Below are 134361 nucleotides of genomic sequence, written 5' to 3' on the forward strand. Positions count from 1 at the left end.
TCATATGATTTAAAGTAAATGTTGGGGGTACATATTAGAAGATTTGATATGAATGACAATGAGACAAGTCTCAATCCAATTTGCAAAAGTAAAGCCAAAGTATGGTCTTCAACATGGAGCCAGATTGGCTCCTACCGAACAGAAAGCTATAAAGGGCCCCGAAAATGACTAGTGTAAAACCTTTAAAATGGGAAAACCAAAGATGTAATCTATATGAAAAAACAAAAAATGAGAGACACTTATGAACCACATCAACAAAATACAACCACTGAACATCAGGTTCCTGACTAAGGACAGGTGTAAACAAATGCAGCGGGTTTAAATGTTTTGATAGTTACCAACGTTCACCCTTACCTGAAACAATAGTGTAACATCACAACATAGAAAGACACAGTCATATGCATTGATTGCCATTTTTAACCGGATTTTTGTGACAAAAATGTCGGTTATTGATTTGGGGATGAACTGCGGTTCGGCGGGCGGCAACCAAATGTTGTCTGTGCATTTACTCATGAACTGTTCACCCAAAGCTTTTAAAATTTAATATGTTGTTACTAACAACAAAATGAAGGTCAAGTTTAATAATGACGATTTTGACTTTTACCGTTCAGGAGTTATGGTTCTTGAAAGATCGAAAAATGGCGTTTCCATTCATGTTGTTGCATTTACTCATGTAACATTCAACCTATTAACTTCTCAAATTTTGATATGTTGGTACTGATGGCAAATTATGGAGGTCAAATTTGATATTAACGATTTTCACTTTCACCGTTCATCAGTTATGGTTCTTGTGATATTGCCAGGACACAAATAAATGTTAATAAATCCGGTTTGCTGTCGTTGTGACAGCCTCTTGTTTATTTGTAAACCCAAAAATGTAATGCCTGTTTTACTTTGTGTGACTTAAAGATCATTGACATGCACATTTTTGTCAGAAAGGGAAGATTATGAATATGTTTAAATATTCCTTTTAGCAAAAATATCAAAAATTCTATTAGAATGTCATTCTTGCTTGAAAAAAAGTAATTTAAGTTAATGACATCACAGTAAAATTGAGGCATTTATTTTCATATGAATAATGTTTGCATTCTCTGATTACAGTAATTTTCCACATCATTTTTCAATGTGATTTTGAGTGAACTTTAAATGTTTGCACAAGTTTTATTATCAAAATGACAAATAGATCTTGCAACAATAAAAGTATTATTTGAAATCTAAATTATAATCCGTATTTCTCGCCTCCTGAGAACTGTGTTTGCTGATGGCCCAAATCATTTCTTAATATTACTTATTAACATAAAGTTGAAATCTGTTTTAACTTTAAATGTATAATTTTCTTGATTCGGCAGACAATAATGATACGGTTAAATTTTCAACAGCATTAAAATTCCTCAGAATTTGAACATTCTACTTCAATGTTGTTGACTAAGTTCAAATTCTGCTGTTGCAAGTTCAAAGTAAACCTGTTTCTTTTTTTGGGGCAAGTTTTTTATCAGATTTTGCAGTAAATATTGTTAATCCTTTCAGTAAATTAAATGTTTTAACTGTTTTGATTATTTTATCAAATTGATTTGTAATAAATAACTTGTTTATTATTAATTATTAATTCAAAGTCAGAGCACAGACAAAACTGGCTTTGAATAATAGGTCCAATTTGATGTTAGTTTTCAAGCCTGGAGATAAATTTCCGGAAAGAGTTCCTCGTTGAAATTAACATAAAGTTTGTTGACTATTATGTGGTCTTTTAATGGTTTGATCATATCACCTAATTTATAGGTTTTGGCTGAAGAAATTGACAATTCGGAATCAATTTTATTTTTAACTGATTGAAAAGGGACACTTGTAATACCATGCCTTGAGGTCAAGTCAGACATTTAACGTACAAGTTGATCAATTTTACACATTGTATGTTGAAATTTCATTAATTATGTACAGTTCATAAAATTCTTATACAAACATGTGCCTAATTCCAGCCTCTTGGGGATGGTTTCAATAACAAATTTGAAAGTGTTCTGCATCCATTAAATTTAAATAAGATACTTTGTACTCAATTTGTAGTAACATTTATAGAATGAGTTGTAACAGATATTTGAGAACAGAAATACGATAATATATGAGCCCTAGGTGATGTGTATATTAAAATTTTGACAGAAACCATCAACTCTTTTGGTTTATCTGATGGGGCCTAAAAAGCATTAAAAGAAAATTTGTCAGAAATGGACACAGTATCTGTTGAGAGTAACAAAATATTTTACCTTCTTCCATGATGACTGAGTGTTCCTAATTGATTTTTGTCATAAATGTAATGGTAAATTTGCAGGTGAAAAAGTCATTATTTTTTTATTACAAATATTTAATGAAATATGATCAGTTTTAAGGTGGCTCGGCCCTTTAACAGTGCGCATATTTTAACGCATGTTTCTTACGACGACTGCCTTGGGAACGGTCGCTTTTAGGGGTCTTCTCAAAAATAGCTTTGACGACCTTGGAACGCGGGCGTGTATGAAAGCACCCTTGACGATGTAAACAAATGTATAATAATAATAATAATAATAATAATAATAATAAATTCTTTATTTAAAGAGGGTAACTCAATTAGAAATAGTCTAATTTTCATTGAGGCCCTCAAACAAAATACATGCATACAGTTAACATTCATACATTCATACATTAATTTACAATATATATTACTAGTATATACACAATTCAATCATTGAAATATACAAAGGGTAATAAATGACAATATTTGATATAGTTTTGTTAAAGGAAAACAAATTAGTTGACTTGCATATAATTTTCAAGAAAATGATTATAACTATGTTTCTTGAATAATTCCACATTAGGACATTTTTTTATTTCGAGTGGTAAATTATTCCATACTTTGGTTGCAGAATAATGAAAAGATTTTTTATAAAAATTTGTATTTGGTCTTGGAACAAAAAGATCATTATTAGAGACAGATCGTAAGTTGTGGCGTTGCACATCATCAATATAATATGTCGAAAAGATACAAAACGTTCTTCAAAACAGGAAATATGTTCGATCAGAAATTCAGAGTGCTTTCTTCATTTTTCGCATAAAAGTTAAAAAGGACAGAAATATACATGAATATAACATTAAAAAAAAAAAAAAAAAGAATATACAAATACTGACAAAGTCACATGTATGACGTCGACGGTATTTGGTGCCGCTTCGCAAAGCCCAAAACGCATTCTCATCTTACACGGTCGCCTCTTGGGCCCCCCTTTCGTGGGAAAAATTTGATTATATAGGGAATCATTGAAGCATGACTAGAGCGCCCCCCCCCCCTTTTTTAGGAAAAGGTCTGGATCCGCCACTGACTTGTGACCCGTATCAGAGACATATATGTGTATATATGTCTCTGCCCGTATAGTATGCTTTGAAAGCATCGGACGGGTTTATTTTCAAGCTATACTCCGTTTGGCGTTTTATAACAGTTTGTTTCTGTCATAAATCTATTTAAAACTTGAAACATCTTTATTTCAAAGTATTTTTTGGAGTTTATTCCCGAGTATGCGACAGCATAATTTTTGATAATTATAGAATATTTTTTATTTTCCCAAAAACAAATTTGAACATGCCAATTTTCTAACAGACGTCATACTTGACAGGCACACCTAACATTTTAATTTAAAGATTTGTTTTCCTGCACGAAAATCATTTGAATTTTTTTCTCGTATCACAATTCCATGATTTCCGGAACACTAGACTAAGTCCTATAATCTAAGATCTCGGGGCCAATGTTTTCTATTTTTATGATACTTTTCTTCTATTACTTATTTTGCTGAATTGTTATTTTGTTGATTTGCAATTTTCTGTTGTATCTATCAATATGTCAACCGAGTTCATATTAAAAAAAAAAGAAATATCAGCATTAAAACTAAAATAATTGAATCAGAGCACTGAATGTTATTAAAATAGACTAATGGATCCAGCAACTTATTTCACTAAAATGATTATTTGTTTTCCTGCAGAAATAAAACGACACTTCAATAATTTGCTGTTTTCCGCCTTTTCATGAAGATGAAAATTGATCAATCGGGGTGGATCCAGCTATGTTAAAAGGGGGTTTCCAGCCCAGGACAAAAAGAGGGTGTTCCAACTATATTTCCCCATTCTATCGTCCAAAAAGGGGGAGTTCCAATCCCCGGAACCCTCCCCTTGGATCCACCACTGTCAAAAGTAACCGGGACTGGCCTAGTATTCCGACCTTATATATATCGGTCTATGATATAATTTCTCAATACTGCATGCTTTGCGGAGAACCATGTTTCACCATGTCGGGATTTTGCTAGGACATATACCCGCAGCGTGCCGGGCAGTCTCAAACAATACTACTATAGGTTCAGGGAAAGTTTGGATTGTAATTTAAAAACTACGCCCAGTACACAGGAACGCTATATTAGCCGGGGATGTTGGCAAACTTCTATCTTAATTTTTGACATGCTTTTTTAAAAGGTAAGCTAATAAGGAAAGTTCTTGATTAAAAAAAATATAGTTGAGTGATGTCATTGCGGCAAAAAATTTGAATGACAATTTTGTTTGTGAACACTGATTTGATCTTACCGTGGCAAAGAAATGCATAACTAATCATCGATCTATGCGTGATGATAAAAGGAGATGTTTTTTTTTATTTATAATATTGAATTTTGTGGATAGTTGTTTCATTGGCAATCATACCACATCTGCTTATTTTCATATCGTGTGGTTAACATAGAAATATGACTAATCTGACAGATGATCCCTTGATTATACAGGGTGTTCAAACAGCTGGATATATACATACGAAGCCTCGTAGGGTAAAAAGCGGGAATTTTGCCTATACATGCACCAATCATAATTGTCAATTCATTTTCTTATGGCAGTCCATATATCTAGCTCCTCTTACTTTGCATAACTTTCATAATTGATACTTATCTCCATGTTCTCATCCGTATTATGCTTGAAACATTTGCCAGTGATCATTCAGTATGAAAATTAAATTTTCATTATGTGCAATCATATAAAAAAACGTAATTTCTGGGACTTTCATTTGTTTGACTATGTGGTATATCAGTTTATAGTAATTGTTGAAGTTCGTCCGGGAACATAATTGTTATCTTCTCTGTTAATTTGGTCTCTGGTGAAGAGTTGCCTCATAAACAATGATACCCCATCTTCCTATTTTTATACCCTATGCAACGAAGTTGCGCAGGGTATAACGTTTTTGACCCGTCCGTCCGTCCGTCCATCAGCCAGTCTATCTGTCCTGTTTCTTGTAATCACAACTCCTCTCAAACCGACCAACAAAATTTCATGAAACCTTTTTAGATAATAAGGACATACTATGCAGATGTGCATATCGACAGGAAATTACGAGTCAAATTTGTTCTACGAGTTATGCCCCTTTGAACTTATTTGCTTCAATATACTACTGCATGTTTGTCCTTGCAACTCTTCTCACACCGCACAATAGAATTTTATGAAACCTTTTTAGATAAGGACATACTATTTTGATGTACACATTTTTTTTTCTAGGAGTAAGGCCCCTTTGAACTTATTTGCTTCAATATACTACTGCAACAGTTTGTCATTGCAACTCCTCTGAAACCACACAACAGAATTTCACGAAACTTTTTAGATAATAAGGACATACTATGTAGATGTGCATATCAACAGAAAATTATCGTGATTCAATTTTTTTTTCTTATACCATTTTTTTTCTTAGTTATTTTATTTCTCCAGTGGCAATGTGGAGACTGACTGCCAAAGCGGGTCCGGCTTCAGTTATTCACAATATAATCAACCAATGAGCCTGCACCCTAGGTCGGACTCTGTAACAATCATCCCATCAACCAAATATTTTGAAACATATTTAGAATTCAATAAACAGACAAGTCCATGAAAATGAGGTTAAGTTCAGATAAACCCTGCAAGACAGACATATTTGTTTTTCATTCATTATTTTTTACATAAATCACCCATTAGTTTTCTCATTTGAAATGTTTTAAATTGTTCATTTGTCATTTCGAAGCCTTTAAAACCAACTATGCAGAACAGGTTTTACTCATTGTTGAAGAACATATGGTGACCAACATGTATAGTTATTTCTGTGTTATTTGGTCTCTTAGCTTGTGTCTCATTTACAATCATATCACATCCTCTTATTTGATATTTTAATTTGTTATAATACATTTAATAATCTTTTCATACACCAAATATACATGAAGATGACCTATTTATTTCACAATATAGCATATTAAAAGAGGATTGCCAGACAGAATTGTAAATTATTGCACGCAATAGTTTATCTACTACATGTACCTTTTAGTATTTATTATTTTTGAGTATATGTCAGACATGTCGACGACGGACAGTCAATGGTACTATACCTTAATATGTCCCGAAAACGGGCGTAAAAAAAAGCCTCAACTAAATCAAATTTTTGAAATGTGATTGATTTTATTCCTCTAATATCTATGAGACCAAATTTACAAAAAATTTATTAATATAATTAATTTCAATGTACTAGTATACATGTAAGAATTGTTGCCATTTATACATCATGTACATATACAATCCTTTGCTGATCAGCTCTATATTTTCATTATTTTTATTCTCCTTCACTGTTTTTTTTTTATAAGACTCATATATATGATCTGTATTCATCATTGGGTCAGGTAGCAATATATATAGGTGAAGTAGGTCCTTTTGATTGGATTTTTTTAAAGGATTTTGACAGCACTAAATCATATACATGTAGTTCCAATTTTTAGTTGATCTTAGCTCCTTAAGTGGATTGTGGCAACACATATTGCATATATACATGTAGAATGTTGTTCTTAAGTTTCAGCACTTTACGCATAGTTTCCGGTTGCAAGACTAGAATATGATACTGGCTTCTCATGAAATTCAGTCAGAACTTTGCCAATAGTTTCCAAGTAAAGTTGAACATTCCAAGATCACTCCTTCCATTTGCAATGTACATGTACAAATGTACTTGCAGCCTGAAATTAAATATCAGAGTAATTCTGTCAGAAAATCAACAATAATTGACATTCAAAAGCATATAGATGTAGACTAGTTCATAATAGGTAATGTGTCCATGGGACACAGATGAGCAACCGCTTGCATATAAAGAATGACAAGAGTGACACCACCCAAATTTGTACTTGATCTGAGTGTTGTTGTAGTAAGCATTGCATACAAGTTTCAGAACATTTGGATGAAGCAAACTTGTGTTAAAGAAAGGAACAAAAATTCAGCATTTTTTTAATTTTGTAAAGGGGCATATCTCTAGAACAGTAAAAGCGACCCCACCAAAAATTCAAACTTCATGTTTGTTTGTTTGTAGTATCATATATATATGCATTAATTGTGAATTAGTTTCATAACATTGGTAGAGGCAAACTGAAGTTGGAGAACAGAATCCAAATTTGGGAGGTACATGCAAGTTTGATAAGACTGACAATGCAAGGGTAACCTTAAAAGAAGTAGAATGGTATAAATAATTATGTGTTTATTTGATAATAGGTTCGTTTTCATGTGTTTTTGTTTTCCCTTGAGAACACATAAAATATTTTTTTATAATTTAATTTGGTTGAATATATATATCGAATTTCTGAACAGAAAATAATGAAAATGAGACATAAAAAAATATAGCCAAAAAATAAACCTGTGATAATACTGCTTCTATTGGTACCAGGATGCTAAAAATCAATCCAAAATATTTAAAAAAAAAAATCTAGTTTTATATACAATATACATGAACAGCTAAAAATCTCAAGTGACAAATACTTATGGCCACACTCTGTACATGTTTAACCTTGATACTTCTATTACTAGACCTTAAGACTGTTTGACATTTTTGTATACCTAACAGAATTAGGGGGGGGGGGGGTTAATGGTAAACAAATTGTGATTGATCAAGACGAATCCTTCAATAAGGTGTAGGGTTTATCATTTACAAATTAGGCCAATTATTTCATATTCTCAAGAAAATAAACAAATCAATCAAACCCCTTGAGGACCTTAATTGAGGGGTGGACAAGGGTAAGGAGACAGGGGAATGAGGGATCAGAGAAAAGGGGTATCTTGGAAATATATTTTGTCATTTTTATTTTGTCTTGGAGCAAGGAGATGGAAGTATTGAAGTAAAAAAAAAGGGGGGGATTTTAGGGTAGAAAGGGAAGGGAAATATAGTTAGGGGTAAGCCTATAAGGAGTAGAAACTGTTCCGAGGGAAGTTATGGGGTACCCCACATACATATGACCCTGAATTGGCTACGAAATTAGATATTACAAATGATGATTAAAAAAGACTAATTCATTGACACTAACGGTAGCGTAATAATGACAGTTGTAGTGCTTCATAGTAGATGTCATCCCTTCCTCTTCGGCCGTTTGCACACGGATATTTTTCAAAACTGTCCAGACATGTTTACAACTTGTCTGTAAAGGGTAAAATAAACACATAAATAAGATACCAGCTATAACGATCTATAACATTAAACATGGAACAGAAATTGAGCCGGTGCAAGGTTTCAGCCGCAGTGATTTTCAACAGTAGCGAGTATTTTGAGACAACCCCCAAGTTTGTATTTTTCGTTATACTGATAACATTTGGCTGCCTAATATATCGAAATCTATGTTTTCTTATGTAATAACTCTACCTTCATCGTTGTATATTCGCCACAATGTCTGTTATGCATGTACATGGTCGTATTCATCAATGTAGTATGCTGCTCGGCAATGGCGACCTTGAAATTCCTCTGGTCCGATAATGGCGCCAAATTAGAGGGAAGCAACTCGCGCCAGACAAAATTACCGTATTTCACCAAAATAATCAAAATTTCGCTTTTTGATAACAAACAGTAATACGATAACCACATTTATATTCAGTGATCGTTCATTGATATAATTACAAACATTATTTTATTAAAGCCATCAATAAAGAATTCACAATTAAGTAATTAATGGAGTCCATTGAAATCAGACCTTATGGGGTAGAGGGGTTAAACAAAAGCTCGTAACTTTTTTAAAAGCCTGGTGACCCCCATTTTATTTTACCTTAAAATGTTCGAAAAGTTCATAGCTTTGACATATCTGTTTTTAAAAAAAATCTACCGGGGAAATTTTACGAAAAATCGATTAAACCAATATTTTTTGCCTTAAACTGAAATTAGAAAATGCAAAATTTAGACATTAATCTGAAAATAAAAGGATTTTTAAGTCAAAAACAACCAAGGCAAAGGTTTACATTTCAAATTCTAATGTTTTTTCACATAAAAATCATACTGACTTGGTTTTAAAAGTCTTTGAATTTGATGTAACCGGTATTGTTGAAAGGGTGGGCATGTTTGGAAATAGGGTCAAAATCGCACATTTCGCTTCAATTTGAGGGGAAAACGAGCCTGGTGACCCCCTTTTTTCTTTGCATTTTTGGATTCAGCATAAAAAGATCTACAAAATATGTGAAAATAAAAAAATTCTACCGGGGGTCCTTATTGGGGTGAGCCACCTTAATGTGGAAATTATTAATGAAAAAGTAAATGCTACTAAGTATAAGATGCAGCTACTAATGTATTGTACTACTATTGTATTACGTAAACTGTATAATTTCAAGTTCAGATAGGTAAAAGTCATTCAACAAAAGTGTTCTTACTAAGTATGAAGTTGGTATTTATTAATATTTTGCATGTTATTTAAGTACATTGCCTTCTTTGTTTTTAGGGAGGGAGTGGGGAGCAACTTTATCATAATGTTGATTAATGGATGTTAGTGTGAAAGATAAAACCACAAATTTCTTGAAAAATTAAATAATTAATTATGAAACAAAAAATTCATGAAATAAAGTATCCAAAATAACAAAATATCTTATCAAGACTTTTATGCAAAAATCTGCAACGAGAGTTTATGATGTGATATGAATAATTTAAAGTGAATAATAAATTACAACTGATGAATAAGACCTTATAGGTCGGTTTTAAGAAACAAATAGAATTATCAAACATTTTTGGTAATTGAATTAATTTTAAGGATTTCAAGTGCATTTGACATGTGTCTTTATGACCTCAACCTTGCGTTCTAGTTTCTTTTCCTTGTAAATTATAGTTGTTATTTATATATATCAGTACTACTATTCCTGTTTTGACATTGAAGTGTGTCATGGATTTGTGTTCCCAGGATATTTGGAATTAGTTTCAGCTCTTAAATCTTTCAGTATTGTTTATTTCCTTAAGTACCAATTATCATTATGTATTTATGGAAACAAAATGTTGAAAATGTAAAATTTATGTAAAGTAGTTCTTGTTTTCACTCACAGTAAAATATTTATGAGAGAAAAAGGTCGAAACCAACCATAAATCATAACAAAGTGGACATATTAGGGTGTATCTGTTAGACTAAGATTTCTCCTACTTATTTGAACACCTTATCTCATTTTTATGTGACTTTAATAGTAGTTTCAGTAAGCCTTCTTTTTCAGATCATGTATTTATTTTTGTCCTAGGTTTTGTTTTTTAACTAAATTTTTCTGTTGATAAGGATATCCCCTTTAAACAAGAATAATCATAACATACAATTATTTAAACATCATATATCATTTTTCTTCATATCATTTCCTTTATAGACTTACATAGATAGATATTGTTTCAATAATAAGGATTATTTTCCACATAAAAGTTATTTTATGATTGTAGTTAGCATGCAAATTTATAACTTACAAGGACAAGATAACAGGTGGTTAAAAGGGAGGTTTTGGTTATTGCTTGTTAAATTTATCACATAGTATTATGCACGACAGTGTCAGGAATACAAAGTATATGATAGAGTGTAACAATATGTTTTGAAGATGGACTGATGCTTACAGCTTACAAAAGCCTTCGTTACATGCCATAGGCGGATCAAGGCGAGGACCCTGGGGGGCCCGGGCCCCCCCTTTCGTGGGAAAAATTTGGTTGATTATATAGGGAATCATTGAAGCATGAGCGAGACCCCCCTTAGGAAAAGTTCTGGATCCGCCACTGCATGCTATATATTTCCTTACAGTCATGTCATTTGGTCTCTTTTACTATCTGTCTTGAATTCATAATTAAAGTAGGAATGTTGGAGTTAAGGATCCAGAACTTTTAATAAGGAGGGGGGCTCAAGACATGCTTCAGTGATTCCCTATACAATTTTCAATCAGAAGCCAGTTGAGCTTGTTAATTTTTCTTATAATATTAAATTTCATTTTGAATTTCTAAACTTAATTACAAGATGATTGGGGGGGGGGGGGAGGGGGAGGGGGGGGACCTTACAAAATTGAACACAACTAAAAATATTATTTGAGTCACAGTTCTTCTTTCATGAAGACTACAAATTGTTGAAAAGTGGTTACTGACTTAAACATTGAATTATCTTGTATTTTGTAAAATTATCAAAACTCTTTCAATAAACCATAATGTTATGAAATATAAGACTTGTGATGAAAATTTGAAGGAATGTTTTGCTCAGTAAAATATTTTCAAATTTCAATTTTTATGTAAAAATAGTATTGTTGGAACAAACTGTTTTTTTGTGGAGCCTGCAACTTTTGTTGCAGAAAGCTCGACATAGGGATAGTGATCCGGCGGCAGCGGCTACGGCGGCGTTAGCTAACTTCTTATAAGCTTTATATTTATATTTTAGAAGGTGGAATTAAGACCTGGATGTTTCATACTTTGTATATAGATGCCTCATGTTACGAAGTTTCCGTCAGTCACATGTCCAATGTCCTTGACCTCATTTTCACGGTTCAGTGACCACTTGAAAAAAAAGTTCAGATTTTTTGTAATGTTGAATTCTCTCTTATTATAAGTAATAGAATAACCATATTTGATATGTGCATACCTTGCAAGGTTCTCATGTCTGTCAGACAGTTTTCACTTGACCTCGACCTTATTTCATGGATCAGTGAACAAGGTTAAGTTTTGGTGGTCGAGTCCATATCTCAGATACTATAAGCAATAGGGCTAGTATATTCGTTGTATGGAAGGACTGTAAGGTGTACATGTCCAACTGGCAGGTGTCATCTGACCTTGACCTCATTTTCATGGTTCAGTGGTTAAAGTTAAATTTTTGTGTTTTGGTCTTTTTTTTTAGCTCACCTGGCCTAAAAGGCCATGTGAGCTTTTCTCATCACTGGGCGTCCGTCGTCGTCGTTAACAATTTTTATACGCCCGTCAAAATTTTGACGGGACGTATTATGGTATACAAATGTCCGGTGTCCGTCCGTCTGTCTGTCCGGCGTAAACATGTCGCACCGTAACTTGAGAACGACTTATCTAAATTTCATGAAACTTAATATAGTTGTTTTTTATGATGGTCAAATGATCTGTATACTTTTTGGTGAAAAAAAGATTTAAACTTTTTGAGTTACGGCACTTTGTAACTAAAACAGGGGTGTGTTTTTTTTTCACATGTCGCACCGTATCTCAAAAACAATTCTTGATTATTGCTTAAAACTTTACACACTTCTTAGTTATATTAATCTTAATATCTGTATACTTTTTGGTGATGATTCAAAATTTCATTTTTGAGTTATTGAGTATTTTGTAAAAAAGGGGGAGGGTTTTTTACATGTTGCGCCGTATCTCAAAAACGATTTATGATTATTGCTTAAAACTTTACACACTTCTTTGTTATATTAATCTAAAGATCTGTATACTTTTTGGTGATGATTCAAAATTTCATTTTTGAGTTATTGAGTATTTTGTAAAAAAGGGCGAGGGGGTTTTTACATGTCGTGCCGTATCTCAAAAACGATTTATGATTATTGCTTAAAACTTTACACACTTCTTTGTTATATTAATCTAAAGATCTGTATACTTTTTGGTGATGATTCAAAATTTGATTTTTGAGTTATTGAGTATTTGTAAAAAAGGGGGAGGGGGTTTTTACATTTCGCGCCATATCTCAAAAACAATTTATGATTATTGCTTGAAACTGTACACACTTCTTTGTTATATTAATCTAAAGATCTGTATACTTTTTGGTTTGATTCAAAATTTTATTTTAGTGATATTTGTAAAAAGAAAACAGGGTGGGGGGGGGGGGGGGGGGGGGGTTCACATGTCCCGCCGTGTCTCAAAAGCAATAAATTGTAATTGCTTAAACTTTGTCAGAAACTATTTATGATCATTGCATATCATGTCGGGCGTATCATGCGCTCATGGCGCAGCTGTTTATTCAAACATCTTCTCCTCTGAAACTACTGAATGGATTTGAATGAATCTTAGCATGATTGTTCCTTAGATTATCCTGCACAAAGTGTGTGCTTCGATTTTTGATCCGTCAAAAAACATGGCCGCCGTTACTTAAAATAGAACATAGGGGTCAAATGCAGTTTTTGGCTTATATCTCAAAAACGAAAGCATTTAGAGCAAATCTGACATGGGGTAAAAATGTTCATTAGGTCAAGATCTATCAGCCCTGAAATTTTCAGATGAATCAAACAAACTATTGTTGGGTTGCTGCCACTTAATTGGTAATTTTAAGGAAATTTTGCAGTTTTTGGTCATTATCTTGAATATTATTATAGATAAAGATAAACTGTAAACAGCAAAAATGATCAGCAAAGTAAGATCTACAAATAAGTTAATATGACCAAAATTGTCAATTGACCCCTTAAGGGGTTATTGTCCTTTAATGACAATTTTTCACAATTTGTTCATCACATTTGCTAACTTTAAAAAATCTTCTCCTCTGAAACTACTGAATGGATTTGGATGAAACTTAGCATGATTGTTCCTTAGATTATCCTGCACAAAGTGTGCTTCGATTTTTGATCCGTCAAAAAACATGGCCGCCGTTACTTAAAATAGAACATAGGGGTCAAATGCAGTTTTTGGCTTATATCTCAAAAACGAAAGCATTTAGAGCAAATCTGACATGGGGTAAAATGTTCATTAGGTCAAGATCTATCAGCCCTGAAATTTTCAAATGAATCAAACAAACCATTGTTGGGTTGCTGCCACTTAATTGGTAATTTTAAGGAAATTTTGCAGTTTTTGGTCATTATCTTGAATATTATTATAGATAAAGATAAACTGTAAACAGCAAAAATGATCAGCAAAGTAAGATCTACAAATAAGTTAATATGACCAAAATTGTCAATTGACCCCTTAAGGGGTTATTGTCCTTTAATGACAATTTTTCACAATTTGTTCATCATATTTGCTAACTTTAAAAAATCTTCTCCTCTAAAACTACTAAACCAAATTCAACTTCAACTGAATGATCAGTAGGGTGTATAAAATAAAGTTTGTGCTTTCTTTTTTATTTCGTCAAAAAACATGGCCGTCATGGCTAAAAATAGAACACAGGGTAAAATGCAGTTTTTGGCTTATATCTCAAAAACTCCAGCATTTAGAGCAAATAAGACAAGAAGTTAAAGTATTTATTAGGTCAAGGTCTACCTGTCCTGAAATTTTCAGCCGAATTGGGTAACTGATTTTTCAGGTATAATGCCCCTGAATTGATGATTTTAAAGAAATTTTGCAGTTTTTGGTTATTATCTTGAATATTATTATAGATACAGATAAACTGTTAATAGCAAAAATGTTAAGCAAAGTAAGATCTACAAATAAGTCAATTTGACCAAAATTGTCAATTGACCCCTTAAGGAGTTATTGCCCTTTAAAGACTTTTTTTCACAATTTGTTCATCATGTTGACTTACTTTAAAAAATCTTCTCCTTTGAAACTGCTGTATCAATTTCAGCCAAACTTAGGCTAAATGAGTTTCAGAGTATCTAGTATAAATTTTATATTTCATTTCCTTGTATGTCAGAAACATGCTAAAATAGAACATAGGAGAAAATGATTTTTTTTTTGCTTTTGAAGAAAATAGGACGATTCAAAGAACATTTAAATAAATTGAAAAGCCAAAATAATCATTGATGAGAGATTTAACCAAAAAAATTAAGGTGAGCGATTCAGGCTCTTGAGAGCCTCTTGTTCATACTATGTCTACTATATTTGTTGTATGGAATGATTGTAAGGTGTACATGTCTAGCGGGCAGATGTCATGTGACCTTGACCTCATTTTCATGGTTCAGTGGTTATAGTTAAAATTTTGTGTTTTGGTCTGTTTTTTTCATACTATATAGGTCTACTATATTTGTTGTATGGAATGATTGTAAGGTGTACATGTCTAGCAGGCAGATGTCATGTGACCTTGACCTCATTTTCATGGTTCAGTTAAGGTTTTGAGTTTTGGTCTTTTTATCTAATACTATATGCCATAGGTCAACTATATTTTGTGTATGGAAATATTTTATGATCTTTATGTCAGTAGCGCAGATTTCTTTTGACCATGACCTCATTTTCACGGTTCATTGCACAGTGTTAAGTTTTTGTGTTTTGGTCTATTTTTCTTAAACTATAAGTAATAGGTCAACTATATATGTTGTATAGAAGCATTGTTAGCTGTACATGTCTGTCTGGCATGGTTCATCTGACCTTGACCTCATTTTCATGGTTCATTGGTCTTTGTTTAGTTATCTTGGTTAATGTTAAGTTTGTGAGACAGTTGTAATAAAACTTTATACTTAGGACTATCAACATAATATCAATGATTAGTATAGAAGGCGAGACATTTCAACATGTGCACTCTTGTTTTTTATATTTGTTGTAATGCCTTTTCAAACACCTTATTATGTCAACAGTTTTTTAAAACATTGAATTTGATTAAGATCAGCCTAGTTTGACAACAATGATTTTGGGGTGGACCAATTGTGCTTTTACAAAATAATGAAGTACTTCTGTGGGTGGTAAAACCTAATTCTGAACTGAGAGGTCAGGAGGCGCTAAATTACTATCTCAGTAGGAAATATTAGATTGTACTGTGGATGAATGTTTCAAGTCTGAATTTCAATTTTCTGCTTCCTTGAATGCTTCAAAATTGCTCCAAAAAAGATTTTAGCTCATGATTTTTTTTATTTCCGATTTGTAACATCCTGAGTTTCGCTTTTCTACAGGTAATGATACGATGTCTTCTTTTTTGTCATAATTGTAAATATTTCAAGGAAGATTGATTTTACAAAACAGACGTTACGCAATGCTCAAATGATTCTTTTTATTAAAGTTTTTGGTTTCCATGGATACTTGGTATAATGCTGCTAAATGGTTATATGTGAAGAGAAAATTTGTTTGAACTAATGTCTCTTATGGTTTCCTTGGTTTGATTCTAAAAAGAAACATCTTCTTATATCTATTTTCAATCTTTTTGTAAAGTTTACTTTTAGAAGTTTTTTTTACTAATTAGTGAACTAATTGCATTTATTCAATTCAGAGACAATAACTGGGCGATTACAGTTGCACACAATCTCAGGTCATGTTTAGATATTTTGCCTCTGAAATGGTTTATTTAAATCTCATTATTTTCTGAATTTTCTCATTAAATTTTTTTCCTTTTAATGCTCTATAAACCAACTGGGAAGTCAAAATACCCTGACCAATGTTTTGGAAAGTTAACCAATTGTTAATTTATAAAGCAAGACTTCATCAAAGCTTCTTAGAGAAATTGATCTTCATGATCATTTGACCGTTTAATGGTAAAAATTATTGAATGTTAGTTTTGATAATGGAAATATTTATACCAAATGACCAAATCGCTGACATTTAAAATATTGATGACTCAATTAGCTAAATGCATTCAAAATTAAAATTTATGGAAGAAAGTAATTTTGCAGTTTAATGGGATATCAATTTTCTTAAAATCAATTGAAAGTTCAAGCAGAAAGGGTACAATTCAATTTTAATTCGTGTAGACAAGAATCAGATTTGTGGCGTCTATTTTCACCTTCAGTTAAAGTAAGCTGGATTTGACTTTTATAACAAGATTTTAAAAGTGAATACCAACCAGTTGAATTTTATTTAATCCGAGCTTTTACATTAATTGGGATATTGAAATTTTAAAAGATCATTTAAAATCATGAATGCAAAATTTAATTAAATAAGTGGTTTGCACTTGACATGACTCTCTTATGGGGTAGAAAATAATGAACTGTTTACAGAATTGGAGGTCTCCTAAATTTAGATGTACCACTATAATAGCTGTCACCCTCAGTAAACAGAAGGTCATATAAGTGGATCGCCACAGGACAATCAAAATTATAACTATATTATAATTCAATATAATATTTCATAAATGTTAAATATATGATTTTTGAATGTCCTCTAGTAATACTGTTTGTAATTCTATTATAGAAATCCATCCTTAATTTCCTGCCAACCAAATAATGTGTAGAAACTCAGAGATGTAGAGGAAAAAATATTTCTTAATATAATTAAATTACCAAGTGTTTCACTTGGCAAAAAAAGCAATAAGTCATAATGCAAGTAAATTTTGTCTATAATTTTTGTTTCTGTTGATCTAATTCCTGCTAGAACACTTATCTTTAGGAAGCTGGAGCAGTAGGGACAGCTCAGAATCTTGAGTCTTAGGGTCTTTGTAACATGATGCCATTTGCCAAAACATTTTCAAATTCCATTTTACAGTACCTGCATGAATTACAAAGATTTTCTTCAACATCTTTTTATAAAATTCAATTTGTTGTTCAAATAAGACTAAATTTCAATTTTGTTTTATCATGCTTGTTTGATGATGTCTTTTTTGGTTTTGAATTTATTGCTTGGTTGCTGTCTTATAAATGTTTCACCCACTTTTTTATACTATCATAAGCAACATGATGAGTTTTACATGTAAAGCAGAATTCTGTTCATCCTTTAAGGTACCTGAGACCAATCCTGGTTTATGAAGGGGTGTATGATGCTGAGTCTTTAGATTTTCTATACTGTGTTTGTATTTTTAAATTCAGCATTCTTTGCAAAATGACATGTCTGTTAATCAATAAATGTCTGATTCTTCTCAAAATGAAAAATGAACACAAATATGCAATTGTTACTAATGGCTGCATGTTTAATGACTTAATTGCTTATAAATAACAGGACCTTGGGATCAAGCAGATATTAACAATAACCATGGAAATGATACAAATCGGCCAATAAAAAAGAGGTAAATCTTTTGTGTCATCTATACTGCATTAGTATAGATTACAGTGAAGTCATTTTTCATGAGGTTTTCTTCCATCAAACAAAGAATTCTCTTATACCGTAGACATTTTACTGCAATATATTTTTCACATTTTGCTTGAGTCTGTTAGAAATTCAGTGTTTGAGAAATTAGTCACTATTTTAGATTAAAACTGACTGAGTTGGTAATGGACCAATATATAATGTAAAGAGTAGTTTTCTCTTTTACAAATTACATAATAAGTGCAATTGGAAAAAGTGCAACATAAATTTTGTCTCAACTTGTGTGGTTGAATTGTTATTTTGGTTTCAAGGTTTGACTATATTTAATTGTGCCATTTACTGCAATTTTTTTCATTATATTCCACATTTCCTTATACTCATATTTATGTCATAACTATTTTTCAGGCAAATGTCATCCCATGGTCTATTTTCAAATGATCTTCAGTTGAGCTGATTAAGCCTCAGATACATTGACCCTGGTAAGCTTCTTATACATTGATTGCTTCTGATGTCAGCTTAAACTTACAGAATTCCATTTTGTCGAAGACTATGACCTTTCTTTTCTTTCAAAGGTAATAAGAAAGCGATTCTAAATTTGGAATCAATATTTAATAAAAAGATGAGCGAGGAACTATTGGAAAGGTAATTAGGAAATGATTTGTCACGAATAATTATTCTCAAATCTGATCTTTATTGTGTTTTAATGATGGTCAGCAGCAGATATGATTCAAAAGAATCTGCCAGTGTAAAGTCTTAATATAGTTCATTGTTCTGTGATGGCACGACCCAATGCAGGTGAGATAAGCGGAATCCAAATGTTTCCTGATTTTGAGAGATTTCTTAAATCACAAATGAATCGGAAAGAAAATGAAAATTGTTGCTGTATAAGTCTCTGAATATCCCAATTAATGCTGTATTAATTCTGGAAGGATTTAGTTTGTGCCATTTGGTACAGATTTATCATTGATTTATCTTAAAATCTATCATATAAAATCTTCTCCTGACTAATGACACGTACAGCAGTAATTTTATTGCAAATCTGATCTTTTTTTTTAATCAAGTTAATAAATTAAAACAGATAAAATATAGATATTATGTTTTAACGAATAAATAAATACATTGTTACAAGACTTGTACATCAGATAGTCAGTGATGAAAGCTTCCTCCAGCCTCTTAACACATTAAATCTCCTTTTGACGACTTGTGAATTGTTAACTCTTTGGCCTTTGATTGTTGTGTCATAAAAATGTATAGATATAAGGCACTTAACAACACAAATGACAAAATCATTGCCGTTAAGGCAACAGAATAAGAAGCTTTGCAAGGGTGCTAGTCAACTATGGATATTAATAACAAGTCTCTTTTTACTATTTATCTAGATTGAAGCTATCCTAACATGGTTAAGATGATATAGGAGACATTTTTCAAGTACCTTCTTTATATTGGATACACAATTTTAGGCCTATTTAATTTAGTTCCTAGTTTCAGGACCATATAAATGCTTTCTGCATTGTTTGGATAATAACCCAATTTGGTGAAATATCAGTTAATAATGTTTAGATTATTTAAATAGAGATATTTTAAGTGATTTGTACAACAAAAACAAAATTATTAATTTAATAATGCCTTCATGGGATTCAATGATTTCAAATATGTTAATCTTGCAATTTGTAAACAATACTAGCATCAACTTTATACTGGTACATTAATATTTTCATTTTTAACCGGATTTTTGTGACAAAAATGTCGGTTATTGATTTGGGGATGTACGGCGGGCGGTCGGGCGGGTGGCAAACAAATGTTGTCCGTGCATTTACTCATGAACCGTTCATCCAAAGCTTTTAAAATTTTAATATGTTGTTACTGACAACAAAATGAAGGTCAAGTTCAAGAGTGACGTTTTTGACTTTTACCGTTCAGGAGTTATGGTTCTTGAAAGATTGAAAAATGGCGTTTCCAGTCGTTTCCGTGCATTTACGCATGAACTGTTCAACCAAAGCTTCCCAAATTTTAATATGTTGTTACTGATGAAAAAATGGAGGTCAAGTTTAAGAATGACGATTTTTAGTGGAAGAAGACGTCAAGTCTTCTGAAGACTTAAGGGGCCGACCATTGGCTTTGAGTCTCCGTATGCCGCATTCATTTCGTGTATTACAATTTCAAAACAACTTAGATTCCTGACACCGATTTTTACACATGATTGGGCATCTGAATCATTTAATTTGTAAATTATAATTGTAAAACAATCACTATCGTAAATATGACCCTTTTATTTATGTAAATTATTAGATTTCATCTCATCCACATGAACGTAATGTTTGTTTACTTGTAACAGGATGTTTTAACTGTAGATATTTGTATTACGCATGCGTGAATTTGGTATCGGTACAACTCGCCCTGTTTACAAGTTCGCCCTTGAAGTTACGAATTTGCAATCCTGCAGACAAGAAGATTTTATTTTTATATAAATAAAAAGGATATATAAAGTGTTATCTTTATTCATGGGTTTCCTTTGTCATGTGAATTAGATGCCCTTCGTAACATACATGTGAACCTCCCGTTTAGGAGAAAAAACTCCCGTGTATGAAATTTTTCAGACGCCATATTTGATCATTTCTTACTACTGTACGGGTGTAATTGACACCTGTGTTAAATTTTATCTGAACATCAAAGAAGATGTATAATTATGTGGCTTCACTTGACAGCTTGGGTGTCAAACATACTGGTAATCAACGATGTTTACCTCCGGCTAACTGCCGTTGTGTTATCAAAACGATGTGTATTGGGAATATTGAAATACTTTTTTGTTACTTCCCTTTGTTTTATCCTGTTTTCAGTTATTTTGCTTTTAAAAATGTAAATGGTAAAAAGACTATAAATGATTAATATTTTAATCAAATAATCATAAAAGGATGTTGATTAAATGAATTTAAATGATTTTGGACAAATAAAAAAATTAACATTTATAAATTATTTTATTAATTTAGACCTCCTTTCAAGGATTAAATTGAAGTTTATATATTAAATTTGTTTATAGCTGGTTAGAAGTCAACATACAATATGTGCAACTAGGTTAAAAGTCTAGCTTCTGCTAGCTTCATGTATAATTTTTCTACCGATATAATATATAACTAGAATTATGCAAACAGACTTAAGGAAAAGGCATGTAAGTCATGTAAGTTCATACAAATATGACACTTTTTCTAGACAATCCAGATCTTGCAAAATACATCGCTAAAAATTGTAACCTTTAATTTTGTTGTTGTGCAGTAAAAACCCATATGGGAACTTTCAAAAGTTGGCAGGTATGTAACAAGTCTTACTATTTTTATGCTCCATTTATGGGCAATATGTTTTCTAGTCTGTCCGTCCGTCCTGCTTCTGGTTATAAAGTTTATGGTCGAGGTAGTTTTTGATGAAGTTGAAATCCAATCAACTTGAAACTTAGTACACATGTGTTCCTCTTGATATGATCTTCTTAATTACTGCCAAATTAAAGATTTTACCTAATTTTCATAGTCAACTGAACATAGAAAATGATTGTATGGATGGGAAATCCATGTACTTATGACCTTTTCTTGTTTGAAGAAAAAAAATACATTTTAACGATAATGGAACAAAGCAGCCTGGGTAAGTGGGGCTGCTTTTATGGTAATTCAAGTTACCTTTTATTCACCTTCTTCCACTTCAGAGCTATCAGCTCTTTGATTACTTTTACCGTTCAGGAGTTATGGTTCTTGAAAGATTGAATAAACAGCTGCGCCACGAGCGCATGATACGCCCGTCGTCTTAAGGAAAAAAACATAATAAATGTTTTTTGAATAACATAGGGGTTGTACAGGAAGTCATGCTAAGTATATCCTGACTCATTCCTTATTCCTGATCCATAGGAAGTTAATATAAGAGAAAGAAAAAAAATTGCTCACAACAAAATTGTTTTATATGATACGGTTCTGATTATTTTACATAATTTTGCATGTCAATACATAAATTGAAAATTTCCATAAAATAGAAAGTTGATGGAACACAGAAACAAAAATTGTTACATCATGTTTCAGTGTTCATGGTATAATGTTACTCTAAAATAAATTCTCTATACTGGTTCTTTCTAATGGCTATTCCATCAATAAATGTATGATGGGAGGGTTGCAAGGCAGGTTTTTTGTGACCCAACCAGCCATACATTTTTTGCTGGAATAGCCCTGAAGGCAATCTTTAATTAATATCAATTGTAGATATCAAATCAAAAATTTGTCAAGTTTCTATGTACAATGTATACAAAAGAATCATCAGTTTATGTACTAAGTAGGTTCCATCACAAGTCAAGTTTATATTCATATGCAATTTACAATAATTATACATTACCTACAATTGAGACACTCTTTATTTATATAATAACTAATTCAAACTGATCCAAATGATTTTGTGGTCAGAATAATATGTTTCCATAGTTCCACATTTGAAGTCCTAATCCGTGTTTGTGAAAATAAGATCTATTGTAGAGTTGTTGTCATTTGTTGGTCCTGTAATCACTTGCCTGTATTTCAATCTACCAACCATTAAATTTCTCAGTTCTTCTTGTTGGGCAGATTGTTTTTGCCAGTGAACATTGAAATCCCCAAGAATAATTGCCTCTGAATTTTGGACATATTGATGGTGCAGTGACAGCAGCACATGGCAAAGATCTTTCACGTCTGTTTTTGGTGGTTTGTACACAACCAAAATTACAACATTTGGTAGCAGTTCTGTCTTCACAACAGTCACCTCTATGGTTTTGTAAGTTTTATTCAAAGGATACTCTTTTACAAAGTCTTCTTTACTATAAACAGCTAAACCATGCACTGGTCGAGTAGCTTTACCAGATGAATTTTCCTTTTGTTTGTTGTTCTGGAATGCAAGCCTATTTGTATTATTAGTTACATCAGAAGAATTTTCATCTTGTCTATACTGTTTAAAACCTGGAAGACTTGTTTCATTGATAGAATCTTTCTTGTGAAATCTTGTTTCTGCGAAACAAGCAATATTTGTGGCCAAAACACTATTGTCACAACGTATGTCATCAATATGCCTACTCAGGGACGATGCATTTAAGAAACATAGCTTCATGTCAGATTGTTCAATCTTGTATAGTAACTGAAGAGATGGTTGAACCGGGTTTTCTCTGAGTCGTTCCATTTCTTTCCGGACAGACTTATCTATGCCAATTTTGTCTTCTTGCAAGTTTGTTATATGCAGACCATTCAGAGTTTGTACACGACTGATAGCAACATAGTGAATATGGTCAACCTTTCTTTGGGTTGTTAAATCAACAACAGCTCTCTGCATAGTATCTCCTTGACAGCGATGAATTGTTTTGGCATGAGCAGCTCTCAATGGAAACTGATATCCCTGAATCTGCGCTTGGCCTTTTGTGCCTGCACAGAAAGTCTTACCAATAGGTTCTAAAGGGGTCCATTCTTTTTTGTGACAAGACTTGTAAAATCTTCTGCTGTCTTTACGAAGTTGCTTTCCAATTTCTGGATCATTAAACTGAACCCAAAGTTTGCCAGAAGCAAAGAATGAGGCATCTGTAAGTTCCACTTTAACCATTTTACAAGAAGCCCCATTTATTAATCCATCAGATGTGTCCAAGTTAACTGTTATTTCATAATGAACACCAACTGACACTTCAAGAATTGTGCTGAGCTGTTTTGTTTGATTTTTGTTATTTTTGAATGTCTCCAATATTTTTGTCTTCATTGAAGGTGGTGCAGACCCAACAAACTTATCCTTAGCCTTTATGGAGTAAACTGGATTAGGACTTCTGTGAATGATAGTACAGTTGTAGGAATCAACTCGCTCATTAGTTGTGAAAAGATGAGGAGCATCCCATGGATAATCTTCTGAATCCACAGCTATACCTTGACCTTTAAGTTCATCTATATCTTTTGTAGTCTGCTTTCCTTCACGAACACGATTTAACAGCTCGGCAAAAGACTTATTTTCTGCTTGTCTCATTATTGTATGAAGTTCAAACATTTTGAAACTTTCAGTCCAAAGATTAGTTGATAAAGGTAAATATCCTGTCCTAGGAGTTGAGAAAATATAACTATCCATAACAGGTTTGAGTTGAAAGAGGTCACCTACTGCAATGACTGATATGCCACCAAAAAGTTCCTTCTTCTGAGTTACCTCCACAAGCCGTTGATGAATGCAATTAAACATGTTAAAACCTACCATAGAAATCTCATCAATGAAGATTAGTTTTACATCTCCAATTTGGTTTCTTAGTGTATTGAGTGCACTAGAAGACAGCGGTTTGTGCTGCAGCTTTTGATTTGCAGGGAGTTTCAAGGCACTATGGATTGTATTTCCTTTGATGTGGTAGGCAGCTTTACCTGTAGGGGCCATAAGTAAAATTTTCTTCAATGCAAATTCCTCTCCTGCTTTTTTGTTGAAGAATTTCAAAGCGAACTGATAAAGAGCATTGGTAACATAACTTTTACCAACACCGGCTCCACCACTAAGGAATCTATAAATTGGCTCTTCTTGTGTTTTGAGCAAATGGATAGTGTCATACACAAACTCTATTTGTTCTTTGTTAAGTCGACGCATGTGTTGTCGAAACTCTTTATCAGGCATATCATACTGTTTGCTGATCTCATCCTCAGCATTGGAAGGTGGTAGTCCTAAATCTAAACCTATATCATAGTTTTCTATACCTTTATCAGGTTGCTTGGAAGAATTAGCAAGGTCTTCGGCATTCTCACTCTCTGTCTGGGGAGCCAATTCATCCCACATCTCTTCAAGTTGTTCATTTTCATTTAAAAGACGTTGGGCTTCATCAACAGTATCACTAAAAGGTTCGTAAATCTTTTGTTGCTCTTCTATTGTATCTTTGAAATGTTGATACGCCTCTGAATATGTAGGAAAGTTACATTTAAGTGCATGTTCATCTCTCCAAGGATTGTACAGCATTAACTTTTCTCTATAATGTTTCTCTGGATCAGTATCTATGTTGAAATGTACAGATCGAATAACTCTTGCTCTTTTCTTTCTTTTGTACGGTCCTGTTGAAGTATCTTCCACATCCTGTTTATCGTCATTTTCAATGATGTTTGGTTCTAGTAAACATACTTGATTTGCATTATTTTTTGACTTGCTTCTGTTAATTGTTCTGGAAGGTGCCTCATCATAATATGCTGCAAATTCTGTCAAAGTAACCTTTTCCATTGACTTTGGACGATCACTATATCTAGTCAAAATGTTACTGCATTCAACATCGTCATCCTCATCTTTCATTGTGTCTAGAATGGAATTTGGTTTTAGTAATGTTACTCTTTCTTCAGGAGGGCTGGTGTTTAAAAATATAACTTGTCTGGATGACTTTTTCATTGGAAGTTGCAAACATATGTAAACCGCTTCCTGAGCTGATATCTCAACAGCATTTAGAAATTTGTTTCCAACCATTTTAATCTGCTGTTTAATTGTTTGATTGCCATGTCTAACTTCTTCAGTTGCTTTCCTCAACAATTCACTCATTCCACGTTGAGATTTGGTTATGTATGATGCTACATAGGTGGCACATGCGTATACATCTAGCACAAATTGAACGTCAAGATTAGCTCTCCAAGCACGCAGAACATTAGTGTTATAGCTATTTATCCTCACTTCTTTGACAGAGCGTTTCAGGAAAACTGTTGCGGCCGATAAAGAAGCTCGGATTGCCAGGACGTACTCACTTTCTGTGATTTGTAATCTTTGAAGAAATGTTTCTATTTCTTCATCGTCATTTTCAATGCTATCTAATTCCTTTGAAATTTTACTCCAGAGATTTTTGTATTTCAAAATGTTTTCTTTTGAAAAGTCTGCTTAACTGAGTGGATGCAAAATTCTTGTAGTTTTTAAAGGAGGTTTCGGATATCCAAATCGACACTTTTTTTTACGTGGTGATTTGCAAGTATGTGTATGCTTGTGTGTTTGGAATTTTACTAACTCTGAGATTTCACTTTCCTCTTCTGGTTTATGACATGTAATGTATCGATCGATGTATTCACAAACATCCTCATCAGAATCCTGTCCAAAAATAGGAGCATCTTTGCAGTAAACAATCATGTGTACATGGGGGGATCCCCTCTGTTGGTACTCTATACGGTAAAAATAGTCAGTCACATTACCTAGAGGATTTCCATCAGAGAGCAGAAAACCATTGATGAACTTCTGAGTTGAAAAATCGAAATGGCGTGCACATGTGACAGGATCACTTTGAATCAATCGACATTTTTCTTGCCATGACATATTGTTCAGTTCATCATCACTGTAATCCTTTTTATCAACAATTCTCCCAAGAAGTCTTAACAAGTGTAACCATCTTGTTTCTGCAGCTGACAAAGTGACAAAAAATGTTGCTGGCCCAAGTTGACGGATAAGCGCAAACAGTTCCTTACTCACTTTCTCGAAATAAGGTGGTGAGCCTCGAATGTTGGCAAGAAATTTATAGGCTTTGTCCTCATGAACCATATCTAATGCTGCATCTCCTCTTACATCCTTTGCAGTTAATCTATTATCTTTTGTTTTCACTTTTCTTACTGCCAATTGAGTTTGGTCTATCAAGGTCTTCATCTGAATTTTCTTTGTCTTAAAGAATAAATTTTCAACTGACTGAGCAGCCCTTCTGTCAACATTTCTTAGTTCGGCCTTCACTATTTCTCCATAAGTGATTCTGGTTTGTCGATCCTTATTTGGTGGACGCCTCTTTCCACAAAAGATACTAGGAAACGCTAGCTCTTCAGAATCCTCTTGCATAAAAACACTGATAGGAATTTGGCCTTCCCCTGGGGCAAAGTTATAAACAATATCTCGTTCTGATGGTTCAACAAACCCAGGTGCAGATAGAAGAGTGTCTGCCTCTCCACTCATAAGTGCACATTCATCAACTTCACTCCACTTGTCATCTTCGTTATCACTGACATAATTAGCATTTTTCATTTGGTCATTATTTGATATATCATTTTTCGTAGGGTTTTGATTTAATTGTTCTTGTTCACTGATTACAAGGTCTTCCTCAGTGGTATCAGTCTCCAGAGATGTCTCATTGTACATATCTTCCCAATCATTGTTTATGACCACATTGTGTTCTTTATACAAAGGAGAATCTGATAGAAATTTAGCAGCTTCTATTACCAACTGTGGCCTTATATTAAGGCAATACACATGATGTTTGTATTTCAAACGACGTTTTAAAGTGGCCTTGATGGTAGCAGTTTCAGTTGTAAGCCTTGGTAGTTGTGTAACAGTCTGACAAACATTAGCTGGAACCAGAACCATGTTCCCTTGAATGAACTTTTGCCTACCTCTTGGTTCTTGGTGGATCTTCATAAAAGGCAGTATGACAGAAACAAGAGTTTGCTCCAAAGGGTTTAGATCTTTCAAAATCTCTTGATCTGGAAATGTCATTAGGTTCATCACTGAGGTGGGCGGAATTTTACCTTTCTTTATGTAAGTCTTGCAAGTGTTGCATATCCAAATTGTATCATTTATACTCTTTATTCGTGGACATTGAATAATTATGTTTGCTACTTTCTCAGAATGTTTATTTGCAAATGTGACTTCAAATCTAGATACACTGTGCTTATACCAAAGTTGTTTACAAGATGTACATGTATATATAGGTCCTCCAGAAACAGTTCTATGGAAATCACTGATTAATTCATTAATGTCTTTAGATTTGTTCTTTTTTCTTTGTTTTCTTTTGGCCAATTTTCCTTTCTTAGTTTCTGCACTTCTTTTTTTTTTGTGTAAAGTTTTTCGTCTTAAAGTTTCTCTCCTCTTATAAACACTGTTAAGTCTTTTGAATATGCGTAACTTCTTTTCCCTATTGATTTCTTTTTCTTTGTAAGAAGAATCAAGTCTTTTTCTCTTACGAGCTTTAGTTTCCCGCTCAGTTTCATTGCTTTTAAACTCAACATCAAGTCTTTTTCTCTTACGAGCTTTACTTTCCCGCTCAGTTTCATTGCTTTTAAACTCAACATCAAGTCTTTTTCTCTTACGAGCTTTACTTTCCCGCTCAGTTTCATTGCTTTTAAACTCAACATCAAGTCTTTTTCTCTTACGAGCTTTACTTTCCCGCTCAGTTTCATTGCTTTTAAACTCAACATCAAGTCTGTTCAATTTTCTAGCTTTCGCATCAATGTCTCTTTCATTTTGCCTGTATTGTTCACCAAGTCTTTTTTTCTTACGAGCTTTACTTTCCCGCTCAGTTTCATTGCTTTTAAACTCAACATCAAGTCTGTTCAATTTTCTAGCTTTCGCATCAATGTCTCTTTCCTTTTGCCTGTATTGTTCATCAAGTCTTTTTTTCTTACGAACTTTAGTTTCCCGCTCAGTTTCATTGCTTTTAAACTCAACATCAAGTCTTTTTCTCTTACGAGCTTTACTTTCCCGGTCAGTTTCATTGCTTTTAAACTCAACATCAAGTCTTTTTCTCTTACGAGCTTTACTTTCCCGCTCAGTTTCATTGGTTTTAAACTCAACATCAAGTCTGTTCAATTTTCTAGCTTTCCCATCAATGTCTCTTTCCTTTTGCCTGTATTGTTCGTCAAGTCTTTTTCTCTTACGAGCTTTAGTTTCCCGCTCAGTTTCATTGCTTTTAAACTCAACATCAAGTCTTTTCAATTTTCTAGCTTTCGCATCAATGTCTCTTTCCTTTTGCCTGTATTGGTCGTCAAGTCTTTTTCTCTTACGAGCTTTAGTTTCCCGCTCAGTTTCATTGCTTTTAAACTCAACATCAAGTCTGTTCAATTTTCTAGCTTTCCCATCAATGTCTCTTTCGTTTTGCCTGTATTGTTCATCTTGACCTTTGTCCTTTAGAGCTTTTGATCCTCGTGCATTTTTATCTTGATTGTAAGTATCATTGTTTCGTTTGTTTCTTTTATCCAACGTTTGTTTGAAATTGAATTTCCTACTTCTCCTTCTATCCTGCATATAAATTCTGAAGTAATCTGCTCTACTCATGGAAGGCTGAAAAAATAAAAATAATTTTTTTAAGGGATGAGAGAAAAGTTGAGATACTACTAATAATTTACATAACTGGTCTAGAAAAACCAGAAGTTAACTTAATAGTAATGACAACCAGAGAAATGACAAAAATGATCCTTATTGCAAACCAAAAATTGAAAGGCTTTATGCTCTAAAAGTGGTTGATGTGACAGAATGACATCAGAAAATCTAATAGCAAAACATGATAGCAATAGGGATAGAAGTTATCATGACCAAACCATAATTAAAATTCCTAGATTCTTGAGTACATAAAACCCAATCAATGTGACTTTGATTTTTGTTCATGTTTCTTTTGATAAGAGGTATTCATCTCAGTATTGGCAATATCCATAAGAACAAATAACAAATTATATCAGGACGGTGAAGTCTTTTGTGTGAGATTTGACTTGAAAGAGACAAGACAGATCTGTTATATCAATAGACATGATTTTCATAACAATAGATATTTACAGAATCCCTGTAATTTCTACATGAGGGTAAACTCCTGCTTCAGATAAACATGAAATGATTTAACTAATACCTTATTTTCATCTTTATCCACTGGACTTTGTTTTGGTATTTTGTAGTTTTTTGGGACTGTATGAACTTTCAAGATCTGGAATATATTCAAAGACATTATATAAAAACAAATACAAAGTATGTTTGATAAGATGTAATTAAAGATCATCATAAACAAGGATATATTATCTATCATCTGAAACCAGCAATTAAACATATTCTAAGATTATGCCTCTCACATTGTACTCTTCTCACAATCATAACTCACCTTCCAATAATGGACAACAGTATCTCCAAGTATCATTAAGTACATCTGATCAAGGCATTTTTGGAATATGAACATGGCATAATTTTTTCTATTTCTATTTTTAGTTATTTTGTGTTCATATTTCATTTCGTTATTGAATGTTTCTTGTTTTGTTGGAGGGTGTTTTTCTTGGTCTTCTGATTTTCCATTAAATTTCAAGTTAGAATCTTGGTTGCCTAGTTTTTACTTTCTACACAGATAGACAGACAGATGAATCATTTGAACATAAAAGAGCTTTCAATACATGTTTATACCTCTTTAGGAAGTGCCACAGGACTTGGTTTGGTTGCCATTGCAATTGGTTGTCTCACAAAGGAGGGTACTTGTGCTTGTTTCATGTAACATGGCTTTATTGAACGTGGTTTGGATGGACCTCGTTGTTGATCCGGTTCTGTTTTCGCTGGATATGGTTTGGATGGACCCTGTTGTTTACATGGTTCTGTTTTGGCTGCATGTGGTTTGGATGGACCTGGTTGTTCATGTGGTTCTTTTTTCGCTGGACATAGTTTGGATACACCCCTGTGTTTATCTGGTTCTGTTTTGGCTGCAATTGGTTTGGATGGACCTGGTTGTTCATCTACTTCTTTTTTTGCTAGACGTGGTTTGGATGGACCCCTTTGTTTATGTGGTTTTGTTTTGGCTGCATGTGGTTTAGATGGACCTGGTTGTTTTTCTGGACCTGTTTTCGCTGGAAGTGATTTGGATGGACCCAGCTGTGTCACTTCAAATGGCTTTTTCATGTTCTGTTGTTGCTTAGTTGAAACTGGGACCTGCTGTTTGGTGGTAGAAACCTAAAAACAAACATATGTTCTTGATTTATACTTCAGAAAGAATTATCTGCATAAAGGTATGAGAAAACCTCAAAACATTTCTAAGCCAGTTTTCAGATTCATAAAACTCTTTCATTCAATGAGTGTGTTAAATATTTGTAGATTTTTACTGTAAAATGGGAAATTCTTAAGATATATAACACAATTACCTTGTTGTAATATTTCTCTGGACCTGGTTCTGAAGCCATTGAGTTTTGTTGTCCTCCTTTAATGGAATCAACCTAAAAACAAAAGCATAGTCAACTTACTATACATGTACATGCAATTTTCAGGATACCTTTTACACAAGTTTTATATTGTAATGCATTGTTATCTTATATTGCATAACATGTATTCATAGGGGGCATACCCACCACATGCAAAAGTGGCAAAAATAGGTGTTTTTAATGAAATTTTCACATTTCACTCCACTTGCAGATTTTAACATGTCACATCCTCTCTTAACTTAATTTCTTAGACCGATGAAAGAGCCTTGAAAAGGCAACATTTGAGGTACATACCAATGACTCTCTCTTCCGTTTTCTTTCCAATTGTAATGTCTTTTCGGACTTCTTCTTAAACTTCCCCATGATAAATAGTGCGATTTCACAAAGTATTATTTCAATATAATTTGAGTTGCCACTGGGTTATCCATTCACTAAAAAAAAAAAAAAACTTTATTATTATCAAATGCATACATTTTACAAAGTACATTCTTTGTGTACAAGTATATAAATTAACAACACATCAACTACATAAATTTTACAAAGTACATTCTTTGTGTACAAGTATATTAATTAACAACACAAAAAGTAAAGTTTGCAATGTCAGCTCTGTAACTAATTTTTTTCTATTAATTATTTGTCTTTTGTCTTTCCATCAACATTCTTTGTGACTGCACTCGTACAGGCTTCATAATCTTTCTTTGTGACAGCACTTGTAGATGCTTCATCAGAATTCTTTGTGATGGCACTTGTAGAGGCTTGATCATCATTCTTTGTGATTGCACTCGTAGAGGCTTCATCATTTTTCTTCATTGGTGTACTTGTAAAAGAACACTCTTCAAGTTTAATATTCTTTTCTTCTATTGAGTCATCCAAGAGTGACATTTCCAGTTCAAATTGTTGCTCTCTTTCATATCTTTCACATTTTCTCTTCATGTCAAATTTTTCTTTCTTCAAACTGCAGAGTTCAGTTCTAAATTTTTTTTCATTTTCTGCCATTGTCTTCTTTAAGTTTGAAAGTTCGTTATTCAGGTTCATGGCTTCTTTTCTAACTTCATTCCCTAGCTTTCTAATCTTGTCTGTTGATGAGTTCATAAACCTCCCATGTTCATCATTTGATCTTGACACCTTTCCAAAGCATCCATTTATTTGATATGATACAGCAATTATATCATCAGCAATTTTGTTAATCTTGTCCATTTTTACCTAAATATAAAAACAAGTATGGAACATCAAGTTATACCCTGCCACTTACCGATGCCACTTACCTATGGGAAAGGGGTGGATGACAATAAAATGAAAAAAATGGCATAACTCAAAAAATATATTTTGGATTAAGCCATTGATACTTTCTGTAAGTTATCATCTGGAACCTGCCATGAGAGGACAGATCAACGGCAATTTTTTTTTAGTGAAATCACATAATACTGTAATTGGTAGGGTATGAAAATATTTCAAAATTGAAAATTGATCCAAGAATACATGTATTTGAGTAATGGTATATCATTGAAAATGCTGACGCACAGACACAATGAGAGTGATTACTGTAGGAGGTTGCTGTTCTCACAAGACCCTAATAATGAATATCCCAGCCACTGCAGCTGATGTCAATGCCACCAGGCAAAGCCATGGTCACATTCCAAACTAGATTGTATTAACAAATATCCCAGCCACTGCAGCTACTGTCCATGCCACTGGGCAAACCCATGGTCCTTTTGTCATTCCAAACTTAAACTTAATTGTACTAGTATGCGAATATATTTAAAGATAGGCATGCAATTTATAGAAAAGCATGATGTATGTTACAACATTTAAATGATACATTGGCAAGAGTTAAAGCTACAAAACATGCATAAACTATGTTTTATTTGTGATGAAGCATACTAATGATTAAGTGTGGAAGGTCCGGCAACACTATGAGGGAGCGGACCATGGAAAGGGTTACATTACAGGCAATTTTTGTTTGTTAATCAGAACTATAATTGATACCCAATGAAATTGATCTGTATGTGTAAAAGTGACATAATTTAGCAGCATTAGCCAAACATCAGATGTAATGAAACCCTTTTTCAAACCAAATGTTTTGTCTTTAACGAAGGAATGTTTGCTGAATTTTTACAGTTTTGACACTGCTATTTAAAAAAAAAAAAAATAATAGTGAAAAAAACATTTGATTTGAATGTTGCCATATGAAAGCTGTGCAAAGATTTTACTAAAGGATTTTAATCAATATTTACCTTTTTTTCCAAGCTGCAATATACTCCATTCTAGCACATCTGAAATGCTGACTGAAATCCCCCTATATTTAATGGAGTGGCTAGTGGGATGTTGAAAACTCAGCAAAACATAAGCGAAAACTCAGCAAAACATAAGCGTGTAAACTTGTAAGGTCAATAAAAGTTCAATAACTTAAAACCTCCCCCTTTTTTACAAAATACTCAATAACTCAAAAATGAAATTTTGAATCATCACCAAAAAGTATACAGATATTAAGATTAATATAACAACGACATGTGTAAAGTTTTAAGCAAAATTATACAGATATTAAGATTAATATAACAACGACATGTGTAAAGTTTTAAGCAATAATCATAAATCGTTTTTCAGATATGGCGCGACATGTAAAAAACCCCTCCCCCTTTTTTACAAAATACTCAATAACTCAAATATGAAATTTTGAATCATCACCAAAAAGTATACAGATATTAAGATTAATATAACTAAGAAGTGTTTAAAGTTTTAAGCCATAATCAAGAATTGTTTTTGAGATACAGTGCGACATGTGAAAAAAACACACCCCTGTTTAAGTTACAATGTGCCGTAACTCAAAAAGTTTTAATCATATTTTCACCAAAAAGTATACAGATCATTTGACCATCATAAGAAACAACTATATTAAGTTTCATGTAATTTGGATAAGTCGTTCTCAAGTTACGGTGCGACATGTTTACGCCGGACAGACGGACAGACGGACGGACAGACGGACAGACGGACGGACGGACGGACACCGGACATTTGTATACCATAATACGTCCCGTCAAAATTTGACGGGCGTATAAAAATGGTGTTTTCAGTCGTGTCCGTGCATTTACGCATGAACTGTTCAATCAAAGCTTCCCAAATTTTAATATGTTGTTACTAATGACAAAATGGAGGTCAAGTTCAAGAATGACGATTTTGACTTTTACCGTTCAGGAGTTATGGTTCTTGAAAGATCGAAAATTGGCGTTTCCAGTCATGTCCGTGCATTTACTCATGAACTGTTCAACCAAAGCTTTTCAAATTTTAATATGTTGTTACTGATGACAAAATGGAGGTCAAGTTAAATAATGTCGATTTAAGGTAGATTTATGGTATACCGCCAACTTGGATTGTACAATCACAGTAAAAAATCGGTCTAGTTATTTGGCCAAATCAGCAAATTTGGAAACAGATTTGCAATTTAATGGTTAGACTGTTTATTAATATATGGAAAACTTGTTAATTTATTATATCATTCAAAATATTTTAACAAAAATCAAATTTTTTGGTTTTTAAAACTATTTTTTTCAAATGAGCCATTTAAAGGGAGATAACTCTTTAAGTACAAAATTCATACTGGGCTAGTAGGGAAATTTTTAATTTTTACCTGTAGCAAGAAAACAAGTTCGGTGACACCATCTTTTCTTTTTATTTTCTTAAAACTTATTATGAAACCTTTCTTCTCACAATTTATTTCAAAATTCTATCTCATAGAATTTTTTTATGCACTCTTATGTGCTTTTTCGTGAACAAACTAACCAAATTTAGGCAATTTTTAACGACTCAAAGCTTGAAAAATAGCACGGTGACCCACACTTTTTATTATATTTTTTAAAAAAGCAAACTAAAATCTTCATTTAAGCAAAATAAAAGAAAATTCTGTCTCATAAAACATTTACTTATGATCTACCTTAAACTTTTACCGTTCAGGAGTTATGGTTCTTGAAAGATAAAAAAATGAAGTTTCCATTGATGTTGTTGCATTTACTCATGAACCATTCAACCTAACTCTTTCAAAGGAGTAAGGTCCGGTAAGGCCCTTTTTTGGCCCCAAAATATAACAGTTTTACAAAATTGTTAAAATGTAAACTTTTAGTTATTTATTGGACAGTTGAATGCTTTTGCTACATAAATATGGGCTGTTTTTGACAATACAATGCACATATATCGGGTTGTAGCACCATTAAGTCATGCTAAATTACTGAAATCTTCAAAATTCTATCATTTTAGTTAAATTTTAGACGGTTTCCGTGTAAAACGAAAGTGGCCGCATTCGTGTTCATTCTTAATATTGCAATGTAAGTTGTATTTTATGATAATACATAACATATATAAAGGTTGTGGATGAACACGGATGCGGCCACTTTCATTTTTGACAAAAACCATCTGAAAAGTGACGTTTTTTGGCATATTTGAGAGATTTTTCATATTTGAGCTTCAATCGGATCGTTTTTAATGACTTAATCAGTTAAAATCTTTCACATAAACTAATTGAATCAAGTGGAATAGACACTTAAGTGTTTAAAAAGTGGTCAAAATCTTTCGTCAGATGAAACTGAAATTTGAGGCCAAAATGAGTCCTTACCGGACCCTACTCCTTTTAATATGTTGATACTGATGACAAAATGCAGGTCAAATTTGATATTGACGATTTTCACTTTCACCGTTCATCAGTTATGGTTCTTGTGATATTGCCAGGACACAAATAAATGTTAATAAATCCGGTTTGCTGTTGTTGTGACAGCCTCTTGTTAAAGTTATTGGACAGACCCACACCTGCAATCTGCAACACTAAATCATGCTTCAACACAGAACAAGCATTCAAAGTGAACATTTAGGCAGACCACAACCAAACAACAAATGGTTCAAATTGCCTGCTTTGATACAGACAAATTCTGTGGGGTTTTACCTGTTTTACTTGCATGACATGAGCAAAAACCTCACCTTTATCTATGTATATAGACTTGGAAGCCCTAAAAGTATAGAAAAAAAAAACTGCACAGTGCCGACCAACAAATATTGTATACTTCTTCAAAATAAAACTGTTGTAGTTTGCACAATGATAAGAATAATATCTGTAAATACAATTGTAATCAAATTTAGAAAAAAGGTTGGTTTAAAAGCTGAAAAAAAACAACATAGAGTTAAATGATAATTTCCTTCTTTTGAGGTTTTGTTGTACAAAAATGTAGTTTCGTTTTCAAATTGATATACAAATAAGAAAATGTGGTTGGATTGCCAAAGAGACATTTATCTGCAACTCCCAGACTAAATGATGCCATAGGAATTTTTAATGGTGATTTTTTTAGTCTTCCTCAAGTTCGATTTTATGGGACATTTTTCTGTGTATATTAGGGGTATAATGCTAAAGATTAAAACTTAAAAATCTTCTCTTGCAATTACTTTCGGGTTAGGGTCAAAGGAGTAGGGGCAATAAGGGCCAAAATCGGCCCCAGCCTAGAACAAATTCATTTTTTCTGAAAATCATGCCTGAACAAGCCACTTTTTAGAACAGAAAAGATTTTGTTCATATCTCAAGCCGTTTTTGCGTAAGAAACTTTTAAAACTGATGACAAATAAATTAAAAAATCGTCTTTTTCAATGGAATATTTTTATTTGTAGCCGTTTTGAAATTTCAATGTAGCATATCCGGTTTTAACATTCAGTTGATAAGGGAAATGTTATTTTTCAACTCATACATTGTACAAATGCTATTTCATAAAATTTGTTTACAATTCATTATTATTATAATACCATAGTTACCGTTGCTATGGCAACAGAAACATACCTAAAAATAGTGAAATCCGAGATAAGCGCTTTCAGCTAGCTTGGATGTTCATTTGTTGGACAATATAATTTTCTTAAACTTCTTTTAAGAAAAAAAAAAGTTTTCGATTTCCAATATAAAGATGATAAAATCTTGGTCGTAGATATACATAAGAAGATATGGTATGATTGCAAATGAGACAACTGTCCACATAGGCCTTATTTTTTTTTTTTCGAAAACATTGGAATTCCTTGTTGAGGAAAAATTATATGAAATATTTGTTTAAAATTAATGGAGAAAATTTTTTTTCAGGAATATTTCAGAAACTTTTTGACTCAAATCAAAATGTCAGTAATAGGTCCTATTTTCATTTGAAAAAAAACACGAATTGTCCTATAAAATTCTGTATAATCATTTTAAAATGATTATTCTCTCTAAATATTTTACACTTGATACACTTGAAGACACTTAATTTTTGAAAAGGAGAATTTTTTTAATTTAAAGTTTTAGATATTGACATTGTTTTTTAATGATTCTTTCTAAAATACTCTTAAACCAAGATTATTTTTCTAAGATGCCCAGAAAGTCTGATCAGAAAAAGAATCAGATCTACCTGGAACAAAATATACCTGTTCGAAAAAAAAATTTAATCTGTTTTTTAATCAATTGATTTGTAATTGGGTCGTTATCTATCTCAACTCTCTCTTAAAACTTTCATAGAATCCTATTGAATGTGGACATCTACACTGAAAATAGAATTAACAATAGGTATATGCATTTAGTATTTGTTTCAAAGAATCTAGTAAAATGTTTATTAATTCTGCATTATGTGACCATTATTCTTTATTTTCTGCAGTCCGCAATTTTCCGTGAGTAAGGAATGGATATACTCTTAATATCAAAGTCACAAGCTATAAAGAACATACATTGTCATTATGCTTTATCATGAAAATAAGTTTTAATCAGTTATGTACTTATTTATTAAATCTTACAATTAATTGCAAATACATGTAGTCATATATGAAAAACATGTATATGAAGAACTATGTTGAACTAGTAACTCAACATATCAGAAAACATGAAGTTATTGTCTGAGAGATTCGAAAAAACGCACAAACTACAACTTGATACATTTGGTGCTGCATGACAAAAGATGAAGACATTGTGACATGAATATTAGTTTCTGAGAGAAAAGAAATGTGAAGAAAATATATTTTTGACAAACGGACGGTCATACGAACGGATTAGGTGATTAAAATACATGTATATAAGAATTCAGTCATTTCAACCTGTGCATTAATTGAACTGCCTTTCTGTAAGGTTTGAAGAACATGGATTGTTTTTTTTCATATACACCTATACATAAAACCAGAGAGTACACTTTTACACAAGACACATTTCCTGATAACAGATCTAACTTTGTATAAGTACAATTTTACATCAAAAGGAATCGAGAAAACTAACAACTATTATTTCAATTCGGAGGATGCAGTTAGTTCAACATTTCTAGGCATATCAATGTGTGAAAATATCATACATTGTAAAGTATATGATTAAAAAAGGAATGAAATTTTTGTCATTTCTTCCAAATCAAAAATTATGAATTTTCATGTCATTCACTCTTCATCATTTGCTTCCTCGTTGTCACTTTCGTCAACAGTAACTGGATCTGGCAGGTTACGAGCGTCCAGAAGATATTTGCTCCAATCTCGACAGTTTTCAAAAATATTATCCGTGTACTTTCCAATACCAAGATACCAAATTAAGGCTGTAACATGAGACCAGGTTCCTACAACACGACTTCCGGCTTTGCATTGGCAATACCAACCCACGACACTAATGTCATCATATTTAACCCATACACGATAGCATTTTGATGATATATGTCTTGACTGTATTTTAGCACACAAAAGATTCTCTTCATGGTCACATGTAAAAACTTCATAATTACCATCGTCATCTAAGTGTTCTCTGGTATAACTTGGAGCAAGTTTAAGTTGGTAGACTCCAACAGTAATATTTTTTATATCTTCTTCTGATAATCGGGGAAAAGAAGGGGCGGATGAAGCATCAATCTTTTGCCATTTACAAGAACGTTTGTCAAGGCCTTCCTCTATTATTTTCTCATGAAGTAAGTTTTTTTGCTTTGAAAGATAAAGCATTTTAGACGCCAATTGTTCATCTTGCTCTGAGTCCCCTGTATTTAGTTCTGGCCAATATTTGTTCATGATTGCACAGGCAATGTTGACATAATCAGACACAAATGGAATTTGGCTATTTGGTAGAACTCTATCTAGATATTTCCACGATTTAATGCGGCCATTAACGGACTCTACCACCCAACGGATTTTCGTAACAAGTCTTGTTACGTTGCTGTCTTCAACTGGAAGTTGAGACTCCCCTTTTTTATTAAAAGCTGGCATTTTTGTTTGAATACCCATTTCTTGCAGTAAGTCAAGTGCATCTCTAAAACCACGGTCAACAATCATAATATCATCCTCAGCCACCCATTTCTTAAATTCTTCAATGTCATGTTGGATGATGTGCTTCATTATTTGTGCATCGTTGTTTTTTCCGTCGCTATAGTAAGGTCCAATTACACTTATAATGTAACCAGAAGTTATTACAAAGACCATTGGTTTAACCAGTGGTCGATGTTTGTGCATGCTATAACATTTACGTTGGAACTTGAATTGTGAACTTTTCTGGATATAGATATAAGTACCATCTGCTACTATAATTGCTGGATACATTCCTTTTCCGAACAGTGATTGCGCTAGAGGTCGAGTATGCGATGTTATAACCTCTTCCCTACTTATATGATTAAATCCAAGATTAGATGGAACAAAATTTTCAGACAAGTATTTTCTAGCTGATGCAATAGCACGTCTTACAGAATCTTTACCAAGATTAAAAAGTGTTGATAGAAGTTTATTTGATAAACCGGACTTCAATTTGGTTAGAAATATTCCGATACAAGTCCGGACACTACGAGTCCGAGAATTCCGTAAATTACCCTTTTGGACAATTGAACATAGGTCATTAAAGTTTTCCTTAGAAAGGCCAGTAAGATTTAAAATGTCTGAGCTTGTAAGGGCATTTTCTGTGTCAAAGTCAATTCGCCGCTTGCTTCCTCTCAAGGCCATATCTCGGATTTGCGTAATAAGGTCCATTAAATCAGTACGGTTAAAAATGGACGAGGACTGCGAATGCGAAATTCTGTCAAGTGCATCAGGTAAAAATATTTCATTGCACAAGTGTCCTGGACAACATCTGGCACCAACTGTGAGTATAATGAGTTTATCTAAAAAGATATTAAATCTAGCGTTTGTTGGGACAACTACTAGCTTTGGGCCTCGGCGTTTACACACAACACACTGCGAGTGGCCACCTCCAGCTGATGGTATAGGCAGTGCGATACTTGGTGGAGATTTACATGGATGGCATCTGGCATACTTTGCTGGAGGGACGTACTCCGTGTCATCATTAATTGATTCAGATATTGTAGTTTGTATTGGGCATCTTACATTTGTGTCAATTTCTCGAGAGCATCGTATTCTGCATTTATTACATATTACACTGTTAGCGTGATTAATTTTGTCATGTTCAATGAAAAACTTCTGTTGTAAACATTTACGTAGTGATTTATTGTTGGGTCCAATAAGTTTCCGCCTGTCTCTGGTTTTTGGTCTTTTTGAACACAAAATGCAAGTATAGTTTCTTGGGGTTGACATTCTCTGAAAATTAGAAATAGAAATTGTTAAACACTTAGCACGAGGTAAATCAGAATAAAATAAAGAATATCCAAAGTGTGATTTAAAATTGAGAATATCAAAGTGCGTACGTTTTTTGGTGTGTTTATTTGTCTGCGCACCATGTGTGTTTTCTTTTTTTTTGTTAATTTACATGTCAATTCCTTCACGAAATATCAGTTTTGAAAACCCTGATTGCCCATACTTAATTATCGTTTTACGTTTACAGCTGATTTCCTAATGCTTGTAGAATAATACTTTGGATGGCTACAAACATTTGATCAAGCTTTGTAATAACAATTGGCATCTTCAAACAATATATACTCCGGCATAGTTAAACATGTATATATTATATTTACATTTGATTGGAGGCTATCCCAATTACAATTTTATACAATATACAAAGAAAACAAACAAGCTTACCGAAGTCTTGCTCTACATGTATTAGGAAATTAGCTGTAAACGGAACCTACTGACAAAAGTTCATGTCAGTATCAAAATCACGGATAGTTAATAATAATAAATAAATACTCTTCACTCTTCACATGTTAGATATACAGCATAAAACATGGATTCAAAGACATAACAAATAAACATTTATAGGACAGCAACCCCCACCCATATAACAAAACACAAACAAAAAGCCGTACATTGACCTATAATGGTTTACCTTTTTAAATTGTTATTTGGATGGAGAGTTGTCTCATTGGCACTCACATCACATCTTTCTATATCTAAACAGAGGGAAACATATAATATTCAACAAAATAATTCTACTCAATATTAAAAACTCTTAAGTCTTTTCGAAATGTAAATAATGCATGCTCTCATCAAAATACGTTTACCATAATTACTAGAAGTTAAAACACGCAGTCTTAATCCTATACTCACCTTAAGATCATGAGTTCCTATCAGGAACCGACGTATCCATGTCACCCATTACACGTTTGCATTGTTTAAACCAGCTCAAAATCTGTTGAAAAAAATTCAAGATTATCAAAATAATGTATATTTATTTTGAACTGAATATGATAGGTTATTAAGGGAACATTTTATGGTTAGAATGTTTATCAAAATTACCATGAAAATATAAATAACCATTCTTTCAATTTAAAAATAAAAGATTATTACTTCTATAGCCGCACATTATAAACTGTCAAAATTAGTATTTTTGATTCTGTGCCTGATAATATAAATGTATCAATTAATCATCATTAAAACATAGGTTAATTAAACTCTTTATTCGAGCACAAAATGCTTTGAGAAAATGAATCAGTTAAAAATAAGGAACTTTACCTCATTATGGCACCATTAAGTATGTAAGTGACAACTGCTACGTAGTACATACAGGTGAAGTATAATGTCTATTCAAAACAACATGTATACTGATCTTCAGTAAATATCTATAAAAAAAAACAGTTCATCATTCAAAATCACTCTTTAAAACGTTATGACAATATAAAAAAGCATTTATGCCCCAAAAAAAAAAAAAAAAAAAAAAAATCGAGCTTCGATCTCAGCATCCCCGCTTTATTAAACTAACGACCTTATCCTCACGGCCATCGCTGCAATTGTCTGTAATCTGGTAAATAACAGGTACTTAAATTCAACAGTACGTTAGAAAGGTGTCTTTAGCATACGACACCTAACATTTCAAATTGTAGGATAAATTGTGATCTTTTCATTGTTTATTTTAATGTTTGTATTCATAGTATAATGTTATAGAAAAGTGACTCTCAAAAATTACTAGAACAAGTAGTTTTCAAACTCCGTAAATGATTTCTTTTCATTTTCATCACCCACGCAATATTTATATTACGAACTGTTAAAAAGTATTGCCGTGAAAGCACATTTCTTGTGAACATTCCGATTTATTTATGGTATATTTTGATTTTCTTACGGATTCATGCAAGTATTAAGTTTTTCAAGTTAAAATCGTGAAAATACTTTCAGTTTCATGTACCGTGAGAAGATATGACATAATGTATTCTAATATACTGTACGGACCCCGCATATTTCTGTTTAGATAAATCGATAAGTAAATTAATCAACATACCCTTTTGAATTGCAACCGAAATTGATAATCCTTTGCACAGCTATTCTCAAAAGTTAAGCGAAATAGATCGGGTCTAAATTACTGCTGGTAACTATAGACGCTTTCCTTTTGTACCGGGTTGTCCTAAAAGATGTCTTCTATACTCTAAACCGGCTTTTTCAATTTCCGCAACTTCTTTTCTATGATCATGTTTATATATAGAGTGATCAGACAATCTAAATATTTAACATGTCACAAATCAAATAAGTTACTGTAGAATTAAGTTTTTTAATGATTTTTTTTATTTCATTTTTTTTATTTTTTATTTTTCACCGGACATCGTTTGACAACTCTATTCGATCCACAGTCATGTCAACAATAATCCACGAAAAAGACTAAGGAGACTAAAAGAAGTGTTAAAACAATCAACATTGAAATAAATAATATTAATTTGCATCACGTGGAAGTCGAGTTGTATTTGCGAGTAAACTGGTAATCTGAAACGGGTTTAACGTCAGGTGTTCAATGCCTCCCTTGAAGAAACGATTCCGCTTTTGACAAAAAATTCATACCCTCCGCAGGCATGTGCCAAAAAAATATTTTGCTACTATCTTGTTTGTTTATAGTTCCGTTTATCGTTTAAAGGAAATTTTGGCACATGCCTGTGGAGGGTACGAATTATCGTAAAACGTACTGAAAATCTTTGTTTTTTAAGCAATAATTACAAATCATGGCGTTTTCGAGGTTCTATTGTGACGTCACGGAACGCGATTTTTGCCGAAAATAACATGTTTTTTGAAAACACACTTTATAATGATTATTTCAGTTGGTAATATATAACTGTAAAGGAACTTTGTTTTTTTGTGAAAATTGGGGCCGATTTTGGCCCTTATTGCCCCTACTCCTTTATGCTAGATTGACTGGACTATAACTGATAAACTTCACATGTGGAAAGTCAAATATACACTTAATTGCAAAAATAAAGAAAACAGCGGTAAGGAGGAAAATGGTATTGCTCTAAGCACATGAAGCTTGTTGAACAACCTAGAGCATACTGTGCCAGGCAATGAGCCTCACAAAACTTAATAACGCACAGACTTTAAATGAAGTCTGTTTAGGTAAATAACCTGTAACACAGTTAAGAACCATAAATTGTAAGATTTTATAATTTAAATTAGGAAATGCCAATATTAGCCATTGCCAATGAGTATTCGATAATTATAAATTATCATGGCCTATCTGCAATCAGCTTATGAAAAAGATTCTAATAACAGATCTTGATCTTATTAAAGTTTTAGGATTATTTATTCTCTCTTTGTAGAAAGACGATATTAATATTATGGGCGAAAGTATTGGTTTGATGTGAACAGTTCATAAACAAACGTAATGTTTTACTGAAGACTTAGAAATTCAGATTTGTGAAGCCCTTATATGAATTTGAAAGAAGATAAATAGAAATTGAAAGCACAATCTCCGGAATCAACATGGTCACTAAAATCTGACATACTTTAGCAGGTAAAAATATCTTCTGGGCAATTAATTTTTTGAGTATTTTTTAATGCCATTGATGTACAAAGTAAATTGAATTTGATTGTTGGGGACTATCTTGGTAATTGAAAAAAAGTTGATTTTTGATGGCTTGAAGCAATATCTGCTTTTAGTATATGTAAAAAGAAAAGGAGAAGCTACCAAGAGGGGAATAAAAAAACTTTGAAGTTAAAAAAAAGGGGGGCAAGAAAGCTGGATATTGAGCATAAAGATGTACAATTTGGAAATTAGTATTGCGTTCATTATCACTGAACTAGTATATATTTGTTTAGGGGCCAGTTGAAGGACGACTCCGGGTGCGGGAATTTCTCGCCACTTTGAAGACCTGTTGGTGACCTTCTGCTGTTGTTTTTTTCTATGGTCGGGTTGTTGTCTCTTTGGCACATTCCCCATTTCCATTCTCAATTTTATTAATTGTTACCATTTTCTTATAAAAGGTATTAATGGTATAAGTTAATATGGTTGGTTTGTTAACCAGTGGTTTAGTGTTATGAATGGAAATTGTCTCCTAGATAATTCTTTATTTTTTGAAATGGCAAAATTCGGTTTGATATAAATATTATAGTTACTGTTGAATGATGTCTCTTACACAGATGAATATGACAAACAAAAATTGAGAACATCAAACATTTGTTAATATTATTAAAGTATCAGGGGTATGGGCAATTTCATGTACAATTAACAACCAAACAAAAAATGAAATTTGATTGTCAGAATATTGAATATGTGGGTTGGAGGGGTACCTGATCTCGAAATCCTGGGCTTAAAAACATAGAATCCCAAGGTCCTGAATTTAAAGAAATTTACATCCAGACATACCGAAATTCGAAAAAAAGAATTCCCAATCCAGATAGGATCAATCACGAAATCCCAAGCTTAAAAACATCTGATCCTGACGTCCCGAAAAGGTCCTGCCCCCCTCATTAAACATTGCAGATCAAGTGTGTGACTTTATGATATCAGATTTTCCTGATACTTTGTAATGATTTGAATAAAAGGCTATGTTATATCAAAAAAAAGTCTGTTACCAAAAAATCACCCAAAAAAATTGTTATGAATTCATTTCATGGTTTTTAATTTATTATCAAAATAGATTGTCTTACTTTTGTTAGATGTTCTACAGAATGGTTATGAAGATCAGTTATAATAAGGAATTTATTTATTGTAACTGTTCTTTTTGAAGCTACAGAAATACATATATCAGAAATTTATGTTGATTTTCACAACCCACTTTTCCCTCCCCAACCAGAAAGAAAAAGGAAAAAAAAAAAATATTCAAAACCTAGGTTGCCATGAAATAGGATTGATTCTTAAAGCAAGGTTACTTTGAAAAGCCATTGAAATCATGATATATACCTTTTATTTGACATTTTTTTTCTTTAGAAGCTGTGTTTGTTGCCAATATAATGTTCAGTGACAAGTTTTACATGTGTATTCAGAATCAAATTAGACTACACCAAATTTATTAAGATGAATATAATTAAAAATATGCTTAGTCAGTCAGACCTACTCAAAAGGTAATAACATTATCTGCACTGAAAACATTTTTGATATTTGCCAAGTAACTTTGAAGGAGGCTATCATAAATTTAATGAAAACCTTGGTTGGAAAGCACTTCACAGTTAGTTAAGTGACACATTTTCTCATTGATCCATGTTTTAAATTATGACTTAATTAACTCATGTCTCCATTCACTGGTTTTATAATATTTCAATTGTCTTAAAACTGTATTTGAAATGATTGCTTTAGGGTTTTTATATCTCCACCTAAATGTTGAAAAATTAACTGCAGGTTTTTAAATATTTCAATTGTCTTAAAACTGAATTGAAATGATTGCTTTATGGTTTTTATATCCCCACCTAATTATGAAAAATGAAGTATACCTTAAAAGCACTTTCACATTCATTAAATCTGGCTAAATGTTAAATTTGTCTCGTGAATGGGTCTAACAATATAAGATTAATAAAGTTGATTTCCCCTGAAATGTCAAATAACAAATCTCCATTTATGTTTTCTGTTACAAATTGTTGCAGGTATTTAATTGATATTTACACCTGTAAAACCACAGATTGACAACATGTAAAGTGAAGAAATCGTCACTTTCTCCCTAAAATTGTGATTAATTAACTTTTGTCACTCCATTTCTGCCAAACAAGGTTACAAACATACAACAATGTACCTATTTGATAAGAAACCATTGTATTTTCATACCTGTATCCCGCCTGAGGATAGTGATTGTAAAAAGGGGGTGGAGCTTAGCCTTGTCCATCTCACAATAGTTGTCAATTTTCTACAGATAGCTTATGACTTTATAGAGATTTGTGTTGATTTGTGCATGTACGTTTCATATTTTTAATGCAAGTATTGTTACTTATATCTCCTGATAGTATTAAGGGGTAGATTTAAATACCTGGACTTTATTAACGTGTGAATTGGATTTTTGGAAAAGCTTATCATATATAGTGAAAGGACAGTTATTAGATTGTTAGTACTATTATTGTGTTTCTTCAATTTTGATGTGGATTTAAATTTGTGATTAGCTTGATTTGGGTAAGTTTATGAATTTATTTTGTGAAAGTGAATTAGTACATAAGTCATGTGAAAAAAGCATGTATAGAAAGGCTGATAATCAAATTGGCAATTAAAAGATGAAAAATTCTTTAATAAAAATTCTGCCTACATATATTTTTTCCCCCATTCGGAAATAACACTTTTAAAATATAAAAGATTTCTTTCTTCAAAAAACAGAGTTTGTTGTGAATTTAGTTTTGTCTATTAATGAGCAATATTTATAGTGTACGAAAAGTGATTCACTGAATTATATTTATCATAAAAAAAACATTATTTGCTTACAACTTTTGAAAAAAAAAATTTCACATGATTATATTTTATCTGTGTTTTTGTGTACAAAATATCCTTCTGTCATTAAAATAAATAGATTAAATCTTTTATGCAAGTTCACCGTACAGTTGTGTGCAGAACTGAAGTTGAAATCAGCAATTTGTTGGCAAGTCAAGCTTCACATGTTTACATTTATATATCAATAATATATATAAAGAATTTTTATATACTCGGGAAGTATTTTCTTTATTTTTTAATGTTTTATATAGAGGTTAAATTTTAAAAATTGTCAATTGTTTTGTTTTTCATGATAAAAATCATTGTGGTTTTAGACGTAACTTAGCCTAATGGAATATTCATTTCAGTTAGTATAAAAAACATATGGTTTTGTATTATGAGTGAACCATGGTTTTGTATTATGAGTGAACCACAATGTCCTTGTAGATCAGGGTACTCCTCGAAAAGTCCCAAATACTTTGTAGGTTCAAATTGCTAATATTCTATGTCTGTTTATGTTGGTAGTTATTTTAACTACTGAAAGTCCAAAATTTGCTGTATCTATGTAGAATCAAATAATGAACATATAAAGAGAACAAATGTAAAATTATTGTGAACAAAAGTCCATGTTGCAGAGCTAAAGCCAGTAGAAATAAAAAAAAATGAATAATACACTTCATATTTTTACTTCAGTTTTGTTGGTTGCTATTTGGTCATAATTGAATCAAATAAATTGTGACAAAGTTTGAAAACAGTATCTTTTATGATGCCCTCCTCTGCAATATTGCAAGGAAAGGAACCAGATAAAAAGAAAGAAACCAGAATAGTAAGACCCATTATGCATTAAAAATTAACCCTTTGGTAAACTAATAATATCTTTAAAAGGAGTTCCCTCATTGAAATGGACCATATCTGCAGCATTGTTTAAATATTCATTTCTCAAATAAAGAAATGGGTAAATGGTTTGAAAAGGTACAAATTTCAGAATAGAAAGAAACAGTGACATATCATAATAGTAATGATTATTTCCCATGCAAAATGGTCGTATGGAATAGATACATCATCAGTACATTGCATGCCACCACGAAATAAAATTAAATTTATTCGGCTTAAATTTAAATTTATAGACCCAATTTAAACCCAATTTGTAAACCATTTGTTACTTTTTCTGGTTACAATTTCACATTTCTGTATACATTGCAAACACACACCAATATTTTGACACAGTTAATATCTAAAACTTTAAATAAGGCATATGAATTGTTTAAATATGGTTAAACAGACATAAAATATGACACACAATCAATTCTTTATCACAAGCTGTTTACTTGTTTAATTTCATAAAAGAGAAATAAATATTTTTCAGAAATAAAAGGGAGTATATCGTATCACAAGATTATCACCTGTCTTTTCTCTCATACTTCGTTTTCTAAAAAGTGCTTTGAATTGTTCAGAATAAAGTTGAAAGACATGCTATTTGAATAAAATCAAATATTTCACTATTGTCATGATATCAAAAATTAAAGTTTACATTTTATGAAATCAGAAATGCAGTCTTTCTGAAGGCTTATCCAAGTCTTATGGTCCAGGCAATCATATAAATCTTCTTATAGCCTTCATTATAAGGTTTCTCTATAGCTTACTTTACTGAATTGGTTATAAAAAGCCATCAAGGCCCAAATACATCCTAGTCTTTTATCGACCTCTACCTGGTGCATGTTGCTAAAACAGTATTAAATGTTCTGTGTTTTGTATTGTCATTTGTAGTGGGTCTCATTGGGGTCTAAGCGTGACGCGTGATTGCCAATTTTTTGTAAGCGTGACACGAGAAAGTTAATTATTGTGTCGTGAAAACGGGAAATGAGGTCCAGTGGGACCCGGGAAATGACCAAAAAAACTAGAATTGCTTACATACATAGTGTAAGCGGGATACAGGAATCTGACAAAACAGTAAGCAGGATCCGGGATCGGAACCCCCAATGAGACCCCCTTTGTATGTATTTTGCCATTTGTAACCTTGTCGATTTCTTTTCTACTTATGGGTTTGAATTTCCCTTGTGGATCTCATTTTTAGTTAAACTTTTACCTTACTTTTAAGATACTGATATCATATTTAAAACAATTTAACAAATATGATTAAGACATGATGATAGCTAAAGACAAGCTATAAATCACTATTTTAATACTAGTATGTGACACAAGACATCATTACATTTTTACATGCATTAAAAAGATTTAATATCTAATCATTTTTCCATTTCATTTCATTCTTCTTTTTTAGATTTTATTTAATTGTTACTTTTTCCTTCAGGTTCGTAACTTACAACCTTACAAGACGGGATGAAAAATGTCTTGTTACTGAAAAATAATTGTATCATCGTGATCAAAAAAATTATCAGGAAAACATTTCGATTTTTTTTTATTTGATGTAACCTGAACTCATTACAGCAAGACATAATTATGATGCATATAGAATAAATGACTGATTTCTAGATCAGAAAATCTTCAATTAGAAATAAACGATTTCAACCAGAGCAACATTAAAAATGCTTCAAACTGAAGTCTCCAGCGAAAAAATTTATCATAGCTTCATGACCAGAAAAGATATTAAAATTTTGCATTTATTAGTTTAATTGCATAATTTGATTTTATCTCTACTGTTATTTAATATGTTAATTAACCTTAAATTAAAGTTGACCTATAAGTAGTTTCTTGAAAAATAGAAACTGTCTTCTTTTAAACGTAGTACAATACAATGGTGTGATTGTCAAATACAGAGTATTGTCCCCTGATTGACCGATGGAACTAATAGGTATGATCTATGGGTGTAGCCATCTTGTTATAGGAGTTAATGGACCTAGCCCTATGCATTCCACTTTATGCCAGTTGCTATCTTCAGATTCAGTTGTACTTGTTCAAGTCAGGACCAATCCCTTTTGACCTTATTAGGCTAGTTTCTTTTATGCAGAGATAACTTTAAAAGGAAGTCTTCCTTTTATTCTTCATGTCTAATTGAATATTCAATGATCAGTTGGGCTCATTAACTGCATGACTCTCGGTATGTCTTAGAAACAAGGATTTTCAAGAGATAAAGAGACATTTTAACAAGTCAACCTTTTAAAAGAAGATTGTTTCTATTTTTCAAAGAAACAACTTCAATATAAATTTCAATGACAGTAGAACAAGTAAAGGGAGACAATTATTTGATGCATATGAAACCATTTTATTATTATAAAAATAGTAATACCATGATCCTCAGATATTTTCGTTTCTTTTATTTACCTTGATAAGCATGATAAGCTTTTTATGGTAATCAAAGTCAAAATTTCATAAGTGATTTGACCCAGAGTGAGCTCAGTGCTCCAGATTGAACAAACATTGAAAATTAAAAAGTAATTGCTCTTGACTTCCTATGCTGGCTTTTCAATAAATTTTAGTCTGGTATATGGATAAAAATCAGAAATGGCATTTTTATGTGACATAGAAATGACATAATAATAGTTAATTTTATTGTGATTTGTACATTTGTGATTTTACATAAGATAAAGAAACCTTCAATCACCAACTTGTACAATTACATGGTCGTAAAAGGCTGGCATAAAGAAATGTTACAAATTTCTTGACAAAAGTCCCATGTAATTAAAATCTATGAAGAAAATATAAAATATGGTTTATTATTTGTGTAATTGATTTTTTAATATGTTCTGTTTGAAGTGAAAGTTAAATTTATTGACTAAGAAATAAAAAAAGATATGAAACGGTAGCAATTTGTTTTATTTTGAATTAGTCATGGGTTCATATTGAAAATTTATGTAAAATCATTCATCATGGGATATAAAAAAGCGAAATATATTTTATATTTTTATTTGATAGTCGTTTGATGTTCAGGTTTTTTACCCAGCATCTTATTACAAAAAAAGTGAATATTTTTGTAGGTAAATGATATTACCTTCACCGTAGTTGCTGAAAGATAATTGCTTTGATCAGACTCTCTTTAATGTCAATTGAATATGAAATAATCAGGTTGTTATTAATGAAATTTAATTAAATATAAAATACGAAAGTAACAATTTTTATGTTCGGAATTGAAAAGTAGCTTGCTTTAGATCTACAGTGCATTTTTTTAAGAAGATTTTTAAGTTTTTATTAGCCCTCTTAATTTAAAATTATAAAACTTTGTTTAGTATTCAAAAGTTGAATTGAATTTCTTCCATTTAGCATGTTATTTTGAATTTGTATTGAAATTTAGTTTCCCGTACAAACTTTTAAGAAAGGACCTTAGTTCTCACTTATTGTTTGATGTTTATTAAATGCTGAAGCGGCACCTGAGAAAAATATACAACTATTCATAATTTTACAAAAGATTCAAACAAAACTTTAAAATTTTGTATAAAGAATCGATTATTATAAGTACCAATATTGATTCAAGGTCACAACACTGCTCTTTTACTGGATATCAAATACAAACATGTAGCTGAAGCAGCTCAGACAATGCATCCATGGTCCACATCCCATGAATGTTTATTCTGAATTATGTTTTTAAATTTTGATCAATGTTTTTTTTTCAAGTTTTAACAACTATTATGATAACTAACAATAGAATAAACTAACTTTTATAAAAATAAACATAATAAGTTGCTTAAGGAACGTTCCTAAACAAATAATGGAAGTTATAAATGTTGTTTTATGTAAATTAATAGCTTTTGCTAAAAGTATGTGTATGACAGATGATTTGTTCAGTTGGTCAGTCAGTGGTCAAACAGTTTTGTGGTGGTCTGTCAGCTGTTGTCTATAAACTTAAATGAGACAATAAACCTATCAAACAAGCAAGTAGATGGTCGTCAGATGGTCTCAAAATATTTGACCACTAGTTTTTGTTCTTTATATTAAAACATCAGTTTCTTCTTATATGCTGGGTAAAATCAAAGACTTATAAGTTGATATATATGCTGTTTTGCAACAAAACACAGCATGGTCAAATCTGAGTTTGAATATCTTCCTACAACCTCTTAACTTACAAACTAGCTTTTTGAATAGGTGGCTCTGCATGTCATAATCCAGTACGTACAAATCAGGGTTCATAATACATTGGATGTTGATATCATATCCCATATTATATTCAGCATCATAAAAATCAAGTTGTATAATTTTGAAAAGATTGCTTTAATCTAATGTTTGCCATATGTTTCCAAAACTTTACAACCGAGTCCAGCATTATAATACTGTCAATAATTAGAGAACTTGCACCCGTGAGTGTTTATTTTATGAAAGCGATGGATTATTTGGTGACCTATTGTTTTAAGACAGTAGCCAGTGTTCATTTCTTTATCTGTAAGAGATAACACAAAATGACCTGTCCACTTGGCCGATAAACAATGAAGGGTCAGAAATTATAGGAGACTAAAATAAAACATCAAAATATGACCTCATTTAATATGATTTAAGGTACAACTGTAGATATAGATTAGTAAGTACATGTTTGTAGTATGTAGAAACCTAGTAATTGTTCAGTTCTCAGAGATTTTTTCTAAGGTTATACAGTTGGAGTTGTAACTAAAACGTGTGCATGCTTTACTTGCGATTGACTTGAAAAATATACAAAAAATGAGATCAATAATTTTGACTGCAGGAAATGGTGCATACAAATAATACTATCAAAGTTTAAATTTGGTTTTATTATGTATCGATAAAATATTAACCCTTTTTGAAGCGATTAAGATCATTTAAAGTGAATCCTGCAGGACTTGGTTTTTTTTACAGCATGCAAAATCAGCATGGAGGTTGTTGAATGATATTTGGTGCTTTTGCACTTTTCTGTACAATAAGTTAATCTTCTAATTGAGTGAGTGTTGAACACTGGGGAATTATTCATTTGTGGATAGTCAGGAATCTTGTAAATTTAAAATCGACACCATATATCTGCTGCTTGAACTTTTTAATCTGGATTTTTACTAAGATTTCTATGAAATTCAAGATTACCAGTAGTAATCTGATATAGAATAGAGGCATATTTTGCCCTTGTTACAGGTTCTTGCACATGACCTGATGTGATATCATGATCCAAATAAAGATATCTGGACTTCTTAGAACAGCTGATGTATAAAATATATCAATAACATTTCCTATTCAGTATTGTATCTAGATGTATAGAATATCAACTTTTTCATGTTTACGTCAATCAGACAGCAACCCGATAAGAAAAAAAAACACCATAAAAACATCTGTGCTCACAATATAGAAAAAACAAGGATGTAGAAACAGCAGCTTTTGAAGAATTATGACGGTACAGAATAAAAAGTACAATGACTTTGAAACTAAAACACCCAGATAATTTGTAATTCAGCGATTTGAGTATTAATGTCTTGTGTTTAACATATGTTATACTGTATTGATTTGTAATAAACGACTAGAAAATCAGGATAATAGTTAAATATTCACAGTACAATCAATCTAGTTAAGTATAGTCAATACAACTGATCATAAGGTTTTAATCTTTATTGCTTTCCAACAGGAATTTAAAATTCACTCTCGAGTAAGCTTTGCACTCTCTGGTACTCGTAATGAGTTATAAATTGGCTGTCCTCTTATGGAAGTTGACATGACTGAGTTTTAATTCTAAGAAAATAATCTTAGTATTAAATAAGAAGTTTGTATTTTCAATTTTTGTTTTTTTAAAGATTTATAATGAAGCTGATGATTATAAAAGTGTTTCTGTTGAAAATGTTTTTATGTAAATTGATAGCTTCTGCTTAAAAGTGTGTATATGACAGATGATTTCATCAGTTGGTCAGTCAGTGGTTAGTCAAATTTGTGGTGGTGGTCAGTTGGTCAATCAGCGGTCAGTTAAATCTTTGGTGGAAATTGTCATCTGTAGTCTTTGAACTTATTGGTTGTTTATTCTAGTGACAGACAACCTCAGAGTATTCACTGGTTAGTAAAGTTGAGAAATACATTCCAGATACATGTACCTGGTGTTCATCCCCATTATATGTTTTAGCAATAGCACTTATAGGCAAATTAGCCCATATCCACTCATGCACACACATACAAGTATTCCTAACTGTGAGGGATCAGTTTTGTTTAAGTTTTCTATTTTTAATATAAAAAAGAAGATGTGGTATGATTGCCAATGAGACAACTATCCACAAAAGACCAAAATGACTCAGACATTAACAGCTATAGGTCACCGTACAGCCTTCAACAATGAGCAAAGCCCATACCGCACAGCTATAAAAGGCCCCGATAAGACAATGTAAAACAATTCAAACGAGAAAACTAACGGCCTTATTTATGTAAAAAAATGAACGAAAAACAAATATGTAACACATAAACAAACAACAACCACTGAATATACAGGCTCTTCCTTTCAAGAAAATTAATACTATATTCCAGGTCACAGGCATTATATGTTGAGATGGGAGGAAAAATAGTGTCAATGTATATTAAAAAGATTTATATACAAGGATATTTATAGTCCTTCATTTTAAAATTTAGTTTAACAAATTCAGTAAAATAATTGGTTTTGTTGAAGAAATTGTTTGACTCTTGCATTGAACGTATTATTTCTCTTCCTAACCTTCACATTTTCTACGCAGTGAAAAAAAAGGGTGGACATTTAATAGAATAATAAATTGCAAATTACTTCTTACTTATATTTAACTGATTTTCAAATTCTAAGAAAGTTTGTAAATTTGCATTGAATTTAAATATCGTTTTTGAATTAAGATTTACCATTGTAAAAAAGTTGTGTAACGATTTTTTTCTCTTTAGTTAATAAGTACTTTCTGTAAAGAGGGATGGTATTTGATCAACCCCCTGTCAGCTTTCAGATTTCTTAATCCTTGTCACAACCAATTTGTCAATTGTAACATTGCTCAAGTCCATTGTACTTGACAGAAATAAGTTCCATTGTACCGAACACAAATACAGGAAGTTAAGGTTTTGGCGACAATTGTATTATAAATAGTTTTTTGTTAGTCTGCTGGCCTGTGTTTCACAATTTTTTCTTTTTGAAATGATAGTGATTTTTGTTTTGAATTATTTATGAACACTTTTTGCCCATTTTTGTGGAAAGATGGAGGCATTGGATTTGTAGATACAGGGATTTTCTCCACATTTGTTCTCTTAAGATATTGAGGTTATATATTTGTTTAGAAAAATTAAAAGAACATAAAGCTGGCAAATGTTACTGTTATGCAAGTTAAAATTTGTTTGTTTATTGTTTTTGTTTTTTATGTTTATTTCACTTATCTTGTAAATAATCAGATAATTTGATACGGCATGTATTTAATTTAAAGAAAATTACAATGAAATAAGAACTCGTAAGTGAAATAGAAACTTTTTTTTGAAAGTTTATCAGATATATATATATATATATATATCAATTGTTGATTTGAGACAATCGTCAAATTACACAATCGGTGAAAAAAGATTGTAAAGATGTCTAGTTAAAGTCTATACAAGTCGTAATTTTGTTAGTTCTATCTAATAGATCTTGTTTTAAACATAATATATTGTAAAAAAACATTACAAATATTGTTTAAACTGTTGGGAACATTTCTTATTCATCTTAATATATCTTGTACAAGGGGAAAACTAGGTACAAAATTTTAAAATGTAAATGTTCAATACACCATGCATTAAGATTGTTTCTGCTTGGACAGTCTTACAAATTTTCTGATTGGAACTTCCTTTTTAACTAAAATGACATGTTTTGCATTACATATTTCAAGATGATAAACAACCCCTGTTTTTTAGGCTGTTCGTTTGATTTTATAGGTCATATGGAACTACTAATTTTTTTTGGTGGAAAAGGAGGGGGGGTCTCTAATCTAATCTGAAATTAACAGCTGAAGTCAAAGGATGTAAAATTGACCTAAATTCATTTAAATATTTCTTTTAATAATGTTTTAGTTTCTTTCTTAGTTATGATATTGCTTTTTTAAATGTACGTATCCATGATGTATTTATATTAATAAAAAGAATAATCCTCTCTGTCATATGGAATTGTTTTATCGTCTGAAAATTTATTTCATGTGAAATTTTTTGTGTATTTTCTAAAAAAATGTTTTCCTTTTTCTTTCAGATATCCAACTGAATAAAGCAAAGCAAAGTTCATTTACTTTCAGGTAAGAATAAACATCAATATCAGTAGAAAATAAATACAAACAAGTGCAAGCTGAAAAGTCTGCATAGAGACTCTGTCAAAAAAGATAACCAACTCACAAAAATGGTTGATTAAAGATATTCAGGTGCATTAATCTGCCTCAAAATAGAACAGATAAAATTACCATATGGACTTTTTTATATTTAAAAAATCAATGACCAATACAATATGAAACAGGAAAGGCGGAAATATAACTACTTTGTAATTCAATCTCTGTCCAAACTCTGTGATCTTTTCCAAAATCAAACTTTGAGGATCATGTTTTGTTTTTAGTGTGTGGTTTTTCCTGCAAAATGAAATGAAATTACATCAACTGAATGTTTGAAGTGCATGTTACGCAAATTTCTCCATGATCCATGTTTAACATAACCAGGTGCAGTACGGTAAAAACATGGTTTAAACATTTGTCCCTTTCAATCAATGGTCCTCAAATTTCATGTTAACTATCTCAAGATCAAATTAAGTAGACAAAGATAGTTACTGTCATGTGACGTTTACAAAATCAAGTATCTCTTATTTGACAGGGTTCTTATTTTCGTTCAAACTCATTCGAAGGTGTTAAGTTTCCTCTGTCATTTTACTACAAATTGCAAGAAGTATTTTTATGCATCATTACACATTGATGATCACAAGATTTTTTTTTGGAAGTTTCACGCTTTTCTTTCAAAATCAGTTGCCGTCATTTTCGTTTCAAGTACATTTAATCATTACTGTGAAAAAACGTGCAAGTGTGCAACTGCTACTTATAGATTTTAAGTGTACTGTGTTAGTGGGAGCAAAACTATAAATAGGTCCAATTTATTTCATTGTTTGCCTGTGTTTGACTTTCTACCAATTTTTCTCTCTCTCTTAATTGAAAAATACACTTAAACCAATATCATTTTTTAATAAAAACACATTAATAAACCTCTCCCTGTCTCTATCCAAACACTTAAAACCATGAACTTGTAACAATTAATCTTGTGAACTTAATCAAAATTCTGAAGTTGAGTAATAATATTTTTTGCACAAGGTTGCTCAAGTATTTCACGAGTACATGGTCTGAATATTAAATATTATATCAGTTACACAGACACTTTTATGGGAATATTAAAACAAAGTTACATTTAATTGCTGTTCGTGTTGGTATTGATATGTAATGTAAAATGTTATTTTAATGTTGAAAGATGTTGTTTTTTTATTTCCTATTATGCATGATATGTTTTGGTAAAATTTGTTGTAAATTTTTTTACCACATGGTTGCTCAATTGTAAAATTTTTGGCAAGCCTTAATTATATTTGAACTGGATATGCTTTTACCCTACAAGAGACCTGTAATGTTTTGTAAAGTAAACTTTTTTTTCCCTTTTTGTCTGTTTTTTTATTTTTGTCATGATTTTGTCTTTCTCTCTTCTGATTTTTATTCCTATGAAATCTGGATACTTTGTTAAAATTTACTGACTCCAGCAGATGAAAATTATTTTAAAGACTAATATTTCTAATCAGAGAATATCAGTTGTAGGTAAAATGTACCAGTACAGCTAGATTATGATTGAAATCAGTATTTAATAAGCGTTTACATGAGTATAATACATGTCCACAAAAATCTTTTTTTCGATTCTTTGTAATTTGGCTAATAGAAAGTTCAAAGCTACTGGCTATAAATGTATTACAAGTGATCCATAATGACTGTTACACAAACTGATTTTTTCCAAACAATCAAAATTGTATAATAGTTTAAAAATAATTGATCATTTGTCCAAGAAATTTTACAGACCAGCACCTCTTGAAAATTAAATTGAGCTAAAAATTTTCTTAACTGTGATTTTCGGCACTTTATATAGAGGACAGTGTAAAATCGACCACGTCCAATTTAACACTATGTATAAGTTTTAGAAATTGTTAGTGTAAATGTTTTTGGTGTTTGTAAACATCAAAAGGTGTTATATGTTAATATCCCATGGTGTTTTTTTCTGTGCCCACGGAACCCATTTTGTAATTGAATTTTAAGACATTGCTGGATTTTTTTCATTTTATAATTTAATGGATATATACTACTGAATTTCATTAACTTAACTGAAGAAAAAAATATATTATTGAAATATGAAAAAGTAAGTTATTTATAGAAAGAAAATGATAGAAAAAGATGGAAGAGAAGGGAAGTTAAAGAAAGGAACAGAATACAAAGATAAAGTAAAAGAATATAGCGAACCTGATTAATATTTGCATGAGCGAAATGATAATTTTTAATATTCAACGGTTGTGACCAAGCAATTTATTTAATCAAACTGGTTTGGTCTGATTATAGTTTGGATTGTCTTTTAGTAAAAGATTTGGATACACATGAGGCTCCCTAAAAAAGAATTTTGATACAAGACAAAATAGTTGCTAGTATTTGTTGCAGATGTGAGCCTGGCTAGGTTTTTTTGTGTGTTATATGCTAGTTGTGACATATATAAATTGTAATGTTGATCCTATATATTTATCAATTTTTATTTTTTATATTTTTTTTTATACAACATTATGGCAACATATTTAAGAAACTTATTGATTTAACATTTGTCATTTTGTCATGTAATTTTTCATCATGAGGCATTATAGTGTTACGAAAAAGCTAAAATTAACTCTCAGTTTTAAAGAGAATGGAGCTTTAACATTCTCATGACAGACATCTTGAATATTGCTCATAAGGTATGTGCTTACTAACAATAAAAAACATATGTTATGAGAAAGCTCTACTTCTGGTGTAATAGGGAAGCTTTACGAGGAATATCGGTTGCCTCTGTTTCAGTGATTGCCTTTATTTCTTTTCTTTGTCAGGGAAATTTATTGCTTTATTTTCTCACTCTTATAAAAGCATGACTCATTTTTATCTTTTTTATACTTGATATTTTGACATCATTTACAGTTTAATTCAGAAAGTTCATTCATTTAAGTAGTCTTTGCAGTGTAAGGGGTTTTAATTCTTGCTACATGCTCTGACTTTCTGGGAGGTACACAATTAGCTGTTGACATATTTTCTTATAACAAATAAGAAAACAGGAAGCAAATATAACCCAAATATCCTTGACCAATTTTGACCACAAAAACTAGTATCTCTTTATTTCCAGAGTGTTGGACAACCATAATAAGTTTATTCTTACGCCATTAAAAGCTCTTTTAAATGATCCTCTTCACCAACTCGTTGACTTGTAACAAGGGGAGTGTTACCTCATCCTACTGGGCATTCAGGCATGTGTTTGTATACGTTAATATGTACTATTGTCAACGGAGCTCGCTAATGAAGATCGTATCTAAATGGAAACAAGTTTTCCCAAGTTAAGGACTTTTAACCATTTTCCTACTGGCTATTTTAACTTGGAGGTTTCAAATGGGATTATAGATAGTTTAGTTTAAAGTGGCTCTTTCATGTACAACATTTTTATGTGGACATTGCGATAATTTCCTTTTTCAATTTGCACTTTGTTATCGACAATATTTATAGGTGTCATCTAAGTAATGTATCCTGTTAAAAATCACTTGCTATTTGCTTAAGTGTTTATAAAAAATGTTAGAGATTTAACACACTATTCTACCTTTGTACCTCAGCCTTCAGCCTTAAGGTGTATTTTAAGGTATTGACTTTTACAATATGTATTTATGCTTGAATTTGTCTATAGCCATTAAATTTGAACATTTTATGGTAAAATTATCTTTTAATCAAGGATTGTCCAGCTTGAAACCTAGACAAAAATTATATAACCTGGCTAAAATTTTGTTTAATTTCATGTTAATGTGACAAATATTCTATATCTTGTGTATGTGTGTAACTCCGGAAGATTTGAAGCAAAATATGAGTGATGGATAATTATATTTTTAAGAACAAATGTAATATCATTTTGGAGCCCTATTTGTGAAAATGATGGAAAATGACAAATTAATTTCTATAAATATTTGTTGACATAGAGAAATGATTAGTAATCATGGATAAAATACAATTAACTGAATTATACCTGATGTTTCCATGGTAACTGATTTACCTCACAGAACTTTGCAATTCTGTTCAATTCTAAGAAACCTTTTAAGGTAAGACTATTGATGATTTTGTAAGATGTTGCTTTGGGAAAATGGAATAAACCTATAGCTAAAACATTTTATAGGAAAGATTGCTCATTTTACCAATGTAACTGCTTTTAATTAAAATTAATGTAGGGAGAAAAAAAACAGAATTTAATTGAACCGAACAATGCAAAATTGTATATTCTTGCGGTAAAATGAGTGGCTGGTTTAGAGGGGAAATTCCCTACAAAGTAATTTATTTTTTTATAAAAAAAAGTTCTTGACTCAATAAAGCATTTCTTTAAAAAAAAAAGTTTTCTATTAATTTTCTTCAAAGTCCTAGATCATACACTAAATTTAGGATTTTTGGATTTTACTTTATATTACCAAGCTAATCTACATTAGTTTCATTTGTTTGCATAAAAAGTACATTGTAGTATATTTTTTCATGATATATAGAGCAACTTAGGTTAAGGGCATGTATATTTTTACCTTACATGAACAAATGTCATTCTCTGTTATGAATATATTTGTTTATAGTCACCCTTCATCATAAATATAAAACAAAATGATACAAAGGCAAAGAGTAGGGCAGGTCAAGCAAAACTGACCATAATTAATGACCAGTATTCAACTTGTACTAATTTCTTCACTTTTACAGAATTTTTTATGCATAAATAATGAATTAGTTATGAATAATTGCATTTTTAATGAGACGTTGGATAAGTGATTATGATAATTTTGACAAGTATTATTTTTCTGGATTTTAATTTTGTGACTTTCACAACACGTTTTAAACATTGTAAACAACATAATATTTCTTCATACTCTCAAGTGGTAAGACTTTTTACTTATTACATTACAATATTTTCTAAATGAAAACCATAATTTTTTCTTATAAAATATCATGTGCTGATCTTAGGCATTTTTTTATTGTTCTCCCTTTTATAAAAATCATTTTTTATGTAAAAAGATTGCAATAATGGTTGAACACACGTATATGTTTGTCCGCATTTTTTGGTATACATGTGTATTGCTTTGTTAACAAGTAAAAACAGTTGACTGCATTACATGTATAATATGTTGAAAACTGTCATAAGTCAACAAGAAAAGAGAATTAACTCTTGCTTAGGTACGAGTTTAATTATTTTAAAATCATTACCTCACTCAATAGGTCCAGATTACTATGACTAACAAACATCAGAAATCCGTAAAAAAAAACCACAATTTATGACAAAAAAAAACATTGCAACAGTTGTTTCGATCAGAGAAAGTAGAATTGTTCATTATATTAGAGTTATGACTCCTATGATTATCATAAGCATGCTGGATGCTATGATATCTACAATAGCCGTGTTTACTTGCTGTGACACACATGTGATTGTTTTTTTGTATGTAAATGATGTATGTTCCTAGTTGTCATCATTTGTTTTTTCTCAAATGGCTACAATAGTATCTTTTGAAGTCTCTAGGGTAACAGATGTGGTCAACAAAGTCATATTTTTCCAGTTGATAATTCCCATTATTTATAAAGGTGTAAGAAAGTTAACACAGGGTTGTGACCATGTATATCTTTTCCAGTAATGATGTTTACCGTAAGCTTTTGTGTTAAACAGCTGCAAAAGAATGTCTTTGGTCTTAAATATCGAAAATTTTCAATTTTTGATTTTGATTTTGGTCTTTATTTTTTTCATGATTTTAATTTGTTGAATATTCTAAACAACTTAAGGTGGTACCCAACACTTTCACTAAAATTAATTTGGCTCGTAAAATTTTCATAAAATTTTGACAATGTATTTACTTTGACCCTTCAACAAAAACATAAAAATTTCAAAAATTTTGAACCAACCGTTTTGTTAGAAAAATTACACTGGTTATATAGCAGTTTGACAAACACCAATTTTGATCATTGAGAATCTTAATATTCCCTTTACAACACAACGTAATTAAAACGTTTAGCTGACCTTACAGAGTTATCTCCCTGTAGTGTTAGGTACCACCTTAAGATATGAATGGTGCTTTAAGACATTTAATGTCATTGATTAACTTCATTCATTTAAGAGAAACACTGCTAGCATAGATTTATCAGAACTGAATACTGTTAAAGTTGTAGTTTAACTTTAACAAACAATTATTAACATGTATTTGGGAAAAATAATCTTGCTGAAATAGTTTATGGTCACTATATATACATTTTTTTTAAAGGTATGGATTTATTTTAGGCTTTTTAAAACAAAACAATTTTCATAAAAGTTATCATGTCTTCTATATGAATTATCTCCCTTTAATTGCCTATGGTTTTGAATGGTTGGTGGTTTTAAATTTATTGAAACCTAACTCCTGTACTGGGGATACAGTAACTATTTCGTATCTTGTATATCTTATTTTATTACATGGGATTTGTGGGTTTTTTATTGACATGCTCAGGATTTATATATATCATGTTTCATGTTCAACCTCAGATGAAAGTTTAACTTTACGATAAAACTTCTAATCATGTAGCACCTGCTTCAGAAGTTACAGTTTCTTTTAAATTGCAACTTTATTTACTATTGCCAAAATCCCTATTTCAATAGATACACCTTTCTCAGGTAAATAAACTTGTTAATTAGTCAACAGTACTTAAAAGCAACATTATTTTAAATCCAAGTCGTGAAAAGCAACATGCTTAATCTCGTCATACTTCAAAGGGTCGTGTACCTTGCTACTGTTGACTAAATTAAGACCCATATGTACACAGCGGCCACCCGGAAATGGCCAAGGAAGGAAGGTTAAAAGCATAGATAAATGAAAACTAATCTAGGTTAATTGGGTTCTGTTTGTTTTAAATAAGATCATATTTATTTAGACCTATGTCAGTTTGAGGTCCCTCAAGCGCAGGGGACATAAGGACTTTGATGTCATCTAAAAACTCCAAGGTTTGACAAACATCTTGAGTAACTCTGTCAACAATTAATTGTAAGAATGTTTACAAAAAGTTGTAACAGTTTGCGAAAATCGTCTACTCCTTTTGATGTCAGATTTACCTGATTTTGTGTCAATTTTCACCTGTATGTTGAATTTTTCACATGTTTTCATAAATTTATGCATAATTAATGTAAAAACAAAATTGTGTTAACTTTATGATTTAATTGATGGCTTGGATTAAGACAATTGTTCTATAATAGACATAAGGTTTGGTTCTTAATCCTTTTAGGGCCTTGTCTTTGTGTACACAAAATTCCAAAACATTGTTTAGAAATAGTAATAGCTATTGTAAATTGGAGAAAAATAAACACTTACTTGAAAATGTCACTAAATTAAGAAAACAGTCATTGTTAGTGGCAGTGGGAATGTTAGACCTCAGAGGTATACAACATAGACATATCTGAATTAGTTTGGAGTTAATTTGGACTTAATATTTATTTTTCTGTTACATACATGGATGTTGGATATATCTAATACTAAGATTGTATTTGTTTTATGAGGTAAGCTTTAAGAAATTCCTTTATGATATTTTCATTTTTCATTTTCTTTTTTAAATAAATGTATTTTATCTACATAAAGAAGCTTATTTAGAAGTTGCAATGAATTTCCTAGGACTTTTAAGCTAAAACATTAGTATATTTCACAGTGAAGGTTCATGTATTGAAATGTGATATATTTGAAAATATTTAAATAAAATTTATAGCTTTTTATGAAAATTATTAGTTATTTACAACATCTAACTTTGGTGTCAAAATGATAATCAGACAACAGATTTTTTTAGACATCATAATATTAAATGTCTAGTAAGTCTTTTGCTACAAGACAAAAATTGATATATTTTGACAATTTTATGAGACCACATTGATTGGAAATCAAAATGATAAGCAAGGTTAAACTGATAATTGATTCTAACGAGGTAATTGGTTTACCTGTATCAATTTAATAATTATGGTTGTCTGTCAAAATCATATATTCTTAGTCCTGTCTGAGGTTTATCATAGTAAAAACTATAAATCAGTGCAAAAGTGACGAGGTAGGTCAACTTTTATACTTTTCCCTGTTTATTTGATAGTTTTTTTTCTTGTTTTTTTTTTGCATACAGTTAATAGATTAATTTTCATACCTTGAAATAGTTTTAATATAAAAAAACAATTGAAATGTTTTATAAATCATTGATAACTTATATATAGTTTTCATAAACTTAGAAATTATTACAATATTTTCAGAATATTGACAAAAAAGGGAGTTTAAATTATTGCAATTTCAGGAAAATCTGCATTCATATATATGTAATTTATTCCAGAATGTGTTTTTTTTTTTTTCAAACTTCACCCAGTCAAATTATTCACATTGTTGAAATCTTGCAATAATTTATCTACCAATCTATTCCTCTGCCTTAGAACAATCCAGTTACTTATATGTAAGGATCAAACTATTTATTTATTTAAGTATACACAGTTAATTATATATTTGTTTGTTTTTTATGTCACTTTTTTGTGTCTGTAGGTTGCTGTCGCATCATTGAATCCCATTTTTCTTTTTCTTTTGTTAAACTGCACTAAGCCATATAAGCTTATTTATGATAAATTTAACCTCAAGGCATATTGTTTTTCTCTGGATGCTTGTGGTGGATAAAATTATACTTTTAAAGATGTATGGCTAATCGTATATTCATTATCATTTATAAAATTGTATATTGTTTAACAATCTTGTTAATCTCAAAAAATAAGATTTATTTGGTTTAATGGCTTATGACATCAGGTGATCTAAAGTGTTAATTGTTTTTAAATCATTCACACCTAATTGGCTTTTTATAATTCCTTATTGGTCAATAATTATAACTATTTGAATAATTGTGATTTATAGTAATGTATGACCCCAGTTTATACACAATTATATAAAATCTGGAAAATATTCATAACGTTATATATGTTAATTATTTTAAAATATCTTAAAACTATTGAAGTAGAAGGGTATAGTAGTTACACTGGAAATCTTTTTTTTTAAGTAGATAGTAAAAAAATCATTTATGTGAGTAAAAAGAGTAATTTTCTTTTAATTTGAAACCAAAGTTAATACCCATGAAATCGTACATATAAGGGATAACATGTCAACTTCATGTTAACTAAAAATGTTTTCATTTTGTTTATTTTTGCTTGAAGAAAATCATAGTAACACACTTTGCTGACAACATGTTGTTATGATACAGGAAAAACGATGACAATTTACTATTGAAGTCTCGTATCAGCAGGTTATAAAAGATGGCAAACATCAAAATAGTTTTCAAAGGAAAAGATGATTTTTCATATTAGATATTCTTTATGTAAAGAAAAAACATTTTCCATCACACCATGACGAAATGCTAATTATTTCTTTTCTAAAGTGAAAATCACTTTGAAAATTGCTTTGAAATTGATTTTTAACAAATAATTTGCATTAAAATTAAAATATGTTGAAAAAAACCACCACATAGTGTCATCTTATTTAATATTTAGAATCCATACCCATATCTGTCAGTTTCATGAATAATGAACAGTTAACAGTCACTTTTAACGCTGGCGACCATACATTACGGTAGTTCATCAATAAACTATTAAATATAAACCTACATTTTTCACTTAAGCTATTCGGGTAGATTTAAAAGTTAAAGAGGTTTAACATTACCCAATAATATTAGTCATTCAAATAGTGTCTCTTTCTTCAAATAATGGAGATTTAACAAAAATATTTTTATTTGGAATATGTGGTTTAATAGACAACCATACAAAAGGTATGTTTTGATTTCTGTTAAATATTTATATTTGTCTAGAAATTTATATACATGTTTATTGGCAGTTTATCCAACATTATATTCTGTTTTCAATTATATACATTCATATAATCCTTCAATGAACTAGATTAAGTTTTAATTTATAATTATGGTGGTTGAAAAATATTGTTCTTTAGTAGGAGTTGCTTACAATGTGGTTATTTGATAATATGTATACTGTTTTGATATTTTTCAATTTGGAGATATATATGCATTCTCGAATAAAATGGTTTTGTTGTAAGAAAATGTTGAAATTACTTACTGAAAAAAATATCATTTTGACAGTTTTGTATAGTGCTTAAAAATATTTGAACAATAATATTTTTTTAGAATTCTTCCTATTTGAAGGCATAGGTTTATCTTATAGAAGTTGGAAAATAATTATCCTCAAACACTGATTTGACAAACAAACCCCTAAAATGTTGGTGATTTTAGCTTGTTTATTTTTTTTTTTTATTATTTCTTGGCAAAATTGATAGAAAATCATAATTCAGTTGCTACAGAAAGAAATATATTGCTAGGGAAAGTTCATAGAATAATCTTCATATCATTCAAGAAAAGAAAACTTTTGGAAGACATCAATGTTCATTATTTTAAATCTATGGACAGACTAAATCTGTTAGGAACATCAAAGTGTATATCTCTGGTATCTTGTGAGGAGAAAATCTCTGAAAATCCTCAAATTTAGAAAGGATATTGGTCAGTAGCTTACACTAACACCCTGCTGATAATTAATAATCAGACTTTGATAAGAGTCATAAAGATATCTTGGTATACAATAACTTTGGGTAGTGATAGCCCTAATTTGACCGTCTGAGATTGCTGTTAGGTCTTGTTTTATCTTAATAAGGTACTTCATATGTCTGAGTAGGTTATGCAGAGTTATCGTTCTTGAGAGTGTTATATTTATTTTAGTTAAGAAAATAAAACTTTTTAAAAAATATTGAATTATATTAGATTGATATAATAATTCTTTTTTTCGAATATTGATTTATAAGGAGGGGTTTACATCAACGATTAAGAAAAACTTATTTTATAAAGTATTGAATTATAAGGACAAGAACCAAATTGATTTATTTGATTTTTCCTCCAGAAATGGGCCAACTGAGCACATATGTTTTCATTTTTAAATCAATTTCTTGTATAGTTTATTTTTAATGTGAGTTTTAAGGTTTAAAACAGATTTGCTTATACAGAAAACATTAAAAATATGTCCTATAATTCTATTTATTAAACTTTAGGGTAGAAACGTAAAACTTTAAAAAAAAAAATTAATTGAAAGATAAAAGTTTATAAATCATCTCTTTTATTACAAACAGGGTTTACAAGTTAAAAAATTAACTTCCTGGTAATAAAGCTTTACTTATCTTGTCATGTTACAATAACTTAGAAACAATAAAACGATGGGCTGCTACATTTTTACTTTGCATTGAAATTCACATATGCCCCGAAGGACTCTGGATTAAGTTGTCAAGAACTAAATGTGTCGGCTTTAAGATTTCTCTCGTCAAAAATTAATTACAAGATTTTGGACGGAATTACAACTAAACAACAAGATTTTCCTGTCAGAAATTAGTGATTTCTTCATCACCTGGCCAGAGAAACAACAATGTGTAGATTAGGCGGATTAAAAAGTACATCAAATCCTAAGATATCTCTGCGTCTTTGTTGACTTACCGTAGAGCATTCTTATTTTGAGTTGGATTGTCTTGAAAACCTAGAAATGTATCCTGTATCTGTGGGGTACTGTTTTTGAACTGGGTTTAACTTTCACCCTCTTAAGATAAGTGATGGTGAGTCTTGTTTTAATGTATACTTTTGTTGACAATTTCTTCTGTTTGATGTATTGCCACTCTCTAATCTGTATTCAAATATTAAATCTAGTGTTTTTCCTTAACAAATTAGTATGCAGTGTAATTTAAAGATTTTTTTTCTTCAGTAGAATAACTTTGCGAAATCTTAATTTTTGATATTTTTTTCTTATCCATAATATGCATTTACATCATTTGATATCTGGTTTAGAGTTGACTCTTTGTCTACCATACCACATCTTCATATTTTTTATATGAAATATTTGATACTGAACATTTAAGAAGACAATAATCAATCATAATTTTGTTTTTGATGCATCAATTTTATTAAAAATTTAAGTTTTCAATGATTTATTTCCCAAACAAATGTACAGTTTAAAACTTATGCAATTTTTCATTCTAAATTTTGTGTGACAAATTGCATTAACATGGGTACTTCAAATTGTGAAAGAAAAAATTGTTAAAGTACAATCGTTACACAACTACTTGGTAAAATAATAAGTATTGTCATGTATTGATGTAGTAGTATTGTTGATCTGTGGACTAATCTGACATTTCCCAGGATATGCAAAGCTTGTTGATTGATGATATTCACCCATAACTGATGTTAGAACACGTCTTTTGTTGTTAGAACCCTCATAAAACGAAAAAAACTAAAAGTACTCCCTGTCGAGGACACCAGATTATAACTTTTTACTGGTAATGTTATATTGTGTGACGATTCAATTGAAAACAGTGAAATAATAGTACCTCATTGAACATGTAATCTGCTAAACTTAACAATCCTCTTACAGTAATGATATATTCTCACCGTTTTACTACCATGTGGAGATTTATTTGAAAATGTAGTTGGACTAAGTTGGGTACAATGGCTAGAAATCAGATAGATTAGTAGGAATTATCTTTAATATATCCAACACATTACTCAACACTTGAAAATTTATAAAGAAATAAAACATAATCTTTATCCAGTTACAAAAATTAATTTTAATCAGATTAAAGGTAAAAAATCAAATGTGTGCGTCCATGATAGCTGTTGTTTGTGACAGTTCCGGTATAAATTTTGTAATGCTTAAAGTTTGAATTTATTTATTAAAAGGTTTGTGATTGGCTATTTGAGCATACTGCCAACCTATTTGGATCAAATAGTAGAGTTAAAAGAGTGGAAAACAAAACTATAGTGTTAAGCAAACAATAGAAATTAAGAGGGGGCCTAAACATAATACGACCGATAAAATGGATCATTTGACAACAAGAAAGGAAGTCCTTTCATGCTAACAAAACGAAGATCTCTTCTCTTAAAATAAAACTTGAACTACCTTTCTGATTCAGAAAATCGGGACCTATAATTTGTAGTTAAAAGAGAATAAAAATCAACGCGGGTAAGATGTGACGGAATTGAAAGCTGATGGGACAAATTATAGATGTAGTCAGTTGGATACGAATGATAATCGTACGTGGGATCAGCAAGGTGTTATTTTCTGGAGTTTACAAAATTATGACGATGAGTTTGCTTAAGCAAACTTAAAAATTCAAACTTGTTAGTCTATGTTTGTCATTGTCAATTATACCGACAACAATTATACCCTTTACTTTTGACTTGGCCAGTGGTCTGAGGAAACTGAGTGGCCATTGTGGTCACTTGAGTAACGACTTTTTTATTTGGATTTAATGAAACGACCAACAGATTGTTGGAATAATTTTCTGGATGTTTGAACTCTCAACATCCATAACATTCTGATCTTTGGTGAGTAAATCAACAGTTATTTTATAATTATTGTAATTTAAGAATAATATTTTTTGTATTGAAAAGAGTTTTTATGTTGATTAATTGTGATAGAATGTTAAAAGAAATGACATTTTTATTTTTGATTTTAGTGCAAAAAGCTCAAACCTTTTGAGTAAGGGAAGAACAATTTCTTTTTATTTTGAATTAATAGATCTTTGAATTCATAAAAACTGGTAGATATTTTTTTTAATTAACTACCGGAGAACCTCTTTGTTTCTGAAAATAAAAATTGAACATCGTAAAAAAATGTCCTTACTGACGAATATGATGTAAATCAATGGGTTTTTTTGTCATCTTTTGTTTATAGTATAGAGATAATACCGGAGACACACTTCTAAATGAATTGTATCTTTTACATTGTGAAATCTTTATCTTGTTTTTAACATCAATATTGACACCAACTAAAAACAAAAGATGTCTTTCATAAAGTAACCAAACCTTATGTATTCTTTGGATACATATGTTATACAGTAAAAAAAAAATCTGTTCATCCTTTTTGTTTAACATCTGAATTTACAAACACATCTATAAAACAAAAGGTGACAAAGATTCACAGCTGATCTGCTGCACTTGTTTAAATTCTCGCTCACAAGATTGTGAAACAAAAATAGATTGTTTTTCTTGATAATTTTTGTGGAAAACCATGCATAGCTGTTCAGCCCGATTGATGGACATTGTTTTTGACTTTTAAGGATGTTTATCTGTTCATTTCTTATCCCATGTGATCTACCCACGATGCTTTGAGGTAAATCCCCAACAATATGTAATCATATCAGAGGACTATAAGCTTTTTCGAGTGGTGACTGAATTTTGCCCTTTTGTGAACTTATGAAATTGGAAATTATAACTTATATTAGTGAAAACTGGTAAGTTTTTAGATGACTTTAACATTGTATTTGCATAAGATTTTGAAATTTAAATTTTTGTTTCCGCTTTGATATAGTTTCTGTAGCCTATTGAAGAGTATAAATAGAAGATTAGAACTTAAATTTTTTTTGGAAAGAAAATAGTGAAACTTTTGATGACATTTAAAATAACATCTCTTTTTTTTTGTTCTTTTTTTCTAAAAAGTATTTGTGTCTTTTTCTGTGGGTACTTTCCAAGTCTTTAAGCAAGTTTTCACACTTAGTAGAATTGATAGAATAACACTTTTTCAGGGGAAAGCTAGAGTTGCTGATTTTTATATACTAAATGTATTGACTAAAATATTCAAGTGTATGTGTTATTTCAAATGAAAATTAATAGAATATTGAATTAAATGCCTCATTATTTTCTGGATATAGATTGTATTTTGTATTATTCATATATAGACACAAAAACCCAATGTCTAGGATATAACTCAAAAGTTTGAAAACTGACGTGAGCACAATTAAAAGTAATAAATAACCGTTAAATATTCATTTTCAATAATAATAATTAGTATTTTATGGAAATGATCTTGCCGACAATAATAAACCTGAGAAAGCAATGGCTCGCTGAAAATTTTGCCTGATTATTTAACTCTCTATATAAGGCATTTCTTTCTGTAATAGGGTTTGCCTTGTGTCACTTTTAATCCGCTGTAATTAATTATTATTGGCCCATTTGAGAGTTTCAAGCTTTAAATGTAGAAACTTCATCAATGGAGAAACGTTACGATTTCTTTGTACGAGTTATTAGTGAAAGGAAGTATTGAAAGGCTTTGAATTCCTTATAGAGATAAATGACCACTGTTTTGTACATTTGACGATTATTTGGTAGATTTGTTGATTCCAGGTGTGAAGTTTGGCTCTAAGGGGTCAAGATAGAAAATATATTTCCTGTGTAAAAACATCTAAAGTATTTTGAAATTTTAAAAATGCAGTAGATTTTATTTCATTGAAAAAGGGAATTTCCAAATAGATATTCTTCTAGACTTGGTTATAATTGCATAAAGATTGAAGTTGCAACTCCTGATAATTTGAATTAATCATGCTTATTTATGTATAGTTAATTTCAATTTCATTTAGTTCAAATATGAATTTCTCCATTTTGTATTCATAAATTTGTTACTAGAAAATATAAGTATAAACTTAGTGAATCCCTAATTTGAAGCTAAAGTTTGGATAAATATTCTTTACAAGTAATATGAAGTAGAAATACAGTTTAATATTTGAAAAATAAAAACTAGGAACAGTTGAATTTGTGTGTCTGATTAAGTTGTAAACAGTAAAATATCCATATTGTTCATTGACCTTCTTGCTTCTTGTTAGCAAGGATTTTACGAGGGAAGCTATAAAATTTGACTGGATTAGCATAAATGATCGTATTTTGATACTCCAATAACAAATATGAGTATTTAAAAGTTAGAATCAGACGAAGTTTCCGGCTGATATACTGAATGATTATAGGATATACATTAAACAAAATCGGGTTTGAATGTCGACATAAATATATAGAGAAGTGAAATTTGATAGATTTACGAGGTTTAGGATTTCTTCCGTTCTACAGTCTATACCCCCTGCTTATCAAACTTTTTGTTAAGTTATCATGATGAGTCGAAGTGACATATGTTATCAAACCATTGTAGAAATGAAAACAGACTTTTAAAACGTATACGGATTCAATGAAAAAAAGTAAACTTCTCCATATAAGTAATATTTAATCAGAATATTATAGTCTCGATCCTTCAGATAACTTCTTCATCCTAAAAACTCCTCTAGAACACCAGCTTCCAAACAAGTTACATTTTTTTTTACTTCTTAGTGATGAAGAGGGACATTTTATCTTTATGCAAATTGAAATTTATAAGAATTTGAAAAACAAAAGCTATTTTGGTACTCTTTTTCCCCCCTATAGATTTAGGAACTGATAGGAGACAACTGACTTTCTTAAAACATTTTCTTTTGAACCAAGCCTATGTACTTATACATGTTATATAGCCTAACTTTCATCAAAGTCAAAATCCCTGAGTATACTAACAGAAGAATAAACAGTTGATAATGATTATTTCATGTGTGATTTAATTTTAATAACCATGTCACCAAGACTTGCTCATTGTTTCTTTACTGTATCATATACAGATTTAAATACTCCATCCCAGATTATTCTCTCAGAAACACAAATTTTCTGTGTGTTTAGCGTAAATGAAATGAAAACATTCGGATGTTAGTAACACAAGCTTCCTAATGATAAAATCGTTCAAATGAGGAACAAATTGGGTTGTTGCTTCATTAAACTAAGTTGTTTTCTTAACTTTGTTTTTCACTTGCAAAGAATCAAAAACAATTATCTTCGATAAATTCGGGCCTTTAAAAAGTAGCGTTTTAAAACATTTTTCAAGTTTTGTCAAAATGGGCACCAGTAGAAAAGAAAACTTGTTCCCTGTAGTGAAAAGAACTCTTAATGCTGCTGGCAACATAAATATGCTGTGGTGATCTAACAGAAGACAGGGTTATACTGTCGTCTGCTCGCTGGATTAAATTTGACTTTCAAGAGAAACTTACAGTTTGGCTGAAGTTTTAAGTGAGATTGTTTTTAACTTTAAAAATGAAGAGAAGTTACAATCAGCTACTTGTATTTTTGATTAATCACGTATATTTAATATTAGACACAATATTTCTTCTTTAATATGCTTGTTTTTAAGTTTAATGTCAATGGAAGACTTTGTATGACATAATAAATTGGACAGATCGTGTTTTAAACTTGACTTTAGTCTTGTTCAATGTGCTCAATATTGGAACGTGTTTCGTAATATTGAATCTTTAGTGGTGTTACGTATTTCCGTGTGGTCTTATTTTTATGGTTGTTTACTAAGTGCATATGAAGTAGGAAGGACTATGGATTGATTTTAACAAGCTACAGAAAAAGCAAGTTAACATAAATCGATGCAGGTAACAGGCAATTTTCAGTGCAATTTATAAGTAACTTAAATTATGAACTCATTCTTTGAATTAAATAAAATGATGCAAAAAAAAAATAATTCTGAAGTGTCTTGAATTACAAATTATGTTTTGGTACTGATGTTATAATTTTGCTTCAGAACAAAAGAACTGACTATTATTTTGCAACTATGATAATTGTCTTGCCATAAATATTGTGAGGCCGGTTCTTAAAAATAGGCTTTCTTAACTCACACCTTTAAGCATAAAAAATTTCTTTTTTCAAAAGTGCAGGATCCTTTTTATTTGTGTCAAGTAGTTGCAATTTGATTCAGTATTATTAGCCAATACAAAAATGTTTACTACATTAATAGTTTTTGCTATAAATGAGACAAAATCACTGAAATTTTACATATTGTTGAAATTTTTGAAATATTGTTGAAATAACTCTTCATGGCGACATGAATTCTTAATTTAAATACTTTTTCAAAAATAATTATGACCATAATTATTATGACATGGCCTATTTATTATTTTTGGTACAAATTTATGCAGAACACATACAAACATATAAAATATACATTCAAGCATTTATTTTTATGATAGGAATAGATATGAAAAATGATGTTGACGGTAACAGGCATGCAGACATTATGCAAATGTGATAGGTGTATAAAATACAAATTATCTACATGATCATCAGTTCTTGTCATCGCCTATTCTTCTAATTAAACACATTGTTTTTATTCCTGTTAAAATCATTAACCTTTGAGGATTTAAATGGTGTGTCTTCTTGTTGATTAACTTAATGAACGCATTAAACTTTACATTATATTTATTCTGTGTGGGTTCTTTGATCGGAACTTTGATTTTGAATTTGTTGTTCTCAAAATAAAAATGTGTGTCATATTTTGTACCATGATTGGGATAAATCTTTTAAAGTGGAAATAATAATTGCCTTTGTTTAAGATATGCCGTAAAAATAAAGTTGGGATGACTATTTACAAATATTATATGTAAGTTTGTTAGTATATATACCTTAAATTTAACTTGTTTCTCTCTCTCTATCAGGTGAATAAGTTCTTATAAATGTTTATTTGTTAATAATCAAAAACTATGAAAATATTTGCGTGAAATTTTCAAAATATTTGAATATTGTGTGTATTTTATTTCATTACATAATTTGACCTGCAATAACAGAAGAGTAACTGTTTTCTTAGGAAATCACTTTTACCCTGTAATTTAATGAAAATTATAATCTTATTATCTAAAAGTAACTTTCTAAAATAAACTTGCATTATGCTAATTATAGTGATTATGATTTTATCAAATTTATCTTTCAAAACTTTGTTATAGTAAAACGGATCTGTCTGACGCCACTTTATGCCGAAATCAATAACGAAAACTGTGACAAGCAAATTTTGTCTCTCAAAAGTTCGATACAATTAATAGTTACTATTTATCCAAGTAGTTTCTTATTTACATTGTATCGTCCCCTCAGATGAAGTGTTTACCAACTCTATTATATTTCCATGGATCTCTCACACGGAGTCCAAAAGTAAATGACAATAAGGGTTTACTTGTTTTGTATTTGCACAAGTTGAGCAAATTTCTTGTTCAAATTGTAGGTTCCTGTTCAATTTGAAAAAAAAATGTTTTGACGTTGACATAATCAACTTGTTATTGTTGAATTGTATTTGGATAAAATTATTTCAAAGTGTACATATACCGAATTCTAACATTTCCCTCCTAATTGGTAAAGTGCATCAAAGACGTGTTCAAAGGATACGAAAAAAAGTTTGAAATCTCACAGGATTGTATGTTAATTGGCAGAAAAAATCTAAACCCACCTGTATGATTCAGTTGTGTACAATTATGCAAACAGTTAACATTTCAATAATTATCGGAACAGACGTGGAACATCTTAGCACCTTTCAGCCATGGTAATTAATAATGGCTGAAGAATAGCGACCAATATTTCTGTCAGAAAATTGATACAAATTTTAATTAATTCCAACACGCTTCCGAATTGATAATAATATTCATGATATCAACACAAATATGTATTGAGGAATAAGGTGTTGATTTGACAAATAATGAATACGAAAAACTACTTGTAAACGTCAAATTTTTGTGATAACATTTTATATAGTACTACAAAAGAAGTCAATCACAGCTGGTGTCCTTATCCAGTTCTGTTGGTCCGAGGTCTTAGCACTGTATAGATACTTTGGATAGTCACTATACACTTGTGTTGGACTATAGTTTCAGCTAACATTATTTTGGGGAAATATAAATAAGGATGGATTAACACCTGTTTTATTTTAGCGATGATTTAAGGTTATATTGTTTAACAAGCACACAGTGTTTTTCTATACTTTTGATAACATTGTAAAAAAATAATCTCAGTATCATTAGGAAGTATTTATGGGAATGTAAGCCAGTTATGAATGCATTTAGATACAACATCAGACAGATTTGAACCTCATCATAAACAAGTGTTACCAAAAGCTTGTATATGTGTTTTTCACTTAACAAACATTTATTTACATATTTTCCTATTTATATGTCAGTTTAGTATGTTGTATTACATGTTTGCAGTACTTAGTTCAAACTCAAATTTGATTAGAACATTAATACAAAAAACAACATTAAAAGATATACATTTTTTTCTTCCAGATTTCGAAGAATTCTATGGTACTTTACGAGGAACTGACTAAATAAGGAAGACATGGGAACAAGATAATTGTAGCAACAGGAGTTATTACATTCAAAATGGCTACCATCATGGTACTATCAATCATTGTGCTGATTTCAGTATTAACATTATGTTCATCACAAAACATTACATTTATTCTACTAGAGGATAGACCAAATTCTACACTAATTGGGAATATTTTAACCGAATCCAAATTGAGAGAAAAATATTCAGCAGAAGAACTTACCGGCATAACATATGATTTCTATGACATTAAAGATGAACAACGTCATCTTTTTCGTCTCGACCCTCTGTCTAGTCATCTCTATACAAATACTATCATTGACAGAGAAGGAGTTGGAATATGTTTGTATTTAGAAGATTGCTATTTTGATTTTAAAATTCTTGCACATAAAAAGGATATATTCCATATCATAGATATAAGGGTGAATGTTACCGACTTGAATGATAACGACCCCAAGTTTGAACCAAATGAACTGACTTTGAATATTTCCGAATCGACAGCTCAATATAGCAAATTTTCAATACAAGGTGCTAGGGATTTAGATACTGGGAAAGGAAATGGAATAGCCTCTTATAGTTTAACAAGTCAAAGTGGAAAAGACGATTTGAAACTTTTGGAAGAAAATATTGACGGAAATAAAGCATTGTATATATCGGTGCATAATGAATTAGACAGAGAGAGAACACCATCATATACATTATATCTGAAGGCATATGATAACGGCAGCCCTTTAAGAACCGGAACCCTGACTATCCATGTTAATATTGTGGATGAAAATGACAACAAGCCATTATTTTCAGAGTCAGAGGTGAATGTAAATTTAGACGAAACATCACCGGCTGGAACTTTAGTCAAGCACCTCACAGCAGTGGATATCGACAGTGGCAAAAATGGACAGGTATTTTATCGTTTAAAAAGCTTCCAAGCTAAAGAAATTAATGACTCTTTTACTGTTGATGCCTTAGGGAAGCTTACAACTGCTAAAAAACTGGAATATGAACAAAATAAAGTATATACAGTGATAGTTGAAGCGGTAGATAGAGGAAATACTCCACTCAGTTCACAGGCAACAGTAAATGTTCATGTTCAAGACAGTGGCAATAATGCACCAGAAGTCTCAGTGAACTTTTTATCAAATGAACGAGATGGAGATGCCGTGTTGATTAGTGAGAAATCAGAAATAGATGTTCTTGTTGCAGTTATCAAGGTGAAGGACATGGACTCAGGAGACAATGGTGTTGTAACATGCCAAACATATAGTACATATTTTGGACTTTCACGGATATCAGACACAGATTTTAGACTAATTGTGCAACATAAACTTGACAGGGAGAGCACTGCTATTCATAATGTTACAGTCACTTGTAAAGACAAAGGTTTACCAGAAATGGATGGATCAGTACATTTTCAGATTATACTAAAGGATGAAAATGACAATCCACCAAGGTTTTCCCTATATTATTATCAAGTTGACCTTCTAGAAAACACACCAGCAGGTGCACCTTTACTTACAGTTCCTGCCACAGACATTGACGCTGGTGACAATGGAAAAATAACTTATGCAATTTCTCCAAGTTCTGATCTAAGATTTAAAGTTAATCCACAGACAGGAGAAGTTACAACCAATCAACTGTTCGATAGAGAAACAACGGCTCGTCTCACTTTCGAAGTTGTGGCTAAAGACCATGGAGTCCCACCGATGGAATCCAAAGCTCCAGTTGTTGTGAATATTAAAGATGAGAATGACAATAAACCACAATTCGTCAAAATGATTTTTGATTTCCAAGTTTCTGAAAACATGCCAAATGGAACAAACGTAGAAGTTGTGTCGGCCATTGACCCTGATCAAGGAACCAATGCTCAAATTGTATACTCTCTTGATCCTAATTCAGATACATCTTCAATACCATTTAATGTATTTACAAACGGACAAGTCACTACTCTAAAAATATTTGATAGAGAGCACAGAAGTCATTACGATTTCCCTGTTATTGCTGTAGATAAAGGGACACCATCTTTGACAAGCACAGTAACAGTAAGAGTCACCATAACTGACAAAAATGATAACAAGCCAATTTTCACATTTCCAAAGAATGCTAACAACACAATTCAAATTCCAAACACATTGCCTGTCGATTCTATCATTGCAACAATACAAGCTTATGATTTGGACTATGAGGAAAATGGAAAAGTGAACTTTTTTATTCTTTCTGGTGATGATGAAAACTTGTTCTATCTCAATCCTTCTACTGGAAGTTTGCATGTGAAAAAGGTATCAAATACAGTGAGAGATAAGAATTTCAGATTAAAAATTGAGGCCAAAGACCGAGGTCGACCATCATTAAATGAAACAGCAGAACTTAAAATTAGTATTCTGTATGTCAATGCTACTTCTGAAGAGAGCAAAGAGTATATCCTGATTGTGGTCTGTGTTGTTTGTGTGACATTTGTCGTTGCTGTTGCACTCATTGCAGTTATCTGCTTCCTACGGAATAAGAATATAGCATGTGGTAAAAATGAGCGCTATTTGGAGAATAATCGACCTCCCCAATATGACCAAGTCCAGGCTCACCCAAAAAACTTTCAATTCAATGACAAGAATAATCAGAGAGTTAAAGTTGGAACAGTTTGTACCAAAGAGAAGATAATTGATGCCTTTACTGTAAGAATATTATTCATTACTATCAATTCCAAAATTATTGCACTTCTTTATTATTGCAAATTTTTAAGAATGGACGAAAATACAAGGTTATAATGATAGTGATTTTAGGAAAATATACATAAAGATATGAGAATATGAGTTTTTGTTGTTGCGATAATCATCTAGTCACATTATTCCAATTATTAAAAACTTTGCAATAATTTCTGAATTTATAAAATTATGAAAAAGGGGAGTGATGTACTGGAATATCATTGAGAAGGGACCAAGCATTTACCCATGTCAAATCAATTACATTTTGACTTCTTCTCATCCTAATTTCTGATTGATTTATTTAGAGGATAGAAAGAACTTTAAGTTAGTGACTGTTTCCAAGTATTTTTAGCCTAAAATTTTAGTGGAAAAGAAGTAAATATAATTGCAGTTTAAAGTGTTAATTGATTTAAAAATAATTTTTGTAAAAGGTTTTCTTGATCCACATGATCTATAAATGAAGTCAATCAGTTGAAATTCACATAAAAATTCTTTACCCATTAGTATTGTAACTTTAGGATTAATACACAATTTGATCAAACCACATTTAAAGTCTTTTAGTACAGGGTTTTATTCATTCAAATCATTAATCTGATGAGTTTAATTGAATTAAGGTCATTTTTTCAACCTGACCTTTTGATAATTAGTTTAAAATAGTTAAAATATATGTGGAGATATGGTCGATTTAAACATGTTAAACATGGTAAAGTGGGTCTGTTGCAATTTTTTATACTATGTCAAAAATGTATGTCTTGTATGTGTTTTGGATACAGATTTCAAAATTTTTTGTATTTTTGTTTTGCAAGCAGGGGTACGATTTTCAGTCCTATTCCCAGTGCCCTCTTTGACTTTGTTTTAAAGTCTACAAAATAAGTCTTCACCAGCATGGGTCGTCACACGTTTTGAAAAACTGTATCAGGTTTATCAAGTTTCTATAGGTGTGAAACATAACTCTGAGCAGATCAGATTCCAAAATTGATTGTAAGACGTGCCAAACAAAGCCAATGATTTTGAATGATAAGTTCTTATAGACTTGAACAAATCTTGTCGATTTGTATATTTCCTGTATTGTGTACGTGTAAATCCACTCCTCGGTGGAGGGTTCTTTCATTTTGATGTTTTTAAGTATAGGTGTTAAGATAAATTGAGACCACAGGCTTACATATTGTGTCGTAACGTTTAGGTATTATTTAAACCATCATTGTCGTCCTATTGAATCATTAGCTCTGTGGTCAGCGATAATCTTCTAGCTAATGAGTACATCTTTTGTGATGATTCAGTACACAGGACGAACCCAATGGTCAGATAATGGTTGTTTTTCTGTTTCCCTCATACTAATTGTCTGTTCAATTTTGACGTTGGAGGTTTGTGAGAAAGAAAGAAAGTCAGCAAATATTTTTGAGTGATAAAAATACCTCAGTTATTATATCTGTTTCTGAGGTTATAATTGCTAAGTGGATGTTTTTTCTGATGTTTTCTTAACTAAAAAAAAATTAAGTTTGACTATACCTTAATTTTCATTGTGACTTTAATTGGCTATATGTTGCAAGATTTGTTTGTCATGACATGGTTCATTTTCTATGGGAAGTACATAAAATTATGAACCCCTCCATCCTCCCTTTTCAAATTGAAAAATACCCTACCAGTACCCCTTTCTATAACTCAAAAATATTATAAAAGCAGGTTTTTCATTACCTAAAAAGTTTAATTCAGGTAATGTGTAGGAAATTTAGGTATAAAAAGTGTCCAAGGAAAACGTTATAGACTCATTACCAGTGTAGTCAATTTGTTAGGTTAGGCTAATTATACCAACTGCTAAAACTTAAAAGCCTAATGCAATTCATGTAAGCTTTTGATCTAAAATGGGGGAAATGAGGACTTAAGCCATAAAAAGTACATACTAAATATGTATACTTATAAATGAACTTAGTTTGACTGATGCTATCTACTAAATTTTCATTTAATTTGACATTAGTGAGTGAAAAACAAAACTATTATACCACACGATGAATTCATTTTGCCTTCTAGAAAAAAATTGTGAATATCATGGAAACGTTCGTTACATTATTGATTATTATCTTCAAATAATTTGCATATTGACTTGCCGGAAGACACGTGTCAACTTTGTTAGTGATAATGATGTCTCAATTTATTATAATAATATGCTGGTCGAATGCTAAGTTATGATAGTAGGCATGTTTTTTATGAATATATTTCATCTATTTACAAATGTATTTAAATTTCATGTGTTTTATGCAGCGCCAATATTTTCAACATGCTGTTTTGGTGACTATTAGTATTATGAATAAGCAAATTTAAATACAAACTGAAATTGAAACTTAATATAAGGAGTAATTGCTGGTACAGAAAATTTGATTATCATAACTTTTTTTTTTATGTTGAATAGATTTATATCTCTATCATTTACAAAAGTATGAAATATTTGTAGTAAATGTCAAAACTATGCCAATTTTTTTTGTTTACTAAATAAACATATCACAATCTTTTCTCATAAAATTTGGCGCTGAATCTCGATATAAAGAACAATGATTTGTATAGTATATATATTAACTTACAACAATACATAGAATCACATGACGCAACTTGAACCAACCTCTTTTTGTGCAACATCACGCTCTTTTAAATAGCCATATTGAAATCTGTCCTTGTGAAAAACCTAACTTCATCAACCGAGCCTTCAAATATTATTGTTTTCTTTCTCTAAAAGTTATCTTTCCAGAGCATCTTTCTTCATTTGTTTTATTTCACAAATCAACCTTTGTTTTAGAAAAATGCACAAAAGGAGATTAAAACTGATATGGTAATTTAACTCTTTTCATCCTGTTTGTGAACATTTGACGATTTTTGGTTCTTTGTTAGATAGGTGTTTAATGGGGAAGAAAAGCTGGATCTGTTTCTATAAAAAGTCACTATTTTTTCTTTATAATCGATTTCTTTTCACAAAGTATTCTTTTTAGTTGCAAAGATTTTGTTTTTGTTTCTTGTTTTAAGTGAAATACTTAAGATCTGTTATCTCTAAGCAAAGATAAAATGTGGTTTTGTCACTTTTCTGCATGTACTTTAAATTGAAACAAACACTCAGAACTTATCAATTTCTTATCAGATAGGTTTGTGTAACAAGTGTTTTTAGTTCTTGTCTTTTTGTTTGGCTAGGATGCTTAACCATACAGTTCATTGCCTCTTAGTTTCTTTAGTTTAAATCCCAATCACTTATTTTCCATCCCTATTTTTGACTATGGAGTAAAAACTAATTTCTCGTGTAAATTCTGAAAAAAAACTTCAGATTATGGATATAAACAGACATTGCATTAAAACTATTCCATATATATACATTCTGAAATAATAAAAAAAAAATCAAGGAGTTACATGTATTTACCTTTAGCAATGTTTAAATTTATAACACAAATCAAGAAGTCTCCTTTTGTACCTTTTAAATTTGAATAAAGGAAATTTTTTTAAAGTGTTTCTGTATATGTAATGCACCTGTTCTTAGAAATTTTTCTTTTGTTTCTTACAAGAAATAATCGATGAATTTATTCATATTTGGTTTGACTTTTAATTTATTAGTAAAGCTTGGTGAAACAAAAACATATTACAGCTAAATGAATGGCTTAAAAATAAGATTCTGTTAATTGATAAATGAGAAATATAACATTTTGTCATTTTCACCTTTAAACAATTAAAACCCTTAAATACCCAGTAAGATTCGCAAAGCTTGTTTTTGGTAATATAAATTTGACAAAACTTTTATCAAATGTGTCCATTTCTAAAAACAAATACAGGGATAGATAAATATATGTTTATTTACTGGGAAATCGACTTATAATGGAATAAAGATGATAAAGGCTTTGATCCATAGATTTCATTCGTCATTAATGAAACTTTGGTGATGACCAACCCAAAAATTTGACACCATTATTTTATCTCTATCATTTGAATCTGTGATGTAGTAAAGTTGATGATCCAAATATATAAAAAAAATCTATGAATATTTCCAAATATTTAACAATGTTTAAAATAGAAATTTGTAATTGTTTTTAAATGCTTTTAACATTTTATCAGATTTAGTGTTAAAATTATCTCCCTTTAATTTAATATTTTAGAAATTAAATTTTTTAACTACAAGTTGGAAAAAAAACTATTTCAAACTTGCTTGAGTATAATTATATTTTGAATGTCTATTTATTTTTCAGTCACAGAAAGATTCACCTCGTAAAGGGAAAGATGACAACAATTATAACTATGATAGACAGGTAGGGGAAATAACTCTTAAAAATTTTGTACTTGATATAACTCAAATCCCTGGAGAATACCACTGACCTTTGATAGGAAAACTGACAATCCTAGTCAATTAAGTTTGGAGTCAAGTGCACCCGCAAGAGCAGGATTTGAACTCACAACCTCAGTGTTGACTGGCTTGTGATTACAGTAGTAGCTACTTAGACCACTTGGCCACTAAGGCCCCTATTAAACCTGAACTGCTAGAACCTAATATGTATGCTTATAAGAAGCAGATTCTCTTTCAATTTTCTATGGGAACTTAGACACTTAATTACATTTTACTGAAAGGAACCTAAAATTGTATAATTAAAGTAATACACTGTTCTCACTCTTGAAAAGTCATATTATTTTTGTATAAACATAGCACATTTTGTGAACATGGTGAACATTCATTGAGAATTTTGAAATTAATATTTTAACATGGTTTAATCTCGACTGTACTCTATTGACCTCATAAAGGTTTTCAAATTTTCACGCTTCCTCTTGCCCGATTAAATTCATAAAATACTAATATTTTGTATGTCCAGTAATTTAGATACACATAAAGTTCATTGATTTTATCCGATAACAATGTGGCATTATCTGAATAAATAAATTTTAATCTAAATTTGATTCAGCCTCAACAACAGATGCGATTATTAAAATTCAAATTTTCCTCTTTCCAGAGTTTACTTTATGAAATTGACAATGGTTAAATTCAAATTATTTTAACCATGGAATATTGATCTGCATAAATTGAATGTGACTCCTCCCACTTTATTAGAATTGGAGGCTTACTAATGATGTTATTGATTTGTAAAGAAAATGTCATAGTTTGAATAGGATGTATGATTACATTGAAAAAGGAGATATGATGAATATTTAAATTTAAAGGACTTCCAATTCAAAAGCTGTTTTGTGAAAATTAAAAGAAGAAAAGTTGATAAATATTTCTATCTCACGTTAAACTTTACTTCAACATTACATTTTGATCTGTATGAAATTTATGATTGCTCTCATCAGCTCATAGACTTGTTTTCCTGTTTAGAACTATATTTCAAGTACTAAAGACATTTTTAGACATTGAAAAACACAAATCAATATTAATTAGAACTTCCGATACAAATAATATACAAATCTTTTGGCTGACACTGGTCAAATAGAAACTGTAGTTTGTATACTTTCATAATTATCTGTGATAAAAAGTAAGACTGTTTGTTTTCTGTTTAACCCCAAGTAGAATAAAACGAACATTAAGCTAAAACTGTATTTAAAATTTTGCCACAGGTAGGTCCTTAGATGACCATTAAAGTAGAGGTTAAGTGTAGCGGACTTATTTCAGTCATGTCAGATGGACAATAAATTTTATCACTATTTTAATCTAGAAAGTAATTGTAATGGTGTGACAAAATAAGGCACATTAATCTTTTTAGAATATTTCTGTTGGTCAACCTGACTAAAATAAAACTCTTAAAATAGCATTGGAAGATTCAGGATTTTTTTTAGAATTAGGCAGTTAACAACGTTTACAAGCAACATTAGTATATTTCTGCCATTTGGGCGCAATATAAATCAAACATTCCATAAAAAAAGAAGAGGACCCAGCTGTTTTGTTTCTTGCTACTCTTTTTTTTTATTAGTCCAAGAATTTCTTGTATAATGGCTGTCCATTTTAGCCTTGAATAAGCTCTACTTCTAACAATATTTGTCATATGTGATAAAAAAAAAATTCTGAAATGATTTTACAAATTTAAAGAAGAAATTCATTTGTATCTAGTTTTTAGAACTATTTATTAAGATTACGGCCATTTTATTTGAATGTATGATTACTCAATGCACTGAAGTATTTGTTGAAGCTTTTTGTCCCACTTTTAAAACATTTTTCCATTATAAAGTATATCTGTTGCATAATAGTGTTAGAATGAACTTTGTTCTCCAAATAAGTCTAGTAGAGAAAGCATTCCAACGGAGCATTAGTATAAACACATACAAGATGTTTCACCGTTGTATAATATCTTGCTGTTTCTGCACTGGTTGTACTTCTTAGTGCCATATAGAAAAATAAAAATCGATTTAATGAATAAATAAGAAAATATGACTAACAAAGAGGCCTAAATGTGACTTTTGTTCGGTGAAACCGGGGCTTTTTAACGACTGCATTTGGAAACTGGTATAAATTGTAAGCATGTTAAAAATTTGGTTTCTAAAATTCACCGTTAAATTAATATTATATTTAATAAATTGAAAGGAAGAATGTACAAAAAGTTTTGCTTGTAAATAAAAATATTTTTTAACTTTTATAAAACCATGAACACCATGACTCTGATTTTTGAAGTTGACATATATCTACTGGAACATTATTTTTTTGTCTTCAGGAACTGAAGCAAGATATGAAATTGATTCCTTATAATTTCCACTAATCTTTTTCTTTTCACATCATCACTTTTCCAAAATAGAATTCATTTCATGGTTAAAAATTCTATTCAGGCTATGGATATAATCATGTTAAGTTGGAATATCATTTTATACATGAAGAAAATTCAATGACGTGCATAAGCCACAATGACGTGCATAAGCCAGCCATGTCAAAAACACAGCGAATGAAATATGAATGTCATTTCCCCTTTGTGTTTTAGTCAGCAGGTGGCATTAAACATAGGTACAAGCTTCACTGAGAAGCTGATTTCTCTTCAAAGGCCTACCTAGCACAATATGTAAAAGGGTGTTATTTATATTGCTGTTTTATTTCCAAAATAGGACCATGTTATTGTTTGTGTTGGCTATTAAATATTAATTGATTTTTTTCTACAAAAGTGTTTACCCTTTTCTCATTGGAGTGCATCGGAACAATCAATGTACATTTCCATAAAGTTTATTTGAAATTTGACGCTATATTTTATTTCATAATATAACTTTTGAGATCAAAACGCATGATAAGGACATGATATTGCAGAAATCATAATGATTTTGATAATTTGAATTCATTTCTTTTCAAAATATTATTAATATTTATACCTTTTTAAAACAATTTCCACAGATATAAATGTATTTGATTTATTGTGTTAAAAATGTAGCGTCTTAATTCTGTTACATGATTTCTGTATAAACATTGAAAATAAGTTATGATTGAAAGAGGACCATGGTCATAAACTGAGCATTAAGGATTTTAATTACTGAAAAAGCAAAACAGTCAAGGTCTGATGTAATATTTTTATTATTTATTTTCAACAATTCAAAAAGGAAGATGCTTTTTCTTTCAAAGATTTGATAGTTTATTTTTTCTAATTTATTTGAAGGTGTTCCTATTAAAAGTTATGAATCTAAATTATAAATCAATGATAAGCAGTTTCTTAAATAAATTTACATAAGGAAAAATAAGCTGTATTTTGTAACCCCCTGTGATTTTTCTGTAATTTTTTCTCACAAAGCACAATATTTGCCGCTTTAATTCTATCTGAAAACTTGTATACTCGTCGAATGAAATTGATGCATTGGTATGTTTTTTTTAGGTACAGGTTAACATGTCTCTCTTCCAAATATAATACTATCAAAATCTTTGAATTAAAGAATTATAATTGTACAATTTCTAGGCTTTAATCTATGCTTATAACAATTCTATATTTCAAAAAACAAATCAATACAGAAAATTAGTTCCTTAGTACAAATCAAAGTATGACAATAAAACTAAGTATTTTTGATTTTTTTTCATAGATGCCACAAAAAGTGCCAGATGAAAGTGAAACTTCAAGTAAAACCGACAGTGGTCATGGAAGTGAGGAAGATTACAATCAGCAATTAGGTAAATTTTATTTTTAATTAAAAATATTGACAAATGGAAGTTTTTAACGACCTTGACTGGCCATACAGCCCTTGCATGGTCAGTAACAATATTGTGTATGTGTGTGTAATGAATTTTTATAGAACACTTCATTGTTCAAACAAATATGACCATTGTTTAATATATAGTTTTGATATCATAATTGCCTAAAAAAAACCGAGAAATATATAAATAAAGTATAAGGAAGAAAATGAGGAAATTGGACACACTATTTTTATTATGATGAAATTTAAAAAGGGAGACAATACACTTTTTTCACTATAAAGAAAAGATGTAGTATGTTTGCCAATGAGACGACTATCCACTACAAACGATGACAGACAAAAGGACAAGGATGTTAACTATTGGGCACTGTATAGGCTAAAACAATAGCAAAAAAAAAAACACTATAAAGTAAGCTATACAATGACCTATCATGAAAAATATAAAACAATTCAAAAGAGAAAGGTCTGTTCTCCAATCATTATTCATTTAGATACACATACATGTATCAACTTTTGAAGTATATAAAAGTCTGACAATATTGTTGTGTAAATGTCAATGAAGCAGTTTGCCAAAAAAATCATTTTGAAAGAAGGTGAGCATGTAAAAGGTACATTAATCTCATTAATATTAAGTTTGCAGCAGCCCATTCCACAGGAAAATCTCTGAAAAGTCTCCAAAAAGTACAAATCTTTTGAAAAAACAAAGCACACTTGAAGATAAAGAAGAAAAAATAATGTTGAATTAATTCACTCAATAGGACCGCAATTATTTTCATTAAATTTTAATTTATTATTTTTTATTATTTTCAGATAAAAATGGAAGACCATTTGCTCTGAACAATCAAACCTATAACAACACAGGAATATATGTTATGTTAGACAAAAACAAATCTAATAATACAGACATTGCACGTAGCAATATGTTACCGCCCATGAGAGACAAATCTAATAAATATTTAGATGATAGCATGCTGACGGGAAGTATGAATTCTATGTGGTCAGAAAATCCATCAAGTAGGCACCCTAGTAATTCACAGACTTCAACCATTAGTCCCTCATGGACTAATGATATGAAATTAAATTTTCAAAACAATACGCCATTTTATATGGCATTAGGTAGCATTCAGAGTCGAGATGATGATGAATGCACAACAACATCCGGTAGCTACACAATAAATCCAGATGAACTGGACGATGAATTTGAAAATCGTCCAAAAGATCTTTTCGTATAGCAGGACAGTGAAGTTTCTACAAATAAAGGTGCCAAATTTTACATTATACTGTTACGATGCTGAATGTGAGATAGAAATGCCTAAACTAATATGTTATACTGTGATGAATTCCTGATCAGCTCACCAAACAAAATCTAATCTACTCAGAGGAAAATCAAACATGGCCCAGGGGAGATAACTCCAATTCAACCATTGACTGAAAATTTAGGACTACAGTTTCTTAATGCAGAAAGAAAGACTAGTATGTGGATATGAATGTATTGTACGCAGGAGTTGTGGTGAGTTTAATTTCTCTTTGTTACATTTAATTGGGTTTCATAAAATTTAATAAAATAACATACAACTTTGTCATAGTAAAGTCTACTAGTTTTTGTGTATTGTCAGGATTTAGAAACCTATTGTCCATGTTGATGTGAATTTGTATGTTTGCAAATGTCATGATTTTGCTACTTTTTACTAAAAAAAAATACAGTAATCTGCACACACAAATGTTAAGTTATTTTATAAGAAATTAATGTCATATCTTCCTTTTATGAGATCTGCAATAAAAATTTATAGAGCTGTTATATTTTATTCTGCATACAACATATTTCTGAGAACAGTTATTGTATATCACAGAAAATTGAAAGAAATGTTTGCATTGTTTTAGATGTAACAATTTATTTATTTTTTTATTTGTATTTTCAGATGTAAGGAGAAAAGAAAATGGAGTTCAGAAAGAGAATGTAAAGTGGAGGAAAACCCCTTGTAGTAGTCATGATAGATCCTTATCATTTTTAACTTTTACAATTCTTAAAAAACTAAAATGGCAAAATTTTCATTTCATTTTTTGCAATTTTGCATTGATCTCAGTAAATCTTTATACATGTAAGCATGACATGTGAGAGGTCTGTGATGTCATTTATTTACTAATGTGTTCAGTTTGTACATAATTTTGTTAACTATTTTTGTTATATTTTATAATTTGTAAAGAACAAAATTATATATAAAGGTGCTTGTTCTTAGGAATGGAAAGTGAATGTTATGGATATAAAAAATAGTCCCAAATTTAATAAATGTGGTGCGAGTGAGAGAGAGAGAGAGAGAGAGAGAGAGAGAACAAAATATGATGTGAAAGATGGTTGTTACTTATAGGTATGAAAGGCGTAGGAATTATGTTTTATTCTTACTGAAAATACTGCCAGAATCTGGAATAAATTAGCTAGCCAAAGAATTTAGAAAAAGAAAGAAAACTCTCTCAAAATCATTTTTGAAAAAAGATAGCATTTAGCTACATTTATTGTGCAGAGGTAAAATCAACTTTTACACTTAGAAACAATTGTCTATTATTTTTATGTTTCGTTGAAATTTTTTTGGAATGCAGTAAAATATCATCTTTGATACCTTTGGCATATATATAAGAAATTAAAGCAATATATTGCAGTATGTTATTTAGTAAAACTGCTTCGGCATAATATGACATGTGTTAAACCAAAAGCAAAAAAAAATGAATTATCTCCCTTATATTTCATTATGATATGTTTATTGGAAATTTATACAAGGGAGCAAATTACATTCAGAGTTAGGAATAAATTGAATATAAAAGAGTTCAAAAATTAAAATCCAATAATTAGATATTGATTGGTGCATATGAATCTGACGAGAGATAACTATTGGTCAGTAGAAACTATATATTATTTGTTATTTGTATGAATTGTCCCTTCTTGTTAGTATTATTCTTGTTAACACTTGTTTTACACATAAACTAGATGGAGGAAATATACTACAAAATACAATGTTATATTAATGAAACTAACAAATAAAATAAATATAAAAGACAAACTATTGTTTTTTTCAAACACCTACTCATAAGGAGATATGGACAGGTATGATCGCCAAGAGATAAGCTTCTACCAAAAACCAGACGAAAAAAAATCCAGGTTAACAACTTCACACTGATCACAGTATAACTTACAATAATGAGCAAAAACCATATACCATAGTAAGCTACAGAAGGTATAACAATTCAAAAGAGGGAACTAATGCACAAAATGTTAACCTACTTTAAATATAACTCATCTGATAGATCTTTAGAAAGATGGCAGCATCATTGCTTGCATATTTTTCAAATCCTATTGTCAAAAAATCATGGAAGTTGAAGGGTTTATAAAATTGAGTGACATGCAATATCTATCTTAAACTTCAAGATGAACTGAAATTCACACATAATAGTCCAATAAAAACCTGACATATCTTCTAGAACACAGGAAAAAAGATGTATTGTACAGCATATAAATAATGGTGAATAAATTCATAACAAAATAACTACACCTCGTAAAAATACTTAATGCAAAGGAATTAATTCTATAAGTAGCCCTGATAGCATATCTGTGAGTATTTCCAGTAAGAAGTTGGGCCATATTCGTTAGAAATTTGGGTTGATGTAATTCACATTACTGGTAATCTCATTAATAAATTATAATGCTTTTTCTTTGAGCTGCAGCAACAGATTCCATATTCTAGTGAATAGGTCAGGGACAACGTCAATCTCTAGAGGTCTTTCCTCAGTTGGTCCACAACCCCCTAAAACTGTCAGGGTCATATACTTTCATGGTTTATAGATTTAAGCTTACATACAATGTCTGCCTACAACTCAACATTAACAGATATTCACACCTCATAATCCAATCAAAATATTGCATTTTTTCTCGAAACCAGAATATTATTATATTATTGCATAATTATTAAAATCATCGCACCTCAATAAACAGGTTAAAAATACCAAAGTATTTCTAGTAATGTCTGAAAGCTCCAAGGAGCAAGCATATCTGTGAGAGGAATGCCAGTAAGAAGTTAGGTCATCATCATTAGAGATTTTGCTTAATGTATTTCACATTACCTGTAACATATTTATTACAGTGACTTGACTGTAAGTGTTGCTATCCACCAATTGCAATTCATTCAAAATTTTGACCAAATTGCAATTTGCTTTATTAAACCAAATTGATCAACTGGTCAGAAATTTGAACCAACTGCTGTAGAAAACCAGTCAAGTCGTGAAAGTGCAAGGTGATAGAATAAAACATACTTACAATCCTATAAGGCTTTAACTCCACTTTATTGATGGTATTACTAAATTAGTCTATCAATCTGTATAGTTAAATTATAGCCATTACCATACTAAAGGTGAACTGTTTTATTTTGAATTGCTATAAAAATGTCCAAACTAAGCTTTTATATAGTTTTTCTTTCGAAAAGTATTCTATATTCATAAGAATCACACATTATGTGAATAAAAACATTTCATATTTAGTAAAATATTTGTGAAATTGCAATATGTTTGTAGGAAGGGGAGATAATCTTTTTTGGTTTCAAAAAATCTTTATTCAAAAGAATAGTATTTTAGGTTATCTGCCCAAGGAAACTTATCAATAGCATATTGTTATTTCACACGTATTTTACTGAATATATGATGTATTATTTTAAATGATATATGATTCTTATAAATATAAAATCCTTTTCGAAAGAAAAGCTATATAAAAGCTTAGTTTGGACATTTTTATTGCAATTCAAAATACAACATTTTACCTTTAGTATGGTAATGGCTATAATATAACTATACAGATTGTTAGACAAGTTTAGTAATAACATCATTAAAGTGGAGTTAAAGTCTTATAGGATTGTAAGTATATTTTATTTTATCACCTTGCACTTTCACATTTTGACTGAACAATTTGTTCAATATTCTGACCAGTTGAACAATTTGATTTTATAAAACAAATTGCAATTTGGTCAAAATTTTGAATGAGTTGCAATTGGTGGATAGCAACACTAACAGTCAAGTCACTGTAATGCTGCTGTGTATCAGGTTCCAAGTTCTTGTGAATGGATAAGAGGTCTTGCTCAATTGTTATAATTCATTGATTTCTGCTTAATGAGCTTTTATAAAGTTGCGGTTAAGTTTCGATAATAAGGATGTAGACTTCTAGCAATAGTTTAATGTCCAAGCAATATCTTGTGTGAAGTATACATTACCGACCGTGCAAGGGCTGTATAGCCAGTCAAGGTCGTTAAAAACTTCCATTTGTTGTTGAAGCATAAAGAAGGATTGATCATAGTTGATTATGATTTCGACTTGAAAGATGTGTAGCATTTGATAGATTTGGTAGGATACCACTCTGAGGTAACCAGGTCACGTTTAAAAAAGATCATCAAATCACCAGGTTATTTATATACAAATTAAGATAAACATTCACATAGTTATCAAAGTTACCAGGATTATATTTAATACGACAGACTCGCGTTTCGTCTACATAAGACTCATCAGTGACACATCCTATTTGTTTATAAGCCCCTTATATATGAAATTCACAGATTCTATTAAATGAGTCGTCAGGTCACCATTCAGATGACCCCCCCCCTAGGAGCTGCAATTTACAGATTTAGGCAGGCAAATTCTGAGTATTTGTACATAACACATGTAAAACAATGGACACCAACATTAGGTTAAAAGTAAATACATTATTGCATGTTGATCAGACCCACGTCCTTCGATGCAAAAGTGTTGTATTTGAAACTTTGACAACAGAGTAATGAAAAATGTAGAGTCGAAATAATCATTGAAACACTAGTCATTACTTACCATCTGGAAACATCAAGCTGTTGTTTTAATTGTTTTGGGGTGTGTGTGAAATTAAGGATTTTGCTAAACTTAAATTTCCATCATTTGTTTCTTTGGCAAATATTTATGCCCTTGAAATCTTTAGCTGGTGTTTGGATCCTATTTATGGAAGGCAGCCTTTAAGCCCAAAATTGCCTTTGAGCATGGTATGTTATCTCCTATAAATTACTCTCCACACATACGTTCTGCTATGTTATAACAACTATATGCATACAATATATGAATTACACAAAGTATACATAGATAGCAGAAGGTAGTGTGAAACACAGCCCTTGGATGGTGTAAACTTCCCAAAACAACGTGTATGGTGTAATGGTGTATGGCATATGGTGCAATGGTGTAAGGTGTATGGTGCTATGGTGTATGGTGTAAGGGGAATGGTGTAATGGTGTGATTGTGTAACGTGCGATCGGGAATGGTGTGAATGATAGTGTACGACCTTTCATTGGTTGCATACGAAGTTGGTTTTTTTTCGGATTGTAAGCATAAACATAATACAAATCTTAATATTTAAAATTTAATTGCATTATTGGTAATTTGAGATCGTGTAGATAGAATTGGGAATTGTGTATGGTGTAAAGTGTAACGTGTATGGTGTAATGGTACAAGGTGTATGGTGTAATCTGAGGGTGTAATGGGGTATGGTGTATGGTGTATGGTGTTAGTGCGAAGTTTACACCATCCAAGGACAGCATGTTAGCTCTTAATTTATGTGCACGAAATATAAATTAACCCAAATTACATAAACTCTAAGTCTATAAGAACTCATTAATTGTATATATTTATACATAGAAGGCTTTCTTCAATAATATGGTTTTAACGTCAGTTTTATCATGTAAATCTTTTATATTCATTTGATAAAATTTAAATTGTTCTATATAATAAGGATGTTCTTATCACAAGCAAAAACCCCTAGCCGTATTTGGCAAAACCTTTTTCAACTTTTGATCCTCAGAGCTGTACTACTTTGTACCCTTTTTTTGACTTTCGAACTTTTATATCTGGGCGTCACTGGTAAGTCTTGTTTGGACGAGGTGCGTTTTTTGACGTAACGAATTTTAAACCTGATGCCTTTTTGTTATCTATTATTCATGTGTTTCTTTGCCAAATACGTTCTGTAATTTATTTGTATTGTTGTCCTGTATTATTATGTTGTCATTTTAATGTTATATTTAATAATGCCATCAAAGTGCGAGGTTTGGAATGCCACAAAACCAGGTTCAACCCACCATTTTTTTCTTTAAAAATGTCCTGTACCAAGTCAGGAAAATGGCCATTGTTATATCATAGTTTGTTTCTGTGTGTGTAACATTTTTACGTTGTGTTTCCGTGTTCTCCTATTTTTGAGTGTGAATTCACATTACTATAAGACGTGTCACGGTACTTTTCTATCCCAAATTCATGTATTTGGTTTTGATGTTATATTGGTTATTCTCATCGGATTTTGTCTAATGCTTAGTCCGTTGCTGTGTGTGTTACATTTTAATGTTGTGTCGTTGTTCTCCTCTAATATTTAATGCATTTCCCTCAGTTTTAGTTTGTTACCCCGATTTTGTTTTTTGTCCACAGATTTATGAGTTTTGAACAGCGGTATACTACTGTTGCCTTTATTTATAAAATCAGATCAAAGACCTTGATTAGTAGGACATTTTAAAACGAAATGCATCTCATCTTCAATTGTTTTTTTTTACAAAAACTGCATAGTCTATTAGGGAGCTACCATTTGATTTTTATGGGGGGGGGGGGGCTAGGATGAAATTTGAAAAAAAATAGGCAGGGCAGGAGTTTTGAGTAAAAAAAAAAAGGCAGGATGAGACACTTGCAAAAAAAAAAGTCAGGACGACAATTTAGGTAAAAAAAAGTCAGGATAAACTAAAAAAAAAAAAGGCAGGACCGAACAGAAGTAAAAATAAAAAGGCAGGACAGAGATTACAGCTAAAAAAATGCAGGACAACATTTTTCATCCTGTTTGCTGTAGTGTAGATCATTCACACACCAACATGCAATGCTTTAATCTGAGGCTATAATCAGATAATTTGTAGGTCAACTCTTATCACAGGGATACATGTACTTATAAAACCCAATATAATTGATATAAGCTGTGTGAAGTTTGTTTCCAGATCCCATATTTTGATATATTTGTAAATTTCATGAATAAAAAGCTTAAACTACAAAAAGCAAAATTTTAAAATTTTTGAAAAAAAAAATTACCATTACAATAATTATGTTGGTACACAAAATTATTCTTTAATTGAGGACAACTAATCATATACTTAATGTCACTTTTGTCACTAGTGTTCAGATACATTAACTTTCATTTTAGTGGGTAATTACTGATCAATTGAGGTGCTCCTGAATTGGAGAAAGATTCTAAAAACATATCTTTACATAAAGAATAAAAACTGCAGTTGCTCTCCTTAATCTCAATAGGTATAAACTACAAAAAGCAATATTTTATTTCTTTTATATTTTTTTAACCATTACAATAATAATGTTGGTATACAAATTTTTGTTTTAATAGAAGACTACTTATCATTTACTAAATGTCACATTTTAAGTGTTCAGATACATTTACTTTGATTTTAGTGGATAAATACTCATCAATTGAGGTGCTCCTGTATTGGAGGGAGATTCTCAAAACAGAACTTTACAGAAAGAATGATCCAATCTCTCTGAAAAAGTTAAGGCAGAGAGATCTTGGCCATTTAATCAAATTTACCCCATGTCAGATTTGCACTTAATGCTTTGGTTTTAGAGATATAAGCCAAATTCTACATTTTACCCTTATGTTCTTTTAGTCATGGCGGCCATCTGTGTTAGCTGGCGATGTCAACGGAAACATTTTTAAAATTAGATACTCCAATGATGATTCTGGCTATAAAGTTTGGTAAAATTAAGTAGTTTCAGAGGAGAACATTTTTAAAATTTAACGACGAACGACGGACACCAATTTAAGTGATGAGAAAAATATCAGTTGGCCCTTTGGTCCAGGTGAGCTGAAACGCATACATTAAAATAAAAAAGAGCACATAAAAAGTAGAATACAGAGTTCTAATACGAAAACAGACATAAAAATAAAAAAAACACAAGCGCATCAAATAATAAAAAAATGAAGTCAAAAGTCAAAACCAAACAAAAAACTAGACCTAATAGGTGTCGTCACTGCAACACGTTTTTTAAAAGAGAATTCGTCGACTACTTTACTACATAGAAGATGATCGTATGAATTCCTTATGAAAAAAGCGAGAAGGGAGAATATCTTGGCCTTGTTAGACCACTGAAAATAAACGATTAAGTCAATACAGAAATAATAATGACAAAAGTCAAAAATCAAAATGGTTGACCTCTAAGACGGTCTACAGATTTGCCTAGAAAGAATAGCTCTGCCAAAAGAACCCAGGTTAAAAAAGAATTATTTTGCAAATAATATAGAAACTTTTTGAACCACAACCCCTCCAACAACCCCCCGAAAAATATAACGATAAAGACTCAGTTTATAAACACGTCTATTATGATGAAGTTATCTTTTTTCACCCATCTGGATCTCCTCCTGCGGCTCTTACGTTTTTTTGCGATCTCAATTGTTATGTCTATGAATGTGTTTTTACGTTTATCCTTTTTAATTTCTCTTTTGTATAATTTACCCTGAAGGCGATATATTTTATAACAATTGCATTAATATGAATTTTCGTACTTGTACTTTCAAATTTGCAAAGGTATCATCTCCTCCAAAACATTTAAATATAGTCTTATAGAATAGGAATGTTGTTTAAATTTAGATATTATATGTTTGTAATGATTGTCATGTTTGTCTTAGTAACAATCCAATATTTGGATTTTACACCAATAAAATGATTTGATTTATTTGATTAAAAATAGAAACGAAAGTAGAACTGGTTTAACGGAAATACCCACCTTTACAACTCAAACAAAATGGCAGGTAAGTTATTTTAGAAGATGAAATATTAAACGCATATTTATCATTTTTTGTTATCGTGTTTCTATTTCACGTATATCGAAAGTGAAAATAAAATCAATCTTTTTAAAAATTGACAAGTCTACTTTAAACAAAAATGTCTAACCAAGGTAAACGTGAAATACATGAAATACTAAAGACATTCCTCATTCAACTGTTCAAAATTTTACGATTGGAGAAGAAGAAATTAAAATGGCCAATTCTAGTGACTGTAGTGCATAATAATAAAACGTACCTTGACTGAATGTTTTAGAATATAATTTATATCAATGTATATACCGTAATTTGTATTTACATTCACGTTTTTAAAAGTATCCGTAAAAGAGTACAACTTTTTAGCTCTGAGAGCGGGTTATGATTTTACGACAAAAAATTATATATATTCTTATCACCAACTTTGAAGAAATAATATTGTAATCAAAGAGAATTTTATGATTGAGACTTTTTGCTATTAAATTTTATTAGATTCTTTAGATAGAACAAAACGTACACTGATGCTTTGGTGGTACTGACTGTGACGACAAAATTCAGAATGAAAATAGACCAGTACCCCCCTCTCCTTACACATTTAATTGGTCGTTTCTTTATATAATATATTTACATAATGTCTTATATTTTACTCTGGAAGAAAAATGATTCACATTATAATTGAAATTATGATATCGTATTGCTTCTGGTTTTTCTGCTCAGTATACTTTATATCTGATTGAGCCAAGGCAATTCCATGCGATTTTACAGCCGAATGTTTATGTTAGATGCTCACAATCAAATCTAAATCCGCCACTTCCTTTACATGCGAGGAATCTGTAATCCAAAATTGCCATTGACCCCTCTTTTTCATATTCAGTTTACTTTTCTCTTTAAAGACGATCCACATTCTAATTTATGATTTGTAGAAGAAGAAGAAAAAACCGGAACTTCCGAAATATGTATGGCTGAAGGTAGAAAATTCTACAACTTGGACTTGAAAAGAAAAATACTATTCTTCTGTCGTCATTTCACATTTTTTTTATAAAACAAAAGGAAGATGTTCTCCTACAAATGGTAATAGAAAATACTACAAAAGTTGACAATATGATTAGCAGGTTATCATTTAACTGTAGCATTTCAAAATTAGTATCACAAGTGATCAGTTTGACAAATCTTATTTATTTTCTTAATTCGTTATTCAGTTATTAATTGTCATTAGACCGTAACGGTAAAATCAGGCAAGCATTTAATATGTACTACTGGTACACTTGAAATTTTTCAGCTATGTTTAGTTCCATATATAAGGAATTTTTTCAAATGAAGCTATTATAATTACAAGTTATATGCTTTGTTACTGACCACCTACATAAAATCGATGTAGGGATGAGATCAAAGGAAGTATTGTAATGATAGAGTGACGGACACAAAGCATCTCCTATGGACTAATCCCTTACGAATCCATAGGGGTCACCACGTGACAACGTTTAACCAATTACGAAGTGATAATTTACCCGCTGTTCGAAAATTGTTCATATGACCCACGTGTTGCATTAGACAATAAGAAGAATTTTATGAAGTCAACTGATTGAACGGGTGCCGCATGTGCAGCAAAAACAACCTATACTTCCGGAACAAGTGAGATCAACAATAAAAATGTTTTAGTGAAATTAATGTCATATAACCTTGAACAGATTCACAGCGAAATCTCACCCCTTTTTAAAGTAAATTGACACCACAACAGCTCATCCCCACTGAAGCTTCATTAGCAGTTCATTGTTAACGGTCAATATAGTGAACGTTGTATTTTATTCCTTTTAATAAATCGCTTTATTGATTTCGTTTTTATTTTAGACACAGACACACATATCGTATCATTGGCACTTTATCGTTACTTATGTCAAAACATAGTTGGAACAGAGAATCATGTTAAAACAATCAGACTAATGAATACTGTCAAAGATAATTTCATAAGCAGCAAGGATATGATAACTATCACAAGTGGAAGTTTTGGAGAAGGGCTTGAGATGAGAGGTAGTGATTTTGATGTGATGCATGTATCAACAAGTACCGAGGTTATTGAAGATGAAAAAACACGACTTCATCCAAGTATATTATTAAGAATGGAAACTGACGATGTAAAACCTGGTTTCACGCAATTGGTACTAAAATCAAATTCTTTCCAAATTTTTCAACACTGTGAAGTACATAATGGAAAACATTATGTATCGAGCACTCTATTTAAACATTACCTATTAGATAATAAAGATGATGAAAAAGATGACTACATAATCCATGGACCGTGTTTAGCGGACAAAGCCGGACAATTTGACAGTCTCTTTTGCTTTCAGTGTAAAACATGGATATCACAAGCATCACAGTGGATATCAAGATCAAATAACTCATGGCCAAGTTATAATGTCAAACAAAGTATTTTAAAACATGGAGTACTTTTTGTACCAATTGGAGTTAAGGGATCGCCAACAGAAGATATAGAATGGCGAATATCTTTTTCTGTTGGTGAGAAAATGCTAGTTAGCACTTTTACACATGCACAATTATTATGCTATGCCCTCATGAAAATCCTTTTGAAAGATGTAATAGCATCCTACACCGAATGTGCAGATTTACTCTGTTCATATTTTGTGAAAACAATAATTTTCTGGGTATCAGAGGAATTACCAAAATCCGTATGGAAACCTGAAAATCTTATAGACTGCTTTATGCATTGCTTTAGTAGGCTTATTTATTGTGTGAACTATTCAGTTTGCTTGCATTACTTTATTCCAGAAAACAACATGTTTGAGTACAAAATAGAAGGTCGCACCCGTGAAATACTTCTCAACAAACTATATACCCTCCAAAGTTATGGTTGGCGGTGCGTCTTATTTTCAGATCAATTATCTAACTTTCATGTATCAATAAGGATGAATCACATCAAACCACATAAATTGCATGCGATTGAAGTTGCAAAAACACTGAGTTCCAAATTAACTTTTATTTCAAATGTATTAAAAGAACCTTATGCTAAGAAGACAACGTATTCATACAAAAGAAAAATACATCAAATAGTTTGCTGTGACCAAACCTCACTAAAATACATTTATACATACTACTTGTCAGTAAGTTGCGCACGATTTGCGCAAGCTATTCCACTTGACAGTACTAGAAGTAATAAACATCAATACAAACAATACAATTCCTGTCTTTGTAATCTGCTACAGAATGTCTATCATGACTCTGTATCCGGATGGCTGATGATAGCTTCGTTTTTCTATAAGACGAAACAATATAACAAAGCGTTACACATCCTAGAGTATTCTTTATCCAAATGTACTCCCGAAAAACTATATTACTTCATGGATATGTCGGACAGTCATTACCAATTGCTCGAACTGAAATCATTCCAGGAGAAAAGTATAGTTCGATTATGGAAAACAATGCTTGTAGATTTCATAAAATTTGACAGAAACTCTTGTTTGATACCAAATGAACTACAAATGGAAGTTGAAAATGGACCATGCAACATTTCCTCTATAGTTTATGCATATTTTCTAAAACTTTTATGTCATTATCATTTCAATGATGTCAGACAATATCAGGATTGCCTCACTACTTTAATTCTTGTAGCTGATACCTATTGTATAGAAAAAATCGAAGAATTTCAAGTTCGCTACTACAACATTCTTGGTATTGCTTTTCAGTTATTAGGAGACCATAATGCCGCACGTATAGCATTCAAGCAGTCATTTGAGATATCACCTAGTCACATATTTAATACTTCTTATAAGAGACTCTCGTTAATGACATCATTGTAATGTTTGTACATTCTGTTTAACTACTGGTATTTACAGGATTTTTTTCATTTTTTCAGTGACATTTGTTTTCTCTAGCACATTATTTTGTTAAATAATGTACACTGTAAAGATAACAGAGCTGTTTAAGTATTACTAACGTTGGAAATCTGATTCCTATGCAGAAATGATTAAAACTGGGCAATATGATTTTTGGTTTTATTTTTCTGCTACAATCTTATAATAGTGGAGTGAAAAATCGGGAAAAGTCGCTTAGTTAAGGAGTTTAATGGACCGAAATACCTCACGGCTGAAAATTCACATGAAGATAGAGTAAATATTATACTTTCATGTGAGGCCTGTCGTAGAGTTTTCCCACGGTGCAGGTTTTTGTAAAATCGTGTAAAAGTGAGATTTTCTGGTGTTTTTCTTTATCATTTTCAAACACGAGAACGCTTATAATAAATTTCCGAATTAAGATATCATAAACAAATTTGGTATCATATGAAAGAGTGATATATCAGGTTTTTTTTTTTACATCAAACTTTAATATCATATGAACATATAAATTGAGTGAATTGGACGATTTTCAAATGTATGTAACATTTTTGTCAATTTTACCGTCTATCAAAGTCTATTACATTTCTTATATATATCACCAATAGTAAATTTTCACAAAATATAGTGGAACAACCAATACTAAAGAAGTTTTGATATATAAAAGTTTGATATAAAAACATGCAACTTTTACGAGCATTTTATAAAACTCATCACATAGCAGTATATTACTACTCAATTTTCAAAAATGTATACTTAGGCTGCGTGTGTGATATTCCTTTATGAAAAACCAATTCACCCCTGATAAAAAATATGGTATTGGTATTGTCCAAAGTCTTTATATAAAATGGTACAACAGTTATTGAAATTTGGCCAATGACTGCTTTAAAACCATAAAAAAAAATAATTGTGGTATGATTGCCAATTCGAAAAATTGCCACAAAAGACAAAAAATTACACATACATTTACAACTATAGGTCACCGTACGGCCTTCAACAATACGCAAAGCCCTTACCGCATATTCGGCAATAAAGGGCCCGAATTGACAAATATAAAACAGTTCAAACGAGAATGTGGCGAGGTTAAACATGTCAGCGGGAGCCCACCCCTTCCCTTACATCGGACATTGGTGTATATAAAGATAAGATGTGGTATGATTGCCAATGGAATAACTCTTCACAAGAGACAAAATGACACAAATATTTACAACTACAGGTTACCGTACGACCTTCAACAATTAGCAAATCCCATACCACATAGTCAGCTATTAAAGGCGTCAAAGAGTCAATAAGGTTTAATTCAAATGGTGGTAGATCCAAATCGTCTCCAAGTCATTGAATGCAGATCAATAAGAGATTGTAAGAAATTTCTTTGCGCACCTGAAAATAAACATGGGTTGATAAGATTTGTAGGTACAATGTACACTGTAACTATGCACTATCGCACTACAATGATTTAGATTTGGAAGAATATGACGAAATATTTCCAGCGGGATATTTTCAAAATCTATAGACTGTGAATTATTCTGCCGCCTCTTTTTGCCAATGAACATATATTGAAAAGGTATTCCAGGGGTTGCATCATGTTAAAATCATGACAGTTATGTTTTATTTCTAATAAGGTCTTATCCTTTGATGTCAAACAAGATGAATTGTGATTTTAGACTGGAGACAATTCTTCTACCAAAGCCACAAGACTGTTTTTACCTACTCACGACACATGCAACTTTTTAAAAGGATGTCTGGCACTCCAACAGAAACTCGCGGCGCTCTTACAGGATGCGATACGTCTTCTACAATCGAAATTGGCAAAAGAAGACAATAACAAGGGGTCGGGAAAACATGAATGTATCAAAATTTGTCATTCTAGCTGGTTCTTATATTGACACATATTTTGCAGTGAAAATCACTTCACCGCGGATCAAATGATCCCAGAAGCAATGGTCAATCAGTACATGGTGATCTGAATAAACTCATGAGTATTGTCGGCGCCATACAATGACAGCCTCTTTTTTCCCTCTAGTATTCCGTTACAATGTACCTGTTCAAATTGATGTGCACATTGATGTCTAGTGATAGTGTATTATAATTATACATTGACAGCAACTTTTGAAGCGCAATATCCATGTGAATCTTTATTTACATATATATCGGGCTTTCAAGTCTGCTATATATTCCATTGGTTATAGATAGAAGAAGATATGGTATGAGTTCCAATGAGACATCAAGGTCATTTAATAATTAAAGGTCAAAGTACGGTCTTGAAAACGTAGCCTTGGCTCGCACCGAACAGTGAGGGCTCCAAAAATTGACTAGTGTTAAACCAATGCAATGGTATAATCTATATAAAAACTAGAAACGAGAAACATTTATGAACCACATCAAAAAACGACAACCTTGTCTGTTGTTGTTTTATATAAAATGAAAAAAAGGGGGACACATCTTCTCAATGTGCAATTGGTCTAGTACCAATTTATCTATTAAAATAAAAACAAACTGCATGTACTATAGTTTCATGAACATTAGGACTCATTTTTATAGTTCTTACATCCTCTTAAGTTTAAATGAATAGAAAAGAATTTAATCATTTTTTTCCATAACACCATGGACAGAGTGTAAACTTTACATTTCTTATTTCTTCTCTGTTCTTTATGGCATTTTAACAAAACTTTCCCCAAAATATCTTTACATGTGGCCATATATTATGGCATAGCTAAATCTGAATTATGAATATTTTTTGTCGATAATTTCCGGAAATAAAGATATTTGTTTCATTTTCGGACATGTTGCAAGCGAGGGTACTTATAATTTATATCTGGTTATCAGACATAAATATGACTAGCTGTATTTGTGGAGCATTCTTAGCGCATGCTCCCATCGAAAAAAAAATCTCAGTTAACATGAGAGACTACCGAGTAATTGTCCAAAATGTCTAAAATTTGCATTTTTTTAAAATCCCCACTTATGACCTTTGAACGCTGTTTTCAAAAATCTGCACCACTTTAGCACTCTACGACATGCCTCAATCAAAGGATAGCCATGACGTATTTTGGTCCATTAAATTTTTAATTTACCTTATTTATCACCGTACTATATGGTCCGGAACAAATACAAGCTATTTAAAATTTGGGGTGAAATAAATCTATCTACAATTTTGATATTAACATAGGTCCCCTTTTTTTTTTCCCAAAAAAATTAGAAAAATATCAAAGATTTTCAAAACGGGCACAATTTGAAACCACAATTCATGGATAAAACCAGAGGATTCCAAAATAACTAGTAAAAATAAGTCTTTAAAAAAAAAGAGAAGCGGACATCCTAGAGCACCCTGTCATTTGGTCTCTGGTAAAATGTTGTCTCATTTTGGCTTTTTTAACACATCTACTTATTTTTATACAACCAAATCGAATTGGATGATCCGACAGACAATAAAAGGCAATGCAACGTCTTTTGGAAAAGGGGGGGGGTTCAAGAGCATGAAACCAGTTGCCTAAAAAAGAGAACGAAGAAAATGGAATGAAATAGTAACCTATTATTTGTAACATTCACATATTTTACTAAGTATTATTTTCATGATCAATAGCTAACATGTAAATGTCAATTTTAACAATAAAATAGCACGCAACTTGTCAATTAAACAAATTTGTATTGGTTTTTTTTTTATTCCATAAAAAATGATATATCTGTTGCTGTGGTTGGAGGTAAACATGAAAAAAAGTATGATAATGATTATTTACCTCATGTTTTTTTTGTATTTTTCAGGTTGCAAAATCTGACTGAAAGCAGAGTTCAGATAATGACAAACATTTCACAGTAACAGTAAACATCCCGAAGACTTTACCTATCCTTGGATATGTGTTACAACAAAACTATGATCATTTGAATAGTGCAGATTGGACACGATTTAAGGAACGGATAAACGGGAAGCAACGAAAACTATACAACAAAGTGGAAGAAGTATTGTCTAATAATAAGGCAATTGAAGCAAAAGTGCTGAACACATTTAAACGTCTTGAGAGAAGAATGCAAACTATAGAAAAGAAAACCTCTAAAATACACCAGCTACAAAAGACAAGTCAAAATACCACCAAGGTCATCGCATCGAGTTTGGAGGAAGTTAAATTGACAGTCAATGACCTGCAAGTCAGAATAACAGAAGGTAATTAAACACAAATTAAAAGAGAGCCTGAAAATAGTTCATAATCGAATAGTTAATTATAACATATTTTTTAAATACATGTTTGTTGTGCATCGAATTGATGTGTTAAGACCTCATCTACTTATTTTGATAGCTTTTTTCTGATGTTTTATTGTTAAATAGAATTGAAAATGGAAATGGGGAATGTCAAAGAGACAACAACCAGACCATAGAAAAAAACAACAGCAGAAGGTCACCAACAGGTCTTCAATGTAGCGAGAAATATCCGCACCCGGAGGCGTCCTTTTACTGGCCCCTAAACAAAAATATACTTGTTCAGTGATGATGAACTCGCGCCATACTAATTTCCAAATTGTACACAAGAAACTACAATTAAAATGATACAAGACTAACAAAAGCCAGATGCTCCTGACTAGGGACAGGCGCAAAAATGCGGCGGGATTAAATATGTTTAAGAGATTTTAACCCTCCCCTATACCTCTAGCCAATGAAGAAAAGTAAACGCATAACAATACGCACATGTAGAATTCAGTTCAAGAGAAGTCTGAGTCTGATGTCAAAAGATGTAACAAAAAAAAAAAAAAAAAAACAATAACAATAATACATAAAAAAAAAACCCCAACATACTACTAGCAGTTAACTGACATGCCAGCTTCAGACTTCAATTAAACTGATTGAAAGATTGTGATTTCATCATATAAATTTCAGGCACAATCCTTTCCGTTAGAGGTTTAGGGGCGTTTAGTATCATACCATCATTAACTCTTTACACAACTGTTACGAATTAGACAAATTGAGCGTATGAGAACATCTTTAACCCGCCCAATTTTTATGGACCTGTCCTAAGTTAGGAGCCTTTATTTGAGATTTTGGTGGTTTTTGCTGTTCATCATTTTTCTGTTTCATTCAATGATTTGTACAGTTTGTTTTTTGTGTTGTTTTGTAACTGCATTCTCCGTGGTTTAGACGGGGTGGGGTCGTGTGCTTGCTAACATATTTAACTTTTATTACTGTCTGTTTTCATTGTCTTAAAGAGCACGAAATATTTAGTGTTATTTTCATTTACGACTTATATATAACGACAAAATATTGTCAATATGTTTTAAATATGTGCGTAGATATTTGTTAAGAAAGTTTAAAGCAAATATTTTTTAAGTGTTATCCATGGCATAATGATATGAATAATGAGACATTTATCGACATTTACGAACAAATGTTTAATTTTCTTTTTTTAAGAATATGTAGGATGTTTCCAAGACAACGCTTCGGACAGACATTTTCGACAAAGGATACAATCATTTGGTAACAAAATAACACTTGCTGTTTGCAAAAGACATTGTAAAGGTTACAAGTTCACGGGGCTGCAGGTAAGTGAACATTTTGATAAAATAAATAGATATATTTCGTATGATTGCCAATGAGACAACCTTCCACTAAAACCAAAATAGTATAGAATTTTACAACTATAGGTCACCCTACGGTCTTCAACGATGAGCAAATACACATACTGCATACTAAGTAATCGAAGGCTCTATGACACATGTCAAAGATATTCAAACGAGTACAACAACGTTCTGATAAATTTCCAAAACAATAAACAAAACACGAATAATAGTTGTAATAAAATGTCAGTTCAGGATGTCTCTCTCAGGAAGGTTCCTTATAGACCACCACTGTATTTTAGAACAAAGCAGGTCACTATTAACATGAATATGTTTAGTCCTAATATGCATGACATATGTTCAACTGAACGTTTGCCATCAATCTCTTGATCCTCATTTATAAATTGTGATATATAAATTTAACTGATAAGATTGATGACAAGACCAGATCGACACGCCGCGATTAAACGGAATTGTTTTATAATTAATAGGGAGGTAAATTTTGTTTTTGTGGAAATGATGTCAACAGTGATAAGGTTTACCATCAACGTTTGCCCGAATCTAGCTGCAGTCTGAAATGTAAAGGCGAACCTACTAGGAAGTGGTCACCACGGAATAAATTCTATATATAGAGGTACGATATCTGAAAAGATACATTAAAGTGCGAGGAACAGTCAACAAACGTTTTAGCAAAAAATGTGACAAAGCCTAGTTACTATATCTTGATCATCAGAGATAAAACATAACTTTAAGCCGATGAATATAAAAAATATCAGATCAAAAATAATTTCAAAAACAAGCTTGTTAGAAACTTGATCAATATGATTAACTAGATAAACACTGTAAAACCGTATAGAGAGTACTTTGTGGCAAGGCTATAATACTATATGTGTTGTAATTTATTACATTAAAGAGCAGTTGATAAGTGTAAATGATCATTGGTGAATGGTTGTGTTCTTTATTTGCTGTATTTGATATTAAGACAAGAGGATGTGGCATGATTGTTAATGTAATGAGACAAGTCTCCACAAAAGACCTTTAATTTCTAGTTAACAACTATAGCTTCCTCAACGAACAACTCATACCGTAAAGGAAGCTATAATAGGCCCCATATTGACAAATGTTAAATATTTGAAACGAGTAAACTAACATTCAGATTTATGTACAAAACTAAAAATAAATATGAACTACGGGTAAAAATACAACCCCTGAATAACAGGCCCCTTACGTGGGACAGACATAAACAAAACTTGGTTGAGTTTAACATGTTAGGGCTCCTTACTCTCATCGGTTTACAGGAACTGTCAGGTATGTTACATTGATGTGATGAAAGCCATGACTATTTTTTATTTGTATTGCAAAAACTAATAGTGTCACATGAACTGTTTCTGTAACCAAATTACATTCCCCCGAATTTTAAATTCTACATTTTTTAAACTGATGAATAACTCTTTTTTAAGCCGTCTTTTTTATTTGTAGTTTGATGCAGAGGAAAATTACTGTTTCAGAAGAAAAACATCCTGAATAAAGTATAGAATTGATATTTACTTTTTGTATTATACTAGTATATGTTATAGATAACTACTTTATCAAAAAACAAAGATCTGATCTAGACATGAACAGTCTTGCATGTTTCTGTCGAAAGATACTTTCACCAATTGAATTGAATCGGACCACATGCAGATATCAATTGCATGGTAAAAATTCCAAAACTCCGAGACTAAATAATATTTAATCAACAAGATTGAACGTGTATATGAACATCAAAAAAGAAGAAATTATCAAATAAATCTGTTCCTCTGTCTTCAAAAGTCAATGTATATCTGACTTGATAGCAAAATGGGAACTAAAATAAGATCAAGTCGTTTTTGTTCTAAAGGCTTTTGAATAAAACACAATTTGTGGAAACAACCGTCTTCATAAGGCATCATTATTTTATTTTGTCGAGAAAATAATCAGTTTTTAAAAGTTTGTATCCAAAAACCTGTAAATCCATTGGAAGCCTGTACTATCGAACACAACGATTCTTTTAAAAAAGAGTTCTTCGATTATCTTAAGTGTTTTGTTAATAAAGCTACCTACATTCGAATAAATTTTCGAGGTAGCTTTGGGTACTTTCACCAAAGAGCATACTTGTTTCCAATTTTTTTTCACATTTAACGGACTTTCATATCAATTGGCATTGTCATCACTAAAGAGACACTAATGGTGGAAATATGCATCTGGTGCAATTTTTTTTTTTACCGTAAGCATGGTAAGGGTCATCACTTTATAGAATGTTTTTACACATTACTGTTCCAACCAATCCTCCACATTTGTTATTCCTTGTATTAGGTGACCTAGAGTATATCCCGGAAACAATATCAACTATTTATAATTTTCACATTCTTTCATTTTTTGTTATTGACAAATTATGCTGAATGAGAAGAAAGCAGCAGAATAGACGCTAAAAAATAAGGCACTTACATTGGATACAGTCTACCCTTATGACAAACCAATAAATAGAATTAAGATAGAACTACTAATTCAGGATCATTGAGAAAGAATTACTGAAGAAATTAGTTCCTATTGCACATAAAACTGTCACTATGAAGTATAGCTTTACATTGTCTCCCGAATTATACTATTTGATCCTATTTACCGGGTTTGTAATAAAATGAGCAACAAGACAAGTGCCACACATGAAACAGCATCTGCTTATTTTTCTGGAGGACGGGAATTGACCCCTCCCTAAGTTTTTGGTTGGTTTTTGTTGGTTTAGTGTTGCTTAGTCGTTAGTTTTCTATTTTGTGTCTGGTGTACTATTGTTTGTCTGTGTGTTTTTTTCTTTGTTTGCCAATGCTTTGTCAGTTTATTTTCATGTATTAGTTTGACTGTCCCTGTGGCATCATCTTCTGTCCCTCTTTTAATGGTTATGTCATGCATTTTTTTTTTATATTATAGTTAACAAAGGTGGTTAAGATATGCTAGACATTTCCCCCACACCACATTTTCAATTGAATTACAAAAAGAATAAAACACAGGTTTAAAAAAAACCGTTTCTTTTATTTAGAGCAAACAACAAAAGTCAGTCGGTAGTTGTTTATATAGGATGGACATTTAAGAGATCCGCATACGGTAAGAACCTCATAGAACAGTTTACCATTCCGATCACCCATGCCATCAATGATATACTCTAGGTTTCTATCAAGACATACGTAAGCAGAAACAGCTGCATGGTCATGAAATCCGGAAGACAAATATCCATGGTATTCTGCCTTCCAGCCACTGTAGCAAGTATTTTTCCAGGAATCATAATAACAGATAAATGAAATTGAGAATGAAAATGAGGAATGTGTCAAAGAGACAACAACCCGACCGTAGAAAAAATAACAGCAGAAGGTCACCAACAGGTCTTCAATGTAGCGAAAAATTCCCGCACCCGGAGACGTCCTTCAGCTGGCCCCTAAACAAATATATACTAGTTCAGTGATAATGAACGCCATACTAATTTCCAAATTGTACACAATTTCATCTCAATGATAATAATATTTCAGAGGTAAAAACAAATAAAATATTGCTTTATTGAAATAAACAATATATAGTAATAAGAAGATGTTCTATGAGTGCCAATGAGACAAATCTCCATTCAAGTTACAATGTGTAAAAATTAGGGATGTCAAAAGATCTGAAATTTAATACTCCGATACTCGGTAACGATACTCGAGTACTCGCGAGTACTCGGATGAATCTTAAACGTCTATTGAAAATTTTAGTTTTTAGGTGGGATGTTTTTGTAATTACCTTTCATGAACAAATTAATGAAAGAGAAAACTACTAGAAACAGAGCTTCCTTCTCTGTTTTTGTGTCAATTAAACAATGGAGTACCGACCAGTTTCTACAAAAACCTACCGTAATAGCAATTTTTGTTTGTGTACGTGTTAATGAACCACATTCCAATTAATCCAAAAATATTTTCATTTTAAGTCCAATGAAGTAGACAATAAATGTATGAGGAGTTGGTATTTTTATAATACGACATGTCCATTAATTTGTCAAAAACAATATAGGACTTCAAATTACTTGTGTTTTTTTTTGTGTTGCTCAGTATTACTTTTTCTGAGTTTTGTCTTTTTGCACTATCGTTTGTCTGATTTTATTTTATTTTAGCCCTGACATTGTCAGTTTATTATCGACTTTTGGGTTTGAATATCACTCTATATTTTCCCCTATCTATAAATTGTAAATTAATCAATTATTGTTAAGTTTAAAAAACAGAGTAATCAGATTAATTTAAATGTACATCTCATACCAATCACGTTTACATAGAAATCTTGATTAAAAAACAAATGTAAGTTTTTATGAGTTAATCCATGAAAGTGTTGATCAGTGTACAGACACCGTTATAAATGTTCCTTGTCAGTTGCGTAGGGCTCACCGCAGGTCACGTTGATTTTGTTGTTATTTAAAAATATGATCTGGTCAACAATTTCAGACGAAAGACTGTTTGACTTTCTATATTTTGTTACAATTAGTGCACATGAAAACATTACTTTGGAAGGAATAGACGTTGCTGGTACTACTATTACAAAAAGTGTCATCAGGATAAACATATTTATGTTGTAAATTGATTTTATTTAGTATTACGGAATAAGTTGATTTATGACACAATTAATATGAATACAATTTGATGAATTTGATATGTACCTTCTTTTCAATGTTCACAACAAATAAGCAGAAAAAAATCATTACACCAGTTTAACCTGACAACTGGCTACTTCTCGTACTACTGATATGCAGTATTTCCTTTGAAACTTGCTAGGCCAGTATTTACATAGTTATCAAAGGTATCAGGATTATAATTTAGTACGCCAGACGCCCGTATCGCCTACATAAGACTCATCAGTGACGCTCATATCAAAATATTTATAAAACCAAACAAGTACAAAGTTGAAGATCATCTGCATTTGCTTCATCATTCAAATCTGAAATAGTAAATGACCTAGGGAAGTCAAATTAAGAAACCACTATATCCTATTTAGAAAAAGTTGTATGTACAGTACACTTTAGGAATTGTAAGCGATGCACAAAATTTCGACCTCGAGCATCATTGAAAAGACATTAATTTTCGTAATGTGCATCTGGTGCATAAACTTTGGTACAGTTATGGTATTAAGACACAGAGGCGTGAACATATTTGCGTCACGCAAGCGACAAAGATATTTCAACGCCCCTGCATTTTCAATGAACTACAACTCTAAAGTGTCTTGTAAATAGTTTTTGTCATATAACCATCCATGAACTTTTCCCCGCGGTCCGTGCAAAAGATTTTGAAAGAACAAACGCACAAATATCTGTTTGGGAAAAGAAAGAATACGGATTTTTTTTCAAAAAAGGAGGTTTATAATTTACTTAGTTCATGTCAAGTTCAGCAACCCTGTAGAATAATGTCATTTTTATTTTCTTCAAAAGTTCATAATATTGTTTAAATCTCATTATTCTATGTTCGACAGCACAAACTTTGAAACATGGATGCACATACAATATTAATAGATGTTCTTCAATCAGAGTGAGAATAGTTTTGTCGACTTTTTTTGTGTGTTTGGAAATAATATATGCCATGAACTGAAGCCATACATATATATATACGGCGACATTTATGATATGATATATTTAACAAAATTCTTTTTTTCAAATATAGTTTATTTCATTACTTTGAACAGACTACACATGTCAATGGATAATTGTTTATGTATGGTGGGCATTTAAGGGATCCACATTTGGTAAGAACTTCATAGAAGAGTTTACCGTAATGTTCATCTACGCCTCCGATAATATATTCTGGGTTGGTGTCAATGCATACGTAAGCAGAGGCAGATGCATGGTCATGATATCCAGAGGCCAAATATCCATGATATTCTATCGTCCAGCCGTTGTAGCATTTATTCTTTCCAGGTATCATTATGACAGATGTAGCTTGAGTCGTTCTACATAGCGCACATGGGATATCTTCATTGTTGCCATTAGAGGCAAAAAAGTTATTATCGAATTCGCCACCGTACATATGACCAGCGTCCGACCCACTTGTCTTTACATAATTTGGATCTGGTGGTAAACATACATATTCAGCAGCAGAGCCTGATTCACCATAGTAACCACCACCGGCATAGCCTGTGAAAAATATGACATGTATATATTTATATCAAGATCCATTTTGTTAAATCTTGTGATCAATGTTTTTTTGGCAATCGCCAATGGCAGTCATCAGGGTTCAAAAACATCAGTTGTTCGACCTGTTAGTCAAATGTGTTTTGTTTAAATATACTTTTTCACTTATTTGGTCTTTTGGAAAATGTTGTTTGTGCTGTATTTAAACCCTTCTACAACGAAATTTGTTTTACATGCACACGTATAAAAATTTCGTTTTTTTTCCAACGCAATTAGACGAGAGCAGTAATCATATAAGATGTTCTTAGTGTTTCTAACGGCTAATAATTTACAATTTTAGTATACAATAAAAAAAAAAATCAACGGTATGACCTGTAACGGCTAAGTGTTCTTTCTCGATCCACAACATATATATCTTGTTTCGGAAGGTTCTCGTTATAATTGTGGATAAGTCTCAATTTTATTTAACTTATAGTTTCTTATGAAAAGAAGATTGTCGACTGCACACGGGACACTTCTATTAATATTGATATTGAATATACGTATGCCAGGGACTTATTTTTAATAGAAATAATATGAATTCAATATAGTTGAACACATCAGTGACGCTTGACTAAGAATTTAAAAGGTCAAACAAAGGACGAAGTTGAAGAGCACTAAGGACCAAAAAGTTTCTTAAAGTTTTGCCAAACACAGCTAAGATAATATATTTATTGACGTAGAAAAGCCTTGCATTTCAATTTTTTTTGTAAACAGTAAATTTATAATTATGACCATATAAATGAGAAATCATGTCAACCACGAAGTGCTTACTAGTTGGCTGGTGATACCCATAGGGAATAAAAACTTTACCAGATGTGGTATCGACCCATCGACTGTAAACAAACTTATGATAGTATGTATATATACATATATTATTAATTCGTATATTTTAACAAATTTGATTCGTCTAGGGATAGTCACATGTTAAACTATATTTTCGAAGGTAAAGAGAAAACGGCGGATAGCAAAAAGCATATTGACCGGCAAAAAGCATATCGCACGGTTATTTTTAGAATATCTAAAAACCCGATATACTTTGTGACGTCATGTAATGAATTTCAGGATATTGTTTAACGTTTTTAAACACATGATATCTGTGATCGATTATTTGACGAAAAAAATCTTCAAATACATAAGGATGTCCAAAAAAAATTAAAAAAAATAATATGTTGTTATTGTCAAGGATACAATGTAATATCTATAAAATTCCAACAAACCTATAAATGACGATTTTGATACAAATATGGTCGGAAATTAATAATATAACAAATATAGCCCTTGTATGAGGTCAATACAGGATATATCGACCCAAAGAAGTATGTCGACCTCGGACTTCGTCCTCAGTCAATATACTTCTTTCAGTCAATATACTTCTTTCAGGTCAATATATCCTTGTATCGACCTCATACAAAGACTATATTTGTATAGTACCACTCACACCACATCTTCCTATATCTATGTACCACGATTGGTTAAACTATATTCTGAATAAATAATGGACATTCTCACAAATTAGGATAAACAGCATGAGAGTACTTGTACTCAATGAAATACTGAGCACCATTGAAAATCTAAAAATATATTTACAATATGGACTCTTTTATTGCTATAGGTGCTATCTTTACCTTTCAATCATTCTTTAAAAATAGTTTATGAGATAAGAAACGTTATTGGGTTTGATGCTTTTATATCTTGCGTTCGATTTGGCTTTTTAATTGTCTACCATTCAAGTTAGTCAGAAGTAGACAAAATGCGTGGCTGTCTTACAAATTATTAAGTATTATATCTTTGACGAGGTTATGCATGTTGTATATTTTGTGATTGCAATGAACAATAAAATTGATACATTTAATCAAATAAAATTCTTTACCTGAGTAAACTAATTCCGTACCATTATGTGGGCACTGCTTTCTTCCCCATCTGATATATGTTGCTCCAAACTCTAAAATCGACATGACAATGTTGTTGGTCGATTACGGTTGTGATAATAAATTATAATAAGTTTCCATTTCATATGTATGTTAGATTGAATGAAAAAAAATTAAGTTGAACAAATTTTGTTTGAAGTTCAGGTTAGTTCAAGGCTAACAATTGTTACATATATATCTAACACTGGCCTTGAGGAATCAAGTACGTTTGTGTAAGTTAAATATATATGTAAAGTATGATTCTTTTCCATGTATATTTTTCCAGACCGAAGATTGCCTTTCAGTTTATTAACATAATGTGTCTTGTATTACTGTGATCGTTATACTTCCTAAGCGTTAGCAAATATAAAACAGATAATGGAGACATTACTACTGCTTCTCGAACGTTTAATCCATAGATCTTGTTATGGATTCTTAAAATATAGTTTGAAGCAAAAATGACAAACGATTCTTACTTTTAATACTTATAATCGAGCCTTGCAACTGTTTTACTGTCTGTTCGTGCTGTAGGATCACCAACTGTTGTTGTTGGATTGATGTCTGATGTTGTTGAATTGATGTGTTTTGTTGTTGGATCGATATCTGTTGTTGATGAATTGAAGACTGTTGTTGCTGAATGGTTTTCTCCTGCTGTTGAATTGTTAATGTCTGTTGTTTTCGGTATTTAGCTGTCTCACTGTAGCATTCAATATAGCCACAATATTTTCCACATGGTTTAGTCGATTAACCAGTACATCTGGATCATTTAGCAATAGCCTTTTCTCTTCTGTGGTGACCAGCTTGACCTTAAAACAAAGCAAATATATTAACCATACAATCATTATAAAATGTCTAATGCTAGCCATGACGATCGCGTCATATAGGTCGTCACAATTTGTTTCTTATCATTTATAAGTTAGAAAAGGTCACAAAGGGTCTATCATTGTTTACAAGCATATGATAACCTGAACGTTTAGAATTACGATGTGTATATGACACATCTTAAATAAGTGAAATTTGTTTCGATCTGCACTTATTTGATCCAGACTTTGTGTAAACTAATGATATTTAAATATAAATAAACAGAATCTCCATACAAATTTAAAATGAAAGAACATGACGATGGTATAAAATTGAGCTGTATATATAGACACATAAACAAATGTGCAACATTCGTAAACGTAATAATCTATAAACGAAGTATTTTCCACTAAGAAAATGCTTCGTTGAAAAGTCACCCTTGAATCTGATTAACTATCATCATCATATTTGTGATAACGGGATTACAAACTTTGTCTGTCAAAACCTATGCATTAATTGGTGTTTTATCGTCCTTGTGGTGGACCTAGAATGTTAGGTCTGGCAATCCGAATGCCCTGGTTTGAAAAAAATAAACGTCCTTTGAAAATGAAACAAAATTTGTCTTTTGAAATTTAAATTGATTTACTGAACGAAAACTGAAAGTAACGGCTCAATTAGTAGAAGTCAACATAAGACAGTCTGGGTTTAAAATCATTTCTGATTAGGTGCAATGTTTAATTATTTGTTTTAAGTATTAATGTTCGACGATATTGTTTCTTCAACTCTCGTAAACATAATTTTTGGCCAATGTACTTCAAAATTTCAATTTAAAAAGCTGGGGGTCACGGACCAAAATATCAAATACATATAGGAGTGAACAATTAAAATGAATGTAACGACAATGATAGTTTAATCTTTGAATTTCGAGATTTAGGTGGTTATGTTTTGAAAATGATATTTGGTAAAACATTTCATAAACTTGAAAAGAATATTTGTGACATGAACAGAATGGGATACTCAGATATAAACCTCGATATATTGTATTATATAGTTTCCTGTTAAAATATGCTGTGACCGACATAGATTGGATGTTGCAATGTGCTGACTCAGGCAAAATAATCTTGATAAATGCCCTCCATCTTTCATATGAATAAACAAATTTATTCAAACAGTACATGTACATGAAACTGGAAATGATATACATGTCAAAACATGATTTATTACCAAGGACTGGCACAAAAACAGTTCCATGGAAATAGCTGTATAGAATAAAATAGGTACTGACAAACTTTTTAAAAGTCATTTATAATAGCCGGCTTGTTATGCAAAATGGTTTTTACTAATACATTGTGTGAAGAATGCAGTACTGTAAGTTCAGAAATTATGCGATGCTTTTATTATTGCTAAAAATGCGACAATGTTATAATCGCAATAATTTAAACTCGTATTATATAAATTAAACAGGATTCTCATTATCACACGAATTAAGTACCTGTCTTTGTAAAAATCATGCAGAAGGTGATTCATGACATGTCACAGAAGTAATTTTTTTTGCCCTATATCATAAGAACTTTGGTAGATGAGTAAAATTCTGTCTTTATTTTCCCTGTATTATACCCGTTGCCATGGTAACCATCAAATCAACATTTTGCTTGAATATGTGAAAAAAGACCCTTTTTGAAAATATAAAATACGGGAATTTAAAGTCCTATAGAAATATTGTTAATCAATACAAACAATATGTATATTTACAGTATTGACAAACAAAACCCCAAACTATACAAAAACATTAAAATTGTGAATTTACTAAATAGTTTGTTTCCATAGCAACCATTTAAAAATGTGTTAAATTTCGAAAATGGAAAATTTCAAAAACTCCTAAATTTTAAATCTGTTTATTTCCCAAGACCAACAATACCATGAAATGTCATTGACAAATTTTGAAAGACCACATTCTATATATTTATAAAATAAAAAGAAAGTCGTGCGTTTTTTTTTCTTTAAAAAAAACATTTTAGTCAAAAATTGTCAATTTTCACCAAAATTCAGATTAACAATCAAATGAATAATCAAACATTTAGTAACTTAAAAAGCTAAAATATTCCATTTATATGTGCAATTCTGACACGCATTTGTTAATTTTAAACAAAAATATATATAGTAAATGAAGATAGACTTGTACAAAATGAAAAATCATCACTCTGGGTATGGTCCACCCCCCTTTTTTCGATTTTTTTTTTTTTTTTTTTTTTTCAAAATTATAAAATTTGTTGAAAAAAAACGTGGTATCTCATTTAGTTTACTTGTGAACTAAGTATTTTAAGAATTTAAGCATAACACAACTTCTAAAGTTGAGGGCAGCATATGTACCCTCTCCCTTCAATCTTATATATGTAAGATTTCTCAGAAGTTTAAAAAAAATTGGTGATACGCATAACCCGTTGTCGTATCTAAGACTGATGCTGTCAGTGAAAAAGAATAATGTTGAATTCAAAACTTAATTACTAGTAAGTCTATGTATAAAAATAAGACGATGTGTTGTAATTGTCAATGAGACAATTAACTCTCCACCAGAGAGCAAAGACATAGAAATAAACAACCACAGGTCACCGTATATCCTTCAACAATGAGCATAACATTATTATCTAGAAAAACAAATCTTAATGAACATTTAAAAAAAAATAGCTCAGGATACTTTGTCTTTCAAAATGGCTATAAAAAAGTTACAGGAACAATTTAATGCAACTCATTGTTGGTTTTTGAAACAGATTGATGCTTTAAAAACTTTAAACCTAGACTAAGATCTGCTAAGCAAGAAGGTTCACCCTGAAATGTCTGGTTGGTTTTATTTTACTTAACATTATCAATGTTCTAAGAAAATGAGGTCAGTGTAAGATGAACTATGTCAGACAGACGAAAAAGAGAGAACGGAAACGGAAAATTCAGCAATTTATAAGGGGCATAACTTTTTGACAGTACATGTTAAACCAATAACATTCTAACTGTTCTGAATTTTATGGAAATAAGCATTGTGTATAAGTTTCAAAACATTTGGTTGTGGCAAACTTCATGAACTTAAGTTAGAGAACGGAAACAAAAAAGTCAGCACTTTTTTTCCATTTATATAATGGTATAACTCTGGAACGGACGTACTTACGGACAAGGGTACAACTTAATGCCCCCTTTGCTACGGTGGGGGCATACAAATTCTACATGTTCTATCTGAGGAAAAATATACCAACGATCTACATTAAATTGTGCAAGAATTTGTCAATGTTTCTATTGTATATGGTGGAAAAGAACAGCTTGTCTATTATTATTATTTTTAAAAACCTAACTGATTATTATTTGTATACGGCAGAATAATCGATTTTTTTTATGGTTCTCAAAACATATTTTCCTTGTGGCCTTGAGGACAATTTGCTGGTCCTAACTATTATATACTGTTTTGATTCTCAAACCTTCATGACAACCATGTGCAATGACCATTCATTGAATTTTGCCTAATTTAATCAATTGTTATATTTACACATTTTTATGCTCCCGCAGTGGCGGAGGGGGCATTAAGGTTTACCCTTGTCCGTCCTTCAGTACGTCCCAAAGTTGGTTTCTGTTCTCTATCTTTAGTTTGCCTCAACCAAATGTTATGAAACTTAATCACATTGCTTATTACCATAAAACACAGACTTAGTTTGAATTTTGGTGGTGTCACTTAAACCGTCCAAGAGTTATGCCCCTTTACAGATAGAAAAATTGCTGAATTTTCCGTTTTAGTTTGTCTTTACCAGATGTTATTAAAATTATACACAATGCTTAAAACCACCAAATACAGATCAACTTTGAATTTTGGTGGTGTCACTTTCACTGTTCTATGCAATGCCTCTTTATAGAGGAAAAAAGTTGCTGAATTTTTTGTTTTGTATTTCTTTCTTTAGTTTGCCTCAACAAAATGTTATGAAACTTTTACACAATACTTATCACCATAAAAGTTAGTACACAATTGGTAAGTGTCACTTTTACTGTTCTTCAGTTATGTCCGTTTATAACTTTTATGATATGCAAGCGGGAGCATCATCTGTGTCCAATGGACACATTCCACATGTATTTCAAATCTTTTACATAAGTTAGATTAATTTATTATATATTAGAATAGAAAGAAAGGTTCTGTAGTTCTTCTTCAATTTCAATTTTAACCCAGTTAAATTGACATAGTGACAAATAAGTGTTTGCATAAAGGTTTTGATGTACATGTCGATTTACATTGGAGGTAAATAGTAACAGCCATTATGGGTACATAATCTGACTCTGCGCAATAGTATACTAGTCCACAAAAGAAACGATACAAGGCAATGTATTTTCCATAGATAATGAAATGGGATACACTGTACCAAGCTTAAAACTGTCCATTGGTCTAATCTTTACAGAGTGTTATTTTCTTATCAAAACCACTGTTTTAAGACAAAAAAAATAAAATATTTTTTATTTTTGTTATATCAAAAATAGTATTTTTATAAATAAAAAATTCGAAATTAAGTTCTATAATGATGGACAATGGACTTTTTTTAAAGAGTTATGACCCTTAAAAATATTAAAATATATGGAAAGTGGCCTCGTTAGCGCTCTCGATGGTACAAGTTTTTAATTTTTTATTTTCAGTTTATTTCTAATTGGACGGACGTATTTTTTTTTAGCTCACCGTTTCAAAGGAACTGTGAAATTTGCCATCACTTGGCGTCCGTCGTCGTCTGTTCGGTGTTAAATATTTGAAACATTTCCACTGAAACTACTGAACCAATTCCAGTAAAACTTAAACTGAATGATCCTTAGGATATCTAGAATAAAGTTTGTGTTTTATTTTCAATTTTGTAAAAAAACATGGCCGCCATGGGTAAAAATAGAACATAGGGGTAACATGCAGTGTGTAGCTTATATCTCAAACACTAAAGCCTTGAGAGCAAATTTTCAGATGAATCTAACAACCCATTGTTGGGTTGCGGCCACTAAAGTGTTAATTGTACGGAAATTTTGCAGTTTTTGGTTATTATCTTGAATATTATTAATGACAAAGATAAACTGTAAACAGCACAACTTTCAGCAAAGTAAGATCTACAAATAAGTTTATATGACCAAAATTGTCAATTGAATCCTTCTGGAGTTATAGCCCTTTAAAGAATTTTTTCACAATTTGTTCATCTAGTTTGCTTACTTTAAAAAAAGTCTTCTTCTGAATATGCTAAATCGATTTCGGCCCAACTTGGGAGTATCTTGTATAAACTTTGTATTGTATTTCCTTGTACTTCAAGAAACTTAGCCACTATGGCTAAAATGGAACATAGGGGTAAAATGCATTTTTTTGCTTTTGAAGAAAAAACGACAGATACAAAGAACATTTAAATGGAATTTTTAAGCCACTCATTGATATATATTGAAAGACACAAATAATCATTGATGCAAAATTTATGAAACTAGGACAGAGTCAATTTTAAAGACCATGAAATAGCACTTAAAGATTTTAAATTTCAATTTGCACAAAACAAGTGTAATTAGGGACGCAGCTATCCTTCGGCTATTTTCTGTTGATTGCTTGGGTTGTTGTCTCTTTGACACATTCCCCATTTCTAAAAAAAGATCTTAATATATAACCAGGTGCTCCGCAGGGCGCAGCTTTATACGACCCCAGTGGTTGAACCCTGAACAGTTAGGGCAAATTTGGTCACAATATTCAAGCTTGATTCTGTCTGAATTTGGATTGTGATCAAATTTTTGAAATAATATAGGTTTTTGTCACAAAATTAATGTGGTCAAAGATCTAACAAATCTATTGCACAATACTGTGCAATTGAATTTCTTCTTGAAACTTTTCAAAATTCGAAATTTGAAAAATTTTGAAAAAAAAGGAAGCTCTTCAAAAATCGTAAACAAAAGATCCCCCCCCCCAATTTTTTTAAACCCCCTTGGAGCAATAACCCTTAAACTCAATTCCATGCTTTCCATTGCAGTATTGAACATTGTAGTACATTTTCAGAGAGATCCATACAATTACACATAAGTTATTGTCTTGAAACTAGAAAAATGCTTGTTTTGACCCCTTTTTGGCCCTTAATTCCTAAACTTTGGCCCCATTACCCCTAAAATGAATCCAAACCTTCTACTTGTGGTTTTAAACATTGCGATATGATTTCAGAGCAATTGAAATACTTCTACACAAGTTATTATCCTGAAACTAAAAAAATGCTTGTTTTGGGCCCCTTTTGGGTCCCTAATTCCTAATCGGTTGGGACCATCATCCCCAAAATCAATCCCAACCTTCCTTTTGTGGTATTGAACCTTCTGAAAAAGTTTCATGAAGATCTATTCACTTAAACTAAAGTTATTATCCGGAAACCAATGTGTCTTCGGGCGACGACGACACAGACGACGTAGACGACGCAGACGACGACATCATACCATTATACGATCCCAAAATTTTTTTGGGGTCGTATAAAAATGGTGTAGGGGGTTTCTATTTTTGCTCTCACCCTTTGAAGAAATTTCATGTTTTAATGCTCAAAATGTTCACAATTGAATTCCATCTTTTAAATTTTTAATAATTTTTTGAATTTTGAAAAAAGGGGGGGTGGCACCATGCCCAGAGGGAAAAAAAATCCTTCTCTACCAAAATATCTCTATCAATCATATATTCTCATTTATAATTACCAAATTTGTGTCAGAAATGCACGTATAAATGGAATGTTTTAGCTTTTTCAGTTCAAAATGTTTCAGTATTCATCTGTTTGGTAATCTGAATTTTGGTGAAAATTGACAATTTTTGACTAAAATTATTTTTTTAAAGAAAAAAAAACACACGACTTTCTTTTTATTTTATCAATATATAGAATGTGGTCTTTCAAAATTTGTCAATGACATTTCATGGTATTGTTGGTCTTGGGAGATAAACAGATTTAAAATTAAAGATTTTTTGAAATTTTTCATTTTCGAATTTTAACACATTTTTAAATGGTTGCTATGGAAACAAACTATTTAGTAAATTCAAAATTTTAACGTTTTTGTATAGTTAGGGGTTTTGTTTGTCAATACTGTAAATATACATTTTTTTTTTGTATTGATTAACTTTATTTCTATGGGACTTTAAAACCCCTTATATTTCAATTTTCAAAGGCTACTTATGAACGTATTTAGGCAAAATTTTGTAAGGATGGTTTCCATGGCAACCAAGGTTCAAATGAAAAAAATTAATACATGAAACTTATGTTCATACCATACCCTCCTCATAAACAAAATATAAAGACATTTGAAGATGGGTCATGAATCGCCTATCAACAGGAACCTGCATGATTCTTACAAAGACCGGTACTTAAAATCGCATTTAGTGTTTAAGAAATAATTCCTTCGTGTCATGCTCTATGCTCATTTTAACATGGGTAGGCATTATATTTGTCGATATTTTACACTGAGCGTTAGCGAGGTGTAAAATGTGGTCAAATATAATGCCTACCCATGTTAAAATGAGCATAGAGCATGACACGAAGGAATTATTTCGATTCTAATAGGACATATACAGTAGTTTTGTAGGTCGAAGCGTACGAAAATACCGTAAAAATGTTCAAGCTTTTCCCGTTTTTTTCCCGAGGAGTCTGTGCATTACATTTCATATTTGATAAGTTTAAAAACTGCAAGCAGGGTAAATATATGTTGTTTTATAAAAAATATATAATTAAAGTTTATTCCTGCTGCTTAAATGTATACATTTTAAAGGATAATGATGGAAATAACGTTTATATATACACAGTAAGTTCGTGCGCATGTGTCAAACATATTTGTTATGCTCATTAGAACACGGCTTTGTTAACAAAGCGTAATAAGGACGTCATTTTAGAATAAATGACAAAATCGCAAATGCACGCAATAATTTCAGAATTTACAGTATTTCCTTTTTTTCAAAATTCCGTCAAACTTTTGTATAAAAGTTTAAGGACGATAAAATTTCCTAAAATCTATTCATGTTTAAACAGGGTAGGTACATACTAAAATTTACGACAAAAGGAATGATTTTTCTTTACTTATTATTAATTGACCTTTTTTATGGTGATGTTGCCTTGGTGACATCTTATTTTATATTTCACAACTTGTGCCTGTGTCTGTTGTGATTTTAGGTTTTTAAGAACGTAATCTGTGTATTACTGGTAAATTATTAAGTCAGTTATTTCATAACCACAAATTACTTAACACTTTGTCATATTTATTAAATTCTTCTCTAGTTATAAAGTTTTGGTTTGCAGTTTGGTTGTAACGGCAGAAAACTTATTAGAAAACTTATTTCAAACGGAAAATCACATCCTCACTTTTACGGAGATGTTGTTTATCGTGCCAGGAAATTTAGAAACGATCATGCTAAACGTATCGATCTTTTAAATAAACTTATTGTAAAAGAATATCAATTCAACACTGTTAGATGGTATTACTAGTGATATGTTTATCAGTTTATTAAAAGCAAACTTAATATAAATGTTATATATGTGCACTTTCATGGATCTACAATCTGTCGACACCTTTATCTTGACGTTGCACAAGGTCATGGTTTTCTCTGCTGTTTATGACGTTTTCGGTCTAAATCAATTTGATGCTAGATGTATACAGATTGATAATAAAGTTTAAAAAAAAAACAATTAGAGAATGCAAGATTTTTTTTATTAGTTGTTATGAACAATGAACTAGCTGTCAGTAACGGCAAATACTCATAGATCTGTACTTGGTGTTTGTGGTTGTTTGGATGTATATGTACCCGGCCACGTATACTCTGTGTTTTTGTTTGATATATTGATGTGTGTATTAGTCTACTATGTTTAGCCTGTTCCAACAAATATATGTAGTTAATTTTTATGTTGTATGTTTAAACGCACCACATAATGTGTATATGTGCATGTTTCATGTCAGAAGCCTGTGGTCAGAATAATTTGTTTTTATATTGTTGTGGGCAATATTTTTTTCTTTTAAATGAATGAGACAGTGTTTGCCGGCTCTTCCTGTCAATTCATGATTGAGAAGAATTCATAAACTGAAGCTGAAAAATTAAAAAAAAAAACACAACCTTTTTTGTATTCTGTTTTTATTACTTGGAACAGACAACGCACGTAAGTGGATAATTGTTTATGTATGAAGGACATTTCAGAGACCCGCATTTCGTAAGAACTCCATAGAACAATTTACCAAGATTTTGATTCACACCTCCAATAATATTTTCTGGATTTATATCAACGCAGACGAAAGCCAAAGCAGCGACATGGTTATAAATTCTTGAAGCAAGATATCCATGGTATTCTTTCTTCCAACCACGGTAACATGTATTCTTGCCAGGAATCATTATAACAGATGTCGAAAGAGTAGTTCTGCATAGAGCACAGGTAACGTCCTCGTTATCAGCATTAGAAGCAAAGAAGTTATCGTCAAATTCTCCTCCGTACATACGACCATAGTCTTTTCCGCTGGTTTTTACATAATTTGGATCTGATGGTAAACATACATATTCCGCCGCCGAACCTGTATTAGCATAGTGACCACCTCCTACATATCATGTGAAAAATATAAAGTATATCAAAATTAAAAAAAAAGTGTATATTATTAATTAAGGAGTAATCGATAAGTGAATTCTGGATATATGGGATATACATTTCCCAACTCATTCGCTATGCAAGACCTTGCAGCTCTTACTCAAACTGTCAATAAAAAGCAAAACGGAAAGTCCTTAATCAAATGGCAAAATCAAAATCTCAACCACTTCAAACCAATGGATAGCAGCTGTCATATTCCTGACTTGGAATATGCATTTTCGTATGCAGAAAATTGTGGATTGAACTAGAAACATGTTTTTTGTTCATTGATATATTGTAGTTTCATAGTAGCTTTGAAAAAATCATGACTCTTTACAGAAGCACAAGAGACAGATTGGAGATTTGTATTTAATTTCTTGTCATTATCAAAATCGTGTAATAATTCAAAATAACTTAATGTTCATCAATATTTACCTGAATATACCAATTCTGTATTATTACTTGGACACTGCTTTCTTCCCCATCTTATGTATGTTGTTCCAAGACCTGATAAATACATGTAAAACATCGTTTGCAAAGTCTTTATGACAAGTTGGTTACAACAATGACATACTTAAGTCTTAGATGCATCCTTTTTTAAATTTAAGTTGTTATTGGCTTTGAACTTGCTGCCAGTAACTGCGATCTGTATTTAGTGTCTTTTCGTTGTTAGGTATACAATTACCCAGTCACGTGCATTCTGTGTTATTGATATATGTATTTCTATTTGTATCCATCTGATGAGTTAAGCCTTCTTGCAACATATTTTTACAGTTCGTTCTTATATAGTACTATCACACCACTGTCCTAGGTAAGGTGAGGGTTTGGATACCGTTAACATGTTTAACCCCTCCACATTCTGTATGTATATTCCTGTTCAATCCAGAAGCCAGTAAGTTGTTTTTAGTTCATTTTTTGTCTTTTTATACATTTATTAGGTCGTTAGTTTTGTCGCTTGGATTGTTTTACATTTTGAAATTGAGGCTTCTTATAGCTGACTATGCGGTATTGACTTTGCTTATTGTTGAAGTTACTGTGACCTATAGCTGTTAATTTCTATGTCTCACATCATAAAATAAAAAGGTGGCTGACTCGAGCAATTAGATTTTTTTTAGGTCTGTTTAATTTCACATAATAGATTAAAAGAAATAGGTTAATCGTCATTATTTACGGTTTAAGAATTTTTTTATTTTTTTGGGGGACAAATCAGTTTATCAAAAGATTTTCCTTAGTTTTGTTATCAATGTTGAAATTATATTCCTTTTATTAACTGAAGACGCACAATTCATGCGTAATCCATTTCTCGCTAAAGGGTTACATTGAAGGTCACATGAATACGGAATCAATGAAATCGAATTATTCACTTGAAAGTGAAAACTATGTCATCGATGATTCGTAGCCTTTTTAACAAAATTCAACTATATTTGGCTGCTGATAGCGAATAGTTATTTCACTCATTCACTTTCATTAATGATTGAACAAAACAAGAATCATACTTACATTCGTTATCTATCTCGTGTCACATATATTATTCCTTTTCTTAAAGATTGCGTTCAATATTGTATATACCTTTGTGTACTATCAAAAGATTCCCTGTTTTAAGGAAGGGTTTAGTAAATGTTGATTGACAATTAATATAAGAAGATGTGGTATGAGTGCAGGCCTGGGTAAAGGTAATTTGTAATTGTAATGCATTGTAATATTACATTTTTTGGATGTAATGCAAAGTAATTTTCTGCATTACAATTACATGTAATGTAATGATTACTTTAGTTAAAAATTGATGTAATGTCTCCATTACAGTTCATTGTTTTCATTACAAATTGGTAAAATAGATAAAATAGATAAAATTGAAGAATATTGTATAATGAAAATAAAATATTAACAAAAATAAAAGAAAGTATGAAATAAAATTTTTGTCAGTTAATTACTGTATTAAATAAATTACATCAATCTTTAAAACACAAAAATATCAAGTCTTTGATCTTGATTTCTGATATTTGTTTAATATGATATGGGAATATTTTGGTGTTTGGTGGTCTATGAAAAATCTTATAAAAAAAGTTATCAAACAAAACTATATAGATCAATGAAAAATATGAATATTAAAATTTCATAATTCTATACACACCTTATATGTATTTCAATGAAATATTGAATATATCAAACAACATTTTTAAACCAAACTGTGGTTTGGGTCCTGTCTGTGTTGTCATTTCACCTAATTAATATCAAAATGTTTTTATTGCAATCAAATCTTCTCAACTTATGTTTGTCCTCACAGAGCCCTTTGGTATTTCACAAGATAATCCTTTAATGACACATTTATTATATCCCTTTGAAATCCTTAATGATGTCTTAATGATTAAGTGATCAATGTTAGAAACAAAATTATATGATAATTTAGGGCGATATCGTTTTGGGTCAAAAAGTAACTCATTTGCGCCACAACTTAATTGCGCCAATACTTCTTTTGCGCCACCTTTTTTTCAAAACTATAGGTATCATCTGCGCCAATAAAATAATCCTCTAATTGCGCCAATTTAATTTATTTTTTTATAACAACTGAAAGATTGACTAGGTACCATTAGCAAAAAATCCCTTTGACATTGTACACAGAAAATAGACTTGCATCCTTATAAAATAATCCCGCTTTGTGGATCGTTACTAATACAAAGTCATCATCTTTATTTGTAACAACACCAATATCATCCAATATTCTGAAATTCTGCTTGATTTTAAGGTTAAGCCGGACGCAGTTTTCTTCTCTCTTTATACATAGACTGACGCACATTTTTTTTTAAATCTTTCTTTTCTAAATTTTTTCTTCGATTTTGAAGATCTCTGAATTGATTATTTCTGAAGGTCGCTCTGAAAACATATTGGTTGCTTTTCTTATTCTCGCAGATCAAAATTTGACGTTCTAATTTCTGGAGACTGATAATGAAATAATTATATTTCTTTTTACAAATGAAAATGTGGTATTGTATACTTCCAAAATCTGCTGTAAAAATGTTCACAAAGCGAAAATGTATTTTATACTCGTGATAGTTGAATTGTATTTGTATTATAATTTTAAGAAAAAAAGTTTTATAGTCTCTCAAAACACTTTATATAGTGGCTGTTGTTGTTATCTTGTGTTTTAAAAGGCTGTATGTTTTAAAAGTAACAAGTGGTGAGACTTTCATAAAGTATTTGTCTTGTCTTGTCTTGTCTTGATATAGGTAAAACATGTGCAGGTATGATATAGGTAAAAAATATTAACAGGTAAATGTGGCGCAATTTCATTTCATTTATTGGCGCAATTTATACCATCAAAATAAAAGAGAGTGGCGCAATTTATACCTTATCAAAACTGCAATTGGCGCAAATTGATTCTGCCCATAATTTAATTATTTTTTACCACCGCCTAAGAAACTTGAAAGTGACTTTTTCAGTTTCATGCCTCCTACTACTCAATCAAAGGGTATAGACACAGGTATGGTGCAGTACATACATCTACTTGTCTGAGCCATGTGAAGAAATTTTAATCAATGCAGTGGAATAATGGAAGTCAAATTCAGTGTGCCTTTCTTCTTTGGGTAATACAGCTATCAAGTATTTAGCCATTTCCCACACAAAATCCCCTGTAGAAAGGCTTTTAAGTATTGCCGGAAAGGTGAAAAAAAGAACTGATGGCTGTTCTCTTAATGTCATCACATTTAAACCACTTATCATGATAAAGTGCAATGGACATATTAATTAACCAGTATTTGAAGTCTATGTACCTAACACTGTATACATATGTATGTATACCTCTGTTTTTGAAATGCTTTTTGTTTTTATATTGAAAAAGTAATGTGTAATGTAATGCATTACACAGGCAAAGTAATTGTAATGTAATGCATTACATGTGAGAAAAAATGTAATTGTCATTGTAATTGGAATGGAAGAATCCCAAAGTAATTGTAATGTAATGCATTACATTGCAATGCAATGGCCCCAGGCCTGTATGAGTGCCAATGAGACAACTCTATATCTATTTATAAAAGTAAACCATTATAGGCCAATGTACTGTCTTCAAAACGGAGACTAGGCTCACAACGAGCAGCAAGCTATAAAGGTCCCCAAAACGTACTAGTGTAAAACCATTCGAACGGGGAACCCAACGGTATAATCTATATAAAAAACGAGAAACAGTTATAAACCACATAAACAAATGACAACCCCTGAACAGGAGATGTCTGACTTTGGACAGGTGTAAACAATTGCAGCCAGATTAAACGTTTTAATTGTACCCAACCTGCTACCTTTTCTCAAACAGAAGTATAACAACAAAATAAAGAGAGACACACTATAAAATGTCAATTATAATGACTTAACTCCAAAAAACGAAGTTTACTTCTTCTCCTGTCTTTATAATGTAATCTTTCGTTTAGGAATACCAAAAAATGTCTTGTATGTAAATAAAATTAATCTTAAACTTGGTATATATAGGGTGAATATCAACAATAAAAATATATAATTAGTGCTCGATAAAACTGCGTGTTCTTCATGAACACGTGCATGAACAGTATTTCAGGAGAAATGAAATAATTTGGATGTTCATAATACAAAGAAGTGACAATTTATAGTAATTCCAAACAATCAAAGCTGGTATATAGACCAGATCGATGTTAACATTAAAAAGCATTTCAAAAAGTATCAACTGGTCAAATTAACAAGAAAGTACGATTTGAGAGTACTCGCAGTTACTGACAGCTAGTTAAAAAACAAAACAATTAATAATAAAAATTCATGCATCAGAGACTAAAATCAACTAAAAAAACAACACAGGGATTAAGTATTTTAACGTCAAAGAAGACATAACTTGTGCAATGAACTATGTTTCAAAATATGCATTTATCGCTTTCTTTATGAACTGATCATACTGACAAGCTGGATCGCTTTTCTATAGAGGAAAATACATTTAAAAAAGAAAATATAAGACGACGGAGGGCCATATCTCTTGGTTGCCCTAACGCGAGTTGAATATCAGAATGCAACTTTACCATTTACAATTAAAACTACTGAATCATTTAATGCCAGTCACATGTTATAATTATATTTCATTTGATTAAGATCCAATTCTAACGAACTGTGAATGTTACATCATAATGTGAAACGTAAAGTTCAACTCCTACTTGAACTGGTAAACCTCTCCAGATTAACCATTTCGTCATGTCTTTAATTTTCGGCTCTTCCTGAACATATAATTTATTTACAAACTGTTTGAATGGGTCAGGTTGGTGGATTAGTGTTATGAAAAATATCATGAGAAATGTAAGAAAATAAAGAATAAGATAAAAGTCTTACTTTTAATGCTGTTTACTGAGCTCTGCATACGTTCATTTGTCTGTTCCTGTTGTTGGGTTAATGCCTGTTGTTGTTGAATGGAAGTCTGATGTTGTTGAATCATATTCTCTTGCTTCTGAATAGAAACTGCCTGTTGTAGGTTGTCGATAGTTAGCTGTTTTACAGTAGCACTTTTTAAAGGAAACACAAATGTAAAGCGTAAAATCACTTCTCTTCTATCCACAATAAATTAATCATCATGCAATGAAATGAATTAGCGTCTGTTGTTGCTGAAATGATGTGGTCTGCTGTTTGATATATATCAGATGTTGCTGGTTTTATGTCTGATGTTCCAGATGGTTTTATTCTTTTTGTTCAGTAGTTAACGTTTGTTGTTGGTTTTCGATGGTTAGCTGTCTCACCGTATCATTCAGTATTGCAACGACATTTGTAACTCTGTTCAGGCAATTAATAAATATATCTGGATCATTTATTTTTTTCCCTGTAAGGTGACCAGATTAACCTTAAAAGAAAGAAAATAGTATATTAACTATATAATCATACTCAAATGTTTAATAATAACGAGGAAGACATAATCTATTGTGACACAAATTGTTACTTATCATTTACAAGGTCACATATGGTCTCATAATGTTTAGCATATGATAACCTGAACGTTTAAAAATAAAGATGTGAATATGACAGATCTTAAGCAGTGTAATTTGTTTTGATCTCCACGTATTTGTTCCAGACTTTGTGTAAACTAATGGTATTTGGATGTTGTCTTAAATTTCCATACAGATTTGAAATAGAAGAACGTTTCAAAAAACGTCACTGAAGGAATATATTGATAATTGATCTTGATTTTTACATTTTCCAAGAAATAACAGCCCAATCAAATCGTTATCAAGTTTCATTCTGACCAATTATGAAAGGATGCTAAAATATACATATAAAAAAATCAACAATGGTGAACATTACAATCTAATACGGAATATTTTTCATTAAGCAAATGTTTCGTTGTCAGTCTACTGCTGTATCATTTTAACTGTCCCGTTTGTCTGTTTGTGAGTATTGGATTGCAAAAGTCGTTTTTCAAATATAAGGCCTTGACATGCATATCATTGTGCTACTATGGGATGTAAAATATGGGATCGGACAGTCTGAACTTTTGGCTTTAACAAAGTATTTCCCTAAACAAAACTGGTTTACCTGTTGGAATTTACAATGAACGCAATACAAACTTAAAGAAACAGGTCAATCAGACTGCGTTAACCTTAGGCAGTTGTGGTTGTTCTTCTTTGACCGTGTTTTGTTCTGATTCTTTTTAATGGTTACTTATTTTTCTATTGTAAAGGTGTTGTCCTAAGTTTCTAGAGTGTCTAAGATGTTGTTTAAACACTCGTAAAAAGTAATCTAGCTTAATATACTATTAAATTAAATATAGAAATAAGGGTCATGGACCCAATTTTTCTTGTTTAGATAAATTGTTTTAACCAAATCACACTTGTTTTGTGTATGTTTGATATACAGAATTACAGGGGCGAATAAATGACAGGTTAGTGTCTATCAAGCACAGGAGTAAAATTCATACTGAAAAAAAGAAAAGGTCAGGTCAATAAGTTAAAAGAATAATATTGCAAAGCAAAACATGCAGTATGGAGCCGAAATAAATGTGTAAACAAAAGAAAATATAATTACTGTACGAAAAAAAACCCACTTTAAAATATAAGCGACCAGCCATTCACAATAATGACACAGTTTACAGACACTATTTATATTGGACTTATATTTCTGTCACCAGCTGGCTCTCCTCACACATTCTTGTGTTATCTTCATATTTATTGTCTACGAATGGGTAAGTTTGACTTTAAATTTCTCTTGTTAAGAATGCAACTGTCTTTTTCAGATGACATGAATGTTTGATCAATTATTGGTGGATCTATTGTTCCATACTATTTTCTGTCATTATGTATAATATCCCCAGATGGTATCTTTCGTTATGAGATACACATATTTTCTTTGATAGCCAAAGATTAGAAAGAGTGACGAAAGTAGATTGAATATATTAATCGGAAATACCCTTCTGATTAGCACAAACAAAATGGCAGGTATGTGAATTTCTCGAAGTAATTGAAGAAGATATTAAATGTTGGAACAAAAGCAGGGAATGTTAAGACATTTATGGAAAATAATGCTTGTAGATTTTTTGAAGTTTGAAAGAAACTCGTTGGTAATACCCTTGTGAGTGGAAAAAGGAAATGTTACATTTCCTCTATAGTTTATGATTATTTTCTAAAACAATTATGTCACTACCATCTCCATTATGTCAGACACTATCAGAATTGCCTCCACACTTTACAACTTGTTGTAGCAGAAAACAATTGTATAGAACAAAATACAGGTTTTCAAGCACATAATTACAACATGCTAGGTATTGCTTTACAGTTATCAGGTGACCATAAAGCACTTATGCAGTCGCTTAAAATATACCCTGATCACAAATTTAATACTTCTTTTAAAAGACTTTCGTTAATGAGGTCATAGTAATTTTGTACATTCAGTTAAACAAATAGTCTTTACAGAACGGACATATCCCAGACTAGTAATTTGTTTAGTGCAAAATAAAGTACAATGCAAAGATAACAGAGCTGTCTAAGTATTACAAGGGCGGAAAATCTGATTCCTATTTTTTTCCAGGTTGGCACAAAACACCAAGAAATGATTAAATGGGTATTTTTGTTTTTGTTTTATTATCATATAATCTTATAAATACATAATACAAGCATGCACATCTCTGACTACCTTGTATATTTACAAGCTTAATAAACATAAGCAGCTGATGTGGTATGCTTACCAATGAGACAACTATCCACCAAAGTCCAAATAAAGTGGATATCAGCAAGTATAGGCAAACATAAGGCCATTAACAATGAGAAAACCCATAAAGTATGGTCGGTTTTAAAGGGCTCCGACATGAAAAAAATGTTACTATTCAAATAAGAAAACTAACGGCCTCATTTATAACAAAACAGTTAACGAAAAAGAAATATGACAAACATGAACCACGACTACCACTGAACTTCAGGCTCCTGACTTGAGACAGGCACATAAAAAATGCGGCGCGGTTAAACATGTTTGTGAGTACTTAACCATATCATAAGCTAGGACAGTGATGTAACAGTGTAACACAAAACCTAACTACTAGTATCACAATCAGTTGACATGGTTAAACTCATCAGATGGATACAAATAGAAGTATATCTAACCAAACACAAAGTAGAAATGGCCAGGTACTTATACATCCAAAATACAAAAAGACAATAAATACAGATCTGAGAGTATCCCCAGTTAATGACATCTAGTTCAAAGACATAAACAACTAATAAGAATAATAATATATCTAAGACTAAATCATCAATTAGTGCACATCGAACATCAAATGGATTTAGTGTTAACATATCAATCAAAGTCTGACAAAAGCCATGTCATCGTGCAATGCCAAACTTTAAGTATCAGCAGATCGTAGTACCTTGAAGTTTCCATGTGTAATATTTAGAATAGTTTTAATTTATTGATAACTATATAAAAATTTACACAAATAAACAAATTCAAAATTTTTATAACAGTATTGAATAGGTAACCTTTTAGAATAAGTTTATTTTACTCATATTTGATATATAACCATGCAACACATTAATCCAAATTTTAAGGTCTTAAATGAACAATTTACAGGGCATGGGCCCGATATAAACATAAATATAGATATAAACAGAAAGCAAAATCGTGCCTTTGGACTTTTTAAGGATTGTTTAATTTCATATTATTGATTAAAACTACATGTTAATCATCGTTTTTACCTGTTTAAGAATTAGTTTTAGTTGATCGAATCAGTCAATCAATGATCTACCATTGTTTCACTTTCAATAATGACATTCTTTTCATTTTAATATCAAAACACGTACAGTGCATGCGTTATCCATCTCTGCTAATGAGTTAAATTGAAATTCACATGAATACGAATTCATGAGGGCGAATTAGTCACTTGCAAGTGAGGAATTCATCTGCAATGTGCATTTGCTTAATTTGATTTTTTTAACCATATGGCTGCTTAAAGGGAATTACAATTTCCCTATTTTACTTTTTAATGATATAACAAAACAAATCACACTTTAGATTTTTTTAAATATCTCGTAGCCACTGCCAATTTAAAATATTGACTAGTTTACCCATATTGTATCTTAATTTCCGAGTTCGGGTAACAACATTACCGTAAAATTTAGTATGTGCTATTAAGGTACAGCCATACTTGCACACCAAATCTTACTAGTACAGTATAGATTACGCTCATGAAATTCAAAGACGTCACTACAGACACGAAAATAGCGAACGAGTTGGGACATATAACACCGTATGACGGTGCCAAAGGAACATCACCGTTCAAAAAGGTAATAATTAATGATAAGAAAAGTCAGACCTTTTGTCGTTAAGTTTTGTAAAGTGTTTTAATCCTGAAATATACCAAA

General features: G+C 31.2%; 5 protein-coding genes and 1 long non-coding RNA gene across 11 annotated transcripts; 3 read left to right on the forward strand and 3 right to left on the reverse strand.

Moving 5' to 3' along the window:
* The first annotated feature begins 18456 nt into the window (after positions 1-18456).
* On the forward strand, positions 18457-89863 carry LOC143042363 (protocadherin-9-like). Of its 6 annotated transcripts, XM_076214640.1 has the most exons (8): positions 18457-18537; positions 43830-44023; positions 55980-56022; positions 75972-78677; positions 82922-82981; positions 86700-86787; positions 87621-88320; positions 88730-89863. In XM_076214640.1, the coding sequence occupies exons 4-7, from the start codon at positions 76068-76070 to the stop codon at positions 88040-88042; spliced, it is 3180 nt and encodes a 1059-aa protein (XP_076070755.1). In that variant the 5' UTR covers positions 18457-18537; positions 43830-44023; positions 55980-56022; positions 75972-76067; the 3' UTR covers positions 88043-88320; positions 88730-89863. The 6 variants fall into 6 exon arrangements, with proteins under 6 accessions (XP_076070755.1, XP_076070754.1, XP_076070758.1 ...); XM_076214639.1 differs by lacking the exons at positions 18457-18537; positions 43830-44023 and adding an exon at positions 46402-46606; XM_076214643.1 differs by lacking the exons at positions 18457-18537; positions 43830-44023; positions 55980-56022 and adding an exon at positions 59997-60104.
* Positions 38338-41993, reverse strand: LOC143043746 (uncharacterized). Its single transcript, XM_076215927.1, has 3 exons — positions 41770-41993; positions 41365-41446; positions 38338-40458 (listed from the first exon to the last, which is right to left on the reverse strand). Exon 3 carries the CDS (start codon positions 40453-40455, stop codon positions 38338-38340), a length of 2118 nt encoding a protein of 705 aa, XP_076072042.1. The 5' UTR covers positions 40456-40458; positions 41365-41446; positions 41770-41993.
* Positions 89864-98503: 8640 nt separating the features above from the next.
* On the forward strand, positions 98504-100463 carry LOC143043747 (uncharacterized). Its single transcript, XM_076215928.1, has one exon. The coding sequence runs from the start codon at positions 98592-98594 to the stop codon at positions 100461-100463; it is 1872 nt and encodes a 623-aa protein (XP_076072043.1). The 5' UTR covers positions 98504-98591.
* Positions 100464-105888: 5425 nt separating this feature from the next.
* LOC143042378 (uncharacterized) lies at positions 105889-107578 on the forward strand. The gene is made up of 3 exons (XR_012967958.1): positions 105889-106022; positions 106529-106671; positions 107517-107578. It is a non-coding gene; the product is annotated as an uncharacterized LOC143042378 (long non-coding RNA).
* Positions 107579-111727: 4149 nt separating this feature from the next.
* Positions 111728-114875, reverse strand: LOC143043748 (uncharacterized; the record flags this gene model as incomplete). Its single annotated transcript, XM_076215930.1, has 3 exons — positions 111728-112188; positions 114098-114169; positions 114611-114875. Coding segments are annotated over 3 exons (798 nt in total), but the record flags the coding sequence as incomplete, so codon positions are not given.
* Positions 114876-124043: 9168 nt separating this feature from the next.
* On the reverse strand, positions 124044-130060 carry LOC143042376 (uncharacterized). Its single transcript, XM_076214659.1, has 3 exons — positions 129857-130060; positions 124958-125029; positions 124044-124496 (listed from the first exon to the last, which is right to left on the reverse strand). The coding sequence occupies exons 1-3, from the start codon at positions 129957-129959 to the stop codon at positions 124045-124047; spliced, it is 627 nt and encodes a 208-aa protein (XP_076070774.1). The 5' UTR covers positions 129960-130060; the 3' UTR covers position 124044.
* Positions 130061-134361: the final 4301 nt, after the last annotated feature.

The sequence above is a fragment of the Mytilus galloprovincialis genome, chromosome 8, assembly GCF_965363235.1.
Source record: "Mytilus galloprovincialis chromosome 8, xbMytGall1.hap1.1, whole genome shotgun sequence".
Taxonomy (NCBI): domain Eukaryota; kingdom Metazoa; phylum Mollusca; class Bivalvia; order Mytilida; family Mytilidae; genus Mytilus; species Mytilus galloprovincialis.

Coding starts and splice junctions, on each gene's coding strand:
- LOC143043746 (XM_076215927.1), bottom strand. CDS start 40,455: ATGTCAACCCCAAGAAACTATACTTGCATTTTGTGTTCAAAAAGACCA.
- LOC143042363 (XM_076214640.1), top strand. CDS start 76,068: ATGGCTACCATCATGGTACTATCAATCATTGTGCTGATTTCAGTATTA. Junction 78,678..82,921: donor AGATAATTGATGCCTTTACT/GTAAGAATATTA, acceptor TTTATTTTTCAG/TCACAGAAAGATTCACCTCG. Junction 82,982..86,699: donor ATTATAACTATGATAGACAG/GTAGGGGAAATA, acceptor TTTTTTTCATAG/ATGCCACAAAAAGTGCCAGA.
- LOC143043747 (XM_076215928.1), top strand. CDS start 98,592: ATGAATACTGTCAAAGATAATTTCATAAGCAGCAAGGATATGATAACT.
- LOC143042376 (XM_076214659.1), bottom strand. CDS start 129,959: ATGATTCAACAACATCAGACTTCCATTCAACAACAACAGGCATTAACC. Junction 125,030..129,856: donor CTCAGTAAACAGCATTAAAA/GTAAGACTTTTA, acceptor TGTATTTATCAG/GTCTTGGAACAACATACATA. Junction 124,497..124,957: donor TACAGAATTGGTATATTCAG/GTAAATATTGAT, acceptor CATGATATGTAG/GAGGTGGTCACTATGCTAAT.